Below are 144,179 nucleotides of genomic sequence, written 5' to 3' on the forward strand. Positions count from 1 at the left end.
CTTATTGCCTCAACAAAAATCCCTCCTCTTTCAAACTGCAACAAGTGTCAACTGATCTTATCTTTACTCTTCTTACCAAACTCAAACCTTGTACCCCCTCAGCTGACCTCCTCCCAGCTGAATACCTACAAATTGCAGCCAAAGTAATTGACCTTCCAGTCTCCATCTTAGTTAATCAAACCATAACTGAAGGCTTTATTCCAACCCTGTGGAAAGTCTCTCATATCATTCCTCTTCACAAGGGTGGTAACTCTTTTGATCTCCCTAACTTTCGTCCCATAGCCTTACTTTTTCCTTTAGCTAAAATCTTGGAAAGATGCATACATCGTCAACTACTTGACCATCTTCTCAAAAACAACCTACTAGCAGACTGCCAACATGGTTTTAGACCCTATAACAGCAGTACTACAGCACTCTTGTCATTCACAGACCATATTAATAAAAATCGGAACAACAACCTGCTGTCCTCAGCACTATTCTTAGACCTCTCTAAGGCCTTTGATATGGTCAACCATTCCCTCTTACTAAGCATCCTTAAATCATTTGCCTTGGACAGTCAAGCTAGCCAGTGGCTTAAATCCTACTTAGAAAATAGACAACAAGCAGTTCTTTGGGATAATCAAATATCATCTCTTCTTCCCATCACAATTGGAGTGCCACAAGGCTCAATACTGGGACCTCTCCTCTTTTCTATTTTTATTAACAAACTAAATATGTCCCTTCCTCAATCCATATGTATACAATATGCCGATGACTCAACTCTGATATGTTCAGCATCCTCCCCAATTACGCTCCAGACCACTACACGACAAGTCTTCACAGCAGCTGAAAATTGGTTCTATCAGCATGGCCTCTTACTAAATCCCAAAAATACTAAATTATTACTTTTTACACCATCACAGAAATCTTTGACCTTTACCTTCGATATAATGTCGAACAATGGCACAATAATATCCCCTGACTCAACTACCAAACTTTTAGGTGTCACAATAGACCATAATCTCAACTTTGATGCCCATATTAACGTAACCATCAAGTCAGTCAACAGAAAACTTGGATCTCTCTACAGACTCAAACCCTTCCTAGCTACCTCAGCCAGCAGTACTTTAGCTCAAACACACTTGCTCTCTACCCTTCTTTATGCCTCACCTATTTTTACAAACTTAGCAAAATCTAATTTCAATAAACTAGCTGTATCTTATAATAATATTACAAGATTTGCCACAGAAGCCCCTTTTAGAACCCATCATTGCTCTAACCTTAAACAGGCTGGCTGGAACTACAAAATCAAATACGACTACAGCAGCTTACCATCACCCACAAAATCTTCTATCAACCTTCTAATACCACAATACTTAGTACCCTTATTACTCTTTATAAAAATCTATCATATCTGCGCTCTGTTACAAAGCTACTAACAGCACCCTATAAACCCAACAACAAAGCTGGAGACTGTTTGTTCGCCGACTGTATTGCACCTATTTGGAACAAGCTTCCAAGTGAACTCACCACTATTACTTCTCTACCCACTTTCAAGAAGCAGCTAAAAACTCTGTCTCAGTGGCTCTGTCCTTGTACAACCCCTGGCTAAACTATTATTCCCTCTACCCTTTTTCACCCCCTCAAACCTTTTTCTAGGTTAGTATAGTATTTATGTTTGAACCTTCAAGAAGCAGCTAAAACCTGTGCTTAATTCTCATTAGCTCTGTCCTTTACAAACCCTGACTAAAACTTTCTATTTTCTCAACCTTTATATTCACCCTTAATTAAAATATATATATATATATATATATATATATAGATATATATGTATTCTTGCTTGCTTATCATCAGTATTGTAAAGTATTTTTGCTAGTAATACTTATGAACCAGTTTTTTCTCTGTAACACCTAATTTTTGTATAATATTTCTTATTTGAATGTATAACAACACTTGGTTTTACTAACCCATTTGTATTGTATTGTGGAGCTTTTCTCCCCAGGTCTCTACTGAAAATGGACATGTATACAGCTAGACTAGCCCGGTCAACAAATGTAAAATAAATAAATAAAATAAATAAACATTACTATCATTTTTTATTTTTCATTATTTATTTTATTTTAATGTTCGAAGTTTTCTAACCATGGTGTCACTCATATGATGTTTGGAGTTAGAAACCTTCGAACAGATAATATAGACCTGATTTTTACAACTGATTTTTTTTACATGCAAAGTGTATATGTATATATTTATATATATATATATTTTTTTTGATTGCCAAATGGACTAAGGTTGATATATTTCCAACCATGTAGTATATTGTCTTGGATAAACTCACAGACTTAATAATCTACTTAATAATCTGGTTAAATAATAGTTACCACATCATTATAAATTTTATTTGTAGTACATAAGGGTTATATTATTATGACAGCTACTAAGTAGAGCAGCACCAGCTCGAATGTCACACCGATGGGGGAAGGAATGTGAATTTAACATGTGTACCAATAACACTTGGTTTTAGAGCACAATAAACCACTCCCTTGCCTAATAAAAAGTATATATATATATATATATATATATATATATATATATATATATATATATACATATATATATATTTAGAAAGCTTGTGAATAAACTAGTACTCTATTTTTGTTTTAATTGGATCGCTTGTCTGTGTACTTTTGACTGGAAACAGACTGCCTGCCTTGCTTGGATTACTTTTGAATACTTAGTAATTCTGTACAATATTTCAAATTATATATTTTTTATTTATTTTTTTTTTTTTACTTAAGGCGAGTTTTAGTTTACTGCTTCTACTACTACTGTCTGATCTGATTAATATACAGTGATTAACTAGAGATATACATATATATTTTTTATTTATTTTATTTATTTAACATTTGTTGACCGGGAAAGTCCGACTAGGTTCCACAGATCCTGTTTTCAGTGGAGACCTGTGGAGAAATGCTCCAGAGCTATGATAATCCAGATATATGGACTGAAAATCTTACACACAGGGAAGTTTCTTACACTGTTTTGTTTTTGGACCCACTATACTTGTTTATTGGGTTGTTTAAGACTTTGGGGATACCACGGAGATTACTTGTTTTTTTTTTTTTTTTTTTTCAATGTTGAAATACAATTCCATATATTGTGCCAAAAGGGATGTGCAGCTAAGATATTTATATACTGACAATGAGATACACATGCAGTAATATTGGCAGGATCGGGATATTTCCAGAAGCTTTGTGGATAATGGAGATAATCATAGTTATCCATGAATTAAGTGCTATAAATGTTAATGCACCTCATGTATACCTGATGTTCAATAAAACCATACTGCATAACTGAACAAGCCAGTATCTGCCATACCTGTTCTTGTTTAGTCTTTACTGAATTATAGACATAACCTCAATGATTCAAACCCACATCTCTCTCTAAGACATTTGAACTGGACTATTGCTTAATGGGTTAACTAGATGACAGATAAATCACCCCATCATGCAGGATTACTGAGGAATATTTGCAGAATGAAGCAGATGAAATGGAAATGTGTAGTGATCCAAGGTCTAAACGCAATAGCCGCCAATGCACAACACACTTACTAGATACATAAAAAAGTATGCTCCATATTTGAATAAGCAATTACCTCACATTTCTGCTCCATATATAAGCATGTCAAGCCTAAGTGCTATATGTGTCAATGCACAATTACTAGATATGTAAAAAAAATATGAAACAGATATGTAACGCATTACAGCAGGCTTGGGTACTGATAGCCATAGAGGAAGATCTGGCAATCCATCCTAGAAAGTAGTCAGCCAGACATCAAGACAGACTACATCTATGCCATCTCTCTGATTAAGAAATAATTGACACATGCATTGAATAGACAGAGAGCAGGAGCAGGCTATGTGCATCATGTGCATCCCATACATGTATGCATGTTCCTTGCAAGGTAACCCCATACCTGTCTTAACTAAAAATGTATGCCACTGAGCCTAGGTGTATTGGCATCAGGGACATTTCAATGTCATATAGGAGTGTGACAGACAACTGCCAGTCAAATCGTCTCACAAATTCCTGTTAACAACATGCATCAATGTGGATGAATACATCAACTTTCCAGCCACAGCCTTAGAAAGCAGGAACATCATGCACCATCTGTACACCATTGCCAACTTCCCTTGTGTACTCAGTACAGTAGACTGCACCCATGTTACTATCATAGTCCCTGCCATAGCTCAAGCAGAAACTTTCATAAATAGAAAGGCGGGGGGTTATTGTTTAATTGTCAGATGTTGTGCACAGTAGATGGCACCATGTATGTGATGCTGCAATATGGCAAGAAAGTTGTCTGAGGACTTCCATCCAAAATGATGAAACACCAAAGAAAATACTACTTGGTAAGTACAGAAACTTAGCTATGGTATAAACATAAATCCAAACCTGTCAAGAGTATGAATGATGTCAAAATATGTTATTCCCTTCCCACAAATAGGTGACTCTGGTTATCCACTCGAGCCATGGCTAATAACACCAAATAATCCCCCATCCAACTTTGTAGCAGATGCAACAAGACACTTCATTGAGACTGTTTGGTGTGGTGAAATCCAGATTCAGATGTCTAGACACATTCAGAAGTGCACTGCAATACACACCTGAAAAGGCAGCATAGATGATTACTGAGTGTGCCATGCTACACATGTTAACTACAAAGTGTGGTGGCTTGCCAGTGACAGATGTGTGTAATCTACCCCAATAACCCCAGATGTCTGAAGATTACATTCCGCAGCTGTCAGCTGAGGATCAGGAGGACACAGAGGGGGTAAAATAAATTGTTGTGGGTAAGGAGGATGTGGACACAAGTCCTAGCTCAGGCAACACAGCAGCATCTGACACATATCTTTGAGTCATGACTGGTCCCAGGTACATAAGTAAACAGAATAAACATCGATATTCATGTGTTGCCCCAAAACAGCAGCACAGTTTACAATTAATGGAAATGGCACATCAGGTGTACACACTGAACATTATGCATAATCTAATCTTAATGTATAATGGAATAAACACATAGAAAACACTGAGAAAAAACAGCAATCCAGGAAGACTGGCTGCAAGATACATCACCAAAGATGAACACAGCGGCACATGTGTGGGACCCAGGAGGTGTGCAAAACTGAATTACCCACTGGACAGTTAGGATATCATCATACAGAGTAATACCATAGACCATCACCCATCCAGTAGGCCCAATCAAAAGAAAGCAAGGATCATGATATGTATGGAATTGCATCAGCATATACATTCACAAAATACTAGTTGTACAATCACAGTACTGCCTCACCTACACATGGTACCACTGCAACATGGGTCATTTTCATGTAATACATGTGCAGACATGCAGAGCAGCAATGACACTGACTACACACCATGCCTGTAACATATATCAATGTTGTTGATACAGCAACATATGTATAAATACATCTATGCACAGATGCAGTCAGGTATGGGAAGGCACACATTGGAAATACAAGTAAGCATGGTGACTAAAAATGGAAACAGGTACTCAGAAAAGTAGTAAGTTCTGGTGTTAAGCATGTGCAGGATCATATTAAAATGCCATACATGACACAGGTATATATACAGAGGCATAGCTGTATATGTGTAAATGGCAGACAGAAAGGCAAACTGTAAAGAAAACATCAGTTGTATTTGTTCAGTAACAAAGATGCAAACATTAAAGCATGGCATCATATGTTGCATTATTGTTGTTAATAGTATCACTAACATATGCCAATATCAGTCTGGTAAATTAATATCCACAAATTAATCTATTCACTTATTTCATTAAAAATATAAGATAATCCTGTGGAATTAGGCATGTCAACAACCACAGGCACATTACTGTGTTAATGGTCAGCACAGTGTTCATCATTGCCACAGGATCAGAATGACACAACAGAACACATACTGAATCAACTGTCAGTGCTACACTAATGCAGTCTAGCGTGTCCACAAGGGTGGCTCACACCATCTTCCTGGCTGTTCCTACCACATCCAGAAACACTCAGCCCATGGTGCTCAATGGTGGAGATGGATTTGGTGACACTTGTAGGTGCACAAAATAAAACAAAAAACCTCCATGGACCACCACAGAAACTGGCATAAATCTTTATTAAACCAAATTAAAGGAATAAGAGCTTTCAGGCTTCACGCCCTTAATCAGATTCTACCATTGTATCAGCATCAGCATACTTAATATTCATTGTAGACAATCAAATCCTTCAAATAGTCCACACATCTCTTCATTCATTAAAACCACAGTAAAAGCAGTTAGCCAATCAATTCCAAGCTTTCCTTTGAAGGATTTGATTGGCTACAATGAATATAAAGTATGCTGATACTGATACAATGGTAGAATCTGATGAAGGGCGTGAAGCCTGAAAGCTCTTATTCTTTTAATTTGTTTTAATAAAGATTTATGCTGGTTTCTGTGGTAGTCCAATGAGGGTTTTGTTTAATTTTATATACTGTCTGCTGGCTCGAATTGGACCTTTGGTGTTCCTGGTTTGACTGTAATTTATTGGATACACTTGTAGGTGTAGTATGGGAAGTAACATGACTGTGATGTGACCATCTGGATCTGCCTTGTGGGCTAACAGTGGAATAGCTAGCAACAGATGTGTGCTCATTCTACAGTACAGATATTGATGTCTGATGGCCAAGTGTGGGTCTAATGAGAGGGAGTCATCCTCTGCTCTTCTTAGAACAGTTAGGGCACATAATACCTGGTTAGTATTGTGGCACTTTTCTAACACCGACATGCCAAGACTTTCACCAGAGTGTGCAACAGACAACTCATGTTCATGCTGTGCAGTCAAAGCAGCCCTGATCTAACAATGTTTATGCTCCTGACATTTGTGTATCACATGCAGCTGGTGAGCTACATGATCATTTGCAATGGAAAGAGTATGACGGTCAGCTCCATGATGTTGCTGATAATGTACCTTCCCATTTAATAGCAGGTAGACGCCCTTTGGCACACTTTTCCATGCACAGCAGCAACACTCCCACATGTCCTGCCACAGACACTACCTCTCAGTTATGGGGAAGAGTCACCCTCATCATCTGACTCTGCATAGGACAATGGCAAATGAACATCATCATGCCTGGCAGCTGCTGTCACCACATCATCAAAATGTCCAGCTATAGAATGATCCACATGGCTGTCCCCTTCTGAACTAGATAATAAACCCATGTCTGTGGCCTGTGTGCCACGGGCTGTCCTATCACAGTAAACCACATGACATCCCAAGTCAAGATCAGTAGTGGGCTCCTGGAAGAGGTAAGCAGTGGACAGGCTATAAGAAGAGACAAATTATGCAGGTTAATTGTATTGACAAACAATACATGATGCAGCTTAGTAATGATATATGGGCTTACTATATGAATACAATGTTAATGAAGTTATGGACTTACCATGATATTTACCTGGGTGAGATTCATGGAGTCTATATAGCAGAGAGATTTTATGTATGCCACATATTGCACACAGGTGAGAATTATGAATAAATAAAACAGTAAAACATACCTGATCTGGTGGGATTCCACCACCGGAGGTGAGGTTTGAACTGAAATTTTCATGGGGAAACATATAACACCAAAACATCATTTGTAGGCAAATAACAGCCATCATGCCACATTGCAACAGAGGTATAGCACACACAAGATACAATAGCACGTACCGTTTGGCCAAAGTTGATGTTAAGGTTGCTGTTGTTCTAGGCAGATAATGAAGAACACAGTAGTCAGGAAGACCTCAGATGTGATCATCAGTGCTGACACACATTAAACAGATGGAATGTCTTACCATTTATATCATCCCTGTTTGGAGAGCATATCATCAGTTACAATGTAAATCATTGTAGGATGATAAGCCACACTAGCATCAATATGTGGAAATGCTCCACAGTCATGACTGCATGCAAAAGCACATGGCAAATACAGTACAAACTAAAAGGATATGGAAAGACTAATATGACAAATGGTAAACACATTGTCCAGATGTTCCTCAATATGGAAAAAAGAATTGTGAATAACATACATTACTGTTGTGCTCAAATTTGATGTACCTTATAAACAAGTTGGCCAACCATACCTGGTCTGTCTGTAGGTGCAGCTGAATGCACAGTGTCTTGTGATGATGTATCTGTAATTTACAATGGCATAAACAAATCAACATGTGAGCATAAGTCACTGTCATGACAGGTGGCAGAAGCAGAGACAGCTATGGATCACAATTATAGTAAATGGAGACTTTTACATGACAAATGGTGTACATGTTGTCTAGACATCCCTGTGTATGACAAAAAACATTATGAATAACATACATCACAGTTGTGCTTAAATTTGTTGTACCTTATAAAAGGTGGCCAACCATACCTGGTCCATCTGTAGGTGCATCTGCATTTGCCATATCTTTCAATGATGTATCTGTAACATACAATGGCATAAACAAATCAAAATTGTGTGAGCATAACTGACTCTCATGACAGCTGGCTGAGGCACTGAAAGCTATGGATCACAGTAATAGTATATGGAGACTCTTACATGGTATCGGTCGATACTGTGCAGATGTTGATGGACCTCTGCAACTGAGAAAGACAAACATCACACATGTTACTTGAAGTGTTAGGCATGTAATGCATTGTTAAGCCAATATGCAATAACACTTACATTGGAAATCCATATCCTGTGTGTGACCACATTCCATAGGTAACTGTACTGCTGAAGAAAATAGTATGACAATACATTAATAATATGCACACGCCATTAACGATTGAGGTAGGGTATATGCTGCAACGGTTTTAAAGTTATGACTTACATGCATGTTCTTGAATATAGGTTTCAATACCTCCACCAGGTATATAACAGACATGACTGGTGGCATGATGTGATGCCAGGAAAACTGTGATCTCTTATGGGGGAGTTAATGATGGATCATCTCCTCTACCATTCCTCAAACTGTCATTTCAGCATATTCAGTTAGCAGCATGGAGAATCATGTGTCAATAATGTTACTGACAGGCCTCATAGGATTGACTGTGATCACCTACAGCACTGATCACACTCATCAGTTCAGTACAAACCTCATTCCTCCACCGAATATTTCCCACCAATGCAAGGAGGTTTCAGCCATACTGGCACCGAACCTCGATTATAATGTCATTCTCACATTGAGAAAATTGTCACTCCTAGTTCAGTTTGACATCTGGAAGACAGTGTTATATGCACATGTTATATGTTTTATGGAGGTTGACAACTGGCATGATGATGTTATATGCATTTCTCAAGTTACATACTCTGCTCTGCTTACTGATGCAAGTTAGGCAAAATAATCCTTTATCATGTATATTACTGTTATGTATTTAAGCATATAATGGATATGAAAACAACATCTAAATATGTATGCCGTCACAACAACATCACATGTAACAATCCATACATTATCTGTATAGGTTATATTTCAGATTTAGACCCATTGCAAAGGACATTACAACAACTACAGGACAACCACACAACCATGGTGCAGCACATTCAGTACTTTACATACCGTATCAGAATAGAAAACAGTGAACAGTCAAAGCCATCCTCACGTGCTCTTCATTTCAGACTGAATGTACTTACAGCTACTGCTATAGCACAAAGGATCACAGTGCATCAGTAAACTATGTTTTAAACTTACAAGTTACAGAAAACCTCAGAAATCATCTTTCTTTTTAAGCATAACACAGACAGTACAGGTTAATCACAATGAACTATGGATTCCTTTCTTTCTGGCTTTATCTATTGCACATGCATTAGTAAGCATAACAGAGTGCCATATACTATTAACATATGACTTATGGAAACCCTCAGAATTTGTCGTCCTCCTTAAGCACATTAGACACAGTCAAGGTGACCTAGACTTTACAGTGTATACAATTTTATGTCGTTTTCATTCACTTTGCACACGTTCTGTTTGCTTTTAGCCAAATACCCATCCACATGCTTATTGTTCAGTCCTTCAACAACCCATTATGTCATAGTCAGTTTGTATTGCAGACATGTTTGACCAAAAAGGCCTGTCAACTTATATAATTTGAATTAAAAACATCAAATATTAGCTAGATATATAATGACAGCAGTGTATTCTCCCACAGCAATGCTATTACGTGACGGCTTACTTTTGAAGCTAGCTATAAGTTACCTATACCTTACAGTGAGTTCAACTATGTGCACTTTTAAGTACTATTTGTGCTACACATAATTAATGAGCTTCATTAACATTCAATGTTTTGGAATTTTATTTGCATATGACTGCACAACTTCTACAAATTCGACACATTTACCAATCGCTCATTGTAATGGAAAGGTACTCTGCACAACTACGCAATAGGTATCAGTAAGTGGACAGTGTGGCACATGACCAATGGCCTCCAGTATTCTGATACCATCTTATATGCACCAGTTTTATAATTTTATTTGGATACATTTACTTCATTTTTAGGCACAAGATGGCATTCCTTATCTAGCATTTTCTATACCTTAATTACTGGTTATTATTTAATGTCATAATTCCTTAAGGCTGATATTCATTTCTGTCTTGTTTGCCATAACCACCATGACTAATAAACATTATTTCTGGAGCATGCTAACAAGGATATTCATAAGGTAAACTAATTGTTCAGATTTTAGTTTTAAATCTGATAAAAAATGTTCATGTAAACAAGGATGGCTTCTTTTAAATGAATATGATTCAGTTTTTTTGACATTTTACAATGCACCTAGCATTATTTAATTACATTTAAATATTTAAAAAAATAGTATTTTTAATCCAAAAAAAATTATATAAAACTTATTTTGTAAATTAAGCACATACCACAGTTATTGCTCACTACCAACAAACGCACTGCATATGCATAAATGCAAGTTACATCTGTCAAATGTGTCTAAACTAGAACATAAATCAGTCAAGTACTCTACATTAATAATTGGTAAAGCCAAAACTGCAGAATGCTCATTCAATATTTGTAATTCAATAATAACAAAACAGTTCACCCACGGAGGATTAGACCCCATTAGAGCATGATATGCTTTTAAAGTAAACTGTGCAGAATATTGTAGGCAAAGGCTCTTGGGCAACAAGGAACACAAGACAAAGAACTTGTTATATGAGCATTGCAAACAGAAGCACATCATATATTTTTTTTCGTTGACATATACTTCATATCTTCCACATTTTAAATTGCATTTTCTATTGTTACATGCTATCTCTTTTCTCTTTTAACCTATTTCTCCAGACAAGGATAACAAATCATTTTGATTCATCCCATCTTCCTGACAGAATGGAAGTTAATAAAATAATTATTGCAGTGGCAGTCATAAATAACAAATATAAACTTCAATCAGGTAACACTATGCTGCCATAGGCTGCTAAGGAATGAGACAAAATAAATCTTTGACATATTTACCGTGAAACAAGGAAGAAAGTATATGGTTGCTCCCCATATGCAGTATAATGCACATAGGATATGACTGCCTTTACGAATTTTCCTTCTTCATCCAACCATGTAGAAACTAAATATGTTGGATGAAAAGTAGTAGCAGTAGAGAGCTGCGATATACCTAGTATTTTCCTTTTAAGTTCTGTTCTTTTCAAAAACAGACCACTGGATTTTCATTTTGCCCACTAAATTCAAAATGAGGGATGATATCTGTCTACCATTTAATCCAGCCTCAAAAAATAGAAACCGCAAACTACATTAATATAAGAATGTGCAGACAGAACTTTATAATACTAAATAAGAAGAACGTGTGAAAGCATTGTATCACAAAATCTGTAGTAATATTAATATGATTTAAAAGTATGATCAGACATAATTCATACTGATCAGTATATCAGTTTGCTTTAATAAAATTAAATTAAAAGAATGTTTAAGTTTGTCATAAGTGTGTTATTCATCCAACCTGCACAGATCCTTAGTCAAATAATTGCCTGGACATTTTTCCAGTTTCTTCATTTTTCGCAGCCTCAAGTACTTGAGAGAACAGGATCATCTTCATAATGTGAAAGCAATTTTTTAAACTGTTCTGACAGATCTGCTCATGTGCCTGAAAAGAGAGGTAAATAAGCTCTACTGCTTCTCACTGGGATCCCCTCTAAGATATTAGACAAGAAACTGTGAGCTGAGAAACTTGCTCTTCAATGGCATCAATCACACATGCAATGATGTCATTTTATGGTATTTTTATTAAATCAATTCAATGTAGAATAGAAAGTATATTCCTATTCTGTTTACACTAATACCATTCAGTGAATGATATACAGCCAGGTTGTAGCTAGGATATTGAGAACTGCATACCAACCTTTGAGTCTCACTCCAAAGTGTAGCCCCACCTCCAGCTCCAAACAGTGCATGTTTCTGGAGTGTGTACCTTTTCAATAGTTAAAAAAATGGCAGATTTAAGTGAAAAGCTATGAATCCAAAAAGGCTTTCAGACAAAATGCAGTATAATAAACTATGTAACCTTAACCCATGATAAGTAGACCAGCATTTTCTTTCTTTTTCTATTTTTTTTAATTTAAGGTCAGGCAAGTCTTACTGCACAAAATGAATGCACTGTTTTCAAAAAGTGTGTGTGTGATGTTATAGATAGCATGCTTGCCTGTAGTAATACAAGTGACCAATAGAACTATTTACAAAGTTTTTCAAGTACAATTTTCATTGCAGCTGTAGCAGCACTGTGCTGGCATCAGAGACACTGTATCTGATATTACAAAAGCACTGATAAATTTATGACTATCTATATATACAAAGAAAATTAATAGAATTGCTGCTGATGCAAGTATCATAAGTCTGGGTATAAGAACACTGTTTAGTAGTTAAACATAATACAAACAGACTGTTGCTTGTAGACTGAAGTGTGTTATCCACAGCCTCCACCTATATGTTTTCTGATAATGAGACTGTGCAGGCAAGTCATGTAAATGCATGAAATTTCCTGGTTCTGTACTGGAAACAGGAATTCTTGGCGTGAGAGTACTATCCAATTAGCAAAGAATTGTTAAAATCCAGAACCTTGTTATTTTATGTGAAACATCATTTAAAATGTTCTAGTATAGCAGGATAAAGTACCTGGGATTCTTTACTAGCACCACAAACTGTCACCACTTGAAACAGGTGCATTTTATCAAATATACTGATTCCTAAGATACCCCATTTATTTTTGTATCTCCCATGCCCACACTTAACCATCTTCTGCTATGTCTTCCAGAACCAGTTTGTTGCCTGTTTGACCATCTTTACTCACATATCTATAACCACTAATTTGTATCCTTATATCACACAAAGTTAATGTTCAACTAAAATCTAAATGCAACACAAGCTCAGGTGAGCACACTGCAAAGTGAGGCATTATAGACTACTTGTGTTATACATTCTGCATCAAATTTAGGAAAATAAAAAGGATTAGACTTTTTCTACAGGAAATTGATTAAAACAGCCAATAACCTGGCCAAGTACTATTTGCCCTAGTTAGAGTAATCCAGGCAAATGTCAGGTTTATGCAAATGCACATTTTTCAGTTGTTTGAACAAAGGCATGTAAATACTTTTGCTGCTTCCTCTCAGTAAAATATAGTCGTAACACAACTTTACGTTTTAATTATACCCCTTGTGTTTCAGGTTATAAGTAATTTGCTTAATTAAACACAACACCTGTTCAATTATTTTGCACTTTGCTGCACTGATTCATCCATTTCTCACAGTGTCCTGACATAAAAAGCATGGCATGCTGAGACAGGTTGCTTCAAATGACTCTAGAACCAGATGAACATAAACATGACAAATATATTAATTAAGACAAAGTGTTATACTTTGAAAGTTTACCAGCTCTGTACTGTCGAGGAATGTGGGATCCTATAATGTATCTAAGTAGTTAACAAAATTGTTACAAAGGACTTTGATTTGTCATTCTCCATAAAGGACCAGATCTGCACAGTGCTAATTTATATTTTAGAACTGTAAAAATGGTTACATGAATTACCTCAGCGCCTTCATGAATAAATAAACCCTATCATCTGGAGTAAGAATTAAAAGAGTTGCCTTCCAAACACAAGTTTTGCAGTTGAGGCGCTCATTATTATTATAGCTCAAGAGATGACCATGTATTACACAATGATATAAGCCATGCAACCTGGCATGGTGATTATGTATGTTTGAAAGACAAGAGTGCTTCTCAGAGTTTTAGTATTTTTCCTGTCCTCTGTTTTGATCCATGAACTAATATGTACAAACAAAAATGTTAATGTTAGCTACATATGAGTGGTTCTGTGTCAAAAGAAGACCAGAAGGGAGGAAGGGTCATAATGAATGGTGAACATTAACTAGCCACATATTTGCTGCTGCAATGTCAGCATCAGAGTAGATCTGGAGTAGCATAAACCATATGAATAAAATGAGTTGCTTCAACCAAATCCATTTTCAGACACATTTTATGCCATGATATGAAACAATTAATCATTTTGTTCCTCAGATGTAATTTAGCTGAACCCAAGAAAATGAAAGGGCAACTTGTCCTAAGTATTATGATTTAAACCAAGATCTAACAACACAGGGTTTAGGTATATGTGTTATGGAATGCAGAGGCAAGAATTGCCTAAATGAACTTATGAAGGCTTTGCCCCCCACCAATGAACACATTTTTCTGGTTCACCTGTCTGTCTTCCTTGTTCAACAATGTTTTATGAAGCTGGCATCACACAACCAAATCATATCTCAAATATTTATGTTTTTATATATGTGTACACACTAGAATCTACTTGGTGGCTAATTCTTCAGCAGGAAGTGAACAAGAAGGAAGTAGGAATTTCCATGCAGGAAGTGAAGGATTGGAATGTTCAATCCTTGCAGTACCGCATAATGATCGGAAATGCTGAAGCCATGGCCTTGCCTGTTTGCTTTTCCTTATCAGTGATTGTCCCATGTATTTAAGAAAAGGCAGTCTTCTGAACTTTCTACCATTCCTGTGACCTTAGCAATGAGGAAGAGCTAAGGTGCTAATATAGCATAAAAAATGACTGACAGATGCCACTTGACCTTAAATAATGGTCTGTAAATGTATACTTATGCTTTAGTATCCTTCCTTCCATCCATAATTGTTTACACACTTCTAACATGACCATAATACAATGATAATATTCTTTCTATGGCCATAAGGGCACAGTGATTGCATATTAATCTTCAAGGCCATGCATTAAGAAATGGATAATAGTTGAAAATGAAATTCAGAAGAGCATGAACAACATTTGAGGGTTACATGTCAAGTGTTTAGATTACAATGAACCCCTGATCATTCTACCTTCATGCACTTTATTACATAATAAAAACATAAATCTCTAGCTCTTCCTGAAGTTGCCTACATGCTCTGATGCCAAAACAGCCTTACTTACCATACGTTTTAATTAAACTAGGCCTGCTTTAGTTATCTAGAGGATATTCAGTCATGAATATCAAACGGTTATAGACCCAGCATAGTAGCCCAGTCAATTCAATTCAAATTTGTTGGATTTTGTGTAAGGGGTTGAATGTATAATATGGGGGTGGGTTTCACCCTGTAGACTAGGAGTCAAATCCTTCAGTCTATTCAATACTTGTCTCTGAACATGTTGATTAATCAGTCAGGTGCTCTTGCATTACCAGTTGAAAAATGACTTTTGTGTCTAAGTGGTTCAGAATAACAACAAAACAAGCAACTAAAATAACTAATTAATAACTAATTAAGTGAAATGTACCCAAACTACAAATAACATTTGTATTTATGTACTATTGTAAAGCATTGAATCTCCAAGCTGTGGCACTTGGGGATGGTATTTATTTTTTTATTTATATATTACACATGTACTTTACCAACAACACAGCCCATAGCATAGAGTTGTAGTAAATGTATTAGAGTGATATCAGGAGTGAGGGACACTTTTTCCCCCATTGGGCTTTGCTTCTTACTCCTAATTAAGCATTGGAGCAGTTTGGTAGCCCTGTTGATTAATCAACACTATGACTGAAGTACTGAGGTGTTTTCAAGGTTAGAGAAAACAAATGAAAAGGATCAAGAGAAAATATTTACCTCAACATTTCTGACCAAAAAGAATCAATCGAAAGAACCAATACAGCTTTGTCAGTCCATACTACTGTGTTGATTATGGATACATGAAATATAAGAAACTGTGCTTGAAGTTATTGCAAGAATATAGGACAAATACTGTATAAAAAATGAAATCATTTCCTGCTGTGGAAACAACTTAGTGTGCCAATCCAGTTGAAGCCGAGCTACAATAGTGTGACAGCATAACAATAAAACTGCCCCAATCTAAACAATGTTACCTGTGACAATGTAGCAAAAACAATGAAATGGACTCATATAAGTGCAACAAAGTGGCAAATGTATTTATCTACTCCACACAATAAGGCAAACTTCACAGATGACTTTAATTATGAAGGGTCATATCCCCAACATACACTCAGGTACAAGGATACCTGGTGAGTACCTCAGGCTATCTTTACTGTTATACTTTTGCTCTTTCCTGAATCAGTCAAAAATCATGTCAAAACTGAAGCTGCGTTTGCTCAGAACATCACGATTATCATTGCAACTGCTGTCTGGTGTCAGGAGATTAGTGTTTTTTAATGTAATGACGTCACCTAAATAATGCTTTTCTGCAGTACAATAAAGGCAATGGTAGCAGATGAGCATCGGTTTATACCCCAGTTTGGGGTAAGTCACATGAACTCAGTTTCAGGTATTGCCATGAAAAGAAGTAAAAAATCCTAAGACTAACATCCTAACTAACTTAAACAGGAATGTTTCTCACTGTCAATAATACAGAGCTAGTACAAGCAGTATTGGGGTTATACTGCTGATACTAACGTGAAAAGCTTTGTTCAGTTAATGACTGTCTCATATGCAGCTGCTATCAATTGCCTTGTAATACAAAGATGTGCTATCACTGGTAATAAATGAATGCATTGAGCTGCATTCTGGTTTTTAGCATTACCAGACACATCAGAGTATGGATTATCTCAGCTAGAAGACTTTTCTTCAAAAGTGTTATATACACTATAACTTGAGATATGAATATTTTCTCACCAGTTTTATAAGGGGGACTTATTTTGTTCCAGCTATAAGCACTCTGATGAATGAAAACTGTTATATTTGATTCCTACAGTAAAAGATTTTCCATGACAGGAGCAAGACACAGGAAATACAGCAACTAATCCATGTTTCAAAAGAGTCAGGTAGGTGAATGATTTTAGCAGGTGTGCTTTGGTTCCATGCTATGAAACCCATAATCACCTATTCTAGACATCTGCTTAATACCCTTTTGCTTCCACTACTTGAGAGGGAAAATTCCTTTGCCAGTGTTATTTTCTGACTGAATGCAATTAGCAACCTTTTCAGAGCTCTTTGGATCTTTCGACATCACTCCTTTTATACCTTTGACATCTTTTTAATAGCATCTTGAACTGCCTGCCACCCTTGTCTGACATGCTGAACAGATTTTCTCATGAGCAGGAGATGACCTGACTCTAGGCACACACCACCTGTCTTGTATTCTTCCTCTTGATGTGCTCCATGTATTTCACAGGCAGCTACACAAAGAAGGAAATCTTCCCAAACAACAAACAGTATTATTGTTTGTGTATGCTGTAAGAAACTCTGACAAGACAGCCGTCATTGCCAGAGTTTCTCATCCGACAGTAGGTCTTCCACCATACAGAGTTCTTACACAGCTAATATCAAAACTCAGAAATGCGGCTTATCTATGCTTTACCTCTAGGTGAGAGGTTTAACAAAAATATTAACTGCCTATCTGAAATAATTTATTTGCATAATACATCATGATGTTACATAAAGGTTCAAGTTTACAATAAATGATGTTTAAGCATAAAACAAAAACCGTAACAATACCTTTAAGACAAACTTAACACTATATTGTGTTTTTCAGTCATCTTTATGGAATAATGACTATATTCTTACTTCTCTTTCATTTTACTTGTCCACTCTACGTAGTCATCTGCAATCTGTCATGTCCCAGTGCTCTTATTAATTTCCACAACAAAGCAAAAAGGAAGGAGGAGCATACCATTATGAGTGTAGGGGAAAGTTCCTCTCCTTTTGCCTAGCCATATTCAAAATCTTCTGTGCAGACACAGAGGGCAGATGCATCATTGTTGTTTTGCTCCCATGTTACTATGCGTACCCCTAACAAATGATCCATGTATATTCACTCACCTTTTTCCTAAGCTACTATATCTGGCCTTTGGTGCGCACAATACGTATCATCAGCCCCTCGAATTAACCTTATGTGAAGTAGAGACATAAATAATTACTCACTTTCTTCCCCGTGGTCTTGTGCAACCAGGTTCATTACTCACACGTCAGCCTCCAACACTGGCAGAGGCTTCTCTCTCTGCACTAGTAGACCTCCAACAAAAACCTAATTATATAAACTGCACTTGCTTTTTGTATTATCTTTAACGACTATAACATTATTGATCTTGAAATGTTTTGTAATACTTTGGAGCTTTTCTTCCCAGGCTTCTGCTGAAAATGGGCTCATACCCAGTCAGACTTTCCTGGTAATCAAATGTCAATAAATATAATAAATAGAACTACTGGGCACTGAAGTTATTGCAGAGTTTGGTCACAGTTTTGTCAATATATTGGTGGTATATGTTGATATTATAAAACAATGTTGCGAGCTATCAGTTATTAGTGGGAGGAGCTGAGTGATTATTGCTTTTGCTGGTGCTCCTGCTTCAGTTAAAGTGTGGATGCAGGGCTAATTCTTTCCTGGATATTCCCTGCATCGGAGTTTCAGCTTGGTGCCAGTCTAGTCCTATACTCAACCACCTAATGGTCTGATGACTCTTCTGCAGGTGCAATGCAAGTTATCTGGCATTTATGCCTCTGTTTATTGGAGGCTGTACCTCAAAAACATGTTATCAATGTGGCAGATGTGGTAAACCTTCAAGTTTTCCCTAAAAATATATTCATTGATCTTTCCAGGATCTAAAAGACTAAAGGTTAGCATAATGATCAAAGTGTTATCTTACAGACCAAGTCATAGGTTTGATTCTCAGATGGAATAATTGGCCAAAAAAGGCAGTTACTTTAGTACTAATCTATCAGTGGTGTGTTGTACTTTTTTAGGTCTGAGTACCACATTTTACTATGCATTTTATCTGTTTTATTGTACTTTACTTGTAATATCCATTGTTTCCCTTGTCTCACTTTTTATTTTATGTCTTATTTGTTAGATGTTATTTTTTTGTTCCTAAACCCATGCTGAGGCTTATACAAGTAAATTATCTTTAGATATTTGGGCAGGGGTTCTATAATATGGGTTTGGATGAGAAGAGATTAAACTACACTCATATTTAAAAATAAATTCAAAATGGAAATCGCATTCTAGTTATTATTTTGGGGTAAAGTTCCACATCTTCTTTGTAAATGACTTTATCCTCCACTACTTTACTTAGTGTAACACTCTGAGGCACTGAACCAGGAGGAATTAAGAAATTCTTCAAAAAAGTTCAGTTTCACATTCAGAACCATTCATACTCAGAATTTCACAACCATAGTGTATTACATATTGGAGGTTCTATGACATGGCTGTACGAAGGCTCAGGGGTTCTATGACATGGCTGTAGGAAAGCTCTGGGGTTCTATGACATGGCTGTAGGAAAGCTCTGGGGTTCTATGACATGGCTCTTGGAAAGCTTGGGGGTTCTATGACATGCCTGTAGGAAAGTTCAGGGGTTCTATGACATGGCTGTAGGAATAAAAGTGATGGTCTGGCTATTATGCTTCTGAAGAGCTTCCCAAGGACAGCTTTTAGCTGACCTGAAGTGATAATGGATACATTGCAGGGTTGCAGGTGCATAGGTGCATTGGTGGGTGAAACTCACAAAAATAATGCATAAGTTGTCGAGGTCCATATTTATTTTGTGCATGTCAAGGGGGGGGGGCCTGCAGCTAATACTACAAAACAAAGTGCTGCATACAAAAATGACAGATGTCAGTCTCATTCTAGAAATAAATGTTTGCATTAAACAAATTAGAAAACTGACTCACAATTTTATTAAGATACTGCTGGCCTTTAACTATTTTACTTTAATTAGCTAGCTAACTTTTTTGATATTGTTGTTTTGCTTTTGTTTATTATATTTTTTCACCAATTCTCCCTTTTGACAATCAAGCCCCTCTTCCCCTGAAAAGCTGGCCCATCCTTTCCACCTGGTTTGAGATCTATTTTGTCCATGTTTTACCCTTGAAGGCAATGGTCATGTCAGCTGTTATAATCAGCTTTGCATGAGATCAGGGTAATTTCTTAAGCTATAGTGTTTCATTACACATGCCTTGAAGAAGCATCCAAGGGATTGGTGTGCAACTGGATGTCACAATGTACATACCTGCCTCTCTGATTTGTAATCAAGGACCCTGACCTCTTGTAGACAGCACCTCTGTGTGATCCCCATTTCAAATGAGGATTCACATAAGTGTCAAGCCACATGTGCTCTCCCTTTGAAAAGAAGTGAACCAGCTCCTTTGCATCATTTCTCCCTTCCTAGAGTTTAGGAATTGCCTAAGACACTAATCAGACTGTCATCCACTGGATCATAGTCTAGGCCTTAACTCTGTATGTCAGTGGAGCTGGATTGTTAATTAGTTTTGGTGGTTTCTAGAGCTATGAATTAGTTTTGGTGGTTTCTAGAGCTATGAGAGAAAAAAAGAAAGATGTTAAGTACAGGAAGCACCATACTAGCAGGATATTTAATAAAATAAATTAATTAACAATTGCTACTTACAGTAATTCTAATAAAGTGTCACTCTGACTGTTTCTTTCATAGGCAAATAAAGTCTGGAGTCTGGATGGCATTCTTAAGGTCACTTTAGTCTGTCCGCACTGCTTGTTGATATATGCAATGCCAGTGGCCCTAGTAAATACCCTGTGAAACAGTCCCAAGGAACCACAGACCTCATAACAGTCTCTCCCCCAGCAAACTGTCCCAGTGGTCTCTATGCAAAATGTGGACAAAGACCTTGCTGTCCTGAAAGTATCACCAGGGTACCCTCCATGCATCAGAGCTAAATGAAGTTGCAGTCATTCACTAGGTCTCTAACCAGAGAATAATATTACTCTATTACTATCTGGTCCATCCCCAACTTTCACTTAGCCTGCCATCTCCTGTAGGAGACCTATCTCTTGCAATTACGTGACTGGCCATTAGGTGGCGACTCAGTATAAGCTACTGTATATTAATTTTCTACACCTTTGTTAATCGTACCTCTAGTACTCTGTCCCCAGTTTTTCTACAGACTTTTTCACCATCTCTCCTTGTCCTAAGGTATCTTTTATCACCTGCTATTCCTCTAATAGCCTGAATCTCTTCCTACTAGCCTCTTGACTTTCTTCCAGACTGTCCCACTCCAACTCCCAGATCTACCAGACTTACCTGCTGAATTTCTCATACTTCACTGATTGTGTTCCTTGACAGACTACTCTCTTGTCTTTGTTATCCTGCTGTCTTATCCCCCTTTAACTCTCTGAAACATTGTCATCTCTCTATCTCACTACTGCACGTACTTCTCTATATCCTCTCCTCATCTATGACTATCCTGTTAACTGTGTTTGCTGTTTCCTACTTAGTCTACGACCTCCAACACTGAGCTTCTCCCCCTAAAACTATTCTTTCTTACCTCCTACCTAACCTAAAACTGCTTATCTCGTGGCTTCTGCCCCATACCTGCTTTATGGTCTTTTCCCCTCCCCCTCAGCCCCTACGACCCTTCCCACATTAGGGGACGCCATCTTTCTTCCCCAACCCTGTACCTGGCTGCTGTGCTCCCTGCCTCAGTGCTTAACCAGCACCTTGTGTTCCTGTTTGCCCTTACACCAAACATCTGAAATTACCCTGCTGGACGCCACAGAAATTAATTCAAACTAAAGAATTAGCTACTGGCTCCCTGAGAGACATTTCCCTTCTTATAAGGCAGTGAAATCTTGTGTTCCTGTTTGCCCTTACACCAAACATCTGAAATTACCCTGCTGGATGCCACAGAAACTAATTCAAACTAAAGAATTAGCTACTGGCTCCCTGAGAGACATTTCCCTTCTTATAAGACAGTGAAACCTTGTGTTCCTGTTTGCCCTTACACCAAATATCTGAATTTACCCTGCTGGATGCCACAGAAATTAATTCAAACTAAAGAATTAGCTACTGGCTCCCTGAGAGACATTTCCCTTCTTATAAGGCAGTGAAACCTTGTGTTCCTGTTTGCCCTTACACCAAACATCTGAATTTACCCTGCTGGATGCCATAGAAATTAATTCAAACTAAAGAATTAGCTACTGGCTCCCTGAGAGACATTTCCCTTCTTATAAGGCAGTGAAACCTTGTGTCCCTGTTTGCCCTTACACCAAACATCTGAATTTACCCTGCTGGACGCCACAGAAATTAATTTAAACTAAAGAATTAGGTACTGGCTCCCTGAGAGACATTTCCCTTCTTATAAGGCAGTGAAACTTTGTGTTCCTGTTTGCCCTTACACCAAACATATGAATTTACCCTGCTGGATGCCACAGAAATTAATTCAAACTAAAGAATTAGCTACTGGCTCCCTGAGAGACATTTCCCTTCTTATAAGGCAGTGAAACCTTGTGTTCCTGTTTATCCTTACACCAAACATCTGAATTTACCCTGCTGGATGCCACAGAAATTAATTCAAACTAAAGAATTAGCTACTGGCTCCCTGAGAGACATTTCCCTTCTTATAAGGCAGTGAAAGTATGTATGGTTACAACTAAGAGTAATATGCAACTATACAAATGTATTAGCTTCTGCTAGGTTAGTCAAGCTTCCCAGTCAGGTTAGCTAGCAGCCAACCCCCCCCCCACACTTATCTCTTCAAATAACCCCTACTTCCAACTTATATCCTCTCTATTACTATCTGGTCCATCCCACCTTTCACTTAGCCTGCCATCTCCTGTAGGAGACATATCTCTTGCAATTAAGTGACTGGCCACTAGGTGGCATCTCAGTATAAGCTATTGTATATTAATTAGCTACACCTTTGTTAATCGTACCTCTAGTACTCTGTCCCCAGTTTTTCTACAGACTTTTTCACCATCTCTCCTTGTCCTAAGGTATCCTTTATCACCTGTTATTCCTCTTATAGCCTGAATCTCTTCCTACTAACCTCTTGACTTTCTTCCACACTCTCCCACTCCAACTCCCAGATCTACCAGACTTACCTGCTGAATTTCTCATACTTCACTGATTGTGTTCCTTGACAGACTACTCTCTTGTGTCTACCTGCTCCGTTCGACCTTCGGGCTCACTCCGCTCCCCTACCCTGCCCCCAAATTCCACCCACCCCAGTACACCGACATTTATTCCCCTAAAGGACACGCCCCTCTATACCTACTCCTATCATACAAAACACATCATTAACACTCCCAATCCCCTTTTTTTCACAACCCACCCACTTATACCTACCTCTCATCTCTCCTTGTTCTAATACCCATCCTACTACTATATCTCTCAAGTACTGTTAATACTTACCTCCCACTTCTCTCTCACCTCACCATCCTTTAAAATGTCTATGTCAATCATCCCCCATAAAGTACGTTTATTAATTTGGGTCTTTTTATTACCTCCTCTAGCCATCACCTATCTCTTTACCTCCTATGAATATTCACTCCACTATACCCTTCCCTTCCAATCCAAACACACCTCAACACCAACAATACCTTTCTCCCATAACTTCCTAAACCTCATTTTCAAACCCAGCTACCTACTAGCCAAATTTCATAGACTAGCACACATTAAGTTCACTAACCTAAAAACTAGAAAATTATTTGACTTCTACTGTAAGCCGCAACAGCCTAAACCTTTAACACTCCCCCACTCACTATTAGATGGAGACATTCATCCAAACCCTGGCCCTAACTATCCCCCTACAACTGCAAACAATAACCAAGACAAAACTATGACCCTATCACCTACCAAACCTATCAACTCACTCTCAATAGCACATCTTAACATACGTAGTATTTGCAATAAAATTTCTCAAGTTCATGCCCTCCTACAGGCTCACCTATTTGATATGCTATGTTTATCAGAAACATGGCTAAAACCTACCATTAAAGACAATGAAATCACCCCACCTGGTTACAATATCATTAGACTTGACCGTTCTTCCAAAAAAGGAGGGGGGGGGGGTAGCAATCCTCCATAAAACAGAGCTACAAGTCAGCACTTTAAATCTTAACTTACCTTTGGATACTAGTGCAGAAATAATTATCTCCAAACTTCGTGTCAACACATGTAAAGCCATAAACATCATCTGTGTTTATCTTCCCCCAGGAAATAACAGTAATACACTTGAGTATATCCTTAACTGGCTTTCTATTAATCTCCCACAAGAAACCATACTCCTTGGGGACTTTAACATAGCTTGGAATTCCTGTACTAATATTAACCCCACCACCCATATTAACATTTATGGCTTCTCACAACTTATAAACTGCCCTACCAGAACTAATAGACTCAATAACAAAGAAAGTACCTTGGATTGGATACTTACTAATACTCCTCAGCAAACCTAAATAACAGGAACCCTTCCAGATGACCTAAGTGACCATTCACTAATGTATATTATCAGACATAAAACCAACATAATATTCCCTAACACTTTCAGAACAATACGCTCTAAAAAGCAATTTAACCCAGAACTTTTCCAAACAGAACTGAAACAATGTAATTGGACACCATTAAAAACTCTCCCTCTAAATGAAGCAGTGGAATACTTTAATTCCACATTCTTAGCCACCCTGGACCACCACTCACCAACTCGCTCTATTAGAATTAAAGCTAAACCAGTCCCTTGGCTCACTAACAATACTAAACAAAAAATCCTACTTCGAAATAAATCCTGGGCAAAATGGCGTACTACTAAGAATCTGATAGATAAAAAGAATTTTTATCTCCAATTACAACAAACCTCTCTCAAGGAACCTAAAAAATTTTGGACTAGTATTAACAATCTTCTTTACCCAGGCCAGTTGATCACACCCAACCCACAAGGCTCAAACCCTGAGAATCCCACACAAACAGCAAATGCCTTTAACTCTTTCTTCACAGATACCATCCAAACTCTAGCTAGCCACCTATCTCCTGATACATCTAACCTGCTCACTTCTTCTACAAATCCACCCCCTCTATTAAACCTACAACCAGTGTCTACTTCCTACATTCCTCACTTCTTCAAAAGTTAAAACCTACCACCCCCTCAGCTGACAAACTCCCAGCAGAATTCTTGCAAAAAGGAGCTAAAGCCATTGCCTATCCCATTTCCATTCTGATAAATAAATCCATAAGCAAAGGAACTGTCCCATCTATCTGGAAAATTTTGCATATCATCCCACTACATAAAGGGGGGAACTCCAACGACTTTTCCAACTTTTGTCCCATAGCTTTACTATCCCCTATTGCAAAAATGATGGAAAAATGCATCCATAAACAACTACTCAACCACCTTCTCCAGAACAACCTACTTGCTAACTGTCAACATGGCTTCAGACCTTTCCATAGTACCACCACTGCCCTGCTATCATTCACAAACTGCATCAACAATAACCACAACAAAAATTGTCTTTCATCCGCAGTCTTCATTGACTTATCCAAAGCTTTTGACATGGTTAACCACCAACTACTCCTTCATACACTAAATTCTCTTTCACTTGATCCTCTATCTATGAACTGGTTTACATCTTACCTTCAAAAACCATCAGCAGGCTGTACTCTGGCAAAATAAACTATCTAATCACCTTCCTATCTCCCTTGGTGTCCCACAGGGCTCCATATTAGGCCCACTCTTATTTTCCATCTTCATTAATGACCTGCAAACAGCTATTCCATACTCCACCTGCATTCAATACACAGATGACTCTACCATAATCTGCTCAGCCACTTCTCAAACTGAACTTCAGACTCTTACCCAAAAAGCATTCAACACTGTAGAACAATGGTTCTCTCACCGCTGTCTCCTTCTAAACCCCAAAAAAACTAAACTGCTACTCTTTACACCAACCCGAAAGTCCACCTCTTTACATTTCAATCTCACTTCTAACAACGGTACTCTTATCTCTCCTGACCCTACCACTAAACTGTTAGGACTAACAATATACAACAATCTAAACTTTGATACTCACATAAACACCACAATAAAATTAGTTAACAAAAAACTGGGATCCCTTTACAGAATTAAACCCTATCTTACACTAGCTAGGACCGCTATAGCCAGAACTCACCTAATATCCACTCTGCTTTACGCCTCTCCCATATATACCAATCTCTCTAAAAACAACCTCAATAAACTAACAGCTTCCTATAATAATATTGCTAAATTTGCTGCAGGCTCTCCCTTCAGAACCCATCACTCTTTAAATCTTAAACAATTAAACTGGGTTGAATTTCTTAACCAGCTTCAATTTCACCAGCTCACTATAGCCCACAAGACCCTGTATCAACTTAGCAATACTCCAATACTCTCTAGCCTCATTACACCTTATAATAATCTCAAAAATCTATGCTCCTCTGTTTTGTTGAATATTATAATAATACCTATTTTTAATTACTTGTATAAAATTGTTATGATATATCTTTCTCTTATATGTTAAAACAATAAACCTGTTTTGAAAAAAAAAAAATCTACGCTCCTCAAACAAACTGCTGATCAATACTACTAAACCCAACAACTCAGCAGGTGACTCCTTGTTCTCTAACTCTGTTGGAAAACTATGGAATAAACTCCCCTCTGAAATCACATCTCAGACTTCTCTCTCACTTTTTAAAATGAATCTAAAACTATATCTCAATAATCACTGGCTATGCACCTGTACTAACCCTCACTAAATTTCCTCCTATTCACATATCTCACCCCACATCCTTTGGTAACTACCTTTTATGTATCAATAAACTATATTATTGCATATAGCATATATGTATATATGTATATTGTACCTTCTCACAAAATGACTATGAGCATTCTAATTTGTACTACTTATGTATAAAAAAAAAAAAAAACACATTTTTTTTTGCAATAGTTATATTTTTTCAATATCTGTATAACTTCTATTTTAACTTTGTATAAACTCTGTATGATTTCTTGGAGCTTTTCTCCACGGGCCTCTACTGAAAATGGACATGTCTCCAGCTAGACTAGCCCAGTCAACAAATGTAAAATAAATAAAAATAAATAAATAAAATAATAACTATCTTCTCATGTTCTCAGCTGTTTCCTGTTATGAAAATGCTGCACAATGTAGAACAATACAGTAGCATGGATGGCCATTTGTTGGGTTTGAGATGGATAACATAGAAAGTATCAAATATGGCAGCCACAGTTCAGGTGTGGGAGACAGTATTTTTGGTGTGCCATGCTTATCAGCTCTATACACGTAATTGAAGTGAGCTTCCTGCCAACATTGCCCTGCACACACATTTGCAGTGTGTCTCACAGGTGCTCATACATATGCACAATGCCAATGTATAACTGTCCACAAGTGTCTGCTTATGGCTGCAACATGTAGAATATGCAATTCAAAGGCATTCATGAAGCAGAGCCCTCATTTGCATAATCATCATGCACAGAGATCTACATCAGTGTGATATAAACATGGCTGTAGACAGCTTCATCATGATATAGAAGTTGTAGAACTGCATTCTGACAACAAGCTTCATGTCTTGACATCAACATTGCTGACATATGAAGCATTTTCCGTTCTAATATGTCTGTAAATGTAAATGAATGTGTCTGCATTAAAATACTGTTATGGGCAAATATGCAGTACTTATTATGTGTTTTAACAAGGAAAACGTTGTCAGTAAAGCAGAGAGAGGTTATACTAGGAAGGTTAATGAAAGGCACACCCAACAGAAATTGTGTCGCTCTTAATTGAGACAGGCCTGCACTGCCTTGTCATAGACTGGAGAACATATATAAATGAGTATTGATTTCTAATAGTACACAAATTGATGTGTGAAATTGTAACTTGATAGTGTCAGAGTTGCATTATACCACTACAGCTCCACCCTACAACGAAATGTGCATGTGGGTGACTGTGTGCTTGTTGAATGTGGACACAGCAGGAATTAACATGAGGTGCTCCCACAAAAAGTTGTGCTTTTCAGATTGAATACAAAAAAGTAGTGACATATTTGTTGGGGGAAACTGTCAGACCAGTTACCTGCATAAGTTAAGCTTATGGTTGTATGTTTTGGAGGTGGGAGGAGCTGATTGTGCTGTCATGTAGTCATGTGTGTGCCTGTTAGCGGTCAAAGGTTATAAAGCATAGTCCTATGTCTACTATTAACAGTCATAACTGATTGTACAGAAAGGTGCTATATTGTACATAGAGTAGCTAAGCTGAGTAAGCAGTCCCTAGTGGCATACTTGCATGGTCTACTTTTTACCCACTGAGCAATATGTTTTGTAAGAGAAAGATTAGAAGAATAAATTCCGTTATGTAGAGAAGGAGGTGTTGCCACAGGCCCTCCGTCTCCATGGCTGATGGATCATTGAGCAGCAGACTACTGACCGGCCCTACAGTGAACATGCATGGCAGGATCTTGTTATTGACTTCATTGCAGTCAGTGGCCAGAAATGCAAAAGTGAGCAGGCTAAAAGCAGCACCACTGACATTATCTGTGATGTGGAAAAAAAATTCTCTCCATCTTGCACAGGAAGGTAAGGCAATGAGGAGTAACACTAGCTGATACAGCTTTGATGGAAGTGGTGGAGTTTCTGGCATCTCTGAGAGGCAAAACTGACTCCTCAGAGTTCTACAGAGTGGTGATGAACCTTAGAGCCAAATTACAGTATTACAAAGAATATCTATCAGAGATGTCCCAAGTGTGTATTGCTGATCCTGAATTAAGCCATGTTTGATTCTGAATTCTCCTTTTATGACTGAACATCTCACTGTTGTTATCTGCTTCATTTACTGTAGGTGCATCAATGATACAACCTCTATGGGCCTCTGCACAGGGTAAGGTATATTATCCAATATTGCTGGTTACCACTGGTACATTACATCCATTGAGAGTAAGGTACAGATGATGGGTTATCCTTATACTGGGCATTGTGCTTTGCAGTCTTTACACAAGCTTCTCTACCCAGCATCATCATTGTGGTACTTCTACTGACTACTGATGGAGACTCATCCATCTCTGATGATGATGGTGGTGAACAACTAGCAACATCAGGGAGTACAGTGTCTGTGCTGGATGCAAGGACTGTGACCACAAGATCCTCTAATCAGACCATGGACACAGCATCTATGCATGTGAACATCCAGTAGACACAAGTAGGAGAGGTTAGTGTAGTCACTAGCAATCAGGGCAAACTGCCTCCCCATGTAGCCATACAGTGGAGGGTGTATACACTGGCTTGTATACTGATGCACATTGAAGGCAAAGGTACTGCACTTCCCCAGAGCTAGCTGTGTCAGTATATATGGCACAGTATATGTGCATAGCCATCGTGGAGGTACAAGCTTGTACCATCTCATCCTATGCAGAGATGATACAGGTACTACATGGTATACAGCATAACCTCTGGGAATTCAAGTCCTGTATGTGTGACACTTTTGACACTTTATCACATACTGGCATAAGGTAGTCCTCCCGTGCTCTCATGTTGCATGGCAAGTGTGGTGAATACAGCGGATTCACCCTTGCCTCCACAAAAGGCAGCCATTTTAGGCATGGACAGCCAAATTCACAGTATCACAGCACCAAAATGTCAACATTGACATCAAGTATGAAGGAGCTTACTGGCAGGAGAAAGTGTCCCCAAGGTCATGGTAGTCACAGCATTTACATTTCTGGTAAAGGTTGCCGCTCATGACCATACTGGACAACTAGCTCTATCTAGAGTTGTGGCACTATCCATCAAACTCCTGAAAGAGACAGCTTTCATAGGCAAGGGTGCTCTGGGCACACCCACTCATCTTCTATGCATGCTCATGGCCTGTCTGTTAGTTAAAGATGCAATGCTGCAAGTACTGCTGAAGCTGTGTCCCAGCATAAACAATCACACATCACTACAGTCTTCACACATTCAGACAAGAAGTGACAGTGGCTCAGCTCAATACTTTCTGCAGTAAACTCCTCCAGGCCCACCTCATACACACACTGTTGCCATAAATTTCCATTGTCTATAGCATTCACACATTTCCCTTTGCAATACATTGTTCATTTGTGCTCCTCCCCCCACCTGTGCATATCATGAAAACTGTACTTTGTTATTTGGGTTTCCTATGTCTGATGCATAGAGTGGCCACTTTAAACATGGTAAGCACATTCTGATATTGTATTTGCGTGCATCAGTGTTATGGTAGTGCTTATGCTCTTAGCAAAGCGTAAACACTAGAAAGACAGTAACACATCTAGATGCAGCAATGTCACTGCAGCATTCATGCTATTCTAACAGCTAAAGCTCCACACCAGCTTCTGCTTTTAATCAGTGGTATGGCATGCAATGCCACTTCCATTTAGCCTGTTCATCCACTGACTTCTTATTTGACTTACACTCCACTTCCTGGAGATGTTCATTCAGCAAATGAGCTTGCTACTACAGCTGCTTTCTAATTATCATATTGTGTAACACTGCATACACTGAAAATATTTTTTGCACATGTGCCATGTTCATACTGAATGGCGCTGCCTCCACTTGATACAACCAAGCAGCAAAAGTGTGCCTTCAACAGTCTGAACACGTACTCCACATGACCCCGGCTTGTGATGGATCATGGTTATGTGTCATCAGTCAGGGTTCCAGGGCATATCTGGCATCACCAATAAGATATCCCCGAGGAAAGTCACCCCACACAAACCATTGATAACGGTCACATGTGTGTCATATGTGGGAGTTATGGTAACTGCATAGAGATCCCACATGGATATCCCCACTGCATCCCCTGCTGGTCATGGAAACTTCCCTCTGAATAAAGTCAAACATACATTTGTATCCACTGGGATGGGTAACCCATGCCTCCAAAAAGCCTACAAATTAGCCCATCATGTTTACCAGTTGCATGCCATCCCTTTCCACATGGTATTGGTCTACACAGTTGATGTCAAAAAAGTCATGAAATGTTAAGTTCAGTCAGGTATTGCAGATTCTTTCTGGGTGACAATGAGCACTACCACTGTTTGCAGCAGAAATAATAGCCTACTGTGTATACAGGTCCATGTGTGTTATGGAAACCCCTAGCATTCTGTTGCAGGTACATGAGGATTTGGCTGCAGTCCTTACCATTAATGTTCATGTGTCATGTCATGTTCTTTACATGTTTCTGAATAGCCATCCCAGCAGAATCCACCATCTTGTTTTACCTCATTTGCATACACTGAACACTTTATTTTAATACTGCTGCTCAGTCACATCTGCTTATATAGCCATTAGCATATATTACAAACAGCTGTGCTGCTCGGTCTCCATCAATTGCAAATGTTTTGGGATCCCAGACATTCTGCTAACTCTTTTTCATTTGGTTTGTGTTTGTGTGACATCGGAGTTAGAACACATATGTTTTAGGAGATGTATGTATATTTAGATGCATTTCTTGCACTGTTTCAGACAGACTATATGTTTGCTCAGTTAGTGGAAGGTTCAGCATGTGGGATTTGCTCCTGGTGATTATTCACTAGGGAATGCAGAGTGTGCATGTGTAATTAGTTGTTGGCTGGGTTGTAAAACTTAGTGATGTGATTACACGGATCACAATTAGTTGTCCTATAACTCCTGTAATAGTAGTAATGCTGTCAGTCCCAGTTTCACCAGAACCGTGCACGTGTCTCATTTTTGCACTATGCTTTAGTTGTAGTACTGATGTTTGTTCCAAGAATAGTCATTATATATTTTTTTCATGCATATTTTTATCATTCTCTACATGTGGTTATAGCGCCTAACAGACAGATCTTTGTACCTCCATGCAATATGTTTCCATTGCAAATTCCAAATACATAAAAATTGTGTATACTTTTCCTTTATTTTCTCAGTTAAAAGACATTAGTGGGATGCTCTTGCCAACTTCCTCGCTATGACCCATTTGTTCCGTATCGAGGAAATACTGCAAATGGATATTTTTCTTTTGCCTAAGTCATGGCCCCATGCTCCTGGGGCAATTCCAAAAATGAACATGCTTGAATGTAGTCTAGTCATTTGCATGTTCATGTAAGCACCTTATCCCAATTAGAAGACTTGAAACCTTCCTTGTTGTTAACATTAGCCATCACTCCATTCCCAATCATACCCCTCAACCTCTTAGTGCGAGAAATCTGGACAAAGTCTAATATAATAGAGAGAAAAAGGCTGAAAAATAGGGACACATTTTAAATTTTGCTATTATAAACTTAAAAATTTGCCAGAACAACAGTATTTGTGTTAGCATACATTTTCTGAAGGATATGAAGTCTAAAACTCAAATGCATGTCATTATGTAGTGACTTTAATCTTTAGATCATCCCAGTGATTGTTCAAAAAAACATAGTTTTTGTTAGGAATAGACAAAAATACGAGTAAAAAATCTGGACATTCTGTGAAAATCTGTACATCTGAGAGGTATGTTTCCAGTATGGGGCATTTATGCAAAGCCATCCAGATGTGGAAAGTGAATGGATGGAATTATACTTAACTATTCCTCCCACAGACAAGCTTCTTTACACCATGGACCACTGCTGAAGCCGTACATGAAAACATGTAACCTTGTTCCCTTGTGCAAGTTCTTGTGGCTTCACTGGTATACTCTTTCCTCTGTAGCACAAGTTAAGTTGCATGTAGGCATTGCTGTTTTTATCTTAATTTATAAACAAATATTAGCATTATTACTGCCTTTTGAGATTAACGACTTGTCCTAAAAATTATGACTATATAAAAGGAAATCCCACAAACTGAGCTCATTATCACAGTATATTATTTTTGTCTGATGCACCCCCTAAAAACTCAATTAAAAAGCTACAACTCCAATCCTACAAACACGGTTTAACAAATAATATTTCAGTAGTATAGTGATGGTGGAGACGGACTTGCTAAGTAGCTGCAATCTAGTAATTTCCTGACTAGCTAAGGGTGAAACATTTCTTGCAAAATTGTTATTTACACCCTTTTCTTATTGATATTGCAGCAATGCATCTACACTTGTGATACTTACCCTAAAAGTATTTAATAATATGTCTCTCACAATACGTCTGCATACAGAGAGCTTGTTCCATGCAGCCACCACCCTTTCTGTAAAGGAATGTTTCTTTTGATTGCTCTTTATTTTGTTCCAGTTTAAACTCATGTCATAGCTTTCTTTACATACATATCTGTAATATGCAGCTCTGCATTCTTCCAGTGCAGACAATTTTGCATGGAAATGCTATTGTGAACTGACTGTTTTTCTATGTGTGCTGCAGTAGAAAAAAATACTCTCTTAGGATGTGCTATCCTTCATTGTTCTAACCCAGAGAAAGTAGGCAACAGGAAATAAAGCATCTGTCACAACCAGATCTTCCTACTTAAATCTCTATCCAGCAAAGTTAATAAATAGTGTACATTTATCAAACAGCTCATTTTGTATGGGCTTGCATCCTCATCTTTGTAGTGAGTGGAATGCAGCAACACAAAAACAGTAAAACAGGTAATCAGCAATATATTGGTTATAAATCTGCCTATGGTCCTCGCAGCTTGGGTCATGAAACAAGCAGGAATATAAGGAGAGCAACAATAAGAGGCATTTTGAATGCATGGTGGATGCCATCCCTTCTATGACATAAATGTAAAGACAGCAGCAGTACTGTTCTTGCTGACATCAGTGGTTAATGATGTGAAAAACTACTGCATCTTTTAATCTGGTTAGGAAGTACAAGATATACTAACCATATAGACATGAGCTATCATGCCGACCCACATGATTTCTCCAGAAGAAAAAAATATAGTTGGAAGTGTACCATATTAAAGTTCAAGACTAAGAAAGTGCAGGGTTTCAATGCCTATCACATGTTCAGGCCCACTGTGTTAGGCAAAGGCACTAAAAAGTTATGTCTCCATATTCTTGAAAAAATTATGCTTCTAGACTTGTTAAACTAGATAAAGACCTGGAACTCGCCCGTGTCCAACTTGCTATTAACTTACTTTTAACATAACCTCTTATTATTCCATAGCTAACTGTAGGATCTCCCCTATGTTCCCCTCAGCCCACTCCTACATAACTATTATGGACTATTTATATATTCAACAGGAACACTGTTCTCCTAGGAAACTTCAACTAGCCTTCCATAAACTGGGAGACTTACACATCATCAAACATATGCACCCAAGCATTTCTGGACTCCATCAATATAAAGTTTATAGACCAGTTAGTCCACACCACAACTAGCGGTGAGAATATCCTGGATTTGGTCCTTACCAATATGGTGCAGCTTTGCTCCCACCAACTATAACTACCTCCCTGGTCACATCAGACCACAAATCAGTCACGCTCACCATCAAACCATACGACCAAAGCCCGAAGCAACTTCCAATAGCTCAGTATGCAGACATTATGAGACAGCTAACCTACTAAAGCTGAGTGATGACCATATTGCTCATGTATAATCCGTTAGTGTCAAATGTTATGCACATCTAAATAGCTACATAGATGCATCTGTTCCCTGAAAATGAAAAAAAAAATCATTGCATGTAGAATTATTTTTAACTCTCAAGATGCCAAAAACATTCTTGCTAAATGAAATAAGGAACTCTGGATGGTGATCAAATCATCCAATGCCAGTTACGAGGTACAAATAGCCACCCAGTCAAAAACAACCATAAAGCCTTCTTTAAGTATGCTAGAAACCTCAGAAATAATGCTCAGCACTGTGTCTGCCTAGTAGTAAACAATAGCACATACTTGGACCAGAGGAAATTGCCAAAATACTAGCAGACAAATTTAGCTCAATCTTTACCTCACCCCTACCTCAAATATTCTCAGATAAGATACTCACATCTACACACCACCAATTCTCCAAAAAACAAATCATGAGGATGCTATCTAAAGCTAAGGACACTAATTCTATAGTGCTGGACAGCATACGAGGCTACCTACTGGTCTGACTGTCATCAGGATGCTATCTAAAGCCAAGGACACTAATTCTATAGTGCTGGACAGCATACGAGGCTACCTACTGGTCTGACGGAAATATGATCCCCTGAAGAGGATAATCAGTATCAACCTCAAAACAATGTTCATGTCAGATGAATGGAGGATACCAACAGTCACTTCCTTACAAAAATGTGGGAGTTTTACAGATCCGGGTAATTACAGACCTATCAGACTTACCAGCCTTATCTATAAGGGAATGGACATGATCATTTTGAAATGAATAAATAATGATATCAGTAACTTATGGATTGGAATGGAAATAATCATTTTGAAATGAATAAATAATGATATCAGTAACTTATGGATTAGAATGGAAATAATCATTTTGAAATGAATAAATAATGATATCAGTAACTTACAGACTCTCAGTCCAGGCCAGTTCAAATTCACGAAGAGCAGATGCTGCCTACTTAATCTCATTAACTTATTAGAAAAGGTTTCAGTGCACACCACATATTTAGACCTCACAGAGACATTCAACATCCTCCCATGCTCTGATATTGTAGGGAAATTCTCCAAACTAGATGTAAGTCTGTCTAACTAATTAGATAATTTTTTTCACAAACAGAACCCAGGAAATAAAGGTAGCAGCTCTACAACCTACAAAAGATCTGTCACTAGCAGTGTACCCTAGGTCCTTGGCCCACTCCTCTTTGACATTTACTTCTTAGACATTAACACTAATGTTAAGAGTTTGTGGCTGACCGAGTCTGCACATGTCTGCAAACTTGGTGTTATCATGCACTCAGCAGGGGACACCATTATGTTCAAGAGGGCCTCTCCCCAAACCATGGGCTAAAACTAAATGCCAAGAAATATATAGGTTCATAGGAATTGATCCAATAGAATCTTAAGAAGTATTTCCTTATATTCCCATGGTAGCATTTAGCTCTTATGTTTTGTAAATATAATGCAGGTATAATTTTATCCTTCAGCAAGCATGACACCCCTTGTAATAATCATACTGGCAGCATACTTCCTAATAATTGATCCCATAACCAGGGTTCTAGGTACCTATATGAACAACGAGCTGTCCTTTGATCACCATGTATCCACTATCATAAGGAAGTTGTTTTTCATTGTGTTGCTTATATCCAGTGGCAGCTGGTGACTTCAAATTAAAGGGGGGTTGCAGGAGACAGCTGAGTGGTGGGGCCAATGGGAAGGGGTGTGACCAACTAGAAAGGGGTGGAGCTATGCTCAAAACCACAACAACTGGATCTTTAATTAAACACACTGCCCTGGTTGTCAAACCATCATTACGAGAGTTCAATCAAGGCAAAATGAAGTGCAGAAGAAAAAATATTTCAATGCATTGGCTACATGACAACTTACTTAATATCTAGACGGAAACACAAAGGTTGTGAGGCATGAAGAAATAAATTACTTTTTAAATACATTACTGGAATGCCAGTCAAAATCAAGTATTAAAAAAAAAAAAAAAAACAAGCATCCCTCAACTCAAGCCACTTTTCCTTGCACTGCAGTTCTAATTATAATTTATATTCAGCTTTATAAAATTACCAAGTAACATGCTGAAAGTAGCAATCTCTGTGATATCCCCACTTGTAAAAATGTTTCTTATCCAAAAAAGACCTGCTGTCTGACAGCAACTATCTACTTGTTTCATGGGGAAAACATGATCAAAGTAAAAAATGAACAGCAAACAAGAAACAAGCTCAAGATAAATTGCTTAAAGGATTACTGCACAAGTTATGGACCACATATGATAGACTGGCATTCTGTTTGGTTTACAGGTAAAGCCTGCAAAGATGAAATGAAACAACAGCAAAATCCACAACTTTCGAACAAATTTATTCTCTCACTCTCTGCAAAGATGACTGCAAGTCTCCAACAAATGTAACGAGCTTCTGAAAATACTGTAATCCTGTCCATTATTACAAATACTGTCATATGCATTTCAATACCCAAGGCTTATACATTATCTAGTTATGTAAATATTCTCTGCATGGCAACAACGAAAAGGCTTTCAATGTTTGTAATTCTTTAACAGTATGCTTATTAAAGCTTACTTGCATCTTACAATCTCTGACAAACTTACCTGATGATCATTAAAGCATTGCTACTTAAACACAGAGCAACAGGGCACTGCAACAACATGCATTTTCTGAATAATAAGAAGCATAAATCAACAGTATAAAAATATGACAGAAAACCAGAACATTCTGCAAAATCAAAGACAGATGAAAAGCCATGGTCGTACTTGTGGTCTACCTTGGATGGGGGAATACTCTGCACACTTAACTGCATAACTGCTTCTTGCCTTGCTTGGACACATCCAGAGCCACTACTATGGGGAGTGGGGTGCAACAAGTATGTCACAATTTGAAATGTCTCTGGCTGATGGTGATGGCTCTGACACTCATACCTCTCAACCTCAGAGCAAGAAATCTGGATAAAGCCATACATAGAAGTGGATCACAGGCCCAAAAATAAGGACAGTTTTTAAATATTGCTCTTATAAACTTAGAAAGATAATAGAATAGAAGTAGGTCTTGCATTAGTATGAATTTTCTGAAGGGTATGAAATTTGAAACTCAAATGTCTGCCATTATTTTCTAACTTCAATCTTTAATGATTTGCCACTAATTTTCCAGAATACCACACTTTTACGAAAAACAGACCAAAAATGTGATGCAAAAATATATAATTGCCACACAATACAGCCAGTATCCTGTCAAAGAAGGGACACCTTTTTAATATTAGTACTGTTAACTTGAACAGCTGACAAAATAAGAGCATTTACATGCATTTCTGAAATAAAAGCAAACTATAACTGATCATTACAGTTATTTATAATTGTAAACCCTCCACGTTTTCTTCCTAAATTGCCATTTTGTAGAGGAATTATTAGGGAGAGAGCAACATTTTTGAGCCAAAATTGGGAATAGTTGAGGTTTGAATATTCCTATTTATTATTTTATTTGCACATACCTCTCAACTTCTTAATGCAGGAAATCTGGACAAGGCTAAATATATTGGGGGGACATACAAACAGTACTAAAAATTGCTCTTGTATAAACTTAAGACAGTTGATAGAATAACACATCTTGCTTTAGCATGCATTTTTATGAAGGTTATGACATCTGAAACTAAATGTCTGTCATTATTTAGTGACTTCATTCCTAAATGATTTGTCAGAAAACCACAAATTTTATGAGGAACAAACCAAAAATAAGAAGCAAAAATCTATTCATTCTGCAAAAATCTGGACAGTTGAGAGGTATAGTTTAGCTGTCTGAGTTTGCTGCCCTTCCCTCCTCACAAACTTATGGTCGAATGGAGCCTCCCCCCTGCAGCCATTCCAATGTCCCATTCCTTGGTTATTTCATCCCATTTACCATAAACACTGTAATGTGCATACTGCTTTACTTCTGCGATGATTTGGATTTCATTTGAAAGTTTTATTTTGCATTTTACAGCACAAACCCTAATAGATATCTACTAAACAAAGCAATGCAGACTCACAATGAAAATAGACTTAGCATTAAAACTTCTCTGATCTTGAAACTCACTTTCATTGAAACAGCATTGAAACCCACATTCAAAGAAAATGCATTTTGCCAGTGGCAGATAAAAATTAACTTTGGGCTGTTTTCAAATCATAGGCCCATTGAACACAAAACATACACACGCTCTTTGATATACCTTCCTGACCTTGTACAATACAGTACAGTTGTTAGAAGGCATTTTAAATTTATTGCTTTGAACATTTTTCCAGTAAACAATGAAACAAAATGCATGCACCAATAATGACAAAACTTCCCAATTCAGAACATTTCCATCATAAAGGTCTACTCAAACCTTTACAGTCCACCAGTATCACTAAATATACACAATCTCTGAAGAAGTAAAAGCCATCTAAATAATTCTACATTAAAGAAATCTGTAACTAATAAAGAGGTTGCTGCTAGCAAACAACTTTATATGTCATTGTTTCATCTACAAATAAAGTGCCTGTTGCCCTTGAGGAATAAATTGCCTATGTTGCATTAAAAAATGATAAGCTAGTAATATCGCAATAGGGAATGGATGACAAACTGGTAACATGTTCATAGTTACTAGGTATCTTCACAAAAAAGGACTGCAGCATCCACCCCCTTTACAAGGCAGTACACTATCAGCAATGCATCTACCTACTGTGGGAGTAGAACTCACACCCTTCTGCATCAAAAGCAAGTACACCACCTGTTGTGCTATTAACAATGCAAGCAGACTCATCATAAGTAGCACTAAACTTTTGTTCCCCTGCAGCTCTCAGCTCCTTGTAAAATCTACTCGACACTCAGCCGTATCTCTGAACTTTGCAGCACAAGAAATCTGGAAAAAGCCAAAATTTATTGAGGGGGGGACAAAAGCCCAAAAACCAGGGACACATTTTAAACATTGCTTGTATAATGTTGGAAAGTTGCTAGAACAAAATGCTGGATTACCACCATACATTTCACTGCCACGTCTTGAACCCAGGGGACCCTGAGCAAAACAGTCAGAGCAACATACCACTATGCCAAATCAGGTGTTTTGTGAAAGAGAGGAAGACTGAAACTTAAATGGCTACCATTTAGTGAATTCAGTTCTCACTATAGCTCTCAACCTCATAGCAAAAAACATGTGGGCAAAGCCAGTAATGGGGGAATACAGCCCCCAAACATATTCAGTGAATTCAGTTCTCACCATAGCTCTCAACCTTAGCACAAAAAACCTGGACTAAGCCAATAATGGGGGGATACCCTCCCAAAACTAGGGACAAATTTCAAATATCCATGTTATAAACTTAGAAAATTGCTGGAATAAAAGATTTTGTGTTACCATGTACTTTCTGAAGAATACGAAGTCTGAAATTCAAATGCCTGTTATTTTTATTTAACATTTGTTAACCAGAAAAGTCTGACTTGAACAAAAGCCAATTTTCAGCACAGCAAGGAAAAACACTCCAGACACATCTTTGTAAGATGGGAGGACATGCACACTCCACACAGAAGGCACCACAGCCAAGAATCAAACCAGAGAACCTGTAGCTGTTAGGCAACAATGCTATCAGTGCACCACTGCACTACTGACTTTGCAAGTTAAAACAAATGTACAGAAACCACAGATTTTATGAGGAACAGAACAGATATGAGGCAAAAATCTGCAAACTTTTTACAAATGGTGGTGGGTAGGGAATTTAGGCCCTTGCCACCTGCACCCAAGGTACAGGGTTCAAGTCTGAGTATTCTCTACCCACCACCATGTGTTCTCTAGCTACCAGTATATAGCAGCTGGGGCATTACACACACACACACACACACACACACACACACACACACACACACACACACACACACACACGCTGCAGTCCTTACCTGAATACTCAACAGCAGAATCAACGGCTGGTCTCCTTCCCTTCATGAATAATCTGCAGAATCAATGTCAGCAGCTGGTTTCCTTAGCCCGCCCGTGCAAAATGGCTGGTTGGCTCTGAGAGTAGGCTGGGGTTTCCTGGCTCTGTGAGAGTAGGCTCCAGCCTGCATGCGATGCAGTCCAGTGTCCTTCCCTTCTGTGCGGCCGTCACCGCACATACTTCTGAGGCTGCAGGACAGAAATGCCTTTCTTCCCTGTTCAGACTGCCTAATGCAGCAGTCTGTCGCTCTGTGAGTACCAGGAACTCCAAGTGCGCATGCGTGGAGTTCTGGGACTCACGATTTATTTTTTTACTTTTGTTATTTCATTTTTTATTTCTTTATATTTCTTTATTCTTTTATTCTACAGGTGGGGGTTTGCAGTCCTGCAGTCCTATAGCAGGAGCCACCCCTGCTTATATCTAAAGCCATGGTATCAACGTTCAAGGATGTAATCATTCCATTGTACTTGGTACTCATTAGGCTGATTATTATACTCAATGATCGGCCTAATGAGTGCCAAGCACAGTGGCACTCATTAGGCTGATCATTGAGTAAAATGCCCCTTTCAGTACGCACTTGTCCAAACATGTGTCACAACTAGAATAACCACAACTCTTCCTCACTAAGAAAATCAAGATCTTACATTATAAATCTATGTGGATACTTTAAAAGGCTTGTTCAGATTCTCAGTATCATGCAGGCTACTGAGAGGCAACCTCTGCCTGGCATATAGAGCTTCAACAGACCCCCATCTTGTCAGACCTTTTATACATTCACAAACCAAGCAGTGGCATAAGCACTGTCTCAAGAGATCTCAATCTTTTCTACTATATAAACAGAACATGTTGTAGGGCCAGGTATGTATCAGGAAAATCTGCTTCTGTGACACCGTCTTCCTCATCACATTCAGCAAGGTACTTTTCTTATTCTACTCAAATGTGATTTCGATGAATGGATGGCTAACTGCAAATGCACCTCTATTTTAACACCCTTGTACCTCTCAACTGTCCAGATTTTTGAAGAATGTCCAGATTTTTTACTCATATTTTTGGTCTGTTCTCATAAAATGTGTGGTTTTCTGGCAAATCGCTGAGGACTGAAGTCACTAAACAATAATATACATTTGAGTTTCAGACTTTATAATCCAAAGAAAATGCATGTAAGCACAGAACCTGTTATTCTAGCAACTTTCTAAGTTTGTATGAGCAATATTTAAAATCTGTCCCTATATTTTGGGTATTTGCCCCCTAAGCTTTTTTCAGATTTCTTGCACTAAGACACTGAGAGGTATGGATAGAGTCAGTATATAAACGTCTTAACATATCCTTGTTCTGTACATCTGGATTATTTTTGCACAAAATGTAAGGGCTAAATATTACTGTGAGAATTTAAGGTTAGGCTTCCTGAGATTCTCACAGATCAATAGCCTAGTAATTAATTACCTATGAATTTATAAAATATCAAGAGTATCCATCTTGGGCATTCAAAAATTATCTTAAATAGGTATAGACATTTCTAAAAATGGCAGAATAAAAATACATCTGGTTTATTTCATCTGCATGACAGCATCCAATAAATTTTCAACTGGCCTTCCACTTGTGTCCCTATCAGTACTCCATGTATCCTTTGCCTTCATGAAAACTCCACTCTTTCCAACAGCCAGTTACACTTATCTACTACCCTTTCTTTGAAGTGCTATTACTTCATGTCTAAAGTGAAATTAACTCCTCTTATTTTGAGATTTTCTCCCATTTACCAATTTATTCTTTTTCAGAATTTTTCGTTAACCAGATACCTTTCTGTTTGCATGGATCAAAAACATGTTTTTGTCCTATCTACTTAATTGTTGTGGGATTATATACCAGTATCTGCAATCTCTGCTCACTTCCAACCCCTTTACCATTCTTGTAACTTTTCGCCGGACACTCTCTAAAGGGCTAACATTATCTTTCCCGGATATTGTGTAGAAATTAATACAATACTCAAGTCAAGTCCTTACCAGTGAATTGTAGAGGGAGTGGGGATTACCTTCTTTTACCTGCAGACTGTATAGCCAGAGATGCATTCCAATGTCCTGCTACTCCAGGGCACTGCCTGTATGCATATAGGTCAGACAGAGGAAATCACAGAGCACAGGGGAATGTTATAGTTGTGCAACATATAGGCAAAGGTTAGCTGCAGAATGTATTGTAATTGATGAGGAGAATGCAGTCAGAGGTGATAGCAGAAGGTATGGGAAAGTGGTATCCAGGAGGTGATGAATGAATTGAACAGTGTATGGGAAGGGGTGTGAAGTTTACAGACTGTAGTAAGATATTGGAATGGGTGTGTGATAAGCAGGTAAAGATGGGTTTTAGAAATTATCAAAAATAGCAACCAAGAAGAGATAGGCTATTAAGTAATACAAGGAAGGTACCTGGTGTTTCTAATTAGGGATGATTTTAACTACATGTAAGGCTATGGAACAGCATAATATTTGAAAAAGTGTTTTTGGCACACATGATTAATTAAGCTTGAATGATATGAAGTAAACTAAATTTACTATTAGAAACATGAGAAAATAAAGTCATAGAAGCCTTTTCTGTAGGATTCTCTGTAGTATTTGCAGTTGTGTTTGACTGTCATTTCTTCCCCTCAGCTCAATATTAATTGCTTTAACACTGGAATTGTAAATCAAAAAAGATACAGGATGAGATGAAAAAATGCATATCAGCACTGTGTTAAAATGTTCACTCTTCACAAAGTATCAGAAAATTGTGTTCACCATCTAAACTGGAACAGGTCACTGTAATTAACTACAGTAACCTCTGACATAACACCTCAATTATAGCTTAGCTCTTTACAACAAACATCACTACATCAAGCTTTTTCTATCTATTTAATATCAGAGCTTACATGGAAGTTTAAGTAATAGAAAATGAAGAATGATCAGAAACCTCACCAGACCACTACATCATTAAGAGATTTAGAAATGAGTTTCTGGTTAATTCAGACATGAACTGTCATAGCTAGTTGAATCTTCAGACATAAAGTTGTTTCCTTCTGTTGAGTAGCCAATAAAATTGCATATTTAACTCATAAACTATACAGATGATCTTCACTGATGCTTGTATGACTGCCCTATGCTTTTCAGTGCAGTGTTTGCATGATTCTAAGTCTGTACATTACAAGCAGCTAAGAAGTCAAATTAGTTGAAATGCAGTTTGTACTGCCTTACCTTTTCCTCACAAAGGCATTAACCAGGGTGGGGTGTAGTGGTGGCTGCCCTGAGTGCAAGTGATCATGGAGCAGGATTGTCAGGTGCCAATAGCAAGGAATGCAGTACTAACATTGATGAATGAATGCAGATGCTGCATTTGTGGACCCGGCTGAAGTGTCCCTTAATGTGAGAGAGACAGTTTGATCAAGAAGCTACAGTTACAGGAGTGGAGAAGAGTTGTAAGGAAAGGTTTTTTTTTCACTCAAAAGATTGACCTTGTTACAACAACCTACATCTTTTTCATGTACCAGAGGGAAAGGAAAACCAATAAACCAATTATATTTGTGCAGAAGCTACCAGAAATGACTGTGTGCTTCTTAAAGCAAATTTTGTCCTACATACTTGAATGTATATGCAGATCTATGAGGTATTATGTCCCAAGCCTGCCACTTCAGATGGACCTTTATCCAAGCATTTCAAAGAAGAGGGAACACCGTCCTTTTTTAAAAAAAGAATGAAATATCTGGCTATCTCCATGTATTCTTTGAGGACTAAAAAATGCATTTAGCAGTGCTGCAGTAGCCAATAAGGCATTGCATTATTAACTGCCACATCTGTTTAAATGACCTGGCACTGCAGTTGGCAAATGGTCGTGCATTCCCAGTGTTGTCTAAGTTCATATTATATTGCATGTATACTGTTATCTTCTATTTAATTCTTTTTTATTTTTTTCATTCTCATTAATCTTCATTCTTTCCAGCATACTCAAGTGTTCTTGTCCAGTGGCAGGTTTACCAGACTCTCCTACACTCGAAATTATCTCTGCTATAAGGCTTGGGCCAGTTTAGAACCTAAGACTGTCCTATGGGGTTTTAGTATTGACTGCTTCATCCAGGGGATTTTCTTTCATTTATGACCTTCTCATTGGTTCTTCCCAAACAGCACTTGACTATTTTACATCTGAGGGCTACTCCCCTGTATGTACAATAACTTTCCATAGAGAATGCCCAAAGAAACACCCTCCATCCTTAGATTGGCACACCATTCATCCCTGTCAGTGCTTTAGATGACTGAACTGCCAATCTAACCTGGGTCACCTGTGCTATAGTTAGGGCTTTCTCCTTCTACAATGTGGAGCTGACTTCTTCTATTTAACCTGTATATTAATGAGGGATTAGGTTTATTTTTTAATTGTTACTATTACATACATATAATCCACAAGATTTCTGGGTCCTGCACTTTTGTGGTATTGTACATGTTATATGTGGGAGAATATTCAGACTTGAAGTGTTAAAGGCAGTGCTCAGTTTGACTTGTGGTGGGAAAGCTTCCAAATACCCACTATGAGACTACATATTATATGGTGCTCTTGTGCCTTGAGATGTCAGCTTCTGCTTGGTAATGACTACCTGTATGGATAATTTATCTTTCATATTTAAAACAAAGCACCGTGAACAACTGAAATACACAAGCAAGCTAAAAAAGACATAAAGTAGGCAATGTGTAAGAGTAAACATTGAATAGAATATCCTAAAGACAGCATTCAACAGAAGTGTCATTTAGCAAGGAACCAGGAATAATAAAAACTAACACATAGAGGCGTCAAATGAGTCATTGATAGAAGATCAATGACACTGTATGACTAAATAAAACACTTTCTAAACTTGCAAAGATCTAGTAAGCAGCTGAATTAACCAGCACAAAACATTGATACTTTGTTAAGCAGCAGTAAAAACTGGTAAAACAAAACCAGTAATAAGGCCAAAGCATTTAAAAGATTGTGAAAGTCCTATACCTGTACAGGTAGAATCAGCTCTTAGCATGTGAAAGCAATGAAAATACTTAGGTGTGGCACATGAGTAGCAGTGTCCAAGAAAAACAACTACAATTTCTCATAGGTATGTTCCCACAGCTATCCAGGTAAAAACTTCTCCAAGTGTGAGAAGTATTGAAGACAGCTCAATTCAAGCCAATTGTAGTAAAAGCATAGTTCAGTTTCTCCCAAGCAGTAGGCAGCTCATGTTGAGCAGTTCCCACAACCATCCAGGCAAGAATAGCACCAAATATAAAATAAATAAGTGAAGGTAGAAGATTGCAAAAGATGTGAAGTCCAGTTTCTCTCAGGAACAATGTGCCTACTGAATAAATGTAATGCAGACAAACAGCTGACAATGATGGTTAGTTGAAGGCAGCAAAGACTGTAAGTTTACTATAAGTGGGATCGGAGCAGAAAGAAGAAGCAGATTAGCAGAGTGTAGCTGTGCAGTCAATAATAGTGGGACTAATGGCACAGAGACATGAAGAAGCTGCTTGGGGAAATGGCTAAAATACATACCATGTCACTAGTCATCATGGCAACTCATCTACACATTTTTAAATGTAAATGTGAATAATCAGCCATCAGTTATAACTAGGACACATTGATGTTTAACTTTTTGCCGCCCCCCCCCATTCTTTTCTGTTGTTGAACTGACTTTGGTTCATGTCTGCTCAACACATTAACACTGATCTCTGCAAGAGTGACATCTCTTACCAGCATAGTCCCCTTCTTGATATCTGTTAGAAAATATTATTCCAAACCTTGTCCACATGGCCTCTGGATAAGGGTTTATACGAAGGCTATAGTGCTTTCACAACCTCAAATTTTGTCTTCTGCTCTCTGTTTTGAATGATGCATGTCTTCAATTCTTCAGTCAACAAATTCCCTTTGCAGTCTTCCTTGGTCATTGTGGAGCTCTTCCTCAGGAGGAAGAGGGCAATGGTATTGTCTTCGCTTTGTTTGTGGGTTGAAATTTTGTAAGCTGTTTAACAAAACATTATAAAAATTCTTTAGCCTGTTATCTTTCTTTAATATTTTTTTTATTCTCTTCCAATTGTTTGCTCATTGCTACAGGGTGCTGCCTTGTCAATAAGGCTGTCTCTTGAAAGAAGGAGGTCTTCTGCAGGTTTTAACTTCATAGACGTTATGTGTACCTAAGAGCTGAGGCCTCTCCTATGCAGCTGGGATTAGATCTCCCCATACCCTGATCTTAACTAGAGTGATTTTATACACCTTCATGGTTCAGTCTTTAGCAACCCTTTTTCATGAATAGTTGTGTATACAGTTCTATCTCTTGAATCCTGCTCCTTTCTAGGGCTTTCATTTTTCTTTTCATCTAGTTTTGAAAGAGGTTTGTCTATTAGAGCTATATTTTCTCCAGGAGACGGGGGGACTATACATTTCCACTAACTTCTGTGTCAGTTTGGCTCTTCTGATATCTTTATTGTTTTAATAGTTTTATGAACAGACTCAGCAATGATGTAAACTTGTCCTCGATGAATGTGAGTAGCCTGGGGGGAAATATTGACAAGAAAGAAATTTACAGAGAATTGTTGATGGATATGGGGGGGTCCAAGTGTGACTTGCTCAGGAAAACAGTATGCCCCTGGGCTAAGAACACTGGATTTACTAAAGGAATATGCCACTACATTCACTACAGGCACATTTCTGCAGGTAGCTATTCTAGCTGCAGGGTAACATTTTTTTAGGTGATTGGTGTGAAAGGAGCCTTCACGTTATGCTAACTGATGAAACCTGTATGTTTGGTCGGGTGGCAGGGTCCATCAATGCTATTTTAAGGGGGTGGGGTGCTGCAGTCCTGAGTATGCTTTCCTTTGGATGAGATGCCTAGCAACTATGAACCTGTTTTCAGTTTGCCATCCATTCCCTATTGCAATATTACCAGCTTACCATTTTTTTAAATATAACATAGGCAATTTATTTTTCAAGGGCAGTCGGCACTGAATTTGTAGATGAACACTGAAATATAAAGTTGTTTGCTAGCAGCAACCTTTTCATTAGTTACAAATATCCTTAATGTGGAATTATTCAAATGACTTTCACTTCTGCAGAAATTGTGCATATTGACAGATAATGGTGGATTGTAATGAGAAAGGTTTGAGTGGTCTTTTATGGTTGAAATGTTCTGAAATGGACAGTTTTGTCATTATCAGTTCATATGTTTTGTTTCATTGCTTACTGAAATAATATTCAAAACTATACATTTAAAACACTATTTAACAAGTGGTGATGTATTATACAAGATATATAATTTTATTATATATATATATATATATATATGTATATATATATATATATATATATATATATATATATATATATATATATAAATCAGGAGGGTGAATCAAAGAACTTCTGCATGGTCCTAAAATGTTTACAAGAGGCCTATGATTTGAAAACAGCCCAAAGGAAAACTTAATCCACCACTAACCAGATGAATTTTCTTTAAATGTGAGTTTCAAAGGCAGAGAAGTGTTAATGCTAAATCTGTTTTCTTTGTGAGACTATATTGCTTTGTTTAGCAAATGTCTATCAGTTTTTGTGCTATAAAATTTGAAATAAAAGCTTTAAATTGAATCCAGATATCTGTAATCATTGCAGAAGTATAGTAGAAAACAGTATGCACACAGAGTTTTGAACAAGGTTTATGCCAACAGGGGAGAAATATCCAAGTAATGGGACACTGGAATGGCTGCACTGGGGGGGGGGTGGCTCTGTTTTCCCCCCTGCAAATATATATATATATATATATATATATATATATATATATATATATATATATATATATGATCCATGGACTACTTAACATACGTTTTCTTTTGAAACTGCAATGTAATGACTATAAACGAATATTGTTACAGTGATTCTGCATTTCCTAGTAATAATCCACATAGCAAGTAGCTTTTTTTCAAAGTAATGGGGGATTATTATCCACTATCATCCTTAATAATTTTCTGTGAGAAGTGACTTCAACTATTGTATTATTAAGAGGGAAGATTTTATTTATTTATTTTTTCATGAAAGAGGATTTGGAGAAAAAAGAAGTATTTTTTGGGGAGGGTGACCCAAAAGCAAAGTATGTATGCCACCACCTTTTTGTTTACAAAAAATGCACTGTGTGGTAATATCCCTTATTCAGAAAACAAGAAAAGACTCTCTTCTTGCTGGTTTTAAGCCTGTATTCAGCCATCCATGCAGAAGCCAAATTAGTACTGAGAATCCTAGTGTATCACCTGGGTCCAGATTCCAAAAGACTTGCTCTTGTTGTAAGTGAGTTACTGCGGTGTAAGGCCTAAGTATAAAGCAAGTTTACATCACAGTAAGTCACTTATACTGAGATCAAGTCTTTTGGAATCAGTTACACCACAGTAAGTCACTTACATTGAGAGTAAGACTTTTGGAATTTGGGCACTAGAATGTATTCAAGTTAATCTGCTCAGACTGGAACTTTAAATAGTTATGAAGGCATAATTTTTCCGATCAAATATGCATGACACAATATATCCTTGGTGAAGTTTGCTGCATTTGATGACCCATGAGTGCTGAATGCATTCAATGCAAAGAAGGCATTTGGTTATATAAGCTGGACTTTTATCTGTCACTTTTTTTAACACAAGTTTCCTATCAAACATCATAGTTAGGTTGCTGTTTTATTGTCGTTCAGCTTTAGTGAAAGTTAATAGAATTAACATGCTTTTCCTTAAGTGTTAGTACTGCATAAATGTACTCCCTCCTGTTTTCATTTAAATCTATCCCTCAAATTCCTTGTCTGCCATACAGTGGGGAATATTCCTGGCAAACCACTCATACATTTATATATGCATATTTCATCCTATTAACTTTAGATTCACAAGCCCTCAAAATGGCTGACAATTATTCATCCCTGCCAAAAATATAAATTAAATAAGATCAAAATGTAGACCTTTTCACTACAGTCCTCTCTCTTGGAATGCCACTTTGTTGCATACAGCCTCAGCTGGTGGCCTTAAATACTTGGAAATCAAGCTATGTGTTACTATTGAAATGGAACTGCATCCTCTCTCAAGGCAATTAATGATGGGGGAACTCATTCAAAGAATGTCACTTTAATTTCCATCAGTAGCCAGAATCAACATGATAAAAATGACAATGCCATAATTAACTACTAACCCTGTATGTTGCCAAATGTTACTGACCTGGCATAGTTCATATCTCTTCGTGTTGCTATTCCTAAATTTATTTGTAAATTGAACAGGATTTTTACTGCCTACAAGACTCCTGACTACCCTTTTTTCTAAGATGTTGTGGGTACTTTCTTAACATCTTTCTTTTTTTTTTACAGAAGTGAACCATGAAGTTTTTTTTTTATCACTATGAGTATATGTATTTACAGATTGCCATATTTAACAATATACCATATCCCCATTAGAAAAAATGGTTTCCCCTCTTTACGGGCCCCAACTTATGAAACTACACATTTAAACAATAATATTGTCTCTGGCTAACCTTTATTCTGGAATCCACTTTTCTCCTTTCCCTTAAAGTTGAGATGTTGCTAGTAAGATCTAAACTTTTCCTACTTAGACCGTAATTGCTATTTATTGTTAGATGCTTGACTGGTAATGACTTTCTTGGGATCTAATTGGCTGTTTGAGTTCACAACCTGCTAGTCAGTTAGATGTCCTCCTAGTAAGGAAAGGGTATTAGAGCAGAATCAGAGGTTGCAAAATCATCTCAGTGAAACAGTTAGCCCACAGCATAACTATGCTGGTGGCCACATTCAGCTTCAAACATTGGTCAGAGAAGAATCTAGAATAACCAGAGACTAGGCTAACAATCTCATAATTGAATGTAATTAAAACACAAGAGTTCAAGGAAATATACAGGACGCTAAGACCTCAGGAAGATGAAGAACTAGAAAATGTCAAAGAAAACGGTTAGCATCCCATACCAGCATGTGTGAAGACTACAGAGAAAATATGCAGCTGAGCCAGGTATGGAACTAAGGTACATTAAGGAAAGTTTGTGGTGCAATGCAAAAGTCTAGGAAGTTATCAAAAGAAAGAAAGAGTAAAGGCAAAATTCAGAGAAAAAAAAAAGATGGACCAAACAAAGAATAAATATTGGCTGGCTAACCAAGAGGCTAAAAGAGCAGTCACAATAATAAAGAGTAAGGCAACAGAGAGGGAAAGTGACTCAGCAGATGGTGCAAATAAACTCTATCATGTCAGAGAAATCAAATTAAAGAAGATAGTTGTCACACACCATTCATAAGGGATGTCAGCAACAATTTGCTCACCAGGTCACAAGACAGAAAAGGCAGGTAGAAGGAGCACTTCCAGCAGATTCTGAATAAAGAAAACTCCACAGACTCTGTAATGACCAGAATACAGCATATGTTAAAAGAGGAAGAAGATCCCACCCTAAATTAGGTAAGAACAGCACTAAGAAAAATGAAGTCAGGGAGAGCAGTTAGCTTAGGTGGGGGTCATTGCAGATTTGATCAAGATGCTGGGTGTGTTAAGAGAGAAATGTCTCCTGAAGATATTCATAGCAGTTTGCAAACAAAGGTGTATCACAGTTAATTGGATGACAAGCATGCTAGCGCCAGTGTGCAAGAATAAAGGCGGCATTCACAACTGTGGGCAGGGACATTAAACACCTGTCAGACTGCATGAATGAGTTGGAGAGGTTAACTGATAAATGAATGTGCAGAGTAGCAGAAAGTATGAGAGATAAGCAGTTCAGATTCAGATCATTTTAAGATTATATCAAACTACTGTATATATTTGATATAACATATATAGTGTGCAATCACTGCTAAGCCAAGCATATTTTTTTTCTTGCCTTCTATACCATACATGCTTTTTATTTTCCTCATATAACAGGACATTCACTTAAAAATCTACCATTTCCCTATGATGGTGCAATCTATTTTATTTGTCAATTTTCTAATTAGCATTTTTTCTACTTAGAATATTATTACTCTATATTATATGTTTTGTTGACATCCCTTTGTTTTTGTAAATTAGGTGTTTAGCTTACTTACTGCCTATATTTCTTGTATTATCCTGTAATGTGTTTCTTGCATTGTATTGTAAAATTGTTATGTTTCTGGTATTGTATTGTATGAATTTGCATCTAATTTTTTTATAAGTGAGCTTTTCTCCTTGGGCCTCTGCTGAAAATGGGCTTCTGGCCCAGTCGGACATCATTGGTAAACAAATGGGAAAGAAAATAAATAAATAAATAAATAAATCTTACCTCTTGGCTTGCCAGTTAACTTACTCTACACAAGTTGTACTCCAATGTATGTTTTCTGTTCCTTTAGTGGCCTGCCAATGTAAACATCCTAACCAAATTAAGGGGTGTTTGTTTAATGCATGTTATATCTTCAATTTTTACTTCAATAAGCTTTAATACTCAGTTTGCACAGCTGCATTCTCTGACATGTTATAACTGTAAACAAGTGTATAACTATTGAGATCCATTTCTAATCTTTGAATTCTTGTCTTATGGGGGCAGGTCATGGCAGAAAAGGGTCACTGGATCAGTTTATTCACCAGATTTAAAATATTAAATAGATAAATCACGATGGAGTACAGATGACCCAATGTTTGTTGTAAGGCGCATAGTTGAGATGAAGCTGGATAAGAAGAAAGAGCCCAGTTGAACATTCTTCGACTTGGAGAAATCATATGACAAGATCCCAAGAAAGCTGATTCAGTCAGTTCTGTAATGGTTTGAACTCCCAAACACATTGATAAATTTAGGGCAGGCTATGTACAAGGATACAATGTCGTGAGTCCAAACAGTGTTCAGTCTCACAAAGGGGTTCCCAGTGAGAGTGTGTATGGGTGTGCATCAGGGCTCAACTCTGAGCCCATTGCTGTTCATACAAGTGTTTGATTACATTAGCAAACAGGTCAGTGAGGAGAGACTGATAAAGCTGCTGTATGTCGATGATATGGCATTATAAGCACACTCTGAACAGAAACTTCAGCAACACAGGGGAATGAAATACATAACTTTAGGTAAATGGGATGAAACTGAGTACAGACCAGATGTCATAACAGGAAACAAGGGAAATCAGATCAGAAAAAAATTAAATCTGAGATAGAAGGGAATATAGAGAAGCAAGCTAATAGCTTCAAGTATTAAGAGTGATGGCTGATTAGAATGAGAGTCTGTATTTGGAAATCAAAGATAAAATTGGAAGTGCTGCAGCCAACTGGCACAGAGTACCTGTGTTAGTGTGTGACAGAAGAATGCCAAAGAAGCCGAAAAGTAAGATGCACAAAATGATGGTGTGACTAGTACTTTTTTGTGGTAAAGACACCTGGGCAGTGAAGCCTTAGAGCTAATGAAGATGAAGCTCCTGAGACAAATGGTAGGATGCACACTGTGGAACAGGCAAAGACATAATGGCATCATAGCAGAAACCAAAGGAGCTCTATTTGCAGAGATGGTCAAAGAATACAGATTATGGTGGTTTGGGAATGTGCAGGAAAACAGATGATATTGTAAAAAAAAATATTGACAGAGGTAGGATGAAAGCAAGAGGAAATGAGGATGTCTAGACAAGAAAGTTATAGATTTCATGAACGAAGACATGTAGCAATCAGGAATAACTGATGAAGAAAGTAGGAAAAGTAGGAGAGTGGTACTGAACCAATACTGATGGCAACAGTTGACCCAAAACCCTAACCCAGTGTAGAAAAAAATCGACTTCCTAAGCTTTTGAAATGGGTGAAAAATACTTAGGTGTTTTCGTCCCTTGCAGCAGTATGAATGAACAAAAGGTGTGTTCATTGTTACATTGTTTATTCTAGAGGACAAGAGTCTTAAGCACTGCACGTAACATACAGACTAGCTCAAACAGTAAGCTAATCTTGCATATCTCTGCACCACAAAAGTAACAGCTTCTTTATATAGACTCAAATCAACATATATTAAAATCTGGATCTATGCTTACTTTACACAAATATTAATAAATAGGGAGATACCAAGCACAAAGAGTACCTGGAGTAAATGTGCAGAATATTATGTTGATATTATGCATATGTTAATGATCAAGCCTGCATTGCATCAAGTTTGAAACATGATTCAAGCTAAAGGAGATCTTATTTTAGGTTCAATTGTTTCATTCATAAAAATGATCTTCTGGGAATATACTATCTAGAATCAGGTAGAATTGCCAATAAATGTATTCTCTCACTTGCCTCCCTTGGCTCTGATGTAATTTATTTGACACTGAAGGCAATGTCATGCTCCACACCTTAAAGCAGGGGAAACTAAACTCAGACTAAAGGACAACATGCTCAAAAGTATGTATACTAGGCTCCTTTCCATGTTCAGTGTCTACCCCTGGCTATAGCACAAAAGTATGTACACCAGTCTCCACTCCATGTTCAGTGTCTACCCCTGGCTATAGGACAAAAGTATGTATACTAGTCTCCTCTCCATGTTCAGTGTCTACCCCTGGCTATAGGACAAAAGTATGTATACTAGTCTCCTCTCCATGTTCAGTGTCTACCCTGGCGATAGGACAAAAGTATGTATACTAGTCTCCTCTCCATGTTCAGTGTCTACCCCTGGCTATAGGACAAAAGTATGTATACTAGTCTCCTCTCCATGTGCAGTGTCTGCCCCTGGCTATAAGACAAATGTATGCATACTAGTCTCCTCTCCATGTGCAGTGTCTACCCCTGGCTATAGGACAAAAGTATGTACACTAGTCTCCTCTCCATGTTCAGTGTCTACCCCTGGCTATAGGACAAAAGTATATACTAGTCTCCTCTCCATGTTCAGTGTCTACCCCTGGCTATAGGACAAAAGTATGTACACTAGTCTCCTCTCCATGTTCAGTGTCTACCCCTGGCTATAGGACAAAAGTATGTACACTAGTCTCCTCTCCATGTTCAGTGTCTACCCCTGGCTATAGGACAAAAGTATGTATACTAGTCTGCTCTCCATGTTCAGTGTCTACCCCTGGCTATAGGACAAAAGTATGTATACTAGTCTCCTCTCCATGTTCAGTGTCTACCCCTGGCTATAGGACAAAAGTATGTATACTAGTCTCCTCTCCATGTTCAGTGTCTACCCCTGGCTATAGGACAAATGTATGTACACTAGTCTCCTCTCCATGTTCAGTGTCTACCCCTGGATATAGGACAAAAGTATGTATACTAGTCTCCTCTCCATGTTCAGTGTCTACCCCCGGATATAGGACAAAAGTATGTATACTAGTCTCCTCTCCATGTTCAGTGTCTACCCCTGGCTATAAGGCAAAAGTATGTACACAAGTCTCCTCTCCTTGTTCAGTGTCTACCCCTGGCTATAGGACAAAAGTATGTATACTAGTCTCCTCTCCATGTGCAGTGTCTACCCCTGGCTATAGGACAAAAGTATGTATACTAGTCTCCTCTCCATGTTCAGTGTCTACCCCTGGCTATAGGACAAAAGTATGTACACTAGTCTCCTCTCCATGTTCAGTGTCTACCCCTGGCTATAGGACAAAAGTATGTATACTAGTCTCCTCTCCATGTTCAGTGTCTACCCCTGGCTATAGGACAAACGTATGTACACTAGTCTCCTCTCCATGTTCAGTGTCTACCCCTGGCTATAGGACAAAAGTATGTATACTAGTCTCCTCTCCATGTTCAGTGTCTACCCCTGGCTATAGGACAAAAGTATGTATACTAGTCTCCTCTCCATGTTCAGTGGCTGCCCCTGGCTATAGGACAAATGTATGTATACTAGTCTCCTCTCCATGTTCAGTGTCTACCCCTGGCTATAGGACAAAAGTATGTACACTAGTCTCCTCTCCATGTTCAGTGTCTACCCCTGGCTATAGGACAAAAGTATGTACACTAGTCTCCTCTCCATGTTCAGTGTCTACCCCTGGCTATATGACAAAAGTATGTATACTAGTCTCCTCTCCATGTTCAGTGTCTACCCCTGGCTAAAGGCCAAAAGTATGTATACTAGTCTCCTCTCCATGTTCAGTGTCTACCCCTGGCTATAGGACAAAAGTATGTACACTAGTCTCCTCTCCATGTTCAGTGTCTACCCCTGGCTATAGGACAAAAGTATGTACACTAGTCTCCTCTCCATGTTCAGTGTCTACCCCTGGCTATAGGACAAAAGAATGTATACTAGTCTCCTCTCCATGTTCAGTGTCTACCCCTGGCTATAGGACAAAAGTATGTATACTAGTCTCCTCTCCATGTTCAGTGGCTGCCCCTGGCTATAGGACAAATGTATGTATACTAGTCTCCTCTCCATGTTCAGTGTCTACCCCTGGCTATAGGACAAAATTATGTATACTAGTCTCCTCTCCATGTTCAGTGTCTACCCCTGGCTATAGGACAAAAGTATGTACACTAGTCTCCTCTCCATATTCAGTGTATACCCCTTGCTATAGGACAAAAGTATGTACATTAGTCTCCACTCCATGTTCAGTGTCTACCCCTGGCTATAGGACAAAAGTATGTATACTAGTCTCCTCTCCTTGTTCAGTGTCTACCCCTGGCTATAGGACAAAAGTGTGTACACTAGTCTCCTCTCCATGTTCAGTGTCTACCCCTGGCTATAGGACAAAAGCATGTATACTAGTCTCCTCTCCATGTTCAGTGTCTACCCCTGGCTATAGGACAAAAGTATATACTAGTCTCCTCTCCATGTTCAGTGTCTACCCCTGGGTATAGGACAAAAGTATGTATACTAGTCTCCTCTCCATGTTCAGTGTCTACCTCTGGGTATAGGACAAAAGTATGTACACTAGTCTCCTCTCCATGTTCAGTGTCTACCCCTGGCTATAGGACAAAAGTATGTACACTAGTCTCCTCTCCATGTTCAGTGTCTACCCCTGGCTATAGGACAAAATTATGTATACTAGTCTCCTCTCCATGTTCAGTGTCTACCCCTGGCTATTGGACAAAAGTATGTATACTAGTCTCCTCTCCATGTTCAGTGTCTACCCCTGGCTATAGGACAAAAGTATGTATACTAGTCTCCTCTCCATGTTCAGTGTCTACCCCTGGCTATAGGACAAAAGTATGTATACTCGTCTCCTCTCCATGTTCAGTGTCTACCCATGGTTATAGGACAAAAGTATGTATACTAGTCTCCTCTCCATGTTCAGTGTCTACCCCTGGCTATAGGACAAAAGTATGTACACTAGTCTCCTCTCCATGTTCAGTGTCTACCCCTGGCTATATGACAAAAGTATGTATACTAGTCTCCTCTCCATGTTCAGTGTCTACCCCTGGCTATAGGCCAAAAGTATGTATACTAGTCTCCTCTCCATGTTCAGTGTCTACCCCTGGCTATAGGACAAAAGTATGTATACTAGTCTCCTCTCCATGTGCAGTGTCTACCCCTGGCTATAGGACAAAAGTATGTATACTAGTCTCCTCTCCATGTTCAGTGTCTACCCCTGGCTATAGGACAAAAGTATGTATACTAGTCTCCTCTCCATGTTCAGTGTCTACCCCTGGCTATAGGACAAAAGTATATACTAGTCTCCTCTCCATGTTCAGTGTCTACCCCTGGCTATAGGACAAAAGTATGTACACTAGTCTCCTCTCCATGTTCAGTGTCTACCCCTGGCTATAGGACAAAATTATGTATACTAGTCTCCTCTCCATGTTCAGTGTCTGCCCCTGGCTATAGGACAAATGTATGTATACTAGTCTCCTCTCCATGTTCAGTGTCTACCCCTGGCTATAGGACAAAAGTATGTATACTAGTCTCCTCTCCATGTTCAGTGTCTACCCCTGGATATAGGACAAAAGTATGTATACTAGTCTCCTCTCCATTTTCAGTGTCTGCCCCTGGCTATAGGACAAATGTATGTATACTAGTCTCCTCTCCATGTTCAGTGTCTACCCCTGGCTATAGGACAAAAGTATGTATACTAGTCTCCTCTCCATGTTCAGTGTCTACCCCTGGCTATAGGACAAAAGTATGTACACTAGTCTCCTCTCCATGTTCAGTGTCTACCCCTGGCTATAGGCAAAAGTATGTATACTAGTCTCCTCTCCATGTTCAGTGTCTACCCCTGGCTATAGGACAAAAGTATGTATACTAGTCTCCTCTCCATGTTCAGGGTCTACCCCTGGCTATAGGACAAAAGTATGTATACTAGTCTCCTCTCCATGTTCAGTGTCTACCCCTGGCTATATGACAAAAGTATGTATACTAGTCTCCTCTCCATGTTCAGTGTCTACCCCTGGCTATAGGACAAAAGTATGTATACTAGTCTCCTCTCCATGTTCAGTGTCTACCCCTGGCTATAGGACAAAAGTATGTACACTAGTCTCCTCTCCATGTTCAGTGTCTACCCCTGGCTATAGGACAAAAGTATGTATACTAGTCTCCTCTCCATGTTCATTGTCTGCCCCTGGCTATAGGACAAATGTATGTATACTAGTTTCCTCTCCATGTTCAGTGTCTACCCCTGGCTATAGGACAAAAGTATGTATAATAGTCTCCTCTCCATGTTCAGGGTCTACCCCTGGCTATAGGACAAAAGTATGTATACTAGTCTCCTCTCCATGTTCAGTGTCTACCCCTGGCTATAGGACAAAAGTATGTATACTAGTCTCCTCTCCATGTTCAGTGTCTACCCCTGGCTATAGGACAAAAGTATGTATACTAGTCTCCTCTCCATGTTCAGGGTCTACCCCTGGCTATAGGACAAAAGTATGTACACTAGTCTCCTCTCCATGTTCAGTGTCTACCCCTGGCTATAGGACAAAAGTATGTACACTAGTCTCCTCTCCATGTTCAGTGTCTACCCCTGGCTATAGGACAAAAGTATATACTAGTCTCCTCTCCATGTTCAGTGTCTACCCCTGGCTATAGGACAAAAGTATGTACACTAGTCTCCTCTCCATGTTCATTGTCTACCCCTGGCTATAGGACAAAATTATCTATACTAGTCTCCTCTCCATGTTCAGTGTCTGCCCCTGGCTATAGGACAAATGTATGTATACTAGTCTCCTCTCCATGTTCAGTGTCTACCCCTGGCTATAGGACATAATTATGTATACTAGTCTCCTCTCCATGTTCAGTGTCTACCCCTGGCTATAGGACAAAAGTATGTATACTAGTCTCCTCTCCATGTTCAGTGTCTGCCCCTGGCTATAGGACAAATGTATGTATACTAGTCTCCTCTCCATGTTCAGTGTCTACCCCTGGCTATAGGACAAAAGTATGTATACTAGTCTCCTCTCCATGTTCAATGTCTACCCCTGGCTATAGGACAAAAGTATGTACACTAGTCTCCTCTCCATGTTCAGTGTCTACCCCTGGCTATAGGACAAAAGTATGTATACTAGTCTCCTCTCCATGTTCAGTGTCTACCCCTGGCTATAGGACAAAAGTATGTACACTAGTCTCCTCTCCATGTTCAGTGTCTACCCCTGGCTATAGGACAAAAGTATGTATACTAGTCTCTTCTCCATGTTCAGTGTCTACCCCTGGCTATAGGACAAAAGTATGTACAGTAGTCTCCTCTCCATGTTCAGTGTCTACCCCTGGCTATAGGACAAAAGTATGTATACTAGTCTCCTCTCCATGTTCAGTGTCTACCCCTGGCTATAGGACAAAAGTATGTATACTAGTCTCCTCTCCATGTTCAGGGTCTACCCCTGGCTATAGGACAAAAGTATGTATACTAGTCCCCTCTCCATGTTCAGTGTCTACCCTTGGCTATAGGACAAAAGTATGTATACTAGTCTCCTCTCCAAGTTCAGTGTCTACCCCTGGCTATAGGACAAAAGTATGTACACTAGTCTCCTCTCCATGTTCAGTGTCTACCCCTGGCTATAGGACAAAAGTATGTATACTAGTCTCCTCTCCATGTTCAGTGTCTACCCCTGGCTATAGGACAAAAGTATGTATACTAGTCTCCTCTCCATGTTCTGTGTCTACCCCTGGCTATAGGACAAAAGTATGTATACTAGTCTCCTCTCCATGTTCAGTGTCTACCCCTGGCTATAGGACAAAAGTATGTATACTAGTCTCCTCTCCATGTTCAGTGTCTACCCCTGGCTATAGGACAAAAGTATGTATACTAGTCTCCTCTCCATGTTCAGTGTCTACCCCTGGCTATAGGACAAAAGTATGTATACTAGTCTCCTCTCCATGTTCAGTGTCTACCCCTGTTTATAGGACAAAAGTATGTATACTAGTCTCCTCTCCATGTTCAGTGTCTACCCCTGGCTATAGGACAAAAGTATGTATACTAGTCTCCTCTCCATGTTCAGGGTCTACCCCTGGCTATAGGACAAAAGTATGTATACTAGTCTCCTCTCCATGTGCAGTTTCTACCCCTGGCTATAGGACAAAAGTATGTATACTAGTCTTCTCTCCATGTTCAGTGTCTACCCCTGGCTATAGGACAAAAGTATGTATACTAGTCTCCTCTCCATGTTCAGTGTCTACCCCTGGCTATAGGACAAAAGTATGTATACTAGTCTCCTCTCCATGTTCAGGGTCTACCCCTGGCTATAGGACAAAAGTATGTACACTAGTCTCCTCTCCATGTGCAGTGTCTACCCCTGGCTAGAGCTATGCAAGGATGTCATTTACTATTGTTTCCATGTACTTATAACATCTTATCTGTTCAGTATTTAGGAAATATATATATATATTTTCAAATCTGTTAGGGTCACATAATTTTACTTCTTGCTTTTTGGGTTGGTGGAAGATCTGGAAACATGTGGTTAGGCAGCTGGATTCTGAGCCACCATATGGGCCATGACAAATTTGCTGAAATTTTTGTTTTATCTCTGTTGATATTTTTAAGCTGACATTGGGACGCACATTTGTAGATTATTTTCAAGTTATTTGTTAATATGGCATCCTGTATCAAAGTTTCTACTGTTGCTATGCCCTTTCCCTGGTTTAAGGTGTGAAAACAAATAAAGAAAATTAAAGTGAAGTGGAGGGGGGGGGGGTTCTGTAGAATCCAAACTTACTATTTATCATTTTCGTGGAACTCTGATGAATTGTAGGCTGTCACTTGTCTTCCTCTGGAATAAGTAATAATCTGCACTTCTGATGGTGATTTCCAAATAGCTAAACTGGCCACTCCTTCTGATTTCATTCCTCCTTCTGATTTCATGCCAGATTAACAGCATCACTAGCTGTACTGACTCTTACAAAAAATCAGTGAGGGATTCACAAATGTGGAAATGCTACAGTCTGATCTGCCACTGTGTTGTACTTTGGAGGTGGTACTTCACTTGTAGCCTTTGACAGCAAGAAGAGAAACTGAATGCTAATCTTTGATGGAACTAAACACAAAATGCAACTAGAGTATGAATAAAAGCAAATATTAAAACTTTGTGAAATATTTAGGTGGGCAGTTGGGGTAAATCGGGTAGGAATAGCTAAAGGAGTTGCCTGGATGGAATCAGACAGCTAAAACTCTGAAGTGTATTGCTGGGCACTGTGTAACAATTATTTCAGATAGAAACAAACTTACTCACTAAACAATTAATAGCTGTCAGAGTAAGAGTCAGCTGTTTGACTGAGCATCATCTGACTGAATGTTGATAGTTGTTAAGTTAGCCAAATATGTAACCACACAGGGTCTGAAGCATGTGACTTACTGTTGGTGGGGTTTTCCTCAAAAAATCCTGATTGCTTCATAAATTAAGCACAGCACACTACATAACGTTATAGGGGCTTTACTTCTCAAAAAATATACTCTTCAGACATTTGGCCAATTTTTCAGCTTATTTGTTCAGCTGATCAACCAACATCGAGCCTTGTTTACAAGTAATGCAAATTTCAGCTTACATATAGTTGAAATATTACTAGGACACCTTTATGTTGCCTTTTCTAAAACATACATATACATACTCCTTACAGACTGCCCTCCAACCCATCTCACCCAAATCCGTTGTTAAGCAGATAGTGCTAATGCATGTTGTCAACCTTCTGAGCTATGCTACTGTTAAACTACAATCCCCATCCAAAAATAACAAATTTGCACAGTGATCACAATGCCAATCGACAGGGCAAAACCTGATTTCTACAACAGCTCAAGCTATGACACCAGTGCTGAGATTTAGCAATGTTTTGGGCTGCTTTATTTTAAATCATTGTGTTGACACGACATAAACATTTTAGTTAGAACTTAAATTCTAAGTGTTTAATGTTAGTTTAGTAATTATCTACAATTATAGAGCTATTTGAATTTTGCACTATCATATAATCTTGGTCTTTCAGACATAGATAAGATAATTTGCATACACAGAAGAAGTTACCTCTCTAGCCATGAGGTTAGATGGCTGGATTTTGAACCACCACCATATGGGCCATTACAAATTTGATGAAGTTTTTAGTTAATGCTGGATTTTGAACCACCATGTGGGCCATGGCAAATTTCTCTTTCTAATCTAGGCTATGTCTGTCTATCTGTCTATCTTTCTTTCTATACTGTGAGAGAGAAAAAATAGCTGAGCAGCCTATTGCAAACACAAGACTTTGCAATGGAATTCAAAATCTAACAGGGTTTTTCACTGCACTACATTTTATTTATGTATGATTTGTTAACTGGTTAAGTGGGCTGGTTCACAGATCATTTTCAACCACAGCCAGAGCCACAAGACAACAGTAAATGGAATTGCTTTAGTCAAACAGTTTACTTTAGCCAATCAGCCAACATGTTTTTGGGATGTGGGAAGAAGCTGTAGTAAATGAAAACCCAAGCAGACACAGGAAGAAAATGAAAACTCCACACAGACGGTGACTTGAAATCCAGTTTAAACCCTTGAACTGTGAGGCAAAGATCTTACCCCTGAGCCATGTTGCCTCTGTTACCAATATAATTAGCTGCTCCATGGAATTGGGCAACTTCTTTCATACTTACTTCAGTCAAGCATTTTGAAGAAAAAATGAATGCCAAAAAGTCTATTACTAGATATATAACTATAGAGAGAGACAGACAGGAAAAAATACATTGTACCTAAATGAATGAGTCAAGATGAATCAGACAGTAAATGTGGGTTATCTGAGATTAGTTGCAAGGGAATTAAGGCCGTGGTGGTGAGCGGTAGCGTTGTCACCTCACAGCAAGAGGTTCTCCCGTTTGATTCTTGGGTGGAGCGCCTTCTGTGTGGAGTCTGCATGTCCTCCCCATGGTCGAGTGGCATTCAAAAGACATGCGTGAATGCGTGAATGCGTGTGTCTTCATTAAAGGTTGGATGTCGAGCTGGCACCTCGGCACCATAAACATCTACTGCCAATCATTAGCGGACCGGAGTTCAGCTGTGGCAAGCCCTAACTGAGAAAAGCCGAAAGAAGAACAAAGTTGCAAGGGAATTAAGCAGATACATGCTGAGTAAACCTGCACTATAAACAGTATTAAGTACCTTGGTGTCACAGAAAGAGGTGTGTCTCAGCATATAGTGGAAACTTGTTCTTAGCTGGATTTATGCTTCTGATTGCTAGCAGTGCTGAGTCAGTTCCATGTTCTACCTTTGCGTTGCAGAAATAAATGCACTTGCACTAAAGATTTGTAAATTGTCTCTGCAACCACAACATGCAAATGTTCAACATAAATGTAAGCCCTTTGAAATCTAATATTTTCAAAGGGCACTTAGGAAAGCTGTATTTGGCATTGACTGAGAATACCACACCATTATTATGATGTCAATTTCTCAAAAATGCTCAGACCTCTTATTAATCCAAGACTTGATGTCAGCAATTGAGTTACATTTTCTAATCAAAAAGTGCCTTGGCTTTGAAACTGTGAATGTAATGGTCAGTAAGAAAAATGTGCGCCTTCTTCACATAATGCCAATGATTTATTTGTTCAGCGCTGTAGCTGCCACTCAGCTCAAATCATGTGCTGTTTTAAGTGGCCCTAATGGATCTTTACCTCATTTTGCATTCAGGGGAAAATGAAAAGACACTTTGAAACTCATTGTAAACACCTAATGGTGTGAAAATCAATAAAAGCATCTGCTGTCTCTGTACACAGTTGGTTGCTTTACAGTATATTGTTCTATGCAGTCATTAGAATGAGTTTTGTGTGTGTGTGTGTGTGTGTGTGTGTGTGTGTGTGTGTGTGTGTGTGTGTGTGTGTGTGTGTGTGTGTGTGTGTGTGTGTGTGTGTACATGTTTCACTGCAGCTGCCACACTAGATTAAACCATTAGATAATGCTTTAGAGTACATTTAGTGAATAGATCAGGAAAAAATACAGTGATAATTCTTGTTTCTGAAGAATAGGAATAGCTAATGGCGTGGATTAGAAAAATATCTCTGTGTTCTAGATATATGGAAAATAATTTACCTCAGATAAGACTTATGAAAGGCAGGCTGAAAATGAGATACATGGAAACATAGTCACAGACTATGTGAACTAGTGCTGTTGCATATGGCGTATTGCACTACTGGAGAGATATGACTTTGTGGATGGGTAGAAAGCAAAAGCGTCAGGGTGACCATATCACAAAGGGGCAACATGATGAAGCCTACACACGTGTTAGGAGCACTTCATCAAAGGGCTTCCTATAAGCTCATAGCTTGTGATTCAAACAAGTTAGATGTAAATACAGCCCAGGATCACAGAGTAACTAAGAAAGCGACAGAAGGTCCTAACAGCAATATTTTAGAAGTCTACTTCCAGACTTGCAGAAGAGTTGCAGCAAGAAAAGGAACATGTACTGGCCAACTTCAAAGAATGAAATGAAACAATGTGAATTTTGTGAAGCTGGTAGGAAACGCCGCATGAAATTATCTGGAGCTTTTCACTGATGATACAATTTTAGTGCCTTCCAGTCATTTGGTGGTGAAAAGCTTGATTTGTTATGTATTACACAACACATTTTCCAGCAACGGTATTCATCAAAAAAGGAAACATGAAAATTATATTATTTTGTGTTAAGTGAAAGGGCACATGATTCTGAAATGTGAAAATTTTAATACCCTTCCCACTGCATATAAAGGGGTCATAATATGGAGTTGTGCAGTGCTTCACTGGAAAAAGTGGATGTCATTCTATAAGATCTGAGTTGGGCTTTGGCATGTGCACCAGCTGATCATTTCTGAAAGCATTAAGAACTAGAGCTCTTGGTGGTCATTACTAAAAGTAGTTATTAATTGTACAAGTAACTATAAATTACATTACTCAGAAAAAAATTAAAACATAATTAAAAACGTGCAGGGGTAGAATGTTAGGGTGTCAGCAATATGTTAAAGATTGAGAAAGAATTTGTGTCATATAATACAAATCGCCAGCAAGGTTAGTTAATTACACTGTGGTATCTTTCATATTGTATTTCATTCTGTAACTTCAGGGGGATTGAAAAAAAAAGCCTGAGTAAAATCTCAAATTCAGAAAGTCAATGCAAAGATAAAGTGATATAACAACAAGGAAGAAAATAAATTAAGACCTACACATACCTCTTTCTGCAGAGAAAAGAAAACACCTGCTGGTCCTAACTGCTAAAAATTCAGGGACAGCCTCATTAACATGCTAATGCTTAAATACTTTCTTAACCCTTAATCGAAAATACATTGGGCAGGATTCACGAAGCCTCCGTGTAAGAGTTACAAGGCTTACACGGAGGCTGCAGTTAAACGGTGTGATGTCAGCATGTCATGCAAATGCATGAGGGCATGCTGAATCAAACCTAAGGCTTACACGGTCCATGGAAGACAGTAGGGGGCGTGTCCATAGGCTGAGCCCTGCAAACGGACACGCCCCCAGAAGTGTAAAAGTCCCGAAAGTAAACCCCCACGACAGAGTCCATGGAAATGTGAATAAACACAACACAACACATGCCCCCACAGACTATGAAAATAAAATATATAAATTAACATGTTATATATTTTTTTAAAATTGTAAAGATGTTTGCCCGTGAGTGCGCTCATTTGCGCGGGCGTGCCCGGCACTTAGCCACAGTTAGCAGTTAGTGGAAAAGCATATAAGAACTAAATATGCAAAGTAAGCCAAAAAGCAATAGCGTAGCGGTAGAGACATCAGCTGAAGAGCAGGCAGTCATGGTTCGAGCCCACACAACATCAATTTTTATCTTTAGTGAAATAAGCACGAAACAAGTCCCTGACATATATGTACACATATAAAATTATATTTTATGTAAAATGTAATGAAATGGGCTATTTATTTTGAAGAAATGTGAGATAACAAAATAATAAAAAATGCCAGATGTGCCTATAGCTGAGCTACAGTTTAACAAGTTGAGTGCATCTGCCCGTAGGTGAGCAGTGGTTTAACAGGTGTAAATTGAGTGCCCGTAGGTGAGCAGTTGTTCAACAGGTGCAAAATGAGTGCCTGTAGGTGAGCAGTGGTTTAACATGCTGAAACTGTGTGCCCCTAGCTGAGCTGAGCTTAATATGCGTGCTGACAGCCAAATGAAGCATAAACCAGCATAACCCATTTGCGCGGAGCTGCGCACCGCGCCAACAAGCTAACCGACAGGCAACGTTGAGCAAGCTGTAACAAAACTGCCTTTACACAGACAAACCTCCTAACCTGTGTAGACAGTCATAAAATATAAAAAGCAGTGGCCAGGTTCGAACTCAGGATACCATACACCATAGTCAAGGTACTGAATCACTAAGCCATGACAGCTGTACTTAGAAATGCAGTAATAGCAAATATATAGGAATGAATAGAAAGAGGAGCATGACAAAGCAGGTTTTTTGAAGCTGATGCAATTCCAAAATGGCCAATCACAGATATGTGTGGGAAAAACGGCATATATAAGCCCCATAGGCGGGAATACACAGCATAACCGATTGTAGAACCAACTTGCAGCCAGAATGTCAGGTGTAGGTGAGGGTAGTTGCTTTCGAGCACAGAGGTGGGGCGTTGAGGAGTCCAAATATATTGTTTGGCTCCTTGTCCACAATCATGAGGCCCAACTCATGCAGGGCCAGGTCCTGTGGGGAGCATATAGGGCTGAGGCGTGGGACCAGTTGGCTCATGATCTTACCAGTGCCACAGGGATACCAAGGACTGGTGAGCAGGTCCGTCACCACCATGCGGACCTGAAGAGATGGAAGCAGGACCACCTGAACCATTGGATCCAGGAGGCCCGGCAAATGCCCAACGCCCCACTACTGAGTAAGTTACATCTAATTATTTATGTAAGAAATTAACCTAGCTGATATTATGGAGATGTGTATTCCAATATTACTTTATTTATATTACAGCTGCAGGTGTCCGTTCTGAGAACCGTAGAGCCTATGGTGATAGGCTGGTGCGGTTGCACCACCAGGCAGGTCAGTAATCCTCTCCCTGTAACTGTAAATAAATATAAAAGTATGACAGTTAGCAAAAGAGTGCAGTGTAGTCACTAAGTAATAAAATGTGCAAGTAACAGTGTAAGAGGGTTTGCAAGTATTGCTTGATTACAAAAGTGTGTTGCAGTCTGTAATCCAAACAGAAAAATGAAAATGTCTGAAATAAAGTCTGAAATAAAGATGTCCCACCTGTAATATAATAGTACACAACCTGCAGCAGGCTGAAAAGTACAGCTGCAGAAGCTGAGTAAAACACGTGTGAAATATATACCTGTTGAAATACTGAAACATGCTAGAAGTGAGACTGTTGGAAAGGATTGTAATAACTACAGGTAAAACATGTCAATAAAGCCTAGAAGTAAGTACCATCCTGGATTGTAAAAATAAAACAAGTGAGAGAGTGTGAGAAAGAGTTATGAATCCACCAATAAAGTAGTAATAACTCCTGAATAAAGTATACTGCAGTCAGTACAGAATGAAATGAATGTGACAAGCAGAACCAAACTGCAAAATGTGTTCAAAATGTTCCTGCAGCTGGAATGTGTATCCCAAAATCTGGATATGTTGCTCTCAGTCTGCAATATGCAGATAGTATGGTTGTCTGAAATACCAAACATCCACAGTTGTCTATAGCTATATAAAGCAAATGTAGCAGGATGATGTAGCTGAACAGAGCCAGATATGAATGTGTATGAATAAAAATGAAAATGTATATTGATGTAGCAGTAACATTCCTATCACCAACTTGAAGTAGTTATCACATAGGAAACTGTAGGTAGAACTGTAGTGTGTATATATCTGCAGCTATTAGAAATGTACAGCATATGTATTGGTATTTGAAGGTGTTAATTAAATTTTCTTCACCCTACCCTATAACCACATATAATTCATTCCACGTGAAATTGGTATGTGCAATCACAATTAACACCCCTGGACATTTGTCCTGTTGGGTCATACATATTTGCACGTGAGTTGATGCATCTGCCCTGTTCATACATCCAAACCTGATGGCCTGTTGCCATCAATCAACCTTGCATGTTGTTGGACTGTGTATTGCTGTTCAAATTATGCATGTGTTATGCTTGCTGTTCAATGGTTTGAATATCTGGGTGTTTGGTTAATGGGAATACTAATGCATGCTGTTACAACTAATTGTGAATGGTATTGTATGTTACTAAACCAAACTGTCATGACATTAAGCAAAACATAGGACGACAGGGAAGGCGGGTTCCAGCGGACCCACCTCTCCCACCTCAGCTGGCGAGTGCACCTGGCAGTAGTGCCCAGTCCGGACCCTCTTCCGGTGGCCCTATGCCACCTGCAGGTGGAAGCACTGCAGCGGATGGGGCTCGTCCCCCCTCTGCAAGTGTGGCCAGAGGAGAACCACCACTCACCCTCTGTAGCGTCCGGACTGCGGTGCGTAGGGAGATCCAGGAAGCTGTTCTTGGGCCCCTACGCCAGCTTGAGGCACAGGTGGCACAACTAACGGGCATGCCTGCTGCCCGGCCTACACAGCCCCCAGCACAGCCTTGTCCTGGGCAGTGAAGGCACAGTGGCAACAGCCCATGGGTGGGGATATCAGTTCCACTGTTGCCATCTGTGGGCTCATGGGCTCTAGATATCCAAACATCCATCCCCGTCAATTGTGTAACCCCCCCACACGTGTCATACACCGCCCCTGTATGCATCTTGTTTGTCTTGTCTGTTGACCAACCCAACCTACCTCCCCAGCTATACTGACTTCCTTTACCTGACATACCACTCTCACCTGAAAAAAAAAAAAGGGCACTCTGTACCCACAAAAAAATTACGCCCCATACATAGCTGCCCATTTCCAACACATGTCTGCTGGACATGGAAACTGTCAATTACAATTGGCTGTACAACAAGTATTATTGTTGTCCTTAGACCTCTCTCAGGGGTGGAAGGTTTCAAATGCCACACCAAATTACAAACATATGCACAGCTGTTGCTGATGAAGAAATGGGCAGCTATGGGCCTTACCTACATCCCTCCTGCAAAACCCAAGCTTGTTTCCCTACTGTCTTACCCTCTTTGTGACCCCTTTTTCACCACTTTCCTGTCTCCCTATTTTCATTTCTTTCAAAGAAAATAGCGTGGGTGTGCGCAAGAGTAAGCACTTTTAAGCGGTTGTAAGTGGGTGTGCATGGAGCTGAACGCCAGTGCACATGCTGGAGCTCCGCGCAAACCAGTGCTAACCCAGTTACATCTGCTTAAAAGTGCCTTAGTCACTCTGAATGACAGGTCCTGTAGTCTGTTCAAAAGCAAAATAAAATCTCACTGTCAGTCCCGAACCCAGGACCTTGGAAACAGTAGTCTGCATGACTTACCACTAAGCCATGACTGTTATATAAGAACATTGTGCTTTGGGTTTTCTGGGGTGGAGCATGTCAATTACTCCTGTGTTGGACATGGCCTTGTACAACAGGCATACAACGCCTCTGTGTAGGCAGTATGTGACTGCATTCAGCTGGGGTGTCTACAGCCAGGCAGCATATGACATATATTTGAGACCCTTTATCCTCTTGGTGAGGTACCTTTGAGGTCTTTCTAACTGCTGCAGGTGTCAGGTAAGGTACATCCCAAATGAGGCATTGTACTAGATTATGGGTCTGATAAGAGAACAGTATAGGGGTACAATGACCTCTGTTGACGTAGATGTGAATCATTTCATGATGCGGTGTCCAATATAGACAGTCTCCCTAGCCACATTAGCATTGTGAGTGTCACATAACAGGTTACTGTCTACTTGTGTCCCTAGGTCCCTGATTACTCCTTCCATACATAATGGTTTACCAACTATGTGGTAATTTGTGAGTACCTTGTTTGGTATTTGGTGGGACATTCATACTGTCCAGTGTCTTCAGGATGACTGGGTGGGGTTCCTGTGTGTGAGAGTGTGGTCTGTAGCATGCTACAGACTGTACAGCAGTTTTGCCTATGGTTAGTTGCACATGGGTGGTCTCCGATGCTTCGTGCATTGTCAGTTACCTGGACGTATGGGTGTCTGTGCTGAATATGGATACTCCCCCTCCTTTTATGTTTTGGTCCAGGTTTTGGGGCCATAACGCATGATATGAGGTATAACCTGGTAGTGCTGGTGTGTGGTCAAGAGGCTTGCAGCAGGTTTCTGTCACTGCACGGACATCGATGTTCTCCATACTGGGGAGGGCCTCGGGAGCATGCATATTGCAGTTTACACATCTGGCATTGGTCAGCATTACCCTTATGTTTCTTTCCACTTATGTTTTCTAGGGTGGTGGGTTTGTCTTTTCAGCCTTGCCTACGAAAGGCTCTATGGAGGTGGCAAAAGCCTTATCCAATATCCAGACGCTCAGGGGTAACAGGTGCAAGCCATCCCTGGAAGAGCAGCTTGGCTTGTCAAGCATGACATCCCAAGCAGACAGACATTGTATCCCCTTGGAATGACACCAGTAATTGTGCCACTTGTTAAAGCTGATCATTCTGTGTTTGTACTGTGGCATCATTCTTGGTGAGGGTAGGATGCTGCAAATGGTCAGTGTCATACCGGCCTGGACTACATAATCGGAGAGCTCATCTATGTCTCTTTTCATGTAGTCCAGGGAGGTACATCTCAGGTCATTCACGGCAGCATGGACAATGATTGCATCATATTTCTACTTGCTTTGGGGTGACCTGCATACTTGTGTTATGTGGCATATTGTAGCAGCCTACAGGCAGCTTACTGTACCCTTTCCCTTGTTCAGTCTGGTGAGCAGGACAGCAGTGTGTCTGACTATGGAGTCACCTATTACAACTGTATCAGGCATGTTGTTTCTCCTTCTGGCCTGTGACTGTTTGGCACACCAGCTTTGTGTACTATGTGTTGCATGTGCTATGTTTGGAGGTTGTGGTTGCTTGGGTGTCTGCTTTGGAGGCCTCTGTCGGTGTGGTGTGTTTGTAATTAGGGCCTCCAGCAATGTTTTTCTGTGTTTATGTCTTTGGTTTGCAGTTGTGATAGGTCTATGTGGGACTGGGTTTGTGGTGTGTGTGGTTACCTTCTCCTCCTGACTAGTTTTGACAGTACTGAGTTGAGGGAGCTCAGCCTCAGGATAAATGGTTGCATCTCTCACATATATTTGTATTTCTTGGGGGGAGTTGAGGGTTGTCTGTGTACTTGGGGCAGGTGTAACATTGCCTCAGGATTCACAGATTCAACTTGTTGTAGCTGGCCTTAGTGGATTGTATGTGTGGACATATTTTATTGCCATACTACTGATCAGTGATTACTTCCCTTTTTATGTTTGCTCTATCATGTAGTAGCATCCTCATTCTCTTGCATAGTTTGGTAATGGCTGGAGTCCAGCATGCCAGATGCCTGCGTGTATGGCATTGTTTCTTGTTTTTATTTGGGATTGCATAATCCAAGCATTCCTGGCAGTGTTCATGGAATGCCTGTATAACAGGTTCTGAGGTGTGGCCCATATTTTGCACCTGCACAGGGCCTTTAATGGATTCCACATCAGTTTGGAGGAGTGCAACTTTTGCTTTACACATGTTTTTCTCTGTGGTTTTCTGGCCAGTGACTGTGGTCAGGATGTGTATATCCAGTGTGATTACTCTATGGTCTGGTCTTACCAGTGAGGGATACACTTCTCATCTTGCCATCCAGTACCCATGTTGCTGATTATCACATCCAGTATGCTTACCCCTCTTGTGGGAGTGGTACGTTGTTCCTGGGCATTTTGGTTTATGGATTCTATGAACTTTTCTCCTACAGTGTTGGAGCTAGTATAATGCTCCCAGTCTATGTCTAGGTATTTTCAGTCACCCAATATAATGTGGTTTGGAGGGCTTGATATATTCATGTATTCCAACATAGGCCAGGTGCAGTTCCTGGTGTTAGGACGGTAGTCTGTAGCAGGCTATAAACTGTGAGGCAGTTTTAGCCACTGTTACTTGACCATGGCTAGTCCATGCTGCTTCTTGTTGTGGTACCAACATGGGGGTGTGGTTATCCTTGACAATTATTGCTAGTCACCCTCCTTTTGTAGCTTGTTCCATGTTTTGAGGCTATACAGCACAGTATGAGGTGTAACCTGGTAGTGTTAGGGTGCTGTTGTGAGCCTTGACCCAGTTTTCTGTTACAGGACAGATACCAAAATTCTCCATACTGGGTGAGTTTAGACTGCATGCATCTTGCTGTTTAGACTTCTGGCATTGGGTAGTATTACATCTAGGTTCTTATCCCTTGTGATACCTATGGAGGTGGGTTTGTGTTTTGAGCCATACCTATTCAGGGCACGCTGTGGGTAACAACAGCCTTTGCCAGTATCCATAAGGCCTGGACTGATAGGTGCACGCCACCCCTAGCAGATGAAGCATCATGCCATGCTCAGCATGTCATCCCAGGCTGGCACACTTTGGATCCCCTTTGACTAACTGCAATAATTCAGCCAATTATTGCAATTGATCATCTCATCGTCATATTGTGGTATGATGCTTGGTGAGGGTAGGATGTTAGTCAGGGTCCTCAAGTGTGCATATACTACATGGTGTTACATTGCTTAACACATGGTATTCATGCCTCAGGTGGTGCTGCAGGGCTGTCTCTGTCGGATGCACATATTACACTCCCTGTACATGTTTGAGAGCAGGTTATGTCATTTTAGGCATCCATGTTATTATATGAGTGAGTCAGAGAGGGATATCATTCCCAGGGTTCCTACTGAGCCAGTGTATGTGCTATGCGTTGCCTCTTTGCCAAGGCCAGGGCATACTGGGCATGCCTCCTTCTGCCTACTGGGGCAGGCTCAGGTGGTTCCTCCTCCGAGTCACGCTCTGCCTGTGATGGCCTTGGCAATGGTGGGGGGCTGTATGGCCCGGCCCTATGCTGGTCCTGCTGCAGCTGTTTTTGCAAGATCATATTATGTAGCATAGCACATACCATGACAATTTGGGTACATGTAGTTGGTGAGTACTGCAAGGCTCCACCAGATGTGTCCAGACACCGGAACCGTGACTTGAACAGCCCAAACACACGCTCTATTACAGTACGTGTTTGTGCGTGTGCCTCATTATGGCGTTCCTGTTCAGGTGTCTGTGCATTTCTGATGGGTGTCATCAGCCACGGCTCCAGTGCATAACCTGCATCCCCCACTAGGTGTCCATGTGGGATGTCCCCATTGGCAAATGTCTGGTACAGCTGCGTCAAATGCCAGATATGGGAATCATGGTAGCTCCCAGGGCAGCCAGCACACACATTCATTATTATGCCCTGGGCATCACACATGACCTGGCAGTTGATGGAGGGGAAGCCCTTGCAGTTAATGTAGGCCCTACCCCGCTCACCGGCTGGTGCTTTGGTGCATATGTGCGTGCAGTCTATTGCACCCACTACCTCAGGGTATTCCGCTATTTGCTGGAAGAGACGCATATTGCTGGCCAATACCTCACGGGCATTGGGGAAATATACATGATCACCGACATGTGCTGACATGGCATCCAGGAACTGGTGCAGTACCCTGGAGGATGATGCCATATCCCCATCATATCACCAGTTGGCCTCTGGAAGGTACCTGTTGCTAGTATTCTTATGCCAACACATACCTTGGTTTCCACTGGGATGGGTTCCCCTCTTTTGGTTCTGTGTGTGAGGCGTGGCCTGCACAGCTCGACAATTTGCTGCAGGAGGTCTCTGTCCACTCTATAGCGCTCTACTATCTCCAGCACATGTAACCCATGGTAGGTGACCCTGGGCCTGTACACTCTTCTCCATCTCCTCACTGTGGGTTGTCTGGCACCATCTGCATTGTCACCACCCTCAGCAAGTAGCCTATGTCTCCTTATGACAGCTATGGCAGCCCCTAGCATTTCTGCTCTGAGTTCAGCTTTTTCAGTTTTCACTTCTAATAGCTTACTCCTGTCTTGCAGTGTCTCTTGAGAGAAACATCCTGCACTGCTGTTTGCAGAGTTTTAAGTGCTTGGCTGAGCTACTATTCTGCCTGTGTAATTGCCTGCTTCTAATTGTTTTCACCTGGTAGCTCCAGCAGTATTCCCTGCTAGCTTCCTACTAATCCTGTTGCTTCCTTTTTCCTTTCTGTTTCCTCAGGGGGGAGCAACGTGCATACCAGCAGAAACATGCACACATGCTTACATGGTTTACAATTGTCTTATTCGGGTTAAAACGCATGCACACCAGCACAAACAGTCTTACAAGTCTGCCAACAGGCTCCCACATGCTCAGTCTGCCTTACACGCACGCACACTGCCCTACTCGTGCTTCATGGCGTGCACACGTGCGCATGCACGCCCATCCAGAAACTTTGGTGTAAGCAACAGTGTACACCTTCCATTTCTTGACTTTCCCATGCTTATGTTGTGGCACTCCTCTTTCCATGATATGTGTCTGACATCTGTTATGTAACACTAACCTCCAATGAACTGCATTTCTTTCTACCATTCCCCCCTGTGATGTCACCTATCTCCTACTCTATTCCTCCCCCTTATGTATCTCTTACACTACTCAGAATGTGCTCATTTGCTATGTGACAGTGGAATTCAGTATCCTAACACTCATTTACATCAGATTGCCTACTAATGCTTATTTACATGTCTTAGACTCAGCTTCCCCCCTTAGCAACCACTAAACGGTGGCCATGTTGCTTTTGGTCTGCTGGTCCCTGCACTGTAAATCCATGTATTGCATAAAACCCACATTTGTGGGTTTATAACCTTCATTTTTATGATTTATACAGCGCAGCCCATTTGCGCGGGGTTGCTCTGCGTTTAAACATCGGCGATCAACGAAAAAAAAAATTATTTATTTTTCATATTTGCATCGGGGTACCTTGCCAATGGCCATATATTTGGCCATTTGGCATGCTGCCTGACACATATGCACCCTTTATTTGGAGCTGACATGGCACCGTTGTGGTTTTTGCAGAAACGTACTCAGTTGTCAACTGAGTATATTTCTGCAGCTAAACCAGCTCTTACACGGGCTGCTCTGGGCTTCGTGGATCACTAATCTACCTCATTTGCATGCCTTTGGGCTGCAAGTGAGGTGATTAGCATATCCACGCCCACTCCGTGTAAGAGACATTTTAGCTGATCTCTTACACGGACTTTAGGGCTGTTCCTGGATCGCGAAGGCTGCATGGAGTCTTACACTACTCTTAGACTCCGTGCAAGCCTTCATGAATCCTGCCCATTGATTTAATAACGTGCAATTTGTTGGCATGCAATATATGGGTCAGCACTCAATATACGGGTCAACATCTATTAACCCTATGTCTTACCAAAATCAGTAAGTTCCTTCCCAGGATTTCTGCAGTTTTTATTTTTTTTTCCCCAGAAAGACTGTTGCAAGAGACAAATCGTTGATTCTCATAATAAAATGTGGTGTCACTGAATTGGTTAATTGAACTGCCATTTGTTTCATTTTGTTTTGCTAAATTTTATCAAGTATATCTGCCAAACTGCTGTTAGCAACAACCAAACAAATATAACAGACAACATCTGAAGTCCACACCCAGCATCTTTGTGGCCTCCTGAGAAAAATTAACAAAAGTACTGCTTCAAACAGCAAGCCATTTATTTATTTATTTAATATATTTTGTTAACTTGGTGGGTCCTTATGGGTGCAAACCTTTTCACTGCAATTCCAGGTGAAACACTACCTAATAACTTTATACCAAAAGAATTCATGAGTACATCAAATACTGTACAAAATAAATGAAATATGAGAAATGCAATACAGCAAATTAAGTGCAGAACAGTGGCACTGTTCAATGGTACAAAGACTGAACAAAGCAAAACAATGTAAATGAAAGAACATCAGAATACAAATGATTCATGCATCAGACATGCAATGTTACAGATCTGGCAATTAGTTGCGAAGATTTCTGGGATGCCTGAAATGATGGCCAATACTCTGGATTTTTATGGTGAAGGGAAAACAGCTCACTATATGAGGATGACATTGTTAATAACAGAGCAGCTTCACATGTGATGGGTACATTGAATGTGATGGAGGATGCAGTTATGGGATCTAACAGTTCAATATGGAATGCATGGTTAACACTACTCCTCAGATGTGAACTAAATGTATTATACAGCAGTTGATAAACCAAAGATGACCATACACAGTTGCACAGTTGTGTTGCATAGAGGATACATGACCAAAGTTTGAATAATGAGTTGGGAAGTGGAAAAGCTTGGCAGGGGCTGATGGTCAGCAGGCATGGAGGAAAGAAACTTAGTTGGTATTTTATAAAGCCTACATGGTAGTTTTTACCATGTAGGCATCGTGCCACACTGTTTACATGAAAGTAAGCAGGTTTGCGATCCAGTAAGTACTGCTTGGCAGCGCACATGCAAGCACCAACATGGGAAGTTCCGTGCCAAACAAATCACCTCATAAGCAGGTGAATCTCATGCAAATGAGGCAGGCAGAGTGATTCAGCAAGCAGATAGGCAACTCTGCAGACCCCGTCTCAGTGTACATAGTGTACATGGAAAAATTCTGTTTTCAGGAATGTAGACAGACAAAAGGGGCTGTAAAAATGTATATAGATGGACAGAAATGGCATACCACACACAGATATGAGTGAAAATATCCTCTGTGTATCTCAAAAGTTACAGAAAATATGTTAAAATATTTTTTTTTAATCATCTGGGCATATTTGCACAGTGCACCGCAGTATGCAAACATGCCTTAAAAATGTAGAAATAAAATTAATATTATGAGACAGAAATGTATTACAGGCCCCTGTGTGGAATATATACAATGGTGCATTGGTGCTGTTGCTAATGTGGTAGGGCTTGGAAGCATGTAGTTTCCAGATTGTGAGCATGGATCCCTATACAAATGAGGTGGAGTCACTGATTAGCATAATGGAGTAATCATGTCCACATATCCCTTCTGTGTAGGCAGAGAACCATGTTGGTGTCCACACAGGAGGTAGATGACATCAGGAGTGGGTGTGTCCAATAACTACTAAGATGACTGGAACTTAGCTGCACCTGTATGTGTGGTGCACCGCCATGCTGAATGTGGAAGTCTGGGAGTGTGTGTGCACTGACTTTTAAGCTTTGTTTACCTACGGGACATGCATTTCAGCAGTGCACTACATTGCTGAGAATATCTAAAAGGCAATGATGCAATAATTAGTTTTGACACTTGTTTAACTTAAATCAAGGCCATTAAATTATGTTAATGATATATTAGGCAGGTGCAATGCATCATAGATAGTCAATTATGCAGGCAGCACCTACAGTAGAGCTCTATAAAGTATGCATACACCCTACAATCTGATTTTTCCCTCATACTCTGCACCATTGGAGTACAGACTTGGGAATTGTAACTGAAAGAATGCTAGGGGCTTCTGCGGGTCTGTTACATCTGTATGTGCTAGATGCTGAAGTCAATGCTGCTTCTGCTGCTGCTGGCAATAGGCCTAGGAAGAGAAGGAGAAGAGTGTTCAGGCCCAGGTTAATCTTTCAGGAGCTACTTTTGCTGGAGTTTGTAGAGTGCTACAGGGTGAACAGGGACATATTACAAGAACTCACTGAGCTCAGCTGCCCTCAATTCAGACCCAGATCCAATAGAGGGGAACCCATCCGAGTGGAAACAAAGGTATGTGTAGCCTTAAGATAATAGCCACAGGTACCTTCCAAAGACCAGCTGGGGACATGAAGGGGTCTCACAGGCATCAGCATCCAGGGTACTCCACCAGTTCCTGGATGCCATGCTACCACATGCCAGTGAGCACATTTATTTTCCCCTCACTTCTGAGGCAAGGTCAGCAATATGCAACACTTCTACTGTGTAGCACACTACCCTGAGGTGCTGGGTGCCATAGATTGCACTCGTGTACGCATCAAGGCACATGTCAGTGAGGAGGGTAGAATCTATGTCAACCTCAAGGGGTATCACTCCATCAATTGCCAGGTCATGTGCAATGCCCAGGTCATTATCATGAATGTGTGTGCTCCCATATCTGTCAGGCATCACAGCTGTACCAGATGTTTGCTTGGGGGGATATCCCACATGGCCATTTACTGGGGGATGCTGACTACACACAGGAACTGTGGATGATGACACCCATCAGAAATGCACACACACCCACAGAAGAATGCGATAATGAGGCACATGCACAAACTAGGAACATAATCGAACATGTGTTTGGGCTGCTGAAGTCACAGTTCTGGTGCCTTGATATATCTAGCAGAGCCCTGCATTACTCTCCAGCCACATGTGCAAATTTGTTCAAAATATGTGCCATGCTACACAATATGTTCATGTGGGAAGGGATACACAACCCCCCCCCCCACAAGTGCCTAGGTCACCCTAGCCACATTCACAGGAGAACTCAGAGGAGGAGCTCCTGATGATGTCCCTATAGGCAGATGTAGGCATGCCCAGTATGCCCTAGCATTAGCTAAGAGACAACACATAGCACATTCACTGACAACCTAGGGAGATAGTGACTGACACCTTACTCCTACTCACATACATATATTACAATAGCTGATTGCAGGCAACCCAGACAACATGTACCTATCCATGTATTGGCTGTGTACAGCTTGACTCACACATAATCAGCCCTGAACTACAGGTTTGTCAACTACTGCATTTGCAAGGTAAGTCTCTAACCTACACACTAATTGTAAGGATTACTATAATATTATATTGTTTGGATGTATCTGCTGATGCTATGCAAGGAAATCTAGTGGGCTATTCGGACAGATGTAACATCCACATGGGACTACAGATACCGAGTCCAATAGTATGTGTTCCTTAATATTCACTAGGCCTCATGGTTAGAATATTCACAACATCAGGCAAGGAGGATATTAAACAGTAGCCACACATGATATGTGGACAACTGTCTACCCAAGATGATCATGTGCTGTGGTTCCTCCACCCTCAGCACAGCAGTGTACCCATATAACTGCTTTAACCGAAAATCATATATGGTATATCAGTGGAACAGGCAATCTTGGGTCTGTAACATAGAGTTGATATCGCTTACACATTGTATGGCTCTCTTCATGCTGGATAACAATGGACATATTTATGCTGTTGATTGTGTGAGGAATGACTCCTCTCTGACTGGTGACCTGTGTGGCTCAGTGGACTAGACAAGCTAGCATGGGTGATGGTGTTGATAGTTCTATCTAGAATTAGTCACATATTTTGCATGTGAGATAGTACTATGTTGGTGTTTTCGCAGACTGTCACACCTCTCAACCTCTTATTGCAAGAAATCTGGACAAAGTCAGAAAGACTGGGGGGGACAAAGGCCCAAGCATAAAGGCACATTTTAAATATTGTTCCCATAAACCTAGAAATTTGCTGGAATTAAAGGTGTTGCATTATTACACATATTTTCTGAAGGATACAAAGTCTAAAATACAAATGTTTGTCTGTATTTAGTATAATGTAGTGACGTCAATATTCAATAATTCACTAGAGGACCACAAATGTATGAGGAACAGACCAAACATATGAGGCAAAACTCTGGAAATTCTGTGAAAATTAGGACAGTTGAGAGGTATGCAGACTGTCAGTCTGTTCGTGATATAACATTACCAACCTCAGTCACATATTAAGTACAGCACACAGCTGGGGAATGCTATTGCAGTACTGCAGAAACAGGGAGTGGATGTTAATGTCTGCAACATACAAAATCCCGGACTGGACTACAGGTATGTGTGGCCTGGAGTCACTTTATAAGTAATGACATTCACAATGGGCATCCCAAACACTTAGTTAAAATAAGATAAGTTCTTGTGTCCCTTCATGAAAATGACCTGTTATGTATAAATGTCTATACATGCAGACATATACAAACACATATCCTTCTGTCACTATCTCCCTCTCTCTCTCACACACATGCATAGTATATCTATCGCTATGTAGTGTGAAATAGATATATACTGATATATATATAGCTATATATACTAAAATGATACATACACTCCCCCCATATATCTACATAACACATATACATGGCATACACATAGCTACATTGTCTGACATATGCTAATAATGGTGAGTAATTCTGCAGTATCACACAGTCATACTGTTACTCAAAGGATCCAAACTAAGGGTGCAACAGTACATAATCCACTTACCTACAGACCCTGTGCCTGCTGGATGTCACCATAAAGACAGACACAGGTAAGCAGGTGGTGCAATGTATAATGTTGTTAACACACGTATGGACAGGGCACATTGTTCCTGCCCACAGGTTCACCTATGTAACTGCAAGCAGCCACATATGGCCATACTGGTAACTTTACACACATAGCCAGGATAAAAACAGTTATTTCACTGCTAGAATACTAGATGCAGATAACAGTATGAAGCAATATCACTCTGCAGGCTACAGATGCTGCAGAACACAAGCCTAGTTTGTGTAATGCACAAGTACTCTGTTTGCAATCACATATATAATGCACTTAATCTGTGGTGTGTGCAATAAGCACTGTGATCTGTAGTGTATAAGACTAGCTAGGTAGGGGTTCTAATCTGACTGCAGCCCACTTGGTGTATGTGTGCATATATTCCCCTGCAAAACAATGGGCATGCTCTCATGGGCTATTCACCTGCAATGATAATATAATTTTTTGACCTGCAACTTGCTGCTGGCTTCCAAACTGCTCTCTGGTACAGTGCCTGATGATGTCAGCCACCTTAAGACTACCAGCTGAGAATGTAGTACCAGACATAAACCACAGCACATATAATAAGTACTGTGGTCTACTGTGTATAAGACTAGATAAGTAGTAGTTCACATCTCACTCAAGCTCAATTGGTGTGTGTGTGTGTGTGTGTGTGTGTGTGTGTGTGTGTGTGTGTGTGTGTGTGTGTGTGTGTGTGTGTGTCTATTCCCCTGCAAAACAATGAGCATGTCCTCATGGGCTATCCACCTGCAATGGTTATGTACTTTTTGGGCCTGTAACTTGCTGCTGGCTTCCAAACTGCCCTCTTCTACAAGGCTTGATGATGTCAGCCACCTTAATGCTACCAGCTGACAGTGTAGTATTAGGCATAAGCTGCGGCACATGTAATAAGTACTGTGATCTGTAGTGTATAAAACTAGATAGACAGGGGTTCTAATATCACTCCAGTCCAGTTGGTGCATGTGTGCATATATCTATATGGCATAACCTTTGTAACCTAGACATTGGTAGTGTTTTGCAGTGTTTTATTTGTAGCAGGGTGATGTGGCCCCTCAAAGGACTGACCACAACAAGGCCTGTTTATTTCATGAAGCATAATATGTCATAAACTGATAGTACTAGCAAACATGAGGTGTGCTGCGTGCAACACGTACTGTGATCTGCAGTAGGTACCATTATAGAGGTAAGTGTTCACATCTACAGACAGCTAACTTGCAGTTGTGTGTGCCTTGACATTTCTTGTATGCAGTGATTGGAAGTGGCGCTAGCCTCAACATAGCAATGTTTGTGTATGAGCCTGTTAGAGCAGTGTACATCATGCTATGGAACCATAGGATGTTTGAAGTGAACTAGAATAATAGCCATACAGCCCTCATGATCATAGACATTGTCATACCCATTGTTACAGGATCAGCACATATTGCTCCAGTCCAAGAGGGACACAGGCAGATGTCCTGTGTTGAGATGATGGTCACCCAGCCAATCAGACAGATGGCATGTGCTGAGGTGCACTGAGGTGCTTTGTGTGCCATTAGACAGGGTTCTCTTCCAAGGGTGTGTTTCAATCTGCTAGACACATCTCTCCCACAAGCATGTAGTACTAATGTTACATACTAGGATAATGTCCTTACAGTGAGTCATCCATCTACTATGCTATATAGCCAGTACAACATCATACAACATAAGGTACACAAATGTATGTGGTGTACACATGACAAGTGCCAGCATACAGTATCTGTCGGTAACCACTACAAGTGGCATGGTGAGCCAACACTGCATTACACAAGTACATGGTAACTGATATAGTTGCCCTGTGCATCAGACACATAGCTTCATTTCCCTGTATCAATGGTGAGGATGACAGGGATGTGACACGGGGTGTTGTGTGGGGGTGCAGGAGACCTAGGCTGGCCCAAATGGTAGACAGCATGTGTGTGAGTCAGGAGGGGAGCATGTAAGACTGACAATGGAGAAGTGCCATGTGTGTCTGTAGGTGAACTGCATTTGACAGTGGTGTGAAAGTGTGTTCATGTACACAGTCAAGCTCAGTGCTAGACCTACACATGTGTATGTTGGACAGCTTTGGACCATACATGGTAGAGTTGACAGTTCACAGTCTCCTGCCACAAACACAAGAACTGGCTCTGCCAGGAGTTGCACTGGCACTTCCATGCTCTAGGTTAGGAGTGGTGTTATCACATGACTGTGACTGCTGTCTGCTGGGATCGTGTCCACATGGGACTGCCCAGGACCATGAGCCCATGGCCTGACACATCTTGGTGTGGACAACACACTCCCCTCTGTAGCGCTGGATGTACTGCCACTATGGGAGTGTGAGAATGCATGGCCACGTGGACTCTGAGCAGATGGGGTTGCTGACCTACATCCATAGCTCCAACACTCATATTAAACCACATGTTCTAGCACAATGTGCAGTCCAAGACAGACACTGTCTCAGCCCACCATCTGTCCACTGCAATAGTGAACATATCCATAGATTCCCAATGAAGTGGAGGCAGTCACAGATGTCAGACTGTGCTGCATCCATAACACTAAGAATACATCTGGTGTTCCATTCAGAATGTGCCTGTGCCTCCACAATGGCCAGAAACATGTGCCAAGTGACCCACGATATGACACCTGCAACAGGTGGTGGATGGACAGTAGGCTTTCTATAAGCACCCCTGTCAATCCACATTTGTGGGACTTCACCAGCTCTCTGGCTATGGCCAGTGTCTGCACTTACTGGAGCCATAGTTGCCACACTTTCCAGTTTAATGTCCCCACCCTCTGACTGCCCAATATCTGTGGCCTCCAGAGGATGGGGTACATGTCAGCATACAGACTGTGTATGGTGACAATGGAGGCAGAAGAGGGATGTCTACCTCTGGGACAGATTCAGCCCCCAGCACCCTCACCTGTGCCTCACTCTGGCCAGCATTATCATCAGAGTCTGAAGAGACAATGACATTAGGTTGTGTACATGACAGACACCAACCCCCATGGTCACCTGCAATAAAAAAATAAAAAGCAGTGCATTGATACCTGCACTATTGTGTACAAAAAGACTCCAAGACTCATAACAATTAAGACCCACAACTGGATTAGCAGTCAAACAACTTTCTTCTCCACTTCTGTCCATAAAACACTTCCTCAGAACAAAATACAAATTAAACTTAGGACCTTTATGACAATCACTAGAAGTAAGTCAAGTAAAACATGACCAGTAATATTTACCTTTTAATTAATCAGTATGTCACTATACTTGACAAAGCAACACATAAAAACCCAGTACAACTCTTTTAACAAATATATGGAAATATGCATTTCACTGCCTAATGTATTTACCTTCAATCTGTTGTATTTTAAAAGGCATTTTAGATTCATTGCCTCATTTAACCCAAGTGCCTTATCTGCTCTTAACTGAAACTGTCAAAGTGTATCTCTTTGTTGAACTACACTCCTGTGTCTACTCCTTCTAAAAACCTTAGGTACCTGTTCCGGACTAGAATTTAAAAACACCCTGTGCTGTTTACACACATAGTTATGCTTACATAGGGCATTATTCTGGCCTTTAACTATACTAAAATATAACTGTTCCTTAAAAAAACAAGTGTCATGCTTACCAGGAGCAAGAACATGGCCTTGGGCAATACCTGACGGACCTGTGAAAAGTTGAGCGTGGGGTAATGTCAGTACCACTGCATATTGCAGCACAACAAGGTAATATGTCTATATATCTCACATTTACAGTAGCTACTGTGTTACTTGCTGTATTGGTCACAATCTGAGTATGAGTGTATAACTGAGGTTAAACCCCACCCAAGAACAAAGACCTGACACCCACATAAAAGTATCTACGGCCTGACACACTGACTGCTACAGTATTACAATGTTGATAACAGTAAGCTAACTTGTACACTCCTCAGTTGTGAAAACTGTGGCACCCACCTCCACGATGTATGGTGTAATGGATGTCTGGGAGCTGTTGTGTGTGCCTAGGTAACCAGGAATTCCTCAGTGGCTGAGAGTAGTTGTTCCTCTGCAGTCCCTCTGCTGGTAACACCATGATCCCTGGCTGCAACTGCTGCCCTTCATCATGCAGCATTTATAATGTCAGTTGCCTGGTGTTGAGTCTGCTCATATGTCCTGCCCTGCTGGCCCATTCCATTCACATCACAGACAAGGTCTGCCCAAAATGCAGCCCGCTGTTCCTTGCTTTGTCTCCCTCTGGATAGTAGGAAGTGATGATATTGCCTTAATGCTTGTAGTATAATTTCATTCTCCACATACAAGAAGGGTGCATGGCATGTGCTGTACATAATTCCTGAAAGACAACAAAAGGTGAACACATTACAGGATCACATATTTGGATGTGCACTATGTAGAGATACAGCAAGGCCAAAATGGCTGGCACTAACCACTGCTTGTTTACACATGTTATACTCAGTGTGAAAACAAAGAAAGTGTGTGGATACAATGGAGATAGTAGCAATAGTCAGATATTCCCATGTGTGCCATGATAGCTAGTGCTGTATTAACATACACCCAACACTCAGGTCTACTGTGGTGTGTCCCCTATGGGCAACCCCTAGATAATTTATCATACAAACAATGCCACATGAATAGCAGTGTGCTATTACAACCACTATAAAGGGACAGTTCAATGAAACCAGTGTACCACAATGACAAATGTTAATGCACCCTTGATGTTTTGTCATCCTGCTAAGGTGTAAGACAGCAGGAGGTCAATGACATGTCATTATCACAGGTCTAAAACAGGCTTAAAGCTGTAATCACTATTCCGTGTATGTCTATTCACCCATCTGCGCCCTGTTTACACAAAAACATTTAAATACCTGATGGAGTGCAGTACTCCTCTGTTGATATGTGGTGAGAGCATAGTTGTCACAATGGTGTGCTCTGTGTGAGGAAGGTCTTATACAGAATGGCTCCCCATAGCCAGATGATTGCCTTTTAAACATGCTTCCTAGCAGCAGGTGATTACCTCTAAACCAGTCTGGGGTTCTGAAATGTTAATTGCAGCCAAAGCAGCTGATTTGCACTATCATCAGCCAATGGCATGCAACCACTGTAGATTATATAAGGCCTTCATGTAGAGTAGTACCCCATTCTGATCTGTTGTGCTGGACATTACTGGGGTGAGGAGACTACATTGTCACAGAGAGTAGGTCTGCAGCAGACACCTTTACATAGAGATGGGAGTGCTACATGCTGCAGATACTGCTACAGGTCAAAGATATATGTAGAGAGTGTGAAGACTTTGGAGGACAACAAACTATAGAAGTAACTGTGTGAGCTATGTTAGCCTTGTTGTAGACCCAGGCCCAGAGTGAGAGTACCCTCTACACTCCAATCAAGACATATGTTAAGGTAAGTATGTTAGGTAATGGTATCATTAACAGAGTGCTAGGTAACATGTTTAGTATGTCCTTGAGCAAGATGGGGTATATATATATATATATATATATATATATATGTGTGTGTGTGTGTGTGTGTGTGTGTGTGTGAATATGTCCACAATATGGTCATCTTTCAGGCCATGTATTACAGTCTGGTAGTAATTTGCAGCATTTATGAAGGCAGTCCTTGTTACAAGCAGGGACTTCAAATGTGTAAGTTTGTTGTTCAGCTGCAGTAATCTGCACTGTGACTCTGAAAGGACTGTGTAGTGCACTCTGATATTAGTGGCCCTCATTCTCAGTACCTGAGTTGAAATTCTCTGTGAATGCATATTACTGCATGACGTGACAATTTATGTGCATATACATTTGCTATAGGGATACGTGACGTGTATTTCTACCTGCAGGTTTGTGGCTTTCATCAGTTAAAAGCAGTCAATTCATTTGACATGCATTGTGTGGATAAAGAATGCATGCCTCTGTCATTAATTGCTTGCTTAAAAAAAACATAAAATGACCGAAAGAACACTGAGCTGGATACACAGCAAATCTTTATTTTTAATAAAAACCACAACAGATTAGGTCTATATTATCTTCTCGAAAGCTGAATACAGCAAATGGTATGTACAGTGAAAATGCCGTTCAGCGAATTCGCTATTGTGGGAGGCTGTGCCCACCACACCCCCCACTAATTATATATACCAATTTCGAGATCGCACTACAGTGAGGAAAGAGCAAATTTTCCAATCTTCACTGTATTGTGATCTCACTATTAACACTTTGCTGAACGGCATTTTCACTGTACATGTCATTCCCTATATTAAACTTTCGAGGAGATAATATAGTCCCCAACAGATTAGAACTTTTGTCCAAACTTCAAAACATAAGGACTTCATCAAATAATTTCATCATATGATTGTACACTTAAGTAATAAAATTTAAAATCAATTAAACAATCATCTCAATCACTTTATTAAGCAATTATTCATCATTCAGGTGATGTACACAAACTTCAAGCTATTATTTATATCTAAGATTTTAACCTTCTCTTAAAAAAGCCAGTCATAAAAAAAAATCATAAAAAAACATACATTTCTCCTACAGTAAACTAATATAAAACAATATTATGTCTATAGAATAAATCAACTATGCTATGTTAACTTTCCAAATATTCCTGACATAATATAAAAACTATTACTTATAAAATGAATACATTTTTATCTATCAAGTGCTTTTATCCTTAATAAACAATAAATGGAACAGTACTCATTCAAACCTGGCCAGGTATATCATGTCAGGAATACTGCAAATAAACAGATTGATTTATAAATCAGCAATGCTGGTGAACACTTTCTTGCTATTGATTTTAAAATTCTGTGAAATCTAAACACAATATCTGCTCATAATATGGGCTACCTCACCCATAAACGTTTTGTTCTTCGGGAAAGAAAAAATGTGAGCATTACATGACTAATACTGAAAATTTAGTGCTGCACACCACTGGATTTGAAACCAGGACTGTGTGTGAAAAACGTACTCTGTATAAGGCAATTAACATACTGAGTTACTGAGTCACTGCTGGCAACAAAGTGACTGATACTCACCTAGACATAACCTTGAACCATACTATGAGCTGAGCAATACAAGCTACAGGACATTCTTCTTGCATTCCAGAACTATTACAGTGTTATAATTGACTGCACTGACCGTTGAACACAAATGCATGGAATACAAGCGTACTGCATATATTAATGCAGCTTTATTTTAGAATCAACAATGCTGGTGAACACTTTTTATTGCTATTGCCTTGAAATATCTGTGAAATCCACACACGCTATCTGTCCATGGAGTGGGCTACCTCACACATATACAACAGAACAGAGAGCATTATGTGACCAATATTGTCCTGGACACAGCCTTGGACAGTACTATGAGTTAAGCAATATGGTTTGCAAGCCATTAGTTTTGCATTCTACAGCTATTAAAGTGTTGCACTTGGCTGCAGTAAACTTACCATAGACAGCCAAAGTATACAGCTCTACTGCAATAGTTATGACAATGCAATTCTGCTGTACACCATTTTGCTTACTGTTATTAGTATTGTTTATTGTTTATTGCACTACAATTGTTATTGTTCATTCATTGCACTACAGCTCTAATTGCCCATTTATTGCACTACAGGGGGTATGTGCCCATTTATTGCATTACATTTTTTCTTGTTTATACTTTATTGCAGTAAATGCTTTACTCTTTTTTGTTTATTGCACTACAGTTGGCATAATACATCCATAGTTACCACACTCACTGCACAACCTGGCTAGGGGCCCAGCATGGGACTTGACACTGCGAGCCCTCTCGGCTGCAGCTGTTGGGAGAGAAGCACACCATTATGCATATCACTTTTACAGACATTCAGCTTGCATATTCATAAAACAGAGGAAAAAGTACTTATATATTTGTGGGGGATTCCCTCCTCTAATTTCTTGGACCCAGGTATCCAATGTTCTCCTCTTTTTCCTCTTCAGGTCATCATAATGGTGATGACACTGGTCACCTGTGCAGGGGGATACCAGTAACATTTTCCCTGTCCAAATGGTCTCAGGTCTCCACCTTACACTCTGAGCCCTGGAAACTGCTCTGCAACAACCTAAGTTCATGTTTTTTTAGCAGGAGCCCATCCATGACCATGGACTCCTGAATACCCCACATCTGCACACAAAAGTGTGCACCTTCACCAGCACCACCTGCCATATCAACAGTCAATTGAACTCCGATGACTGGTGCAGACTGGTGCAGAATTCCCACCTATTGAACTTAATATAGGCTGTTTTCTACCCTTACACGTCATTGAGCAACATTCACAAAAGTGCCGCATCATTTAGCAGCACACAAACCAGCTAAGTAGAGATGAGCAGTGAGAAAACTTGCACAACCCTGGTTTTAGCAAAGCTTAGCACTGTGCAAACATTGATAGCAGTTAGCATGTCAATGCAGTGCTTAGCATGGTTGAGCAAACCTTAGCAGAGTGCAGCAGTGCCATCATTCACAATTCTGTTATGAAATTAAGCAAAAATTGTACATTAAATTAAAACATGCTCTGCTTCCTATGGACCTGAACCCAGAACCAACTACACATAAGGTTGTAACTCTACCCATTTAGCTACTTGGATATTATGAAAACTAATCTACCTTCAAATAAACTGCTAGGCTACTCTGTTAGCATTGCTGAGCACAGTGCCATGCCGTGCAAACACGCATAAACAAACCTATAAATAAATAATTAATTGCATCTGGTTTCTATTTTTAGATGTCTGGCAGGTGTCAGTTATGTATGTATAAGCATTGCTTAGCTCTGTGGTGCTCCGCGCCATGCCGTGCAAATGGCAATTACAAAAAAAAATGACAACAGAAAAATAAAATAATTAATTATGATAATTGATTATATCCGGCTTCTATTTTTACATGTGTAGCAGGTGTTAGCTGTCTATATGTAAGTGCAGCTTGGCACACAAACATGCAGAAAAATATTAAAAAAAAAAATAAAACATATAACTTATATATTACACATTTAACATAATTCACAGCATTTCAACAGTGGCAGGATGCATTACAGGGAGCCACACCCTGTACATAACATCTGACCAAGCATCCACAACAATGGGTAGCCTCTACACATCTCCCTACACTGATTCAATACCCCTGTTCCTGGGCTCACCCTCAGCAGTGTGCCTTCATTAATATGCATAGTGCGCTGCCGAGGGGAATGTGGCCATGTACATGGATACATTCCGTGTAGACTCTACAAGGTGCCTACCTCTCTAAACATCTGCACCAACTGGAAAGGCCACTGAAATATCTCACAAAGAGATTCCATTGCCTACAACATCTGTCCTATGTGGACAGGCTCAAATCACTATCACTCTACTCGGTATCATTCAGATTGCTCAGAGATGATCTGTGTCTTACCTACAAGGCAATATCAGACCCTGGCCTACCAGAGATACTCCATATTCATAAGTATAACTCCTCACACATCACCAGCTTGAAAGGCCTGAATCTAATATGCAACATCAACAAAACCTGCTGGAAAAACAAGTTTGTCTCCCAGGGGCTGCCCTATCTCTAGAATAGACTTTCCATACACGTCAGAATACCTCGCTGACACTCTTCAAGTGCAACCTTGATGAGTAGATGGGAAACCACAAATTTGCACAGGGGTTCCATCTGTGTCCCTCACTGACAGAGGCGACAAGTGCTGACTGAGGTTTTCTTTTGGGATAAACTCTTGGCTAAGCTTGTAACATCCCCAGGGCCATTAGCCTAGTAACCTCCTATAATCCTATGATCATATACAGCTGAACTATTTAATGACTGTGATGACATGACAATAGTATATGCAGTAAAATGACCTTGTGATAAATTTAATCACACCACCGCAGGTAACCTTTTCGTTATTTTATATAATATTAAAACAAAATGGAAAAAGAGAGAAAGATCTCCATGAAATATACCCTCAGTTAATTTGTCCTGGTCTTATCATCAAAAATTACTTTTAACAGCATTAATTCCTTGCTACTTCTTCATGGTAGAGCTTACTGCCTGGAGGGGACATGGTTTGATCCTAAAAGAAGCCAAAGGAGAGCATCAGTGAGCTCAAGCAAGATGGCTGTTAGGCTCAGAGGTCTGGATAAGTGGTCAGGAAAAAATGATTATTAATTAATGCATTATAGGTGAGAAAAACAAGGAAAAATCACAGGATGGAAGACACATAGAAAAACGAGCAACAGCTGGCAGAGTTTAAAGCAGCTCTTCAGGAAGAACAGCACTGTAAGCTTCCTAAGCAAATTGCAGTTGAGAACAATGTAGGCTTAATGAGGGAAACAATAGACAATCAACAAAGAGAAGTGAATGAGCTGAAGGAAGTAATCAAGGACATGTTAGAGACAATGCGGCTAAGGATGATAGGAATATCAGAGCTTTTCCTAGATATAGAACTGGAAAGAATGCTGCTGGAATTAATAGAAACAAGATTTCACTTATTCAGATTACAAGACCCAACAATAGAAAGAGTCCAAATAGTTGGTAGAATGGCAAAACACATATTAGTAGACCTGCATAACTGCACACTTAAATAAAATATGAGGCAAACCACAGCACATAATCTGCACTCCTTAAAGTTATGTTTGTAGAACTGGTGAGGAATTATTCTAAATCACTGCATAAACCAAAAGAGGGATGATTTAGTTGTTAGGGACACTGATAGCCCAGGGAATTCCTGCATGTTTTAACTACCATACTATCTTATCAGTAATATGGAAGGGAAACTGACACAGCTTCTACACAGAGGGTGAAGCAGACGCCTTTGTTACAGAGACTGTGTATAGTGGAAGCTGGAGCAGCAAACACAAAGAAATCCAAATATTCCAGAAATGAAATGACAGACAAACAAACCTGCAAAGGGACAGAGAAGAGGCAGAGTTACAGGTGTCACAGAGAACATCTAATGTAGATGCACCTGTAAGGGTAAAACCTAAATAGAGAGTAAACAAACACAGAGTGATATTGACAAGATAATTTAGCTGGGCAACATCCTGAACATAATAGATGACAGAAGTGGAGGAAAGAAAGTGGAAAATGGAGGAAATGTGAAAGGAGTGTACAGAAAGGTACAGTAAGAAGAACAAGAAGCTGATCAAAGCAGAAAACTGGCCAAATAAGAGTTTCCTAAAGGGATCACAGTAGAATCAGCAACAGAGCTACAAGAAGCAGCAGAAGAACATACCGTCACAGAGGAGACATTGTGATTGAAGTCACTGGGGATTCAGACAGCCAGAGCTGGACCTCAGGGGGCCAGAGCAGGCAGGAATGGTCAAAGGAAGGAAGTAAAGCAAACATGTAACAGTGGCAGGAAAATCAGGCCAGAGAAGGAGGCCGAGAGAAGGGAAGTCATGAAGAATTGTTATGAAGAGATCAGAGAGGAAATCAAAGGCAGTACAAGAGAAGACATGAGAGAATGTTCTCAGGAGACCTCATCATATGCTGGTATTGTTTCATGACGGCATGTCAAAAGAATCCAGAGACCAAAGTCACAGAAATGACAGGACAAACCGGGTAAATGGACTGAAAAGACTAATAGGATCTGTAAAATGGGACATTATTCAAAGATAAAAATTGTTTTAATGCACTGTGCTCTAGAAGAAATAAAAATGGGTGGATTAAATGGATGGGTGGGCAGATTGACAGACTGTTATCAATGGTCTTTCTTATGATACATCATATTTTATAATGTTTGCATTTAATGTAAAAATAAGCTTTCTTTCTGAAGTAATAGGCAAACATGTTGTGGTCTTCCTGAATAAAAAAAAAGTGGGGGAATCAGAGAAAGAAATAATTATGGAAACACCAGTCTTAGGCTTGACTGCAATGTATTAGACTAGAATGGAATGAAATCAAATCAAATAGTGACTATAGGGGAGAGAAGTGATAAGCAGGAGCAAACAACAGATAAGAGGCAATTATGAGGCAGTGAACGCAAGAAGTACAGGATAAAAACAGAAATGGGAAAAAAGGCAACACTCAAATCACCTGGAGGTTAACAAATCCAACTTGGGGGTGCAAACATAGGTGAAGTCCAAAGCATGGATAGACCATCTCAGCAGGGAAACTCAGGAGAGGGAGCTATTCCAAGGCATTGATGGGGGGAAGAAGACCAAACAGAATGGGAGGGAATACACGCAGGCTGAAAGTGGCAACCTGGAACACAGTGGGGGCTTCGTACTTAGTCAAAGGGAAAAAGTATATACCTAATTTTCAAAATACTGAAAACTCATTTGACTGAGTCTCATTATCCTGAAAGCTTAGAGTGCTGAATTTCAAAATACTTAATTTTAAGCCATAGACATGCACACATACAATACCAATGACTAACTCTTTCCAAAACTTAAAAACAACTTACTTAACCTCTTAACAGAAACTGGACAATGTAAAACCAAACTAGGTGGGGGTTATGCTCCCAACAACCCTCATACCCCTCCAACTATATATACTAACTCCAGGATCATACTACAGTGGGGAAAAGGGCATATACCTATTATTTACCTTACAGTACTGTGCACACTCCCACTACTGCTGTGAGCACATGAAATGTCCACCATATAACTTTAGATATTGCCCATAAAAATGTAAAGTAACATACCCACATTCAGCAACACTACAACACTACTTTCTACACTACTGTCGGTACTCTGACAGTCGACACTTTAAGTTACAGTATTTTTTTTTTTATCACAAGCAAGTCACAGGTGAAAGGAAACACATATCACTACTATGGCTTAAAATCCAGTATTTTGAAATTCAGCGTTGTAAATTTCAGTATAATAAGACTCAGTCAAATGAGTTTTCTGTATTTTGAAAATTAGTTATTGTGGTCTCAGTCAAATGAAATTCAGTATTTTGAGTTTTCAGTCATGTGAAGTAGACCCATATATATATATATATATAATATATATATATATATATATATATATATATATATATATATATATATTTATATACTTATTTTATTTTTATTTTACATTTGTTTACCGGGGAAGTCCAAATGGAATGAGGTACATTTACAGTGGAGGCCTGGGGAGAAAAGCTCCACAACAACACAATTACAGCAAAAAACAATTCTGTACAGAGGTATATATATATACAATCAAAGAGATACATCATACAATAGTTTTTTCTATGCAGGCTTAGCTTATACATAGTAGACACTGGATGTCAGTATTGGTAGAACAAAACACACCTTGAGTGATGCAATCAAAAACTGATGCCATTAAGGAGACATCTCATAAGATAAAATAATATGTAAGATAGTAGGCCCTGTATGGGAGTATTTGAGTACTGTATATTAGAGATTGTAACTAGTGAAGAGAGGAGGGTAGCAAGATCTGGAGGAGAGCAGGAAAGCATTTATGCGATGCAAGGACAGAGCCATGACTGCAAGAGATGTGACTTAAGTGACTTTTTGAAAAGTGAGATAGATGGTGCTGAGGAGATATTTTCAGGGAGGTTATTCCATTCCCTAGCGATGGTATGAGAGAAAAGAGCATTCCCTGCAGTATTGTTGGCTTTGGATATGCAGAGCAGGGTTTTTTGGATGAGCGTGGAGGACAAATTGCTGAATATTGGTTTAGTAGATTGTTTAGGGCTGGGGTTTTGTGGGGTGTCCTTATTATGTTGAAAGTGAGCATTAGTTGGTGGTAACTAATTAGTTGAAGGAGTTCTCACCACCGTAGTTCCTTTACTGAAAGACAGAGATGACTTCTAAAAGTGGAGTTATTGGTAAATTTTGCAATTTTATTGTAACATGATTTTAGTTTGTCTAGGTCTGTTTCCCTGATATGAATTAGGATTGGTGATGCATACATTAGATTAGACAAGAGGTGGGTTTGGGCTAGGGAGATTCGTGCTTGGTCTGATAGGAACTGTTTGTGTTTGTATAAGCTTCCTAATTTTTTATGTACCTTTTTAATGGTTTGCGAGATATGGACATCAAAGAGAAGATCTTTATCTATTTCAACACTGAGGAGCTTAGTGTGGGGGGAGAGAGAGATTGTGGTGCCGTTTTCGGAGGTGATAGTGAAGGAAGGAGGTGTGGTTTGGATTTATTGGGGTAAAAAGGAGTAATTTTGTCTTGTTGGGGTTTAAAATAAGTCGGATATCAGTAATCCATTGTTCCATGGAGCAGAGGATTCTTGGATAAGCATTTGGAGAGTGGTTATGGATGGGGCTGAGCAGATTAGTGTGGAGTCATCTGTGTACTGTATAAGTGATGCATGCAGAGTGAAGGTATGTAGTCTGTTAGTGAAAATGGTGAATAGTAGAGGACCCAGTATTAATCCTTGAAGAACCACTATAGTAGCTGGTAGTAGAGGTGATAGTATACCTTGCCATTTCACTGCTATATATATATATATATATATATATATATATATATATATATATTGGACAACCCAGTGGTGCATAGGTTGTGTTGTTACCTCACAGCAAGAGGTTCTCTGGCGCGATTCTTGGCTGGATTGCCTTCTATGTGGAGTCTGCATCTCCTCCCTGCATTTGTATGGGTTTCCTCCGGGTGCTCTGGTTTCCTTCCACATTACAAAGACATGCATCTGGAGCATTTCACCCTGAGCCTCTGCTGAAAATTGGCTTTGTTCTAAGTCAGACATTCCTAGTAAACAAATGTTATATATATATATATATATATATATATATATATATATATATATATATATATATATATCAGAATGAGTAGGATTCAGGGGAGGTGGTACTGTTCCAGGAGACCAAAACATAGGATAAATAGGGACAGAAGTTCATGAGTCTACAGTACTCCAAAGGAGAAACAGACAATAAACCAGGGTGAGGGAAGAGGAGAGTGGCTGCCCTTTTCAAAAACAGACTACAAGTAGTGACTGAAAGGTGCAGCAAAGGATGGAGAAGAGAAGTATCATTTGGCAATGAAGAATAAAAGAAAGGAGTTTGACAATAGGGAACCTGTCTGCTGAAAACAAAGATACTGACAACTTTTACAGTAGATTTTCTGAAGAATGGAATCAGATAAAAATGGATGGAGCACAAATCAATGAAGGTATTTCAGTATCAGACTAGATCCCAAGAAAGACAGGCTGTTTGGCAAAAGAAACTACAGGGCAGAGATGAAATCGGCCTTAGAAAGGAATACAAAAGAAGGAGATGGTAAGGATATATGGGGAAAAAATCACCATGAAAAGAGGAAGGACACATTTGGCAGAAATTTGTTGATTCAAGCCAGCAGACTTAACAGGATACTAGGGAAAGTGGAAACTCTAAAATGTTGGAGGAGATAGAGATACAAGAGAGATACATATTGGATCATGCAGCAGTAGCCGTGACAATAAGAGGGTGCAAGAGAAGGGGGTGGGATGGACATGCGTGAGCTACAAGTGGAAAGATCAGGAAAGAAAACAATTACGAAGCTGACAGAGCAGACAATGGAAAAGAACATTATAGATAAGACAGAAATGGGTTAACATTTGTCAGACTGATTCAAAGCAAGAGTTAAGGGAAGAATCATTAGAGAGGATTTGTGGAAAAGGATGGGAAATGAGGTAGAGATAACAAAACTGGAAGGAGAACTGGGCAGCATACAAAGGGAAATGTGCAGAAGTGGTGCAGGCAGAGCAGCAATAAGAACATATTTAGCAATAATAAAAAAACAGAACAAGAAGGAAAGGTAACAACTGCAGTGGAAGTAGAGCAACGGTAATGGAAAGACTACAGATGGATAACTAGAGAGGAACACAGGGAAGTATAAAAAAGAGAAAGATGAGTGGTGTACCAAGCAGCAGGAGAAAAGGGGTAGAAATTATATACCAGGACAACATGGATAGAGAAGTCTGTAAGGAATACTACTTACAAATATACCAGAAATAGGAAAGAAAGTCTATTGGAGGACAGCCGACAGAGGGAGAGGCACCAAGTAGAAAGGGAGAAACTAAATCCTAAAATCATGATGGAGGAGGAGGTCAAAGAGGGAGTAATGGTAATGAAAGACAGAAAGGTAGGAGGCCCAGATGGATACCCGGTAAAGTTCATTAGGTGGTTCAGAGAGGCATTATTGACAGCTATGAAAAAGAAGAGGTATGAAAGGATAAAGGGAAAAGATACAATAAAAAGAGATAGATACAGCAAACTCAAAAGAGGGAGTAGAAAGGATGACTGTATGGGGTTACAGACTGATCTTAGACACCAAGGAGATGGCCAATGTCTTAGCAAAGGGACAAGAGGAGAACCTGCTTACAGTAATGCAGAAATAAAGTGGTGGGCTTAACAGAGCTTATGGACAGAGAACAACAATAGGATCAGACACTGCAGGGATGGTCTTTTTTTCCAATAAAAGTCCTTCAATACTGGTAGATGTGAATTTCTCTGGGAGATACTAGAAAAAAGACAAAGGAACATTTGTAGACCTGATAAAGGTAATTTAAAATGAGCCAGAAATGGAGGTAATAGTAAACACTGGACAATCCAAGGCACCTAAAAGTAGAGAGGGGGACTGTACAGGTTGACCTCTCACCCCAGGGGTCTTTATGCTATTCATAAATGATCTGGCAACTGAAGCAAAGAAAAAGTTAACACAGCTAGAAGGAAGAGCAGTAGTACTTCCATTGATTCTAATGGACACAGACGACCTCATGCTTATGTCAGAAAATAGCCAAAAAGGAAATAATGCCATTTCTTACAAAGGTTTGAATAGGACTCAGTGCTTAGATGCAAACACAAAAAGACAGTGGCTGTCAGAATAGGAGAAGAAAAAGGAAAGGTGGGAGTACCCCAAATATATGGGAATATATGTGAGACATAAATTAAATTATATGAATTTATACAATATGAAAGAATATGGAGAGACTGAGAGAGAAAATATAGAAGATACTAGAGAGATGAGGATATAAAGCATGCACAGTTAGGTACAATCAGTGTGATTAGTATGATGATTCTAACAGTCAGAGTGCATGTCCTAAGAAACCTGCCAGTGGAGCCAGTGGAGCCAGTGGATACCAATCTACTAAAGTTACAGAAGGACTTGGGGGGTTATAGAGAAAGAGAAAGGGTGAGGGGTCTCAAAAACAAGCTATGACAGAGTAGGAATAAAGGGGGCTATGGACGTCCATACAAACTCATATAGGTCTTAAATAACTTACTTAGGTAGAAAGAGCAGAGTGGGAAGGTAATATGGTGGGAACGTATAAAGGAATGAATGAGGATGCCTAAACAGATGGGACAATATGACATGGATACAAGGGAAAGAAGAGACACATAGGAGGAAGGAGATTGAGGCACTTTCACAGGGAAAAAATAATTAGAAAAATGGAAGGAAAAGGGGATGTAAGGAGAGCAGGAGTTAACAAAGGAAGCAGCAGAAAGAAAGACAGTGTTCAAAAATGTACAATAATTTGGATTAATACAGAATGAATTGTGAAGATAGACCAGACTGGGAGAAAAACATCTGCAAAAGAGGGAGGAAGCAGAAACCCATGAAAAGGAAAGAAATGAGCGTAGGGAAAAGGGAGACCCATGGAAGAAATTATAATAATAGGAATAGTAAAAGCAGAATAATTTATGAAGACCTGAGTGTGAAACCAGAGGAAGACAGAAATAAAGAGGTAAAGAAAGTATGAGAGAAGGAAAAAGGGTGGCACACTGTGGAATCTGAATGGTGAAATACTCTCAAATTAGCATTAGAAAAACAGAAAATGCATGGGATGAAAGATGAGATAATGAGAATGCTGTGCATGGCATCTACCACCAAAAAAAGATTATATAAAGAAGAAAGGAACACAGACTCAAGATACAGGAGAAACATGACTGAAGAGGCAGACATGAAAATGTATTCTTGGAGTGTATCAGGGCAGAAAAGATCTGGACAAAGGCTCTAGAAATCTGGAAGAAGATATATGGAGAAGAGGGACAAAACTCCTGGAAACATTGTATTTGAGGTATAGATAGTAAAGACATGGATTGCCAGGAAAATGAAACGTGAACAATAAGACTAATGGCAATAGCGGTAAAGAGTTTAATATCCAGATACTAAAAAACAAGGTCAACTGCAAGAACTGGGAGATGGGCAGGAGATTTTAAGACCATGGCCATGGCAGGAGTGAAGCTTCAGTGCTATAGTCAGGTCAGGGGTTGAGTATAGGTACAACAATGGAGTCAGAGGAAATGCACTCCAATAAGCACGAGAAGGTGGTGCTGCCACAAAACTATGACAGGCTGATATCAGATGGTTCAGTGGTAAATTGATGAAATGTTGCTTGACCCAGAATGCTTTTGGGTGATAAGAAGAGATGCTGGACTCATAGTGGTCTAACATTCACAGTGAAGCTGACAAAGAATTTTTTGCTATATCAAATGTTGTGGAGAAGCCTTTTCAGAAAAATGGAAAGTGCAATTTTATGAAAGTCTGTAGAATGGCAGTCAGCAAAGGTGATGTGGTTACATTGTCAGATGGACACTCTGTGGCTAAGTTATCCTGCTCTGACCAGGTAAAAGATTCGGAAAGACATTTGGAAATCTATTGGAGTGTCACTAACTGTTGCTTCCTGATCTGACTGCCCAGTAGAACTAGTTGCTGTCACTATTGGAAATAGGCTGCATTCTGGAAATGCCAGAGATTCATTTAGAAGATACGCTGCAAATAATGTGTGTGAATCTGATTGGGAACAGTCATCAGACTGCTAAAATGTTTTTGTATCTGTAGTACAAGAGAATGTCTGTTATCTCCATATCAGAATATTTCTTGAAGATTTTGAAAAGTTAGCAAAGATGTTTGTCAGACTTTCACATATTATTTATTGGGAAAAGGAAGAATCAGTGTTTAACTCTGGTTTCACTTTTCAACAATATCTGGAACATTCTTATTTGAACTATCCTTACAAATCATAGAGAGCATGGAAGGATTTTTTAGACATTTGCTATCTACCTGTCTTCTGTCTTAGTGCAGTGGAAATGTCTATTCTTTGATAGAGTACAATAAGGTTTTATGTCCTGTCCATACAAGGTACCTGAATGAGATTTGGCTTTGCTGTTTTGTCAACAATGTTGGAAATAGCTTCAGCTGATGGATACAGGGCAGAGACTGGTTACAGCTTGCAGGAGATACGTCTGATAAGCCACAGCATAGTGTAGGAAAAGGAAAGGTTATTAATACTTAAGCATTCCTCTATGGAGACTGCTTATCATGAGATGGTTTACTTTGTGATCCTACCAACACAATGGGAGAATCATCTAAGCAGTTCTAATTCTCAATTCATTCCATGTACTTAGCATTATTGCTAGCAGCTACCACCACTGTTACTCATTCCAGTGTATGATTCAGAGTGACATAATTAATCAGTCCAAGCAAAAGCTAAATTGTTTCCACCCACATTAAGATCATTACTCCATATGACATTCCTACCAACCTAAACGCATTTCCATTCTTTGATGGAAGGCTAGCAGAAAAGTCTAACCGAGGGATGGAAGTAGGTTGGTATAATGCTTATGATGTTAACTTCACAAACACGAAGTACAGGATTTGATTCTCACCTTTGGAAGGGAAATTGGCTAGACTTAAAATGACCCACAAGGGTAGCTAGCCTAGTACTCACCCATGAACCTATACAACCCAAGAGCTCTCCCCCTACTATTCATAAGTTTCAAACACTTTCACATCAAACTGCAATCCACAGAGCATTCATTTTCTGTTCTGCCTTCCCTCTTCACCAGCTCAGATTAAATCAATTCTCAATTACTTCAGACTTGCTATAAGCAAAACATTAAAAATATTGGAGCCCAGTATAGAAGAAGTGATAGTATTAATGAATACTGTAAAGGAATTTGAAGTGAATTCCAGGAATGATAAACTGAAAAATCTACATAAGAGTAAATGGTCACTCTGGGACCAACTACAAAAGTGACCTAAAATTAAGTATTAGCATAAAGGAGATTAGAAGATCAATTCAATTACCAAACTGAGTCCTGAGATCTTAGTAGAAATGTGAAATCAAGTCAGTAATTCGTTATATATTTAGAAATTACTGGCAGTGCTTGGAAGTGTTTCAGAATGGTATTGTTTTTATTATTTTGCATGTAAGATAAACGTGGAATTGCCTATTGTAAATCTTGGTTCTGAGATGGAGCTGTTGTTTAACTAAGTTAAACAGAGGCTGTATAAATTTGAATAGAGGTACTAATTAAAAGTTCGGTTCAGCCGCCAAGAAGGGAATAAGTTCATCATGCACTAGGCTTGCACAGTAAATCTATGATGTTTTTAAAGTAATTTAAAACAGCAGTTTTTACTAACAATTACTCAAAATTCAATCTTAAATTTAAAAAAAAATCACCTATTTAAAGAAATAAAATGTAGACGCTTCTTGAACTGTAAAGTAACCTAATAACCCCAACCCCACCCAAATCATTCCAGTTCCTCTTCGAATTTCTCTCCTCTATAAATATTGCTGTCTCATAGCATTTGGTTTTCGGAACTTTGTTCTGGAGTCTGTTTCTGTTGCCTGTGTATTTATGAGTTTTACCAGGTGCTCCAATTTCTTTTTGCATCACAAAGGCATGGTGTATGTGAATAGCTGATCTTTAATACTGCTCCTGGGTATGTACGTTACGTGTCATTTAGTATGTGTGCATGCATGAGTGTGTGTGTGTGTGTGTGTGTGTGTGTGTGTGTGTGTGTGTGTGTGTGTGTGTGTGTGTGTGTGTGTGTGCCAGTATGTCAGTGTGTATACACGTGTTTGTGTGTGTGCGTGTGTGTGTGTGTGTGTGTGTGTGTGTGTGTGTGTGTGTGTGTGTGTGTGTGTGTGTGTGTGTGTGTGTGCCTATTCAGCCATACATCAGCATACTATTAAAGTTCAAAAACTGTGCCTTTTATTCTCTGAGTGCCATAACAGGTTCTAACTCACCACAACCCTGAAATTAATTTAGTGGATAATTATAAATTGAATGAATGAGCACAGTTTGTGAGTATCTTTATTTATATGGCATTTGCTTTCTTGATCTCAGCCTCACAGCTTTCCCTAAATTTACATATTTAGCAGATGATCTTTTGCCTGGACCATTAAGAAAAATCTCTTTTCTATAGGAAAAGGAACCTTCTAAGTAGTACACTCCTGCTATAAATTGGTGACCTTAGGGAACATTGCCAGAAACTGTCAATTATACTGCTAAAGGATGTTACTTTGATAGTAATGCTTAAATGATTTATATTTTCTTTATATATTTCATAATGTCATTAATGTTTTATACAATTCCCTTTTCTAAGAGTATAAAGATACCCCAAAGTAAACAATGACAGTTGTGTTGCACCTTCCAGGAGTTCTGAACATTTTCCTGCATTAGCTGGAATCATTATGCATATACTCAGTTACTTGATGTCAGTACCACATGATCTCTCTGGAATTATTGATGAATACACTGCTGACTTTTCTGATGAATAAAGCCTAAGGGTTTTGAAGTGTATATTCTCTGTAAATGATGGATCCAGCAGATGAATGCTGTCATGATAAGCATTGCATGGATATAACAAAGAGAAGTGTTTTTTTTTTTTTTTTAATTTTATTTTACGACTGGAAAAAAAACGATTTAATGCAAAGCATTTGATTGTTTTCTACCTGACTTGAATATTCTGTTGCAGTATAATAAAGCATAATTTGTTAGGTCACATTCCCATCTGTCTCTACAATTACAGCAGTAAATAAGAGTAACTCAACTGAAATTATAGTAACATATATATATGCAGGTGTTGCACTGGATTTATAACAGCACTTGTAACATAGCTAGCTCTTCTGACCCAGTAAAACTACAACAAATGATTTGGGGAAGAAATTGCAGTACAGGCACAGTTGTTTGTGCACCCTGTCAGTACAGCCTATTATGTCATACGCAGCATTTTTATATTTTGCAGTTTTCTTCTTAACAGGTTAAGTCCTAGGGAAATGTTCTGTGATAGCCCTTTTGAGAGAACACTCAATCTGTGTCTTTAAATTGGAGATCCATTTTTCATGGAAAGTCAGCTCAAGTACACAGATGCTGTCGGTTGGTTGAATTTCAGCTACTCTTTGCATTCCTTCAGTGGCTCTGCTTTCACAAAAAAATTACCTTTGTCAGAGATGAATGAGCGATAATAGTCGAGCAGAAAGGCTCACTTGTAGCTGTTCAAGCTGAAAAGGGGGGTGGGGGGACCAGGTGCTGGAGCAGATGCTGTGCTGATTAAATGAAGACAAATACACACCTTTCCAGTTCATCTATGGAAAGTCCTCACTCTTCCTGGCTCTTTAAGCAGCCTCCGAGTACAGCAAAGGTTGAAGGTGCCAAAGAATAGAAAAGAGGGCTCTGTGAGGGGTTTTAAGACCAAGTATTTCATTATTTGCTCTTCTTTTTCTAGTTTTTTTAGACAGAGTTACACTTATTTTTAATCTCTAACTTAAATGTACAGAATTATACTTTCTACCAATTAAATGATTGTTCAGACTTAGGCAACTGCATCTGGGACTGTTCTACAGCTCCCACTGGAAGCACATCTGCTGAGATGAATGCTGCTAGATGAGTTCAAAGACTACATGGTTTCTGCAACAGCAGCTAGACAAAATATTAATTTTGCATATTCAGTGTATCATTTCATGGAGATATTATGTATCATATCCTTAAATGTACAAGGTGGTGAAGACCGCATTGCTCACAATATGCACCTTAAAGAACACGTTTGAAAAAGTACTTCACAGCAATAATTATGTTTTTATATTTACTATTTGTTTTATGTTTAATGCAGTCTCTAAGTTTCTGTATGATTAAAAACCTTTTTTTATGTATAAACATAAAAATAATGACCTCCCTTAGAGCCGACAGATTTTTATCAGCTGCCTGCTTTTTTTCCCATGCATCTTTTTCCCATGTGTTGACAAACAGATTGCTGCATATTAGATCTCTTGCTTCACAATAACAGATGGGTAAACACAGCTCACAATATTGATATAAAGGTTTTTTTTATGCATTAAATTAATTGTGAGCTTTGTTGAGCTCAGTCCAGAAGTAGAGGAACGCAAGCTGACAATGGTGAATGTTTAACAGAAGCCAATTCATAATGTAATTTGCTTATATGTTTCTTGAATTCACTGGTAGCTAATATTACAGTGACAGGAATAAAATGTCAAGCATTTCTAACTCTTTGTGCATGCGGGTGTGCAAGTATGTGTATTTATTTAGTGTGAGTGTGTGTGTGTGTGTGTGTGTGTGTGTGTGTGTGTGTGTGTGTGTGTGTGTGAGTGCTCATGTTCCTGTGTGTGATTTTGTGTGGGGGGGTAAAGAGATTTTTCATAATAAAATGAAAGTAATCATGGCAAATTTAAATTAAGATTTATAATGAAGAAATAGCTTATCATTTTGAGCAGTACAAAACTGTTTATTTTGTTTTATACCTTTGTTGCACAAATTACAAGCTTTTTTATAATGCTGGAAAAGCACTAGTGAAAATATTGTCCTTACCAAAAATACCTTAAGAAAATGGTGCAGAAAAACTCAAACTTTGAGAAGATTTCCTTAAACAAAACTGAAATAATGTTAGTATTAATAAAGTCTCTACCTTAAGTGACTGAGGAAAGAATCAAGCCTGTGTCCAGGGCAAGCATAAATAGGGCATTTATTAATGCTGTCATACTAGAAAATCCAATTCAGAAGAAAGGGAGTGGTAGATAGAATTATGAGCTTGTTGTTTGTATCTAGAACAAGTTACAACATTACTTCCACCTGGTTGACCTTGAGCCTTGCAAGTGTTTTATTTGCAATCCATCTTCTTTATCACAGTGGTCTTGGCCTTCAGTGACTAAGAGCTTTTTAAAAGTTTTTCTTATGTTTTTTGTCAGTGTGACCTACTCAGCAATAATATTGCACTTTGTATATATATATATATATATGAATTGTATATATCCATCTCATCTTTCCACCTATTTCAAGAGTTTCTGTTATATATATATATATATATATATATTAAACTATACACACACACACACACACACACACACACACACACACACACACACACACATGCACGCACACACGCAGAAACACAGAAAGCTATTTCAAATTTCACAACATAAGAACCAAGGAAATAAAATGCCACCATTTGAGCAGTACTATAACATTACTTCGCTGATGGCTTTGTGCCATTAAGTATCTTAGAGCAATTTGAAGTATTTTTAGTAGTTTTGAAAACTGTTTTTAAAGGAAATAGCAGTCACTTAATAACTACAGCTCAAAATATGAAGCTGAAGTGTTCCTTTTATACCCAGTAAGCTATTATATTAAATTATTCGGTAAATATAATGTTTAGCCCAAAAGAGTAATGTAATCAGCTGCGAATATTCTATAGTCCTATGTTTGATTCCCTCCTTCTCCATTTTCCTACTTCTTTAATCTGAACAAATAACTTGACAATCCAGTACTTCTGGGCCAAATCTGACAAGAGAAACTTGCATCTAGTCTGCTTACCTGGTTAGCATAATTGCAGATAACCATGGTCATGTTCTACAATAGCTTAAAAGAAACATACACAATTATCCTTGTATTTTCTCTGCCCTGTCTCTCTTGTATGTCTGAACTGTCTAGATTTCAATTTTGTTTATTAACAAAAAAAAAAAAAAACAAGGGAGATCTTTCTTTCTCCTTTGCTTCCTTTCCAAAGAACGTATGTGCTGCATAAGCATGGGAACATATGTCCCATACTTATGCAAATTGCATCAAGAAAGCCCCATGATACTGAGAAAAAAGTAGAAGAGCACCATGGTGCCATTATACATTATTTAAGAAAAGTAAGTAACTCTTATATTAGATAATGTCATTGCATTGTGTAATAGCAATAACCCAAGGCTGGGTGTAGGTAATGCCAGATTTACCCACGGTTGGCTTTGTTTGGTCAATTTGGCTTCACCCTCAAGACCAAACCACACCAACCATGGCTAAATCCATCATTACCCGGTCCCAGCCCAGGGTTATTGTTATAACGTGGTGGTGGTGCTGCGGTAGCATTGTCGCCTCACAGTAAGATGCTGTCCGGTTCGATTCTCAGCTAGAGCGTCTTCTGCGTGGAGACATGTGTGAATGGGCGTGCATCAGGGCTGGTAACTCGGCACATAAAAATCAACTACCAATCATTAGCAGACCGGAGTTCCGCTGTGGCGACCCCTAACCGGGAAAAGCCGAAAGACACAAAAACAACATTTTCATTTCATACTGCTCAATCCAGAAAACCATACTTAAGCAGAAGACATTTTTCTGCATATGTGTGTGTGTGTGTGTGTGTGTGTAAGTGGGTGTAAGCTGATCTTACTTAATCACCATGCTAGTGGTTTCCTAGCTTGGAGGTATAAAGGCTTTTAAGGAAAAATTCACATTCTTACTGAAGGCTCTTATTAGTTCTTTGCCAGTGACACCACCATGGTAAGCAGAAGGTCTTGGGTTTCAGTTCCTAAATGAGAGCTAATGTTTTCATTTCGTACTTGCATGATTCATTTGCAGATGTGGTCAAGAATTTTTGATGTGGTCAAATTACTTATTTAACTGCATATTCTGCAACTTTTGCAACTTTGGGTTGTAGGACTCAGACTCTGATTTTCTGGATATCATTATCAACTTGTACAAATCTACTCACATATACCTGTGACATTTCTCTAAAGCTTATTCAACAGGCCAACTTTCTTCCTCTATCACCATAGATATTTATGGATCTGAATTTTATTATCAAATACAGGTATTTAATATACTGTAATAAAACAATGCTGTAATCAATGGTTATACAAAATCTGCAGCTCTGAGATTCCAAAAGAGTGGGAGTTGATGTTTAGTACTGCGTTTTATACCTGGGTTTCATTTTCCACCTTTACCTCTGCTGAAATTAACACCTTTATTACAAAGACAAACATTTTATATTGGGACGTACCATCTATTTTCACCAATTATACTTTAACCAATGTAATAAGGAAAGAATAACCATAATGTAAGTAACATGATCAACATTCATCAGGCCTAATTGAAAACACAAGCTGCTTCCTTAAAATGAATGGAAATTGTATTTAGCATTACTCAGTATCATGTGTTTTCCTTTCTAGATGAATATTAGTAGTGTCATATGATGATTTCAAGTACAAAATAAATTTCAAACGAGTGCTTTGCTAATGTGAAGTGTCTGTCCTCTAAGTAACCAGTAAGACGTTGCTAGTGAAGGGGAATTCCTAGCATTCATTACCCATAAGGCTCATTGCACATTTACTAAGAGCTGTGCTCATTTTAGATTTACAGTGACACTGAACAAGCCTTTTTAATTTTCCTTTCATGGTCTATTATGCACAGAAGGTTTGGCATGTATATCTGAAGCCAAGAATGAGAGATGCCTGCCCCCAACAGATGCTCTGTCCATCAGAAAATGCCTGCAGTTTTGTGTTGATGAATACTGTACTTTAGAATGACAGCAGAAGTGATGTATTCAGCTATGGAACAGTGAAACAAGGGCTCAGGGGTTGAGGAGACAGGCCATGTTTAACTGGAGACAAAGCTTACTAATCATGCACCGTTGCTCAAAAACAAAATGTGATTGTATTAGTTCTAACTCATTTACAGAGGAGATACTATACTGTGTAATAAGAGTGAGAGACTTCATTCTACTGACTTTATGAGCTGCAAATTCATCTGTTATAGGGAAGGCATATTTACAGCCCTTAGTTTTACACAATAAAGGAAAATACATATATGGCCACTTATTGTTGACGCTGGTAAACCAAACGTAACTTATTCACTATAGAGTACAGCCATTAATGGTTTTGCTACAGTAATGAGTTACTTCCTAGAACATACTTTACTGTACTGAAGCTGAAATAAAGTATTAAATACCTATTATGTGATGTGAATTCCTGCTTCAAATGGAAAAGTAGAATACACTAGAAACAAATATAATTTACTAAACTGGCATGCAGCTTGGAAATATCACACCAAAGAGTTATAAATATAAGCTTTATATAGAAAGCAACATTTTAAGCCGTTGCTTCAAGATGGGATGTTCTGAGGTACAATCCAAAATATAAACAGTATACTTTTTTATTTTTTAAGAATCTTTCTGGAAAAAGTAGAATACAATTAAAAATGCTAGTTTTAACATCTGCATTATATTTAATGTATTTCCATTATCCACTTTTGTATTTGTAAGTGAAGGGTAACCTACAGGTGGACAAATATTGAATTCTCTTTGCAAAAAAGTTCGACCTGACAAAGAATAGAGTTCCTTCACAGGAAATCACTGTTGGTGAGTTGTGCTGGTAGTGTGTCCTTTTCCAGTGTATTTTTCCCTTCTTCAAGTTGGTTTGACCATGCAGTTGGTAGCTATAAGGTTTGGTTCTGGGGGGCTTGACCCAACATTGGGAGGTACAGAGGGGGCTTGTTTTTGTCAGTCTTTTCTTGGGAAATGCAATTCAGGGATTGTGATCCTCAATGAGAAAAAAGTGCAGTGAAATAGAAAATAGTTATAATTATTATTTTAGAAATTAAGTATTCCTTACCTATGCCCAAGACAGTCTGACAAAACAGAAGGCAAAATGCCCACTAAGACTATTTGTGCTATAGGTCTCCTAAGTATGCATGTTATATTCAGTTTGCACCTAACTGATGGTATTCTTTTTCCTTTAAATGCATCTGCATTTTTTCTTCGGATGGCCTCTGCAAACAAATATAAATAAATAGACAAATAAATAAAATAAGTTAAAAAGACAGCAAAATGAAATATCTAAATGACACCAAAGATATGTCATTTAACATTATAGCTAAATCTGTACTTATAAAATGAATTGAGCTCCTACTACATACAGGTTACATTGGGTCAATACCAGCTAAATATTCACTGTTCTGTCTCCTATGTAAGTCATTTTGCTAAATCATGTCTAAAAATATTTTGCACTGCAATGAACAGTTTTCTATTGGTAAAAGTGAGGTATGCAAATTAGTTTTACTTAATTAAACAAATTAAAGTGCCCTTACCAGTTGCATCCCAGTAGATATCATAAGATGTAAAGGTGTCATTGATATAACAATTAAAGTGCCCTTACCAATTGCATTTCATTACATATCATAAGATGTAAAGGTGTCTTTGGTATACCTTTCCATTATTTAAACTCCTTAAAGCCACACTGTCCAGAATATACAAAGAAACATCATGCAGAACCATAGCTAACTGAAAAATAATAATGCACCTGGCTATGGGGTCATACCATTAGAATCAGCATTTCAGTATATTCACTCAGAAATGGCTGTTATATTATTCAGTCCTGGATTGCATTTGCTTATGATATGCAGTTAGCTTGTTGGAGTGAGTTGACATTTGTGGAATAACAGGCCATCTGATGATTATTTGAATTTAAATGAAATCCACTTGCAGCAACAACTAAAGAGTTAGAACAAAACCAGATCAAAGGACAGAGTAAGATGAGGTGACCCAAGATATTATGTCTCTGTTTCTAAGAGCATATAAATGTAATTGCATGTGTATCAGATCTGATCTACTGCACAGGCAAAAGTTAGTTCAGGTCACTTAAACTTCACATTTAGTCACCGATCCCTTCCCCTCATGGACAAAAAAAAAAAAAATCCAACAAATTATCATTATTTTGCAGGATAAAATTGTCAAATACAGGAGTACTCCGAAAAGAGAAAACAGTAAATTAATAAAAAGTATCACAATATACCAGAACCACACAGGCAACTAAATTACATTACTATGTCTAAATAGATAGTAGTAGTAATAATAATAATAATAATAATAATAATAATAATAATAATAATAATAATAATAATTAGAAATCAGGAATGTGACTCAGCAAGTCATGTCCAACAATTCTGTGTATGTTTTTGCTGCAAGAAGAACTGGTAAAGAGAAAACAAAAGCTGGTGGCAAGATAAGGTGATAAGGGCACAGACAACTAGTAAACAGGAGCAAAAAGCAAACCACAGATGCTTCAAAAGAGATTTTCTGTGATGCCTTTCATGTTTTCTAAACTAAAATAATGAATAAAACAGAGAGATGCAACAGTTTAAAAAAAAAGGCATAAGACTCCATAACAACAATGCATTGAGAACATTGAATGAGACAGTGCTTGAAAAAGGACACGTTTATATAGCAAATGATGTGCTGTAATCAAAATGTTAGTTGCATATATTGGAATCTGCTTATAGAACTACATCTTCCATTGTCTGGAGACTTTATACATGGAAATTTTTACATAGATCTTTTTATACACCTTTGATGATGAATAAAATTAATAATAAAGATAATCTATGTAAGAGATGTAATGTAGAAATTAATGCTGACTGGGCTCATATGTTTTATGACTGTATGAAGTTGAAAGAATACTGGAAGTCAATTAATGAATTTTTGCAGGCTCTTTTTACAGATAATTTCATTATTTCTAAGTCTCTTATATTATTCAACACACCTGTACCTCAATGTGTTAAAAGATTAAGCTTCCCTTGTTATGGTCTATCCTAGCAGTGGCTAGGAAAATAATAACTAGAAATTGGATTTCAGATACACATCCTTCATTCAATGAATTTAAAAATGTTATGAATATAATGTGTCATATGGAAATAAGCACAATTAGAATGAGAACAACTAGAAAAACATCACATTTTATTGTATGGGATAATTTACAAAATTTGTTAAAAAAATTCTAATTTCAATAGCACAGTATTTTAGTTTAATTAATTGATCTGATTGTAGTGGATGTCTTTGTAAATACTTTAGTTGTTTTGTTGAATATTATAATAATACCTATTTTTAATTATTTGTATAAAATTGTTATGATATTTCTCTTATATGTTAAAACAATAAACTTGTTTTGAAAAAAAAAATGTGAGTTGCATTCTGAATAACTCCCTAAAACATTGAAATCAGTAAGTATTAGAATAACTATGTGATTACTAATGTATTACGTCAACATTTTACTTAAAAGGGAAAATTTATATTTAACTGAGAGAGGAAGGTGACCTATACTGCATGTTGTCTGATAAAAGTCCCTGTTCACAAACTATTAATGTGTTTATGTTACTTTTAAAAATTGTACTGTGATAGTGTGAAGGGAGGGGGAGAGAAGTATGTATGCATGTATGTCTGTATACATTTGTTTATTTATTTATTCTTTGTTGACTGGGTTAGTCCCACTAGGCCTGTGACCTCTTTCAGGGGAGGCCTGAGGTGGTATTTATACTAATAGGGGAAATTTGACCAGGGCATCATGAACTTCCCCTACTCTTTTCAATAGGTGCCATTAGATCTTGTTTATCCACCTGAGCTATCACTAACTCAGACAGATGCGGCCTCAGTTTAACAAAGGATGGCACACTCAGCACCCCTATGCTGCACTGTAGTGTCAGTAGTGGAAAGTAATCCATGCACCTGGAATGGGAAAAGAACCCACAGCCTTCTGATCTTCCATCACCAAGACTGAGTAAATTACTGATGAATGAAAAATAATATTAATATATTATGTGATGTAAAACCATTGAGATCATTAACTATTAGACATTGCATGTTGTCTGATAAAATATACTATTTAAATAAAATGGATACTAATATAATATAAAATGTGATTGAAACCAGCAGACAATAATGTATATTGTTAGTTCTGGTAATGCAAAAATAATGAAACAAGTATGTTGATCCAAATAAATAACTGGTACCAAAATCATGGACTGAAACTAAGAACTAAATGCCAAAAATGTATTACTGAATCCTTTGGGAAGTTATATATCCCCCAGAACTGCCACATTAACTATAAACTCCTATGAGTTGACCCAGTTGTGTGTAATTTGGTAACTTATGTGAACAGTGACCTAACATTTGAACAACATGTGCCAATTGTTGTAAGAAGGTCCTTCCATATTGCATTGCTTAAAAACTAAGGGATTGTGTCTAGATCTAGGGGATGTCATTATTCCCCTCTACTCAGCCACATTAGGCTAATCATTAAATGTAATACCTCCTTTGGCATGTATCTGTCCAGATAAATGCAACAACTGGAAAACTTACAGGTATACCTTACTAAAAGGATACAAGGCCTAAACAACATGCATTACATAGCCTAACTCAAAGCCCTGTCGCAATACTTAGTATCCTACAGACTACTATGAGGTGAGCTGTGACTGGTGTGTAATGCATCCTCTGATCCATTACTGATGGATTTACTGCACATCAGCAAGTCAAATGACATCGGAAATACTTGGTCTAGGGATTAAAACCTCTTCTGCAACATAAACAGAATGGTTTGTAGTTATAGGTGTTGTGACACCCCTGCACTTGCCCAGTAATTAAGGAGCCTCAATCCTTACCATTGGCAACAGCTAAGGGATGTACACATTGGGAGGATGACAAGTACACACACACACTGAAGTGCAATTTCCCTTAAGAGTAGACAAAGACGACAGTCAGTCTGGGGCTGGTTTCTTCCTCTTTCTCCAGATCTCCAATAAGACTCCCCACTGGCACAGCTATAGGGTTAAGATCTCAGCTGAGGGGCCAAGCCAAAATCTCCAGCACTCTCTCTGTCCAACCAGTGCTTTGTGTCCCTACCCAAGTAGCTGACACACACACACACACACACACACACACACACACACACACACACACACACACACACACACACACACACACACACACACACACACACACACACACACACACACACACACACGCACACTTTGAGATTTGATTTATATACAAACACATACACACACCCAGGGAAGGCTGGCACAGGTTTGCTAACTATGCCCCCTTCTGCCCAGACTATAAGGTAGTCTCCACTGCCACCAACCCCTACTTATCAGCTACTATAAGGCCTTTACAAAGGGTGTCCTGTCCTGTGTAATGTTACTGTTATCCAAATGGTAGTCTGACCAAGACTTGCAAGGCTATTTAGGAGTGGCCTGTACAATGTTAACAAATACATATGCAAGTACTCTGAGAGCTTAAATATGTCTCACTTATATCAACCATAAAGCTAGGTTTAAATATATTTAATAATAAATAATAAAAGAACAAGACAATACTCAGTAAAACCAACACAGTAACTTCAGAGTTCAAAATCACAGGAAATGTTTTAAAACAACATTTCAGGACAGTCTCAAAAATACAGAAAACATCTAAACTAATCTTTACTATATGCCTATCTATATCTAAAAGAGATACTATACCCTAATTCTTACTTACAGCAAGGCAAGTACAGATGATGATGATGAGTGGATGTTCTTGCTAGGTCCAAGACAAAATACAAAATACACAGATTCTCCCTGAGAAAGTTCTTAAATCAATATCAAATGTTACTGCTGGGTTAGCTTGGATGACATCACTCTTTGTCACCTGACCAGTTCCCAGGCTAAAGCAGAGACTAACAAAATTTAACATATCTGTGTTAAAAATAGATATCTCTTAGATGTTTGCAGATCTTGGAAGTTGTAAAACAATAAAACACTTTTTTTACATTTTAAATCTAGTAATTACTTTGCTTCCAAGACAATACAAAAACTTCTAGCTCTAGACATTGTGTCTAATACACTGAAACTGAGAGATAACATCTCTTGTTTATGGCCCAGCTATAAAGTAACTTAACCTCAATTATTCTTACGTTTTGCAAGTTAATCTTCTATGTTCCAGCAGGGTATGCTGTGGTTACATTATTGAAGCTCTGTACATAACATACAGTTCTGTATAAATCATACCAATATTCAGAAAGGACATACAATTATTTACAAAATTCCAGATAGCTGGGCTGGCAGAGTGAGAGGTATAGCCTGAAGAAGATACCTCTACTGTGGAACAGACTTCCCATCCATATGAAACAAAGTTCATTCCAGTCCATACTCAAGCACAACTTAAATCTATGGATGGGAAACAGAAAATTTACCACAGGACTGCTGCCTGTACTACTAATGGACAGAGACAGTCCCTAAATGCTTTATTCCATGCATGGGTCCTCTCACATTACCTATGATATGATTTGAGTTATTCTCACTAAGGGAAATATATAATTATTGATCATGGGATGGGTAAGGCCAATCTCTATCCAGATTAGAGAGGTTATTTTGCACACAGAAAGAGAAATTGGCAGAGCTTAAAATGAATCTATCAACCTATGACTAAAATAGGCTAGACAGTAAGATTCACAAAACTTGTTGTTGTGTCTTTTGGCTTTTCCCAGTTAGGGGTCTGCTAATGATTGGCAGTAGATTTTTATGTGCCGAGTTGCTGGCCCTGATGCACATCCTTCAACGAAGGTACGCCCATTCACGCATGTCTCCACACAGAAGACGATCTAGTTGAGAATCGAATGGGACAATGTCTTACTGTGAGGCGACATTCACAAAACTAATGCACTGAAAACAGGGGCAGCTCATGCTATTGGACTGCAGGACTGCAGCCCTCCCAGCTGTAAGATGAAGAAAACAGAACTGTAAAATAATTAGCTGCAAGTCCCAGAATTGTGCATGCATGCTAAACTACTATCCTGACTGCCATTTAACCAGTCTGGATTATGAACAGAAGGCATCAGTGTACAGATGTCCAGAAGTTTATGTGGTACTGGAAAGAGATCAGTCTACAGTCACTTACATGGATGGATAGCAACTGATTCAAGGGAATTGTGCTCAGAAGCTGCTGCAAGGGAATATATAGTTGTGTGTGTGTGCAGTGCCCCAGTTAAATATACCTGGTGGCTACATTTACTCAGGTTCAAACCCTGTACCTCAGGTACAAGTAGCAAGAGCCTGAATTCCCTACCCATCACCACGTGTGATAGCTGTTCAGATTTTTGCCTCATAGTTTTGTCCTGTTCTGTTCCTCATAAAATCTGTGGCTTTCTGGATTTTTGGAGTCAGTGAAGGATTGAATTCACTAAATAATGACAGGCATTTGAATTTCAGACTTCATTTTCTTCAGAAAATACATGGTAACATAAAACCTTTTATTCTAGCAATTTTCTAAGTTTATAAGATCAATATTTGAAAAGTGTCCCTATTTTTGGGACTGTATTCCCCCCATTATTGGCTTTGTACTGATTTTTTGTGCTAAGAGATTGACAGCGATGGTAAGAACTGAATTCACTGAATATGTTTGGGAGCTGTATTTCCCCATTATTGGCTTTTTCCATGTGTTTTGTGCTAAGAGGTTGAGAGCTATGGTGAGAACTGAATTCCCTAAATGATAGCCATTTAAGTTTCAGTTTTCCTGTCTTTCAAAAAACACCTGATGTGGCATAGTGGTATGTTGGGGTCTATATTAGAACATCGAAGTTTCAGGTATTTGAATGTTCTAATATCGACACCTAGTAATTGAAAACCAGTAAGACTGAAAATTTAGAACATCGAATTTTTTCCTAGGGAAATAATTTGCTGTTCCAAAACACATACACACAACAAGAACACACCAAACAAACAGCAATCCACACACACACACACACACACACACACACACACACACACACACATACACCTAAAATCTTACATCTAAACCTACAGTAAAGTGTACATACACCCCTATCTACCCACTTACCTTAACCCAAATGCTAACCGTAAGGTCCATCACTATCGCACACACACCTCACCCGTGCCCTAACCCTAACCTATCCCACCCTAACCCTCATGTCCAAACATTCGCACACTTACCTGACCCGCGCCCTAACCGTAACTCACCTATCCCACCCTAACACTCATGTCCACACAATCGCACACTTACCTGAACCCGACCGTAACTTTCCACCACAGAGCTGAAATAGCAAAGTGACAATAACGGACAACCAAATGTTTTCCCTAGGAAAGAATTCGATTATCTAAAAATTTGCTAATTTCAGCTTTCGGTTACTAGGTGTCGATATTAGAACATTTGAATACCTGACACTTCGATGTTGTAATATAGACCCATATGCTGCTCTGACTCTAGTGTACGGGGTCCTGGGTTCAAGACTTGGCAGTGAAATGTATGGTGGTAACACCATATTTTATTCTAGCAACTTTCCAAGATTATACAAGCAATGTTTAAAATGTGTCCCTGGTTTTGAGGCTTTTGTCCCCCCCCCAATAAATTTTGGCTTTTTCCAGATTTCTTGTGTTGCAAAGTTGAGAGATATGGTTGAGTGTCGAGTAGATTTTACAAGGAGCTTAGAGATTCAGGGGAAGAGAAGTTTAGTGCTGCTTATGCTGAAGTGCTACTTATGCTGAGTCTGCTTGCATTGTTAATAGCAAACGGATTGAATACTTGCTGTTGATGCAGAAGGCTGTGGGTTCTACTCACACAGTATTTAGATGCATTGCTTATACTGTACTGTACTGTATTCTACTTTTAAAGAGGTGGATGTTGCAGTCCTGAGAATGTCCTCTTTGGCAGAGATACCAAGTAACTATGAACCTGTTGTCAGTTTGCCATCCATTCCCTATTGCAATATTACTAGTTTATCATTTTTTAATGTAACATAGGCAATTTATTCCTCAAGGGCAACAGGCACTTTATCTGTAGATGAAACAATGAAATATAAAGTTGTTTGCTAGTAGCAACCTCTTCATTAGTTAGAGATCTCTTTAATGCGCAATTATTTAGATAACTTTTACTTCTGCAGAGATTGTGCATATTTACTGATACTGGTGGATTGTCGAAGTTTGAGTAGACTTTGATGATTTAAATGTTCTGAATTGGGCAGTTTTGTCATTATTGGTGCATGCATTTTGTTTCATTGTTTACTGGAAAAATGTTCAAAATAATAAATTTAAAATGGTCTCTAACAACTGTACTGTATTATACAAGAAATATAATTTAATACAATCAGGACAGTGTTTATTGATTATCTGATCAGCTCAGGTGCGCCCCCTCCCAGTTCTTGGTTGGATGTGTTCAATTAGGAACCAGTTAAATCAACCATCTACAAGCACAAATGTTTTTTGTTACTGAATATTTTCACTGATTGAGTCTGAATGCTACTGAAAGTGATGAAGCCAGATTGAAGCAATCACTTCACTTAGATCTTCGTTTTTTTTTTTTGGGGGGGGTACTTATTGTCTACACCTAGGGAGCTAAGTCCATCATGTAGGATTTCTACCGCACAATTCTCCTGGTTGAACTATACCTCTCAACTGTCCATATTTTCACACAATGAATAGATTTTTGCTTATTAATTTTGGTTTGTACCTTATAAAATTTGTAGTTTTCTGGCAAATCATTTATGAATGAAGTGACTTAATGATAGACATTGACTTTCAGACTTCATACCCATCAGAAAAATACATGCTAAAGCAAGACCTATTATTCTTTCAACTAAGTTTATACAAGAGCAATTTTTAGTACTATATGTTTGTTCCCCCAAAATATTTGGCCTTGTCCAGATTTCCTGCATTAAGAGGTTGAGAGGTATGTGCAAATAAATCACTTTATAGAATTAGATATATCCAAACCTTTCAACTGTCCCTGATTTTAGCTCAAAATGTTGTTCTCCCCTACTAATCCCTCTGCAAAGTGGCAATTTTGGAAGAAATGTGGAGGGATTACAATTAATAAATAATTGTAATGATCAGAGTTACAGATTACATTTATTTTAGAGATGCATGTAGATTCCCTTATTTTGTCAGCTGCTCAGCTTAACTGTACTAATATTAAAAAGGTGTCCCTTCTTTGACAGGTTCCCAGCTCACATTTTTGGTCCGTTTTCCATAAAGTTGTGGTTTTCTGGCAAATTAGTGGCAAATCATTAAAGATTGAAGTTAGAAAACAATGACAGACATTTGAGTTTAAGATTTCATGCCTTTCAGAAAATTCATACTAATGCAAGACCTACTATTCTATTACCTTTCTAAGTTTATAGGTTCATAGGTAGGTACTAGGCTATCTGCCCGAAGGCATTTATAATCCTAGCCAGAATGTGTTTGCTTTTGCCGCCCCTTTAGATTAGTTCCCCTGTGCCTCTGTCCAGCAGAGTCACTGAAGTGATCCCTGGGGTAAACTTTCTGTTTCCCATCCACTCGTCAAGGTTTCTCTTGAAGAGTGTTAGCGAGGAGCTCTGCCTAATGTAGATTGGAATCTTCTTCCAAAGCATGGGAATTCTCTGGGACAGGTATCTATCCCTCCGGCACATCCTATTTATTGTTGTGGTGAGGTTTAGATCTCTAGAGCATATGGCTCGAGGGGAAATGGTTTTCTTTAGGTGGAGCATGTCCATCAATTCTGTGTTGGACATGGCCTTGTATGTCAGGCAGAGATCACCTCTGAGTAGGCAGTATGCAACCGAGTACAGATGGCGTTTCTTCAGTCGAGCTGCCGAGGGCATCTATTCGAGGCCAGTGATCCTCTTGGTGAACTTCTGTGGTCTTTCCATCTGTTGCAGGTGTCTTGTAAGGTACATCCCAAGTGGGGCATTGTACTCTATGATGGGTCTGATGAGTAATAAGTAGAGGGGCACAATGACTTCTTTTGATCTGGATTCAAACCTTTTTGTGATTAGGTGGGCCACATAGAATGATTTTCTAACCACTTTGGCAATCTAATTATCAAAGGAGAGATTACTATCTACTTGGGTCCCCAGATCCCTTATTTTGTCTTCCGTATTTAAGGGTGGGTACTTTGTTTTTTTCCAAATGGGATGACTACGCACTTTTTGGCATTTAGCTTGAGGCCATAATTTTGACACCAGGTGTCCGTCTCAGTGAGACCCTTTTGGAGGATGTCTGTGTCAGCTGGAGAGTCAATTATAGCCCCTAGTTTGCAGTCGCCTGTGAACTTGGTCAGCCACAGTCCTCCTGTGCTTGCCTGTACCTCTGAGAAGTATATGCCAAACAGGAGGGGTCCATGACTGAGCCCTGGGGAACCCCACTCGTAACCAGTTTAGAGTTGGACCTAGCTCCCGCAACTCTCACCATGTGGGTTCTGTCCATGAGCCAGTTGGCAAACCATCGTGTGATGTAGGGGTTTATGTTCAGGCTGGTGAGCTTGTCTATAATACCAGAATGGGGAATGGTGTCGAAGGCCTTTGCAAGGTCTTGGTAGGCTGTGTGTACCACCTTTCCTTCATCTATAGCCTTGGTAACTGTCTCAAAGAAGTCCACTAGATTTAGAAGGCATGATCTGCCCTTTGCAAAGCTGAACTGAGTCCAGTGTTTGGAGGTTCCCAATGTCTCTGTTAATGAGTTCCATGATGATGCACTCTATAGCCTTGCAGACCAAGCTAGTCAGGCTTATAGGGCAATAGTTCCCGGGGTCTGTAGTGACTCCACCTTTGTGGAGTGGAATAACTGTTGCTGTGCCCCCATTCTATGGGTATGTAGCCTGTAGAGAGGCTGATTTTGAACAGTGTGTTTAGGTGAGGGGTTAGTTCATCTTTGAGCTCATGTAGGACACAGCCTGGGACACCATCTGGTCCCATTGATGCTCTGTTTTTGGCTCTGGAGAGGACTGTTTTAACCTGAGTGTCTGTGATTTCAGGGGCTCTACATTTTTCTGGTATGATTATGGGCCCTTTTGGGGGTGACAGGGGGGTGAAGTTTGCACTGAACCTGTCTGCCAGGATGTTGGTGATCATGGTCAGTTCAGTGTATTTTGTGCCATTCTGCAGTAAGTTTGAGCAGATCTGAGTATTGCCTCTTAGATTCTTGACATAGCTAAAGAATGGCTTTTGGTTATCTTTGGAGTTTTTGACAATTTTTCTTTCGAAGCTAGCCTTGGATAATTTTATGAGGGATCTTATTTTCTTGCTGATACTGATCAAGGATGTCTTCCCTTCTTGGGATTTTACTCTTTTCTGTACTAGTTTCCACCTTCTATTGTATAGCTTGTTTATGGCAGGGGTCCACCCGACTGGTTTCCTTTTCTTGGAGGAGTGAGTCTTGGTTTTGCTTGGAATAGCATGATCCATGCATTCTTGTACGTGCCAGTAGAATGCATTAGTAAAGGATTTTGCAGCTTTGACAGCATTATCCTTTAGCAGGGGGGCTTTGAAACTTTCCACCTCGGTATTAAGTAACATGAAGTTTGCTTTTGAAAAGTTTTTCATGGTGGTTTCCATGACCAGGGGTGGGGGTGGAATGTGGATATCCATAGTGATTTGTTTATGGTCAGATCTAACCAGTAAGGGGTTGACCTCCAGTGTGGAACACCGGTCACCCATGTTGATGATGACCAGGTCCAATATGTTGTCACCTCTGGTGGGAGTGTTGACCAGTTGATCCATGGCATTTGAGTTTATGAATTCTAGGAAATGTTGGGCAAGGGAGTTAGTACTTGAGTAGTTCTCCCAGTTAATGTTTGGGTAATTAAAATCACCCAATATTAGGGTGTTTGGTAGGATTGGTAGGACCTCTATGTTTCCCAGTGTTTCCAGAAATGCAGAATGGGGGTCCTGGGACATGGTGGGTGATCTGTAGCAAGCTACAATTTGAATTGCAGGTTTGCCCATTGTTAGTTGCACGTGGATGATCTCTGAAGCATCGTGCTGTGCCACTAACTTGGAGGTGTGGTTATCCTTGATGAATATGGATAAGCCCTCGCCTTTTGTATTTCGGTTCAGGTTCTGTGGCCAAAATGTATGGTATGAGTTGTAGCCTGGAAGTGCTGGGGTGCTCTCTGGAGCCTTAAACCAGGTTTCTGTTACTGCACATATATAAATTTTCTCCATACTGAGGAGTGCCTCGAGTGCATGCATTTTGAGGTTTCAACTTCAGACATTGAGTAGCATTACCTTCAGTTTTTTGTTACTTCACTATTTATAGTGGTGGGTTTGTCTTTTGAGCCTTGCCTAAAAAAGGCACTAGTGGGGTGGCAAGAGCCTTGGCCAGTATTCGAAAGCCTAAGGGTGACAGGTGCAAGCCATCTCTAGCAAAGCAGAGTGGCTTGTCAAGCATGTCATCCCAGGTGGACAGACACTGGATCACCTTTGAATGACACCAGAAACTTAGCCAATTATTGAAATTGATATTTTTTCTTTATACCATGGTATCATTCTTGGTGAGGGCAGGATGCTACTCAGGGTCAGGGTAATTCTGGTCCAGGCTACGTGATCAGAGAGCTCTTCCATGTCTCTTTTCATGTAGTCCAGGGAGGTATGGTTCAGGTCATTCACACCAACATGGACAATGACAGAGTCATATTTGTACTTGTTCTGGAGTGACCTGAGCGCTTTTGTTATGTGGCGGATCCTGTCACCCAATAGGCCGCTAACAGTAATCTTCTCCTTGTTCAGCCTAGTGAGTGGGACGTCAGTGTGCCTGACTATAGAGTCACTTATTACTAGTGTGTTGGGAATGTTATTTTGGCTTAAGGGCTGTGATTGCGTGGCACAGATATATATAAGAGCAATATTTAAAAATTGTCCTTATTTTTGGGTCTTTGTCCCACTTCTATTTATGGCTTTTTTCAGATTTCTTGCTCTGAGGTTGAGGTATGACAAATGTGTCAGGCCCATCACCGTCAGCCAGAGACATTTCAACTTGTGACATACTTGTTGTATCTCACTCTCCCATGTAGTGACTCTGGATGTGTCCAAGCAAGGCAAAGAGCAGTTATGCAATGTAAGTGTGCAAAGTATTCCCCATCCAAGGTAGACAGGCTTTTCATCTGTCCTTGATTTTGCAGAATGTTTTCGTTTTCTGTCATATTTTTATACTGTTGATGTATGCTTCTTATTATTCAGAAAATGCATGTTGTTGCAGTGCCTGTTGCTCTGTGTTTAAGTAGCATTGTTTTAATGACTATCAGGTAAGCTTGTATGAGATTGTAAGATGCAAATAAGCTTTAATAAGCATACTGTTAAAGAATTATCAACACTGAAAGCGTTTTTGTTGTTACCATGCAGAGAATATTTACATAAGTAGATAACATATAAGCCTTAGGTATTGAAATGCATATGACAGTATTTGTAATAAAGGACAGAATTACAGTATTTTCAGAAGCTCATTACATTTGTTGGAGACTAGCAGTCATCTTTGCAGGCTTAACCCATAAACTAAACAGAATGCCAGGCTATCATGTGCGGTCAATAACCTGTGCAGTAATCCTTTAAGCAATTTATCTTGAGCTTGTTTGTTGTTTGCTGTTCATTTTTTACTTTTCCCCATGAGCCAAGTAAATAGATGTCAGGCAGCAGGTCCTTTTTTGGATAAGAAACATTTTTTTACAAGTGGGGATAATTGGTTTCACAGAGATTGCTGCTTTCACCATGTTACTTAGTACTTTTATAAAGCTGAATATAAATTATAATTAGAACTGCAGTGCAAGAAGAAGTGGTTTGAGTTGAGTGCTGCTTGTTTTTCTTATACTTGATTCTGACTGGCATTCCAGTAATGTATTTAAAAAGTAATTTATTTTTTCATGCCTCACAACCTTTTTGTTTCCATCTAGATATTAAGTAGTCTGTCATGTAGTCAATGCATTCAAATATTTTTTTTTCTTTTCCACTTCAATTTGTCTTGATTGGACTCTCATAATGACGGATTGGCACCCAGGGCAGCATATTTAATTAAAGTGTCAGTTTTTGTGGTTTTGAGCATAGTGCCATGCCTTTCTAGTTGGCCACACCCCTTCCCATTGGCTTCACCCATTCAGCTGTCTCCTGCAGCCCCCCTTTGATTTGAAATCACCAGCCACCACTGACTGAAAACACCGACTGAAGGGACTTGGTTAAATGGAAAATGTTGTAGGACATAATTATTATGTAGAGCATGCATAAAGGAAAATGTTTAACTTCATTGAGACGTATAACCACCAGTGAGAAAGCAACTCTTCATTTTGGTTCTTTTGACAGTTGCTATTAGGATTGAGAGTAAAGGGTTCTTGGTCTGAATGGACTGGCGTGCCTGCAGTGCTATTGAAATGCAGTTTCTTTTTTTTTTTGATAGGTTCTCCTTGATTGCAAGTATGTGAAGTCATGCTAGATTGCAAGTGTATGAAGTCACTGCACCTGGACAGCAAAGCTTGACCTTTTAAAAATATCTATAGTACCTTAAATATGGACTGGCTGATTGGCAACACAAGGCTAGAATAGATAGCTTTAGAAATAAAATACAGCAGCAAGGAGAAGAATCCTGTTAGTAATTCATTATGTCTGATATTCTGCCCAGTTTAATTTGAATGGCAATGTTGGAAGAAGCTTTGAAATGCTATTTGTATGGAGTATTTAATATGATGAGTATTTCTTTGGTATGAATTTTTTTTTTGAGAGATTAGTTTCACTTGAGGCAAATAATATAAAATGGCCCAAAAAATCATAAAAGCTGACTATGAAGAACTAGTTTGTAATAGCAAGACAAAGAATATTAATTAAAAAGAATAAAATGTAAAATGAAATATAATCTTTGCTATGGCTCAGTTTGATTTATTGGTTTGAAAAATAAATGGGTGTGTTGATAAAAAAGGATACAAACCCTACATATACAATAGTAGCACACAAGCAATAATGCTATATGAAACACACCCGAATCATAAAGAACATGCAACTTTTGTAAAGAACAATGGGAAGGAAGTTTTTGTTTGTTTGCTTTGCTAGAGTAGAATGAGAAAAAAAAGGGTTCTTATGATTAATTGAAAAGGGTGTAGGAATAAAGACTGGGGAATGAATGGAGAAGGAATGACAGAAAGGGAAGATTTATGATAGTGAGACGTTGTGGCCAAGGTGGAAGAACTACACTGGTTGTACTATATATATATTCTACTAATGGTAGGGAAACAAGACATAAGGAATATTATGGGAAATGTTATAGCCTTTCATCAAGGATGCATGGTAACAACAGGAGATTATAGCACTATAGGAAATAATCAAGACTGGAGATACATGCAGGCATTTGGGCTTATTCATGTAAGGAAAAGAAAATAGAATGAAGTTGAATATATACATTTTTAATTGAAATGTGGCTATAGGAAAAAAAAACTAATACTGGCAAAGGAACAGAGTTATTTCGGACTTCCAGATTTGGATATATAATAAGGCTATACAACTTAGATTAATATATGATTCAGGATATGGAATATATGCCCAAACTGAAACACATGATAGATACAGTGTCTATTGAGGTAAGAACATGACCACACATAGGCATTTGGGCTGATCTAAAGAAAGAATATAAAGAACATTATGCACTGCCTTTACACATACAAATATTAATCAAGTCTTTATTGTTAAAGGAGGTTAACTCTTGGAAAAACAGAATAAAGGCAATAGGTTATACTATATATAATGATAAGAGAGAGACACACACAGAAAAGAATGCCACAAGTGTTTGATAAAGAAAGAATAACGAACTGAGATTTTTGGAGCAGATGATAAAAGGAGATGAAATGATAAAAATGGAAGGAAGGCAGACAAATGTTTGTGTTATTGAACTCATATCAGCTCATATATACAGTTCTAGCATTAGAGTTTAATGAGGTTTACCTATTTAACATCCATTTCTACCTCCAGCACACAATGCATGCTCCAGCTACTTTCTGTGCTAATGTCTCTACGTATTTTCTCCTGTGTTGCCTCTCACTCTTACCTTTTCACCTTGTTTCTGTTGCACACTGCTGCATAACTATGACTAATTCTGCTATGATACTTAAATACGTTTCTTCTTTCTTAAAAGCATACCCTCACAAATGACTCTCTCTTCTCTTTTCTTCCATTTTCTTTGTTTTTAACTAGTGCTGTATTCACGTATTAGATTTTATTTATGATGTGCAAACATTTTTACCTATTAGTTATGTACTCTTATCTTTTCTAAATCTCTGGTTATGCTTTACTTTGTGTTCCAGTTGCATTTATTGTGCTACATTGCTTTAAATCCTTGTAATTTTGCTTATCTGTTTTTATACCTTATGTACATATACTATACGTAGTGCCTTTCTCCCCAACCCACCACTAAAATGGGGTGACATGCCCAGATTAGCAATCCTGTTAACAAATGCAAATAAGTATTTAATTAACTAAGTTACTAAATAAATAGTACATACATACATGTAAATGGCAGGCTAAAGGACATTGATGCCCGTGCTTGAAATACTTGCATGTACGCATGAATATGCAGAGGCCGGATAGTCCTTTTGTTAAAACACAAATAGTAGATTTTATAACTGAGATCAGAACAGAAATGACAGAATGGAAAAGAGTAATAAGTAGATTAAAAAGACAATACAGCATAAAAATAAAAATAGCATGGAGTGAATATTTAAATAAAGATATTGTAGATGATCAGTGGAAGGAAAAATATCTTAGTCCAAGATGTGCAAATAAATTGAGAAAATTTAGAAATTTTACACAGAACTGTTTATACAAATATTTATATTCCCTACAAAGCTGAAAAAATATTCCCAGCGACAAGATGCATATGTTGCAGATGTGGTGTTTCAGAAAGTGATTTTTGGGAGCATATATTTTAGGAATGTATATAGCTCTAAAAAAATAAACATGCAACAAAGTTGTGGGCAAAGGATACCCAGATAAATCAGAAACTTTTTTTTTATCAAAAATAACAAACAAAAAGGGTTCCACAGTTAAGTACTTTCATCTGCAACAACAATAAAACAGAATTCATCAGAACAAGGAAACAGCATAAATATTAACCAATAAATACCAATACAAATGACATTATAATCATTGAAACACTTCTTAAAGCTGTATACTCTAGTAACCAAATGTCCACATCCTGAAATTTGAATATATATATATATATATCTATATATACATAATGTAAAAAACTTAAGATACATAAATAAAATGTTTCTTTAAAAACAATTCGTAATTTAGCTACTCTTAGCTTCAACACTGGTAATTTAAATATGTGGTAATTCAACCCTGAGGTACTGGATGCATTCAATCTAAGTCAAAATGTTCCCTATGCTTCAGTTTAATTTCACAGGCAGCTCTCCTCAGGTTTTAGTCAACTTTTTCAAGAACTCTAAATTGAAATTTTTTGTAATAAGAAAAAACAGAGTATGTTTGTAAAGGGCATTGTTGATATTTCCTTTCCTAATATCATAAATATCTTCATACATTCTTTTGTTAAGGGTACACTCCATTTTTCTGACATAAAATGCAGGGCAAACTGAATATTTGGTAAAATATAATACCCCAGTAGTCAAACAATTACCTTTCTGAAATTTAACCACAGAACAGATGCTGTTTTTGATCTACATTCAAGGTTCAAAAGTATGTAGTGCCATGCCTACAATTGCCACATCTGGTGGTCCCCCCTAACCTGTCACTATCCAGATGTTTTCTTTTTAAAATAACCTTTTAAGGTTGTTAGACATTTTATAAACAATCCCGTGTTGCTCATCAATACATTGCAAAACAGAGCTGTTAATCTTAAAAATGTTCCAATTATTTTTGATAATTTCCTTAATGATGCCGGATCTGTCATTAAATTTAAATATAAAAGCCCTCTTAAAAGAATCATTGTTGATAATATTAGTATCACCATGGTCCTGCAAGCCTTCACCTAGTAATGGTCTATATTTGGTTCTTCTGTGGGAACTAACATCAATACTTAAACCATAAACTGATGCCTTGTGGTATCCCCTGTGTGAAAATATATCATATTTTTCTTTGAAGTGCATACTGTACATCAAATCCTTTGAAACCATCTGAGATAATATGATGAACTGCCCTCTCCTTAAATTCTTCTTCATTAAAAAGGAATGGTTACTGTGAAAATGTAAATAGAAACTACTAAAGTTTGGCTTTCTGAAAATAGTTAACATAAATTCACCTTCACTCATAGTAATTGAAGCATCAAGGTAGTTAACTTGGGTTTTATTGTAGTCATAGGCAAATCTAAGGAAGCTGGTAGCAGAGCTCATATAATCCAGGAATTCCTCCACCATTTCATTAGGTCCTGCCCATAAAATAAAGACATCATCAAGGTATCCCATCACAACACCTTTGATCTGCTGATAATAACCCCCCATCAGAAAAAGAAGTTGGTTTCAAGTATATGATGTACAAAGTCTGTGATCATTTGTATATTAGTGTCAGTTAAAATTAATAATCTAAAATGGCTTCATGAAAAAATCTGTAAGCCTGTATCATATGGAATGCAAGTAAACAGATCAATAATGTCAACATTTAAAAAACTAATGTGACTGCCATACAAATCATTCTTAATTCTTGATAAAAAGTCCTAAGAGTCATTGAGCATATATGAAGTCACTGTGGAAATAGGTTTAAGTAAACAGTCAGTATATACCACCAAAGGATATGTCTTGGAATACTAGGCATTGACTGTAGATCTAAATGGGAGTTTAGTGATACTTTTATGGGTATACCAACGATTGTAGGAATCATTGGTCTAGGGTTGTTTAAAAATGTATATCTCAACATCAATGGAACCCTGTGTGAGGTAATCATGCAGCTGTATATCAATCTGCTTATAAGCTATAATAATGTGATTATAAGATACATGCAGATATGTGTCAGAATCCTTTAATATATGGAACATAACACAGGAATAATGAAGAGAATGAAAAATCAGTGTACCACCACCCTTGCAGGGCTTCACAATCCTTAGATTTTTGTTGTTTCTTAAAGAATAAAGCAAATCCCTTTCTTCCTTAGATATATTAAAATGCTTGTATTTTGAAATATTAGTCATAGATTTATATATATCCATCTCACATGCTTTTTCAAAGGCCTGGGCCAAAGGATGTGATGGTGGATTGAAAGTACTTTTTCTTAGTGTAACATAAGCTGTTGGACCCAGTTTTCTATTCAACACCTTCCAATAAAATAGCCAAATACCTATGTAGTAGCTTCAATTCAAAAATTATTTGAATAATATGATAGTTCTTATACTTGTAAGATAATTTAACCACAGTATATAGATGCTTTTGTTAAGCTGGTATACAATAAAATATACTGAAAAAGTGAAAGTATTGTTACCTTCACTGTTGATAGTGGCCGAGAAAGCTATAACTGTAATATGGAACACTAACAGCAAACCATCAATAAGAGAGATGAAAAGATGATTACAGAGATTAAAAGTATAGAACTGAGAACTATGAGACATCAGAAACCAAACTCTTTTGTAAAAAAGTGGTCTGTTTTATGGAAACTAAGTTTGAAGAGGACATTGACATAAAACAAAGTACTTAAGATCAGTACCTATTTAATAAACAATACACTAATAGAAGGTACGAAGTCACTGGTCCAGCAGTTACTAATTAAAACCTGATCTCAAATTAGGTTGTGCATAGTTAATTTGTGAGTTTAGCTTGTTTTGATTAGCAATCAATGTAAAATCAAACATGAAATTAAAACTGGAAAGAATATCTGATGATAATATCTGGATTTGTATGACTAACACTAGCAAGATATTGATAATTATAATCACTGTCTGACATGAGTCTGCACTACTAGTGTTATATAAATATATAATTTTAAAAAATGGTGTATCAGCAATCACTGCTGAAACACCATGCACACAGATTATACAATATGTTACATTGAAAAATGTTGCAATATAATATTTATACTATTAAAAGGTAAAATAATGGAAATATATAAAAAATGCTGAACCAGAGGATAAAAAAGATCACAAAGACAAAATTAAGTAAAAAACTGTAAAAAGATGCAGCCAGGCTAGAGTCTTCATTGTGTAGACCCACGGGATATGTTCAAATGATCCCTTAAGGATATAGCAGTGTTTCAACTACATGGCTTTTGAATGCCTATGACTTTTTCCTTATACTTTTTAAAATCTTTATGCGTACATTCAGGCCCATAAAGTCAAACCCACTAATTGTAGATATGCATGTGCGTTTGGGGGCAATTATAATAGGTTCAACTGCTTGTGTCTGAAAAAGGCAACAAAGTGAAACGTATTGCACTGTGACTATTATTTATGCATTTAGTCACTCATTTGGTCTCTATCATTAATATGTGTTGGGGGTTGCAATGGTTTGCAATATATATACAGCTAACAGTAACAAACTAAAATATGTAGTAGGGCATTAATTTTTCTATTAATAGTTTGAACAAGAAGGATTTTGCATTCTACTACATGGCATCAAATAAAAAGGCGCATAATACTGGAGAACCTTGAATTGATAGCTGATGTCTAACTAATACCTCTTTATACATATTTGTGCATTGTTTAACGATCATAGTACTTTATATGCTCTGTCAGCACAAACATTCTGGAATGTCTTAAGAGTGATATTAGATTATCAGTAAATGAGAGATTTTGTTTTGATTCAAAATTATGAATGTGTATTGCAATGTTGACCTACAAGAAATTGACATTGTACTTCATGGTATCAAATGAAAACTTAAATAATATTGGCAAACTTCTCGCTGCATCTAACTGCCACCTGTTTGCACAAATGTATACTTGTTTAGCAATAATTATGATATTTCTAAATGTATGCATATTTTATGTAAATATCTCAGGCAATATACACAAAGTAGCAAAGTGGGACAACATCTCACAGGATAGCTCAACACACAGGCTAAGAATGTTTGATGACAAAAAACAGTGGTCAGTAAATGAGATTGTGTTTTTTTCTGTCAAATTATGAATATGAGCAATATTGATGTTTTGCTAGTAACTTTGCCCAGATAGAGTATATATGGTACTTCACAACATCAAATGAAAAATATCACAATGTAACAAAATATCTGCCTACTATAGTTAGTAGATATTTGTACTTGTTTAGTAAAAACTATGAATATATAAATCTAAAATATCATATTTTTGTAAGTATCTTAGGTATTGTCCACCTGGACAATTTATAGAGTAGGATTTCACATGCCCAGGCTCCACAGAGTTCAGGAATCACGTTTCAGAGCTATTCAGTGCTGTGTGTCAGAAATGTGAATTCTTTATTGGAAATATTATGAATATATGCCATATTTTAATAATTATATTAATAACTTGGACCAGATGGTGTTTGTATAGTACTCCATGGTATCAGATGAAAGCATTCACAAAGCAGAAAACACTTTACCCTAACAGTTGGCTTCTGAATAGCACTGTTTTGTAGATATGCACATTTCTTTGTCCACTAAATATGCAGCTATGCATATGTAAATATCTCAATAAAGGAATGGCATATACACAACTGATTTACAGCAAATTAAAGGTCATAACTGCACAAATAAAAGTCATGCTGACAATTGAGGTATATATGCAATTGGCATTAATAATTCTTTGTTTAAAAATAATAGTAATACTAATACTACTACTACTACATTAATAATAAAACAGTTTATGTATTATTTATTTTATGTATTTATTTTATTTACTCTGTTGAGGATATAATAGCTCAAGGTGATGATTTCATGATACTAATTGAAAACAGATTTTTCACTTCTAGAAAGTAAAGACAAAGAAGGTGGAGATGTGGAAATAGGAGAAGATCGAGCCTAAATTATGAGAAGTTAATTGATGGGAGACTTAGCAGAAGAAAAAGAAGGAAAGAATAAGAACTTGAAACAAAAAGTTAAGAAAAAAGGAAGAGGATGACAGGAATTTTAATATTAAATGTGAGTAGCAGTATAAATTGTATGAGATTCTTTTCATTTGTGGAACGGTGTAAAAAACAAAAATGGATTTTTCTGCTTACTGAATACCAGATCCAGTAAAGAAGAAGAAGAAATAGAAGCAATGGGGTATTATTTTATCAGTAGGCAATGAGAAATGTTCAGGAATAGGAATTATTAAAAATTTGAAGAAGCAAGGGTTCCATAAATAACAATATTAGTAACAGGATGGTTAGTGATATATGAAGAGAGAATAAAACAAAATCTATAAGGTTAATAGCGATTCATGCATATACTAATGTGACAGAGAGAAAAACAGTTGTTTGAAGACATTAAACAATTTTCCGCAAATGAATATGTCAATAGTTATAGGAGATTTTAACTGTAATTTAATGAAATAAAAACAAAAATAATTTATTAAGATGTTATTAGAGCTAGAAAGATGATGAAATTTAAAATGTAAGAAATAAGGGAGAATGGATGTATAAGGGGGATATTTAAGACTGATATTGAGTATATAGATCACTCTAAGAATATGAAGGAATAACTGAAGGTGTACAGATGGCAGAGTTCTGAGGTAATAGAGCAATATAGGATAGGATAGAGGAAGATAGAGAAATAATAAAAGTAGGAAATATATAAAGAGATTAACTAGAGAGTTTAGAAATGATAAAAGAGAAAGTACATTTATGGAAAGATCATATGACAATGAGAAAGATTTGCCAAAATTGGACATATTGGTGGATTGTGTATAAGCAGAAGTATAAAAATACATTTAGTGGTGGAGAGACGAATAAAAAGAAATAAGGTGGCATCTAATGAGATTCTATAAAAATCTGAGAAATAGAACAAGGAACGAAATTAAAATTTAAAAACATATAATAAAAGAATAGAGACAAGGTAATTATATTGGCAGTTTTTTAAAGAAAGAGTAGACATTTCTCATAATTTAGGAAAAGAAATAAAAATAAAAAAGAAAGGATGGCTGCAATCTAAGATGGCAAAATGTAGAATAAAACAAAAAATAAAGAGATAATTGAAGTGGAAGAATAATTTGTAGGAAAAGTGTTCAAAAAAGAGGAAATGGAAAACAAAAAGAACAGAAAATAAGTAAAATATCTGAAAATACTAAAATTGTTTCAAGAAAATGAACTATGAGTAGAAAAAATAGAGAATATGATAAAAGAAGGCAATAGTGAATCAGCACCAGGATTGGACGGACTAAGTTATAATATTGTAAAATAATGAATGACAATGAAAAAAGAGGTACTTTTAAAAAAATATTAAGTAAATGAAGGAAGGTATAATGGAAGGAAATACAAGGAAATCTATGTGGAAGTTATAATAACAATAACTTCTATATGTAAAAAAGGATGAAACATGAAGCCCCTCACATGCAAATGCTCACATTTGCCTTAATGGTATCTGACCTCTAAACTCCTCATCATTTACTTGTACCATGATGGATGAACACTCCCTGGAGTGCCTTATTACCATTTAGCATGGTTGCTAAGACAGCCCACTGCAGTGTTGCATGTCTTCATGCAAAAGCATCATGATAGGGCTGTCTCTGTGGAAAAATTACTATGATTGTACACCTTGTGCTAACCTTTCTGAATTCAACTCTTTGTTTTATTTATCTGTAAACCAGCCCTTAATAGTTTTTCAATTTTTATTATAACCTCACTTATCTACCTTTTGTTTTTTGCTCTAAAAACTAAATAATCTGCAAATGACATACATATTGGTGATATAACTTCTCTTCCAATTCCCATGAGGCCTATAACATTAAGAAATACCAATTACAAATATTTATGAAAATATTACAAAAAGGATGGAGAAAGTATTGAATGAGGTTATACGAGAATGCATATATGAAATAAAAGAAAGGGAAGTGAAAGAAATGTTAATAATGGCGAAAGAAGTAGCAAGGATGATTTTGAAAAAGAATGTATTAGTAATGAATGGAATAGTACAGGCATGTATGTACAAAATGAGGGAGGTAAGATGGGAATTGGAAGAGAAGTTATATCACCAATATGTATGTCATTTGCAGATTATTTAGTTTTTAGAGCAAAAAACAAAAGGTAGATAAGTGAGGTTATAATAAAAATTGAAAAACTATTAAGGGCTGGTTTACAGATAAATAAAACAAAGAGTTGAATTCAGAAAGGTTAGCACAAGGTGTACAATCATAGTAATTTTTCCACAGAGACAGCCCTATCATGATGCTTTTGCATGAAGACATGCAACACTGCAGTGGGCTGTCTTAGCAACCATGCTAAATGGTAATAAGGCACTCCAGGGAGTGTTCATCCATCATGGTACAAGTAAATGATGAGGAGTTTAGAGGTCAGATAGCATTAAGGCAAATGTGAGCATTTGCATGTGAGGGGCTTCATGTTTGAGTGCATTTGTGAGTGTGTGTCTGCCTGGGAGGTAGTAGTGAGAGATGTTATTTATCGGGTTGGTTGTGTGTGTGTGTGTGTATGTGTGTGTGTGTGTGTGTGTGTGTGTGTGTGTGTGTGTGTGTGTGTGTGTGCTTGCGAGCAATGAGTGAGTGATTGCATATTTGAGTGTGGGTGGGTTGGTTGGGGTGGTTAACATATTTTCAAACACCCCTAGACTAACATGGAAAGTCTGTAGCAATAGGGAGCACTAGCCACCAGGAAGAACATGATGTGGATCAGGGGAACTACTTGCCACCTGGATATCTTTAAATTGTTATACTTTAACTGAATTTATGGAAGACCACTACATACCAGGAATAAATCATCACATACCTTAGTGGCACTTATACATGACAAAGATCAGTGGGACCATAGACATCAAGGATTAATTCATTTCTTGCCTTAAGAGCACTTGCATATAATATGGGGTGAGATGATACTAGATAACAGAGATACTCTACATAGCATGCCTTAAAGGCACTTAAGTTAACAAAAATATGTAAAGCAGGAAACTTCTAAACACCTGAAAATTATAAATTGCATGCCTTAATCCCACTGAAAATGATTCCTACCCTGTTTATTCGCACTGAGGATATTAGACTTCTGTAGCACTACAAGAAACACAAATTAATAAATAAATAACATCTAAAATAAAAGGCTTTTTTCTTATTTACCTTTGCCACTGGAAACCTCAGCATTAACCTGCTGTGCTGAGATAGTAGTGCAGCAAGAATTTTTTAACAAATAAGGGGGGGGGTGGGGTCATTATTCAATACCTGCAACACTTTCTGAGTTACAAGGGAGAGGGACAAAGAATGTAGTGCAAGAAATCTAGGAAATGTCAAAATTAATAATGAGATGAAGGCACTCATTCAGGGATAGATTTAATTATTCCCCTAACAAACTTGGAGTCACTGGAATAAAAGCTTTTACACTCGCAAACTTTTACTGAATTGTATGAAGTATGAAGTTATAATGTCTGGTAATAATGACTGATAATAATCATGCATGAAATACCAAGGCAGAGAAAAAGGAAGCTTCTAGAACATTCTGACAACTGTGACAGATATGGGATATGTGGAATGTGTGCATGTGCGTGTTTCACTGCTACGGATCCGATAAAGTTTGTGGACTTCAGCTCATTATGCTGATACCAGTGCCAAAGTTCAGGTAACAATACAATATGGAAATGTGCCACAGTGAACTCAAAATAACTCAAAACGCAAAAGAGTATCACAGCAGTAACAGCGCACTGAACATTACCAGTAAGTAATGAAAAATTGCTGTCAAAGCATGACATACATTAATGAAGTTAAAGAAAGAATCTCACAGTTCAAGCATCCTGATAGTCTTAAGTGCATATCAATAATAGAATCTGTACAGTAAGCTTAAGGACAAATTCAGAATATCACCTTAACTCTGTGGTGGTGCTGCGGTAGTGTAGTCGCCTCACAGTAAGACGTTGTCCTGTTTGATTCTAAGCTAAAGCGTCTTCTGTGTGGGACACATGCGTGAATGTGCGTACCTTTGTTGAAGGTTTTGCGCCAGAGCTGGCAACTCGGCACGTAAAAATCTACTGCCAATCATTAGCGGAGCGGAGTTCCGCTGTGGCGACCCCTAACTGGGAAAAGCCGAACGACACAACAACCTTAACTCTGTTATAATAAAAGATGATAACTCTCACTTACATTTTCCAATGGTATCCGTACATTCTCTAATAAAAAATCAAATAAGGTTAAGGGAAATTATGGCCACATCACCACAGCTAGCATTAGCTAATAATATGTATAGGACTTGTGTGGGGAGCACAGATAATGCACACACCCCAGGAAAGTGGTAGACAGAAAAGATGCAGGATATGGGTGGAGGAAAGGCACACACAAGAGACATGTTGGAATAAGAAAATCTGAGGGAAAGTCAGAGGGGCATGGGCATTTTTTTGTGGGAATAGGCCCCATTTTTTTTATTTTATTAAGAACAGAAAGAAAGGTAAAGATAGGGAATGAGGAGGGGAAGGCCATCACAGCAGCTATACTGATAGAACAAACATTACAACACATTAACAGACAAAGCTGGAAAAAAACAGTAAGAACTGATAATCTACACAGATGACACACTACACAACACTGGCAATGGAAAGTTGTCAAACAGGGGGGTATGCCTACCAGCCATGGTGAAATGCAGAAAAACATAGCTACCTCTGCACTTTCATGGTACAACATGTTGCAAACTGTGTGTAAATCATACCTAGATGTGTATGATCAATGGTAAATGTGTGTTGTATGGTAATAAGTAAGGATCACAGCACAGAGTGAATAAAAAAAAAACACATATCTAAAAAAAGCATATCTGAGTAGTCTGTCAGTAGTGCAAGTATAAGCAAAGCAACATCACGGATGAGCAAATGCAGATCTAAGAATGCTAGATAACTCCAGCAGCAGACAGAACCAAACCAGGACCATGCAGGTGAAAGGCAAACTACCAAGCACAGTGCCAGACAGGAGTACCGGAGTAAAGCAGCAAAATGACTGCTAAATACACAAATAGGTATACACAACCCAAACAAACGCATAATGTAATGCATATATGTAACACACATATGCCATGTCAAAGGCACCCCAGAAGTCTAGGTGTACATGTATGATCGTCAGTGGCTTAAATGGAACATACATGAAATCAATGTCAATACACATACACACAACAATGACGTAAGAATATGTGCAAAAATCCAGCACTGTAGCTTGAAAAAAATGTCAGGCTGTGCACATAAATTTCAACAACATACACTGGTGAACACACAAGTATAACAAGTCAAGGATGTAATGCAAGCAGTAATAAGCAATCCTGCATCTGTAAAATGGTCATACATTTGGCACTATGTTCCCCTTGTTAACAATGCAATACATGACAATGGTCAATAACAGCAACAAAGGCAAACATATCTCCAAAATATAATATGTAAATATGAAGGTTGAAGTGAGGTAGTCAACCTGGGCTCACATCAGGAAAAAAAAAACAGGACAACAGGTAAGTTTACACGTTGCAAATGTCAAAGCCAACCCAATATACATGTAAGTAAATGGCAAATGTATGTCACATGGGGAAACATCATTTAACATCAATAGACATAGATAAGTAAGCTATGAATTTCAATCACATACACATTTCCTATCATACAAATGTTGAATAAACCACTACAGATGCATGTCACACACCCTGCTCATTTACTAAGCAGAGGACACTCATGAGCATCATTACAGAACAACAGTGATAAGTCAGTGAATGCTCAAGTGTCCAAGGTACAACTGTGTGTCAGTAAGGTCAGAGTATATGCAGAGACATTTACAATCATCAGTTAATGTGTACAACTATTGGCAGAAGATGTGAGCATATGTGAATAAAGAATGGATGTGGAAATGTAACATACAGCAACCATGGTGCAATGACCTACAGAATAAATTATAATTACCACAGTGTGTACATTATTGTTAGACTGGTATTCAATGTAGTTAGAAAAGGAGGACTGCCCAAAGGTATGACATACCTGAATATGACCCCACATGATACCAGGATTGTCAAAACATGGCGCACAACAACACATCATGCCAGTAGGACAGCATAAAACTGTCATCCAAAACACATGGGAAATAATTTGTCTCTCTATTGCAGATTCATGATATGGCAATATACAAATCTGAACCATATCACTGTGGTAGTGCCGGACTATGGTCAACATCTGTTGTCTGTGAGTTTCCCTCAAGAAAGCATATGTTTACAAGCAGCACTAGCTGCAGGTTAACTGCCACAGTGCATGGATATCTGAATGTGAGATGAAAGTTTAATGTGTTAATGTGTGTCATGTACACATTGAAACATAGTTAAATGTCACACAATGATATCTGCACTGAATGTTTGCACATATACCCCATACTCATAGTGGCTACATGGTATGCATGCACAAAAGTGCATCTACAGTACAATCACTTATATGGCAATCAGCATGTTGGCAGCATAACACAACTGGAGCACACAGACAACTTATGTACTTGAGTATTCAGGTTCTCTTCCATTCCTGGTGCCATGTCCTCTGGTGTGCAGTAAGCAAGATGGTGTGGGCAGGCGCAGCTCCATCTTCCTCATCATTGTCCTTGTCATCATCATCATAATCATCATCATCATCATCATCATTAGAGGACTCCTGTGGTGGCCCAGCAGGGTTCCTATCAGATGACCGAAGATGCATTCTGCCGAATGCATCTTGGTCGAACTTAAAACAACGAAAAGGCAAAATAGTGAAGCAGCTTTTAAGCAAATTCTTTCCCAGGGAAAGAATTTGCTTGGCTGCATCAGTTACTTTGCCATTTTTGGCACAGTAGTGCGATCTCAGAGTTGGTATATTTAAGTGGGGGGGGGGGCTGGGGGGCAAAGCCCCCCACTTTATGTATTCTTTCAACTTTTTTTTTTCTTTTTTTTGGAACAGTGATTTTTTTTTTCCCTTGGAAAAAAAATTGCTGTTCTGAGCTTTTGAGATTGTAAGCTCTCGCTTACTTGGGGTCGATTATTCATCGTTCGTTTTTTTAAGCGTTCAATGATATAATATAGACCCGCCCAGCATGTGTTCATCATCTGTGTCTGATCAGTGATTGCCCATGGGTCCCATGTTCTGTCAAGATGCTTCAGAAAACACGACAGAAATGAAAATCAAATGTCTATCATGCCACACATTCCCATGAATATAACTGACCTTAATATGAAAATGATGCGCTTGTCTGCAATCTAACATACTTTATTAACATACCATCCAATGGTGACTTCTGAAAATACAAATATGAGACTGCAGGTTTATAGCATACATCAAAATTCTTATTTAAAACACAGTTCAGTTTGAAATGGTACAAACTATAGTAATTAGCACAATTATAATCAACACATTAGCTGCCAGTGAATGGCTACTAATGCACACACCTTATCTATATCACGTTATCTATAGCTATGGACATGTCCAATAACAGAACATGTCAAGGAGAATGTATCCATCACCATTGTGAGCAGTTCAATCACGGCAGTGCAAGGGCATGCATAGCACAGCTTACCACCAGTCGGAATTAAGACATTACCAGCACATTTGAATATTGGCCATATTGAAACAAGGCACGCATAAAAAAGCAAGCGCATGTAACATATCCTGACATTTAAATGGAATCATGTCTGACACGGCCACAAGCCACATTAACATAACTGACGTTTGACAAAACAGAAGCTTGTAAGCATCAAGATAATATAATTGCTATTATTGGGACCTGCACTGTTAAATAATTTTGTCTGCCTCAGTAAACTGTCATGTCATTATTCCCTTTCTTTTTTCCTTGTGTGTCTTCCCTGAGCAGATATATCTGTGTGTGAATGTAAATTGCAGTCTCAGCAAGTAACGAGTCACATAAACAGTGATTAGTGACGTTAACAATGAAGACAATTTTGAGATGACAATATTGTGGAAACTAGGCAAGCCATATGGCAAACGTCTGAGGCAGACAGCATGGTAATTGGCTTACTTACAATGTTCAATCATCACAGCCTGTGACACATGAGAATCTAAAATATGTAGTACTAACAGTATTGTATGTGTACAATTGTATGCATGACGTTCCTACAATTAGTAGCAATCATTTGCATACAAAATGCAGACATCCTGATGATGCTTGCCGGCTATAAAATGTTGCAAAGAAATGCCTACCTACACAAACATCCACAAACACAGAATACAAAGTACATTATAATAAAAACACCCAAGGTGTTGCAGGCAGATGCAATGCGAGCATTGAACTGAAGAGTATGCCATACATGCTGCAGTGAAAAGCCAGGCTAAGCACAGCCGATTGGCCATTCAAAAACACATCCACTCATGCAAGTGGTGCCTACACATACATTACAAGCAGCAGTCACAGCACTACAAGAATCTACTTAAAACATCCACCATTTGTGACAGATACAGAAACCTGTCATTTAGGTTGCGGTCTGCATTTCAAAAACTATCTATAGAAAACAAGGCTTGATGCTAAATGATATTTCAACATATTCACAGTTCAGTCAGACTTTTAAGCATAGGTATAGTGTGATTATTTCACTTACCTTCTAAGCAATATATGTTATAACGTTAAAAATACAGACCTGTAACAAGGATCAGATCCACTTCATTTAACAAAACAAAAAAATTAAACAACATAACTTTCTCCTTCTGGTGCTCCTCAGACCTGTCCATCCACGTGATGCACAGGGCATAATTCTGGGTGCTGTCTTTAACTCCTGAAAAAAGAAAAGAGCAACTATGAATGATGGAGTCCTCAAATAATAGGAATATACTTCGCACAAACGAGGTTTTAGAGCATTTACTTCTGAAGAATATCTGATAATCGTAATACACATTTTGCAATATTACATATGGGCTTTTATATCTTTGAACACACTTGAAAACAGATTAGAGAGCATGAGGTTCAAACCTGCAAGTGTAACATACATCCAGACTACAACTGTGATACATACCTATCTAGCTAATTCATCTTGACCGAATCAGTGTGTTGTGAATGCAGTGAAAAGACTTGGGATTATGACATCACTTGGATGGGGGCTGGGCTTCTAATATGGATCATGACTTAGGATTCAATAAATAAACATGTGCTGGGGATGTAGGTAAATACTTAAGAATTAATTCATGTCAGCACTGTGGTCACAGCCATTAACAGTAATGGAAAAACTTCATACCTCAGACAGTGGGATAGTGCCATGTATCATATAGCTTCTGTTAATAGAGACATTAAAGGTGATATACATCAGGGACACAGCAAGGTATGTGGGAGGACTACATTAAAGATATTCCTTGGCAAAGTGCACATCACAAGACAAAGGCACTGTATCTCCCTGTTCTGCACTTCACCTGTAACTCTGACATCTGACTTCCTCAAAAATTGAGGATGAACTACTTGTTGAAATTAATTTAACAATAAAAGCTAAAACACTTGATAGCATTTTTGAAAATGATACCATATTGCATAAAACTTTGTCAGACATTTAACAGTCTGTACCAAGATTTACTAACCCTACAGTCAAAGAGCTGCTGTTAGCAGAATGTTACAGATTGCTAACATATTTGTAGGAATAACTGAGTTGTTCATATCCATGCACAAAATGCACATTAATATCAATAAGCAATTATGCAGCAAAGAATATTTGACTTTGTGTGAAATAAACCAAGATAATTTAATATGTTTTTCGTATGTGGATTTGACTCCACAGCATGCCAAGCTATAGGGTTGCTGACCAATTTCCTTAAAGTCCAAGACAACAGGAAGCACATATTTGTTCTTACTAAACAGGTACTGCTTGTGTTTATCCATACTCCTGTATATAATAGATGAATACAGAAACTTCTGACCCTTATTGGCCATTATAATTTAAAGAAATAACAACTATCAACAAAAAACTGAAAACATATGTGTAATCAGTCAGACAGGCATTCCTTTTGACTTAAACAAATGGGACTGTTCCCATTTATTTAATATTTTTAAAATTTTATGTTCCCTTTATTAAGAGGAGTGAAGTGAAGATGTTATAAATGAGTTACTATTCAGACATTTCCAGTTAAAGTAGGCAATGTTGTCATACTATAATGTATAAATAAGAAATGCATGGTCATCAGCGGCCTTGCCACTATAGGCATCAGTGATACATGACTATAGTGGATGTGTGAAATTATGTTGTTATATGTTGGAAAGCAGATGTACAACTACAAATTTCAGAATTGTGCATATTATGAACATTAGTAAATAAATTACATGGACAGCAGTTACTGTGTCTTCTTAATTATCCATTTGAGCTAATTGTCAGAACAGCTACTTAATGGCTATAAAAGCCATGTATATGGTATATTTAGGTCACAGCTATTTCTCTAAATTCCACAGGAATACTCAGCTATATGTAGGATTGTGACACTTACTGTAGGGATCCACTGGGTGGCTTCACACATCGGCGACCCTCCAATGAAGCTCATCCGATGCATGTCATTATAGTGGTGGAACACCTGTAATCCAGTCTGGTAGATCCCTGTACATCATCAGTGATCTCTTGCAATCCACTTCCAGATGTCAGTTATCACAAAGTTCTTTGGCTTGGCTCTCATCCAATTCTTTACTCCAGCATAGACAGTTAGCATCTGTTTGGTCTCTCCCTCGGTCCAGTTGGGTGCCCAAACATGTCACAGCAACCTAGAAGTAGCCATCTTGATACTCCAATGGAAAATGTAGTTGAAATAGAAAAATAGAAAAATGCTCACTGAGGTCCCACTCAATTTGTAGGTATCAATGTTCTGATCTGTAAATGTATCAGAATCGATATTTAAAACCAGCGCTTATGTCATGTTATCAGATCTTTGGAAGATAACAGGCAGTGCTACCCATGGTACCATTTACTGATACCTATTGATCACTTGCATGGAGCACATGCATGTTACTCCAAGCTACTGATTAATGTGCCGAATTTAGAGTTTCGAGATTGTGTGCAAATGGGATCCCAAAACCTGGAATTTTAATGAACCACATTAGGTCTTGTTTCAGTGATGCCTGAGCCATAGGTAGCTGATAAGGTAAATTGCTATTGGCTAGTATTTCTGTTTTGGGGAATGTTACCTCTGTTAACATTTTGCATTTTTAAATGTACCTGTTTACAGTTATTTCTTTGAAAATGTGTGCTTTAAGACAAGTGCTTGTAATTTACTCGAGTGTTGTTTGATTTTCCTTTATGCATACAGGTGTTGCCACCTGCATTAAGGACATGCATTCATTTCTCATATGTAGTTGTATAGGCAGATTTACATAGCAAAAGTGAAAAGTACATAAAGATGGATCTATGGGTCATCTGTATGTCTTATGTGTAAGTCCATACACTCTATGGTGTACATTCAGAAATCTATGGATTCTGATATTATCTGTATGTACTATGTCCTTTTGGAGTTATGGATATTTCTTCATTAATGGTTCTTAACAAAAGCCGTATAACTACTGGCTCAATATAAAAATAATCCATACTCTCACTGGCCTGCTTATAGATACTACGGTTTTCTGATGCTAATTGTAAGATGTTCAAATAATAATTTGTGTAGCATTTTAATATGAATTGCTTGCAGACATCTTTGGCATGATGATGCTGTCCTTGGACCTCCATTCCCCAGATATATAGAAAAAGAGGTTCATTTCACACAAATAGCCTGTGTAGATATTACTAGTTATGTTGATTTGACAACTATGTATGCAGCCAATGATGTCACTTTTTATATGTCACATTAGTATTTTTCACAATCATTGTTTCATAGATGTTTGCATTGCATGGGATGTATACCATTTATGATGACATACTTTGTCCACATAATCATCTGCATAACTGGGCCCCCGCAGGAATACGATTATGTGCATATCACTGTCTTTCAGATGGCAAATAGACCTAGGGGTGACAATTTGTGCATATCACTGTCTATCAGATGGCAAATAAACCTAGAGCTGACAATTTCTCTCCACAAGACAATGACATCATATTAAATGCTCTCTGATAACATGAACAGGTATGCCTTGGATGTGTAGGGAACGCAGTATGGAGGAATGAAGATCACCAACATGATTAATGTGGTTGGAGGTCATAATAGAGCCCATGAGGCCTGCTCTGACATGATTCTCTGTGCAGCCATCAGGTTGTGATGGTATGACAGATCAAGGGATGCCACTGGTGGTGGAACACCATTGACCCCCCCCCCCCAATAAGATGACAGTATTTCTTACATCCCTGCATATGGAGAGTGGGGAGCAACTCCTACCCAGGGTGGGATAGAAGCAGGAGTTCCAGGCTGAACATGTATCTCTTACTTTGCATGACATGGATGGCTATAGAGTAAATCATTACATATTGCTGTTGCATGCAAATTCATGTATTGTCATTTTGGATTTGCAGTAGCAGAACTGAATCATGCAAACAGAACCACACAGCATGATGAGAATGAACATAAGTGCAATGACATGTACTCATACCACTGCAGTACAGACAGAACAGGGCAAACAACATGAGTAATGCTGTTTGCATTAATGTTCACAGGTCGATCTACTTCTGGACAACAACAGGGAATGGTGGGTGAGTGTCTCCATTTTGTGTTACTGTGACCACTAGCTGTTATTGCCTTAGCCTCATGTCATAGCACTACTGGTTACTGTCATATTGATATTTCCCTCACATTGGACACTACAGGTACATGCACTGGGGGCACAAGCCATGCAGGTATAAGTACAGACAGACCAGGTATGTAACATAGGTTGCAGGAATGTGTAGCAGACCTGTGATACATGATATTAATGTCACTGTTCTTTTACACAATGACACCTGGCCAACAGGTGCAACATCTGTCATGTGAGTATCAGCAGCCCCTGTTACTGTATCATATATGTCATGCTACCAATATTCTGTTGCCTACATACTTGACTGTGCTGTCTTTCTCTTTACTTTCCCATTGCAGCATCTGCAGTACAACACACAGACTCACAACTGCTGAAGTATGTCAGTGGTATGCTATAACTATCTTTCATACATGTCATTGCTGATACTCCTGTTGTTTTCCTCCATTAGTACAGCATCCTTCTTCCCATTCCTAGGCCAGAATGTATCATCATCTCCATCAAGCAGTGCACAAACAAGTGATATGTCTATGTAAAGCCTACTGTTTGTTTTATTGCTGTTTGAATAGTTCTTGTCGGCAAAGATTTGATTAATAATGCTAACCTTTTCCCTACAATAATTGAAGTTCATCCTTCTTCTACCATGCCATCTTCCCACAAGGACTTAACAGGTGTGTGTTATGTTTGTATTCATCACGTATGTCATGTATGTTGGCTATGTATCCTAATTGTCAGCTTCCTGTTATGTAGATTCCATGACCTATACACAGAATGATCTAATGGTAAGTCGTTATCTGTAAATTTACAGTGAGACATGTGTCATATATCTTTAATGATATCCAGCATATGATGTAAGAACGTTGTCCTGATCTGTGTCATCTGTCTCTTCTTTTGGCATATCAGCTAGCTGTAGTCTCTATTCGCTCATCCAGTGATCATGATGTAGGATCTGATCCTTAGAACACAGGACAGTGACATGTTGACATAGTCTGGCCAAGATGGTGACAATCATGTGGATGTGGCTGTTGCCTCAAATTTAGAGGGAATCTTGTCCAGTTATTCTGACGATAATGGGACATTGGATGGTGGACAGGAGGAAGTCAGTGAAGAACTGACCTATGTTGAAACTATTGCTGATGTTGACAGTTCCTCACAGCACATTGATATTGGCAGTTGCAGTAGATGTAGGCATGCAGCTGGTGTGCATAAGCAGGTATTAGAGCATATCCTACGCCTACAGGTAAATGAACACTCCCAGCAATACCATGGATCTGACATCCATGCACTTGCCCGTGCCACAGATTGTGTTGTACACCAGCTGGGTGTGCTGCATGAAGGACAGGAGTTTACACAGGGTGACATAATGGCATCACTGGCTGCTCAACATGAAAGTATGTTATCTGTGGCACAGTCAGTAGAATCCCTGACCTCTGCAGTACTACAGCAATGCTATTGTACAGTCTGGGTTCTGTGCTCTCTGACTGTGCTTAGCTTATTATCACATGGGAGAGGCAGGTTCTCTCTCAGCAGAAGCAACCTTACCAATAAGACATCAGTGTCTAGGCTTCAACGTGCACACACACTTCCTCTGCTGGTCCATCAGCTGTGGGCCAGGCAATCACAACCAGACAATCAAGTTGCAATCATGCTCCTTCACCTACACATGCTGGTGTCACCCCATAAGTCTCCTCTGTGGAGCAACCTGGACCAAGTATTCCCATACATGGTTGAGGCAGCACAAACTCCAGTGTGAGCCATCAGTGAGGGCACCCTACACTGCATTACAGGAACACTGACAGTTGATTCACTCTGTCTGGTACTGCCATTCTCACTGTGT

Source organism: Protopterus annectens, chromosome 12.part0 (genome assembly GCF_019279795.1).
Source record: "Protopterus annectens isolate FY-2018-M chromosome 12.part0, PAN1.0, whole genome shotgun sequence".
Lineage (NCBI taxonomy): Eukaryota > Metazoa > Chordata > Ceratodontiformes > Protopteridae > Protopterus > Protopterus annectens.